We start from the raw sequence: 106,676 nt of genomic DNA, 5'->3' as shown, positions 1-106,676 counted from the left end.
CCATGGCAACAGGACGCCTGCTCAGGCGTCCTGCTGTCCATGGTGCTGAATAGATCTATGCTGAAGGCATAGATCTGTTCAGTGTAAGTAAAATACAGTGCAGTACCCTATATAGAGTACAGTACTGTATTATACAGACATCAGACCCACTGGATCTTCAAGAACCAAGTGGGTCTGGGTAACAAAAAAGTAAAAAAAGTGAGAAAAAAGTAAAAATCAAAAAACACATTTATCACTGATTAAAAATGAAAAAAATTAAATTCCCTACACATGTTTGGTATCGCCGCGTCCGTAACGACCTGATCTATAAAACGGTCATGTTACTTTACCCGAACGGTGAACGCCATAAAAATAAAAAATTAAAAACTATGATGAAATTGAAATTTTGCCCACCTTACTTCCCAAAAAAAGGTAATAAAAGTGATCAAAAAAGTTGCATGTATTGTAAGAATCAAACCGTCATCTCATCCCGCAAAAAATGAGACCCTACTTAAGATAATCGCCCAAAAACTGAAAAAACTATGGTTTTTAGACTATGAAAACACTAAAACATCATTTTTTTGTTTCAAAAATGAAATCATTGTGTAAAACTTACATAAATTAAAAAAACAGTACACATATTAGGTATTGCCGCGTCCGTATGGACCGGCTCTATAAAAATATCACTTGACCTAACCCCTCAGGTGACCACCGTAAAAAAATAAAAATAAAAACGGTGTAAAAAAAGCTATTTTTTGTCATCTTACGTCACAAAAAATCATATGCACCCCAAAATAGTGCCAATCAAACCGTCATCTCATCCCGCACAAAAGAGACCCTACTTAAGATAATCGCCCAAAAACTGAAACAACTATGGCTCTTAGACTATGGAGAAACGAAAACTTTTTTGTTTTAAAAATGAAATCATTGTGTAAAACTTACATAAATAAAAAAAATTGTATACATATTATGTATCGCTGCGTCCGTGACAACCTGCTCTATAAAATTACCACATGATCTAACCTGTCAGATGAATGTTGTAAATAACAAAAAAAAAAACGGTGCCAAAAAGGTATTTCTTGTTACCTTGCCGCACAAAATGTACCCTAAACTAGTACCAACAAAACTGCCACCCTATCCCGTAGTTTCTAAAATGGGGTCACTTTTTTAGAGTTTCTACTCTAGGGGTGCATCAGGGGGGCTTCAAATGGGACATGGTGTCAAAAACAAACAGTCCAGCAAAATCCAGCCTTCCAAAAACCATATGGCATTCCTTTCCTTCTGCGCCCTGCCGTGTGCCCGTACAGCAGTTTACGACCACATATGGGGTGTTTCTGTAAACTACAGAATTAAGGCCATAAATAATGAGTTTTGTTTGGCTGTTAACCCTTTCTTTGTAACTGGAAAAAAAATATTAAAATGGAAAATCTGCCAAAAAAGTGAAATTTGGAAATTGTATCTCTATTTTCCATTAAATCTTGTGCAGCACCTAAAGGGTTAAAAATGTATGTAAAATCAGTTTTGAATACCTTGAAAGGTGTAGTTTCTTAGATGGGGTCACTTTTATGGGGTGCATCAGGGGGGCTTCAAATGGGACATGGTGTCAAAAAAACAGTCCAGCAAAATCTGGCTTCCAAAAACCAAACGGCGCACCTTTCACTCTACGCCCCGCTGTGTGGCCGTACAGTAGTTTACGGCCACATATTGGGTGTTTCTGTAAACGGCAGAGTCAGGGCAATAAAGGTACAGTCTTGTTTGGCTGTTAACCCTTGCTTTGTTAGTGGAAAAAATGGGTTAAAATGGAAAATTAGACAAAAAAATGAAATTCTCAAATTTCATCCCCATTTGCCAATAACTCTTCTGCAACACCTAAAGGGTTAACGACGTATGTAAAATCAGTTTTGAATACCTTGAGGGGTGTACTTTCTTAGATGGGGTCACTTTTAGGGAGTTTCTGCTCTAGGGGTGCATCAGGGGGCTTCAAATGGGACATGGTGTAAATAAACCAGTCCATAAAAATCAGCCTTCCAAAAACCAAACGGTGCACCTTTCAGTCTACACCCCGCTGTGTGGCCGTACAGTAGTTTACGGCCACATATTGGGTGTTTCTGTAAATGGCAGAGTCAGGGCAATAAAGATACAGTCTTGTTTGGCTGTTAACCCTTGCTTTGTTAGTGGAAAAAATGGGTTAAAATGGAAAATTAGACAAAAGAAATCTCAAATTTCATACCCATTTGCCAATAACTCTTGTGCAACACCTAAAGGGTTAACGACGTATGTAAAATCAGTTTTAAATACCTTGAGGGGTGTACTTTCTTAGATGGCATCATTTTTGGGAGGTTTCTATTATCTAAGCCTCACAATATGACTTCAAACCTGAACTGGTCCATAAAAAGTGGGATTTTGAAGATTTCTGAAAATTTTCTAAATTTGCTTCTAAACTTCTAAGCCTTGTAACATCCCCAAAAAATAAAATATAATTCCCAAAATGCTACAAACATGAAGTAGACATATGGGGAATGTAAAGTCATCACAATTTTTGGGGGTATTACTATGTATTAGAGAAGTAGAGAAACTGAAACGTTGAAATTTGCTAATTTTTGAAATTTTTGGGTAAATTAGGTATTATTTTGTGCAAAAAAAAATAAAATTTTTGACTTTATTTTACCAGTGTCATGAAGTACAATATGTGACGAAAAAACAATCTCAGAACGGCCTGGATAAGTCAAAGCGTTTTAAAGTTATCAGCACTTAAAGTGACAGTGGTCAGATTTGCAAAAAATGGCCTGGTCCTTAAGGTGAAATAAGGCTGTGTCCCTAAGGGGTTAAAGGTTCAAGGGAGTGTTTATATAAAGGAGCCCTATAGGAATAAAAAAAAAAGGCTTTGACTTTGTTCCTTTTGGAGAGTGCCTCCAATCTAATCCATAATGAACACAGACATCAGTTTCTGGAGAATAAGTCTCAGGGATGAGGAGCTAGGCGATGACTAGAGATAAGCCAATTTTCCAAACAAATTTATTGAAAAAATTTGCTTAAATCCAAATTTATTTCCGGCGAATCGTGTAAAAAAAACGCTATTTCCTGGGTGCTGAGAGCCTTTATAGTGGTGTAGAACACTGTGCCTTGCAGTAACACGCATAGGTAGTCTGCTGTGGTAGTGACACAATACTGTGAGTTCGTATGACATGCAGATGACAGGCGTCGCTCTTAGAATCACTGCACACTTCACTTATTTGGGCAATTACGCAGCCAACACTGATCAAATAACTAAAGTGTGAACTCAAACTTACAGGTTGATGTTAGCGGCAGGTATAAATAACCGTGCAAAGGACCAAGATCCTACTGTAGCGTGAAAGAGAACACTCCTTTTACACCGTTGTCAGCTGATTCCACATAAATGTCTACAGAACCTGTTCTATTAAACGCTTATACAAGTAGAGCCCCCGACAAAGTGAAAAGGGTGTCAGCAGTAAATTTGTGTTTATGTCACTGATTCATTTGCCCTTCCTCTGATCCGTCAGAAAAATAACCCACAAAAAACGTATGCTGTCTGTGGAGCACCCACCTTCACTTGGTCAGTATTTGGTCAGTAATCCATCAGTATTGCTAATGCCCCCCCCAAAAAATAACAGGCGTGGATGTAAAACAGAGATGACACGTGAATGGAATATTTGCATGTCTTCTGTGTTTTGTTCCCACTCCTGCTTTTGGCTACCAAATCATAAGCCAATTCTGATGGGACCATACAGGCCTAACAGCTGCTACACAGACAGGATCCGTTGTTCGTCTGATTTTTCCTTCCTTCTGACAGATCAGAAGAAAAGTCCAATAAATGATGATGTCAGCCAGGCTTAAGGGCAAAACAGTTGACCAGTCATGAAGTGGGGAGGGTGGGAACAGCATGAGAAGGCCACAGAGTGGACCTATGACATAGTGGTGAGGTGGAAGCAGCATAAGGAGACCACAGAGTGGCACAATGACAGGGGCTGGATTTGGCAGCAGTATGAGGAGGCCACCGAGTGGCACAATGACCGAGTCTGGAGGTGGCAGATGCAGCGGCAGCATCAGAAGAAGGGTACCGAGTGGCACATTGACAGAGTCTGGAGGTGGCGGCAGCATCAGGAGGTTGTCATTGTTTTCCTGTACTTTTTGTATATTTGTTGTTTCATAATATATATTTTCTTCACACTTTCAGACATCACATGACCTCACATGAAGTCATTCGGTCCATACAGCAAAAGGAGTTTTTAAGTCACCCATCATTGTTACCAGAAAAAAAAACACTTTGAAAGAGTGGCACAATGACAGAGTCTGTAGATGGAAGTGTAACACCCCAGAGTTGTGTTACTACATGCCTCTACCCTGCTACTATCTTCTAAGAGCCTTTACCTTGTCATCTGATATGATTTTACATTATGTCATTCACAAATGTGCATAAACCATGTTAAATGTAAACTATTGTTGCAATTTTCCATGTTCACCAGCAGGTGGCAGCAATGGTTGGTAAGGAGTTAGTTTCAGTTTAGTTTATCTAAGCTGGAATGGTTAATTCCAGCTTAGCTCCCCCTCTGTGGAGATGTGGACTATTCCCGCAGCCTACACCCTGGGTGGAGAAGAAAGTTAGTGAGGAGTGTAGCCAACCCCCTGCTAGGGGTAGGGTGTGTGTGTTAGGAGCTCCTGATATAGGGAACAAAGCCAGGGACAAGTCTCGTGCTGAGACATTGATCACCATTAGTCCTACCACTTTACAAATTGCTAGTCAGACCACACATGGAGTACTGTGTACAGTTCTGGGATCCTGTGAACAAGGCAGACATAGCAGAGCTGGAGAGGGTCCAGAGGAGGGCAACTAAAGTAATAACTGGAATGGGGCAACTACAGTACCCTGAAAGATTATCAACATTAGGGTTATTCAGTTTAGAAAAAAGACGACTGAGAGGAGATCTAATTAATATATATAAATATATCAGGGGTCAGTACAGAGATCACTCCCATCATCTATTCATTCCCAGGACTGTGACTGTGATGAGGGGACATCCTCTGCGTCTGGAGGAAAGAAGGTTTGTACACAAACATAGAAGAGGATTCTTTACGGTAAGAGCAGTGAGACTATGGAACTCTCTGCCTGAGGAGGTGGTGATGGTGAGTACAATAAAGGAATTCAGGAGGGGCCTGGATGTATTTCTGGAGTGTAATAATATTACAGGCTATAGCTACTAGAGTGGGGTCGTTCCCAAAAGAAAGAAAGATGGTCCAGCTTCACTGAAAAATACTTGAGGCTTTATTCAATCCCGTGCAGATAAAAACCAACATACAGCAATGCAGAAAATCGACCGGTTTCGGATCACTATAGATGCGGATCCTTAGTCATGATGTGCATCAGTAGGAGGTGAGGTTGAGACTAAATAGTGAACCACCAAACACAGGTGATCACAATCAGGTACAGGACACACCTCCTTATGACATCCTTCACAGATAAAATGCATAGTAATTACAACATGCCAAAAAACATAGAAAAATAGGATAAAATTTACAAATTGCAATGATAAAAAAGAAGTTGAGTAAACATATTAGTAATGTAGAATAGTATCATGACGCCTGTTCAGTCCTGATGGTATCCGTGAGCCTAATTTGAAAATCCAAAAGCACTCACGATTGAGCAACTTTTTCTTGTGATCACCGCCTCTGTTTGGTCTGTTAACCCTTTCCACTCCTTGTACTGACATGCTGTCTGTATTACCATCATGAACCGCAGCAAAATGCAAGCTAGCGGCAGAAACATTTTTTATTTTAGCATGAGGTACATCAGAGATGTGACGGCAAATTTGAATTTTCAAACAGTTAGATGTGCACCCGACGTACTGTAAATTACACAGAGAACATGTTATGCAATATACCACATATGTGGTGTTGCAATTGATGTATTGCTGAATAGTATGAGTGGTGTGGTTACTTGTAGACACAATATGCGAGCCCATCCTCATTTATGAGCAACATGTACATCTTTTATGCCCACATTTAAAATTACCTATGTTTCTCAGCCAAGTAGGCTGGGAGCCAGGTTTATCCTGGTATAGAGAGGGGCTCAGAGAGGGGTCGTTGATCCAGGGATTTATTCTGATGCCTGATTGGAGTCGGGAAGGAATTTTTATTCCCCTAAAGTGAGGAAAATTGGCTTCTACCTCACAGGTTTTTTTTGCCTTCCTCTGGATCAACTTGCAGGATGACAGGCCGAACTGGATGGACAAATGTCTTTTTTCGGCCTTATGTACTATGTTACTAAGTTATGTACTATGTTACTATCCCCACCCTGAGCCCTGCAGCCTCAGCTGGATGAAGCAAGTAGCCAACCTCCAGTTCCAGAAAGAAAGCATTCCCTGTGAATATAACTTTGAGTAAAGTCCAGAGACCTAGGAGAAGCCATAGCCCTCCTCAGCTAGTCAGTCCCCCTAAAGCATAAGATAGAAAGAAAGTGCAGAAGCCAAATTCCTGCCACAGTATAGGGCTAACAAGCAGATGTCCTTTCCTGCAAGCTCCAGGTTCACAAAGCAGAAGATTCATTCCTGCCAACCATTGCTGAAAGCCTGCTGGGACCTAAGACCAAAAAGCTGTACCTTGCTTGGATGAAAGTTACCCAGTAAAGACAAGTTTGAACTTTACCAAAGGTCTGGATCTCAATTTCTGCTGCAAAATCCCTCTATTACTCCTCCTATCACTACACTCCATTTTATTGCAAGTGAGCCAGGAGCCCAGCTGTACCCATGTAGGAGACGCCGTTGACACAATTACCACTACCATACAGAGATATTACACCACTCTGGCATTCCTAACCTGGGACGTGAGTAATAACACCTTTGAAGGGCCCTGTGATTGTATCCTGCGCACGCAGCAGCATGAGGAAACCACAGAGTGGCAAGGTGACATAATGTGGGGATGGCAGCAGCATGAGGAGACCACAGAATGGCAAGATGACATAGTGTGGAGATGATTCCAAATAGACGCAGAGCGAAACAAACGCCCGGTATAATCGCTGTCCTAGAGCAATTACGTATATCAAACCAAAGCTAAACTCAGAACAGCATAGTTTAAACAAGTACAAAAACTTTTATTGGACTTACATTAGTTAACATACATATCCATATATATAAATAAGCAGCACAAAGCCACACAGGATAACATTTTACACGTGTTTCGTGTTTTGCTTCCTCAGGGGATATTGATGGTGTGTGTTGCCTGTTCCTATATAGTCTGCCAATTGATTAGAACAGAGATCACCTGAACTTCAGGTGAAAACCAAAAACCGGAAGTGAGGTGCGTTCCACGCTGGAACGCACCACCACTTCCGGTTCGGTCGGTGTCCGGACACCCAATGTCACCACAGATAACCGGTGGACCCAAAGTATAACTTGTCCCAGCATCTACCTAAGAAGATCTGTCTCTCCGGGTGCCCGGTATTCGAAATGTGAGAGGAGGCAGCAGGCAAAGATGCGGGGAAGGCCGCTCCACAAACAGGAACCGGATATCTAACATGCGGTCCATGGTGGAACGCATCGGCCGCATCACGCCGGCATAGCCACCTCCCACATCTCCGCCCAGAATGATGTCACCTCACATGGATACCTCCGGCTTGCAATGCGTTTCACCCTGGAACGCAAATAAGATCTCCCCTTCCTAGGTCGTTCGGGGGTCAGTTCAATAGCCGGTTCGTTTAATCCTGGGACTCTAATGGAGTACATGGGGGTATATCTATGTATATGGACATTCGGCTCAAAATAGCTATATGTACCTTAGGAGACATCCCTAGATATGACAACAGGGGAATATAGAGTACATTTCAAGATGTCATTAAACAATCAATATGCAAATATTGTACATTACCAATTCATAAATACATGTCACAGCAGGCAGGGGAAGTCCAATATTGACTGACAAAATAATAAGTGATTAAAAAAGTGGAAAAGAAACAAATAATAAGAACGTGATACATGCGAACGAAATAAAAGCGTGATAAAGTGATCAGTGAAATAAAGTGAAAAAAGTGAAGGTGAAAAAGAAAGGGTTTATTATTATGAACATACATATATAATTAGAATAATTCCAATTCATAATATGTATCACAAGTGTAAACACCCCTATTAAAATGAGATCAATTAGTGACTCCTCATTAGATACCGCAGAATCATTATCCACTCTGTTTGTTTTCTGTGATTATCGGAGCCCTTCCTGTGCTCCACATGTGTAGTACTCATATTAGTGCTTCTTATTAGACCATTCTTCAATAGACCAAGTTGTCCACGCCTCCACAGATGTTCCTATCCACCATACATACATATATCATAGCGGGCAGCCTCACGAAATAACGACCAAATAATATAATCCTATCAAAGCAGAAAAGAACAAAATTAAAAAACATAAAACCATATATTAAAAAGGTCAGAGGGATACACACCACTTAGACCTACAGAGGATTTCACGGAAGAGATTACTGATATACATTATTAACCTAGCCCAAAAATGGCGAAAAACTTAGGGCCTCATTTAGGCCAAATGGTATAACAGTATTCAACTCAAAAATCCATTTGACCTCCTTTTGGGCAAGGACTTTCTTCCAGTTACCCCCCCTCCCACCTATCAAAACCCTATCAATGCCTCTTACCTTTAAAAGGGAGGCGTCACAGTTGTGATGGGTCTTGAAGTGTCGGGGGACCGTTTTCAAGCTCTGAACGTCATCTTCCTCCTTTGCTCCCAGAATTCCAAGCACGTGTTCTCGTGTCCTTCGTCTCAGCTGTCTCGATGTCATTCCTACAAAGGACAGATTACAGGGACAGGTGGCAACATAGATGACCCCCAGTGTTATGCATGAGATCGTGTGTGTGATCTCATAGTTTTTACGTCCGGTGGAATCTGTGAAAGAATTTGTACACAGAATATTGGGACATGCCACACATTTTCCACACGGACGACATCCCCATTTGGGGCCCTTAGAGCCAAAGAGATTCCCTGTGATCTTACCCTCGTAATGACTGTGGACTAAAATGTCCTTTAAATTCTTTTCTCGTCTGAAGGTTAGGGAGGGATGATGTGGTACATAACTCCGTAAGGTATGGTCCAATCTTAGTATATTCCAGTGTTACCGTAAAACGGAAGCAAGTTCTACATGTCCAGAGTTATATGATGTAATAAACCTTATATAAGTTATATGAGTACTACACATGTGGAGCACAGGAAGGGCTCCGATAATCACAGAAAACAAACAGAGTGGATAATGATTCTGCGGTATCTAATGAGGAGTCACTAATTGATCTCATTTTAATAGGGGTGTTTACACTTGTGATACATATTATGAATTGGAATTATTCTAATTATATATGTATGTTCATAATAATAAACCCTTTCTTTTTCACCTTCACTTTTTTCACTTTATTTCACCGATCACTTTATCACGCTTTTATTTCGTTCGCATGTATCACGTTCTTATTATTATTTGTTTCTTTTCCACTTTTTTAATCACTTATTATTTTGTCAGTCAATATTGGACTTCCCCTGCCTGCTGTGACATGTATTTATGAATTTGTAATGTACAATATTTGCATATTGATTGTTTAATGACATCTTGAAATGTACTCTATATTCCCCTGTTGTCATATCTAGGGATGTCTCCTAAGGTACATATAGCTATTTTGAGCCGAATGTCCATATACATAGATATACCCCCATGTACTCCATTAGAGTCCCAGGATTAAACGAACCGGCTATTGAACTGACCCCCGAACGATCTAGGAAGGGAAGATCTTATTTGCGTTCCAGGGTGAAACGCATTGCAAGCCGGAGGTATCCATGTGAGGTGACATCATTCTGAGCGGAGATGTGGGAGGTGGCTATGCCGGCGTGATGCGGCCGATGCGTTCCACCGTGGACCGCATGTTAGACATCCGGTTCCTGTTTGTGGAGCGGCCTTCCCCGCATCTTTGCCTGCTGCCTCCTCTCACATTTCGAATACCGGGCACCTGGAGAGACAGATCTTCTTAGGTAGATGCTGGGACAAGTTATACTTTGGGTCCACCGGTTATCTGTGGTGACATTGGGTGTCTGGACACCGACCGAACCGGAAGTGGTGGTGCGTTCCAGCGTGGAACGCACCTCACTTCCGGTTTTTGGTTTTCACCTGAAGTTCAGGTGATCTCTGTTCTAATCAATTGGCAGACTATATAGGAACAGGCAACACACACCATCAATATCCCCTGAGGAAGCAAAACGCGAAACACGTGTAAAATGTTATCCTGTGTGGCTTTGTGCTGCTTATTTACATATATGGATATGTATGTTAACTAATGTAAGTCCAATAAAAGTTTTTGTACTTGTTTAAACTATGCTGTTCTGAGTTTAGCTTTGGTTTGATAGTGTGGAGATGGAAGCAGCATCAGGAGACTACAGAGTGGCAAGGCGAAATAGTTTGGAGGTGGCAGCAGCATCAAGAGGCCATAGAGTGGCACAATGACAGAGTCTGGAGTTGGTAGCAGTATCATGAGGCCACAGAGTGGGACAATGACCGAATCTAGAGGTGGCGGCATCAGGAGAAAGCCACCGAGTGGCAAAATGACAGATTCTAGAGGTGGTGGATGCAGTAGCAGCATCATGAGAAGGCCATCGAGTGGCACAATGACAGAGTCTATAGATGGCAGCAGTATGATGAGGCCACCGAGTGGCACAATGACAGAGTCTGGAGGTGGCAGCAGCATCAGGAGGTTGTCATTGTTTTCATGTACTTTTTATATATTTGTTGTTTCATAATATATATTTTCCTCACATTTTCAGACATCACACGACCTGGTGACATAGTGTGGAGATGGCAGCAGCAGCATACCACAGAGTGGCAAGGTGACATAGTGTGGAGATGGCGGCAGCATCAGGAGACCACAGAGTGGCAAGGTGACATAGTTTGGAGATGGCAGCAGTATCAGGAGACCACAGAGTGGCAAGGTGACATAGTTTGGAGGTGGCGGCAGTATCAGGAGGCCACAGAGTGGCAAGGTGACATAGTGTGGAGATGGCAGCAGCAGGATACCACAGAGTGGCAAGGAGACATAGTGTGGAGATGGCAGCAGCATGAGGAAACCACAGAGTGGCAAGGTGACAGTTTTAAGGTGGCGGCAGCATCAGGAGGCCACAGAGTGGCAAGGTGACATAGTGTGGATATGGCAGCAGCAGCATGAGAAGACCACAGAGTGGCAAAGTGACATAGTGTGGAGATGGCAGCAGCATGAGGAGGACACAGAGTGGCAAGATGACATAGTGTGGATATGGCAGCAGCATGAGGAGACCACAGAGTGGCAAGGTGACATAGTGTGGAGATGGCAGCAGCAGCATCAGGGGACCACAGAGTGGCAAGGTGACATAGTATGGATATGGCAGCAGCATGAGGAGGCCACAGAGTGGCAAGGTGACCTAATGTGGAGATGGCAGCAGCAGCATCAGAAGACCACAGAGTGTCAAGGTGACATAGTCTGGATATGGCAGCAGCATGAGGAGGCCACAGAGCGGCAAGGTGACATAGTCTGGATATGGCAGCAGCATGAGGAGGCCACAGAGTGGCAAGGTGACATAGCTTGGAGATGGCAGCAGCAGCTGCATCAGGAGACCACAAAGTGACCCGGTAACAGAGTGGGGCGGTGGGTGGCAATACCAGTACCCACTGATGAAGGTGGGTGCAAGAAGGAGCACTTGGCATCAGATGTGTGGCATCAGGCGGGTTGCAGCATCAGAGTAGTAGCTGAGGCAGGTAGTCAGAAGAAACCTGTCTCTTTTTTACCAATGTGTTGGTGTGGCACCATGGATGATCTAGTCTGATGCATCAGGAATTGGTGGTTGAAAATCCTGGCTGATCCATGCCTGATTCATCTTGACAAAGGTCAGTCTCTCCACCATTTCGGTGGACAGGCGAGTTCTCCTTGGGGTAACTATGGCTCCCGCCGCACTAAACACCCGCTCTGATGCCAGACTACTGGCCGGGCAGGACAGCTTTTCCAGGGCAAACTCTGCTAGTTGCGGCTGCAAATCCAGTTTGGATACCCAGTAGTCCAGCGGATCTTCAATGTGGGGTGGCAGGGTGCTGTCCAAGTATGCCACCAGCTGCTGGTTCAGGTCCTCCTCCAGGTCTACCTGCTGCTGGTGATTGTGAATACGAATATATAGCACTATATTCTAAATTGTGAAAATCGGTAATCGGAAAATTTGCGACCAGCACTACTCCTATAGGCAACTTTCCTATTGGTTGCTAAGTGCCGATATTCGCGAATACGAATATATAGTACTATATTCTAAATAATCGCAAATTCTCGAAGTGGGGATATTTACAATAAAAATTTGCAATTCTAATGTTCGCGCTCAACACTAACTGTTAGTTCGGCCGGTGACATATACCCATCTTTGGTGTGAGATACACCTGCACTGCATATCTCCCAGTGAAATTAATATAGTTAATCCGTTTGTTGGTTCGTTGGGTGACATATTCCAATTTTTTGTGTGAGGTACACCTGCACTGCATATGTGACAGGAAGATTAATATAGTTAATCCATCTGTTAGTTCGGTGGGTGACATATACCCATTTTTGGTGTAAGATACACGTGCACTTTATGCGTGTCAGAGAAATTAATATAGTTAATCCGTCTGTTAGTTCGGTGGGTGACATATTCCCATTTTTAGTGTGAGGTACACCTGCACTTTATACGTGACAGGGAAATTAATATAGTTAATCCGTCTGTTAGTTCGGTGGGTGACATATTCCCATTTTTAGTGTGAGGTACACCTGCACTGCATACGTGACAGGGAAATTAACCCTTTAAGGACACCTTTTTGCAAATCTGATCAGTGTCACTTTAAGTGCTGATAACTTTAAAACCCTTTGACTTATCCAGGCCATTCTGAGACAGTTTTTTTTTGTCACATATTGTACTTCATGACACTGGTAAAATGAAGTAAAAAATAATAATTTTTATTAATAAAAAAATACCAAATTTACCAAACATTTGTAAAAAAATAGCAAATTTCCAAGTTTCAATTTCTCTACTTCTGTAATACATAGTAATACCTCCAAAAATAGTTATTACTTTACATTCCCCATATGTCTACTTCATGTTTGGATCATTTTGGGAATGATATTTTATTTTTTGGGGATGTTACAAGGCTTAGAAGTTTAGAAGCAAATCTTCAAAAACCCAATTTTTAGGGACCAGTTCAGGTCTGAAGTCACTTTCCGAGGCTTACATAATAGAAACCACCCAAAAATGACCCCATTCTACAAACTACACCCCTCAAGGTATTCAAAACTGATTTTACAAACTTTTTTAACCCTTTAGGTGTTCCACAAGAATTAATGTAAAATAGAGATACAATTTCAAAATTTCAAATTTTTTTTTTTCCAGTTACAAAGCAAGGGTTAACAGCCAAACCAAACTCAATATTTATGGCCCTGATTCTGTAGTTTACAGAAACACCCCATATCTGGTCTTAAACCGCTGTACGGGCACCTGGCAAGGTGCAGAAGGAAAGGAATGCCATACGGTTTTTGGAAGGCCGGTTTTGCTGGACTGTTTTTTTTTTTACACCATGTCCCATTTGAAGCCCCCCTGATGCACCCCTAGAGTAGAAACTCCATAAAAGTGACCCCATCTAAGAAACTACACCCCTAAAGGTATTCAAAACGGATTTTTACAAACGTTGTTAACCCTTTAGGTGTTCCACAAGAATTAATGGAAAATAGAGATACAATTTCAAAATTTCACTTTTTTGGGGATGTTACAAGGCTTAAAAGTTTAGAAGCAAATCTTGAAATTTTTCAGAAATTTTCAAAAACCCAATTTTTAGGGACCAGTTCAGGTCTGAAGTCACTTTCCGAGGCTTACATAATGGAAACCACCCAAAAATTACCCATTCTAGAAACTACACCCCTCAAGGTATTCAAAACTGATTTTACAAACTTTGTTAACCCTTTAGGTGTTCCACAAGAATTAATGGAAAATAGAGATACAATTTCAAAATTTCTAATTTTTGGCAGATTTTCCATTTTAATATTTTTTTTCCGCTAACAAAGCAAGGATTAACAGCCAAACCAAACTCAATATTTATGGCCCTGATTCTGTAGTTTACAGAAACACCCTATATGTGGTTGTAAACCGCTGTACGGGCACACAGCAGGGCGCAGAAGGAAAGGAATGCCATACGGTTTTTGGAAGGCAGGTTTTGTTGGACTGTTTTTTTTTGACACCATGTCCCATTTGAAGCCCCCCTGATGTACCCCTAGAGTAGAAACTCCCAAAAAGTGACCCCATTTTAGAAACTACGGGATAGGGTGGCAGTATTGTTGGTAATAGTTTAGGGTACACCGCTGTTCTGTTTTCTCGCCCGTTGGCCCAGTCCTACCTTCCACTATCGTCTTCCTCGCAGGTCTGACTACCAGGATTGCTCTGTCCCTCCACACAGGTTGTGGCCTGCTTGTCAGCAAGCCCTCTCCTTCTCTGTCCTTAGGGCACACCTGCGTCTTATGAGCAGAGAAGGAGAGGCCTTAAAGAGGTTGTCTGACTTTTTAATAAGATGACCTATCCATCTGATTGGCAAGGGGACGATTCCTGGCACACCTACTGATCAGCTGTTTTAAGTCAAGTCAGCACTCATATGTTGTTTACCTGTTCGCCATCAACAAAACTGTGGCGAGCAGGTGTAATTACACTTCAGCCATTCTATTCACTTCTATGGGATGGCTCTTCCTGTTCAAGTGAATACTAAAGAGCCTTCCCATAGAAACGAATAGGCTGAGGGAAACTGAGAAGATAAGGCAGTGCTATAACGAGAATAGGTCATCAATATTAAACAAGAGGTGGCCAGCATGCCTGCATCCTAATCTTCACCAGTTATTGGCTGGCAACCTTAGTGTATTTAAAGCACTCTCCACTGTGGACAGGTATCTGAGCAATAGGTTCCATAGCTTGCTAAGTTTCTGTAAAAGCTAAGTTTCTGCTGTCTGTTTGTGTACCAATCCCTGCCTGGTTACTGGACTCCTCTGCCTGACCCGACCTTTGTACTGACCCTTCGCTGCCTCTGATCTTCTAATCCTGGACCAAACCTTTAAGTTATACAGTAGTGCTTGAACGTTTGTAAGTATTTTGGAATTTATACATTTTTCAAAATTTCTATATTCAACCTAAAACTGCATCAAATTTTCACTCAATTCCTAAAAGTGGATAAAAATAACCAATTTAAACAAATGAGTAAAAATCTAGACCTGGTCATTTATTTATTGGAATTCAATATCACATGTCTGTGAGTGGCAAAAGTATGTGAACCTTTACGATTAGCAGATAATTTGAAGGTGAGTCAGGTGTTTTTAATCAATGGGATGATCATCAGGTGTGAGTGGGTGACCTGTTTAATTTCTGTGGACCTCAAAAGAAGAGTTGTTGATGCTCAGGCTAGAAAAGGTTACAAAACCATCTCTAAAGAGTTTGAACCCCACCAATCAACAATCAGTCAGACTGTGTACAAATGGAGGAAATTCAAGACCATTATTACCCTCCCCAGTAGTTGTTGACCAACAAAGATCATGCCAAGAGCAAGGTGTGTAATAGTCTGTGAGGTCACAAAGGAACCCAGGGTAACTTCTAAGCAACTAAACATTTTTCTACCATTAGGTAAGTTAGTTCATGTTCATTATTCCACCATGAGGAGAATATCAATAGTGTGTGTGAATGGCAGGATTACAAGGAGAAAGTTGCTGCTCTTTCAAAAGAAAATTGCTACCCATCTGCAGTTTGCTAAAGGTTACCTGAACAAGCCAGTAGGTTACAACTGGTTAGAACAATATTTTGTGGATGGATGAGACTAAAATAGAACTTTTTGGTTTAAAATGAGAAGAGTTATGTTTGGAAAAAGAAAAACACTGCATTGTAGCATAAAAAAACTCATCCCATCTGTAAAACATGGTGGTGGTAGTGTCGTTGTTTTGGGCTGTTTTGCTGCATTTGGGCCAGGAGTGCTTCGCCTTCATTGATAGAACAATGAATTCCGAATTATACATATACGGTACTAGCAAATTCTAAAAGAAAATTTCAGGACATCTGTCCATAAGCTGTATCTCAAGAGAATGTGGGTCATAAAGGAAGACAACGACCCTAAGCACACCAGTCACTCTACCAAATAATAGTTAAAGAAGAATAAAGTTAAGGTTTTGGAACAGCCAAGTCAAAGTACTTACTTTAATTCAATAGAAATATTGTAGATGTACCTGAAGTGACCTGGAAAACCACCAACATAATTGAGTTGTATGGAGAAATGGGCTAGAATTCCTCCAAGCCAACATGCAGGACTAATCAACAATTACCGGACACGTTTAGTTGCAGTTATTGCTGCAAAAAGGGGTGGGAGGGGGTCACACCAGCTACTGAAAGCATAGTTTCACATAATTTTGACACTCACAAACATGTGTTATTGGTTCATTTTCTTCAAATAAGAAAGAAATGACCAAGTCTAGCATTTTTGACTAATTTGTTTGATTTATCTTTAATTTCAGTAGAAATATGCAAAATTCTGAAGGTTTCCCAAACTTTCAAGCCCCACTGTAGATCACAAGGCATCTTCATGTAGAGGTCCTACACTAGAGATCCACACCTAAAACATTCCATGTAGTCTAAACATTATAATGATTTCTAACCTGAGTGAGTTTTCTGATGTGTCACAAGAACCGATTTCTGGCGAAAACATTTCCTGCATACTGTACATAAATATGGCTTCTCACCTGTGTGAATTTTTAGATGTCTCAAAAGACCCGATTTGTGACGAAAACATTTCCAACATTCTGAACATGAATATGGCTTCTCCCCTGTGTGAATTCTTAGATGTACCACTAGATGTGATTTACGGTTAAAACATTTCGCACATTCTGGACATGAATACGGCTTCCCCCCTGTGTGAGTTTTCAGATGTCCCAGAAAACAACATTTGTGGCTAAAGCATTCCCCACATTCTGAACATGAAAATGGCATTTCAGGTTTGTGAATTCTCTCATGATTGGAAAGATTCTGTTTCTTTTTAAAATTCTTTCCATATTCAGAATATGCAAAAATTTTACCCTGTCTCTGTACAGTTCTATTTTTGCTAATCCGTGATTGATTCTCTTCTACGGTATGAGCAAGCGATAAAAGGAGATGTGAGTCGGAGCCTCTCATACAGTCTTCACCTGGAAAAAGAAAAGTCATATTAAACCATTATGATTAATAGCTGCTGTTTTGTCTGCTAAAGGTTGAATATTTTGGTTAGAGATGAGCGAAGTTCATATTTTGAAATTCATTCACGCTTCGTTTGGTGGTAAAAGCATAATTGCGTTATGGATTCCGTTACATCGGACCATAACACAATTCTATAATGGAATGCATAACAGAATGCCTTTAAAGGCATTCTGTTATTCATTCCGTCATAATAGAAGTCTTTGGGCTGCAAAACGGATCTGTTCCGTTTCCGTTATGCAGGGGAGTCCTCTCCTGCATAACGGAAATGGGACGGATCCGTTATGCAGGCCATATACTTCTGTTATAGAATTGCGTTCTGGTCCGTGGTAATAGAATCCATAACGCAATTATGCTTCTACCACCAAACGAAGCATGAACGGATTTCATAACATGAAAATTTCTCTAATTGTGGTGAAGCACAACTAAAGAGTTAATTTGTGATTTATTGCCAAAAGCACTTAAAGGGTCAAAGTATTCTTTTTCTTGTGTACTGCAAATGCCAAATGGTTGTGTATAGGCAGTAACAGTTAAACTTGGCAGTCTAAGAGTAGTGTACACTTCTCTCAGGCTGCAGCCCTGACTTCTCCCCCTCCCAGTCTCCCCTCTGATGCTAGTGCACGTGAACCAGGAAGTTTAGGAGGAATGAGCTGGGTTTAGGCTTTATACTTTGTCTACAATTGAGCGTGGCTATTTAATTTGAAGGAATCTCTTAGTTACCTATAGTATTAAAAAATGCAGTGCCAGTATGTACCAGTAGTAGAACACAATAATAGCAGCTGTAGTATTAATAATACTAGTAGTACTGAACACAGTCACACACCAGCCGTAGTGCCAACAGTACCAGTGCAATGCGCCCTTGAGGAGCTGAAGCAGAGGATGAGAGTGGTAGTGGCTCTGACTATAAGTGTTGAGCGAATCAAAGTATCCAAAGTGGACGTCGATCCAAAATTTAGAAAAAATTTGATTAATCACGAAGCCAAATTTCCTCACGCTTCGTGGGAACTAATCACTTTTGTCCTAAAATGGTGGCTTAAAAAATAAAATTAAATTATATTCACCTCATCCACTTGCTTACATAGAGGCCGTCCGCTCCTATCTTGATTGAAGAAAACCCACCAAAGGACCTGTGGTGTTCGTTATGATGTCATCACATTCGCTGCAGGTCCTTTGGCATGTTTTCTTCAATCAAGACAGGAGGGGACGGCCTTTCCGCAAGCAAGTGGATGAGGTGAGTAAAAAAAAAATTTAAACCCCCGATTAACTCCTGAAAGACTGAATGCGAGTCACAGACTCTGTGATCAGTCCGGCATCTGTGGGGTTAAATGATGGGGGCAACTCGATCGCTGTTCCCCGTCATTGTGCCGGCTCCATACAATGTAAAGCGATTTGTGACTAAGTAATTCGTAACAAATCAAATTTCTTGTTGAAGTTCCGTGAAGCGGCCAAATCAAACTTTTCAAAACTTTGCTCATCTCTACTGGCTATATAATCTGTCACAGTGACTTTTCCCCAAGCAGTTGCTTCCTAGGGCCGGTGCTAGTGTTTTTCAGGAGCTTCGGGGAATGGTATACTGGAGACCAAACTGGGCATGACGCTATAGGCATTTATATTCTATACAGCGTTGGCTTGGCTCACCAGAGTACCAAAGGATCCTCCAGTGGACCCATGGTCTGATACCATCGTGGGACCCAAAGGTTCAGAGGAAAAAAAAAATTGGGGGCTGCTTTTGGAGACAATAAATTGCCACTTTGAATTAAAACCTATTAGACATTATTGATGGTATGAGGGTTGGGCCTTTATTTCTTCTGGTGGGCCCAAGGAACCCCAGTCCAACACATCTACAGAATGCATGTACCAAGTGCAACCTCGGTTACAGTTGTCACCTAGCTTTTCCGGAATTTGCTTAGTTATTTAGTGATAAAACCATGATAAAAAACAACCTTTGCTGGGGTGCTGGGAAAGATAGATGACAACACTCCATTGCCCTGATACTATATAGGATAGTTTGCAGTGTATTTTCTATAACCAATATGTCCTCCATCACAGCCCGTGTTAAGAATTGTGTTGGACGGCACTCCTCTTTCTTTGGTACGGTGCTAAATGGTAATAGAAGTAATATGATAAAGATAGACCACGGCACTCGTTTTTAAAAGGTTGAATCAATTGTATTTTTTTTATATTTTCATCAGACCATCCAGGAGTAAATAATGTGCAAACTTGCCAACGTTTCAGTCCTAACACAGGACCTTGTTCACGGCCTTAGTTACTTGTGGCATGCTTCCTGTTGGACGGAGTTCAACAGGAAGCATGCCACAAGTAACTAAAGCCGTGAACAAGGTCCTGTGTTAGGACCGAACGTTGGCCAGTTTGCACATTATTTACTACTGGATGGTCTGATGAAAATATTAAAAATACAATTGATTCAAACTTCTAAAAATGAGTGTTGTGGTCTATCTTTATCATACTCCATCACAGCCCAGCACAAGTTGTTACCCAGCATTCTCAGACTGCAGAATGGCAGACCTGCCTTGTCGTGAATTGATACAGCCCTATCGGTCATATAGCAGGCTAACTAGAGCCTAGGAAAGCTGGGTAAGAATCTCTGTGAAACTGCAATGGACAAAGACAATGACACCTCCTCAATATTGTAGCATCGCTAGGCTGATCGGCCTTTCAGAGTCCGGGGAAATCTAAGTAACATGGCATAGGGGTCTGTAAGAGAGACTGCTAAATACAAAATCTACCTAAATGAAACCCCATTTTTCACTTCAAAGTTCACCTTTCAGGGTCCTGGGTAAGCTGGGTAACATACCATGTGGAGCTGTAATATGGACTACTACTTATAAAATCTAAACCAAAACAAGCATGTGAACCACCTTTTCTCAAAAACCACAATGAATATTGTTAAAAGCATAATAAAGTCACCAGTGTCAGCTCCTGGATTAACATACCAAAAAGAAGGTAGGGTCAGTAAGAAAAAAACATCTCTGCTTTATCTATGCCAAGCCCTACGGTGACTGATGGCGGGACCTCCACTCCCGAAACTGCACAATTCACATGCAGGCACAATCTCTGCATGGACATATTTTAAATGTCCATGCAGAGATATATCACCAACCGACCGCCCAGACGTATATAGTCAATGGGCAGTCGTAAAGAATTGTACAGTCAATGTGTCTCCAACCTTAAATGCGCTGAGAACAGGATATCATATAATATCCTTTGAGCATTAAAGGAAATGTGGATATTAACTGCTCCAACTGGATGAGGTATTCAGAAAGTTTCACGTAAACTCAGTCGGAAATTAGGGCAGAACAAAAACACAAAATGTATGAAAGGCTCTCACCATTCAATGACTCTGATGTAGGGTTTTCTGGTCCACGCGTCGTTCCACCATAACTTTCCTGCAAGAAAACCACATTCAGGACATGAGAAAAATGAATAAGGGAACCTTACTTTATCTGATAACCTGCAAATGATCAAAAAACCCTAGAAGACAAAAAAACAATGTGGCCTAAAAGGAGAATGATTGCCTCGGGTGGTGATCGGACAGTGTATACATTCAACTAAATATCCATCAGCAGACATGTTTGCTATTTTGCTGCATGAAATGATCTGAGCAGATCCTGAAGTGGACAGCAGTGTTCATCACCATTATTCTGCAACATCACAGCTTTTAAGCAGCTGATTGGCATTGTGTTGTGTGGTAATGTGGACAGTGCGGGAAGGTGTGTGTATCCCACCCGGATACCTCAGCTGGGTGAGATAACTAAAATCCGGAAAGCTGCAGTGGTCTCAGCAAAGTATAGTTTGCTGAGACAGTTTTGTATATATTTTCTTCTGGGCTGGATTTTACTTGGATTGGCAGTTAGGTTTGGTAGTGGGATCTAGCAGTCCACACCTTTCCGGCATACGTATTCCCTTTCACCTGAGGTGATCGCAGGTGAGGTCAAGGAGGCATAAAACCAACCCTCTGTGTATAAGTCAGGGGGAAGGAAAGGCTGAGGAGGCCTGAGAGTGAGAGAGAAATGCAGCATCCCACATATGTGTGTAAAAGGGACACTTTAAACATCTGCCTATTTATCTAATGTATTTGCAATGTATGGTATTTCCTATTCATAAGGCTGGCAATGTCATTACATCTATCCGCCACATAATATACAGTACAGACCAAAAGTTTGGACACACCTTCTCATTCAAAGAGTTTTCTTTATTTTCATGACTATGAAAATTGTAGATTAACACTGAAGGCATCAAAACTATAAATTAACACATGTGGAATTATATACATAACAAACAAGTGTGAAACAACAGAAAATATGTCATATTCTAGGTTCTTCAAAGAAGCCACCTTTTGCTTTGATTACTGCTTTGCACACTCTTGGCATTCTCTTGATGAGCTTCAAGAGGTAGTCACCTGAAATGGTCTTCACTTCACAGGTGTGCCCTGTCAGGTTTAATAAGTGGAATTTCTTGCCTTATAAATGGGGTTGGGACCATCAGTTGCGTTGTGGAGAAGTCAGGTGGATACACAGCTGATGGTCCTACTGAATAGACTGTTAGAATTTGTATTATGGCAAGAAAAAAGCAGCTAAGTAAAGAAAAATGAGTGACCATCATTACTTTAAGAAATGAAGGTCAGTCAGTCCGAAAAATTGGGAAAACTTTGAAAGTGTCCCCAAGTGCCGTCACAAAAACCATCAAGCGCTACAAAGAAACTGGCTCACATGCGGACCGCCCCAGGAAAGGAAGACCAAGATTCACCTCTGCTGCAGAGGATAAGTTCATCCGATTCACCAGCCTCAGAAATCACAGGTTAACAGCAGCTCAGATTAGAGACCAGGTCAATGCCACACAGAGTTCTAGCAGCAGACACATCTCTAGAACAACTGTTAAGCGGAGACTGTGTGAATCAGGCCTTCATGGTAGAATATCTGCTAGGAAACCACTGCTAAGGACAGGCAACAAGCAGAAGAGACTTGTTTGGGCTAAAGAACACAAGGAATGGACATTAGACCAGTGGAAATTTGTGCTTTGGTCTGATGAGTCCAAATTTTAGATCTTTGGTTCCAACCACCGTGTCTTTGTGCGATGCAGAAAAGGTGAACGGATGGACTCTACATGCCTGGTTCCCACCGTGAAGCATGGAGGAGGAGGTGTGATGGTGCTTTGCTGGTGACACTGTTGGGGATTTATTCAAAATTGAAGGCATACTGAACCAGCATGGCTACCACAGCATCTTGCAGCGGCATGCTATTCCATCCGGTTTGCATTTAGTTGGACCATCATTTATTTTTCAACAGGACAATGACCCCAAACACACCTCCAGGCTGTGTAAGGGCTATTTGACCATGAAGGAGAGTGATGGGGTGCTGCGCCAGATGACCTGGCCTCCACAGTCACCGGGCCTGAACCCAATCGAGATGGTTTGGGGTGAGCTGAACCGCAGAGTGAAGGCAAAAGGGCCAACAAGTGCTAAGCATCTCTGGGAACTCAGTATCGGTAAGGAGAAGAAATATGCAGCGGCACTCACCAATATGCGATCAAACAGCTTTATTCAGCCACAATCAGGCAGGGGGCGGACAAGTCAAACACGCAATAACAGCGGCGGCCGTTTCGCGCTATCTGCGCTTCATCAGGCTGTGCTTCAATGCGTGCTTGTGTCCGCACTTCCTTTAACCTCCGGCGCAGGCCGACGTCATACAAATAGACGAATCAGGCCGCATCTAGGCAAAAGGGGTTGCGTTCAACAACTACAAACATAGAAGGTGCAACATATTTGTAACAAATCAGCAAGAAATCAGAGACAAACATACAAGTATATAAGACACATGTGAATAAATAAAATCAAGGAAACTTAATTACAGGAATGGGCTGAGGTCATTTCTATCGTTCAATCCAAGTTCTCCTAATGCTTGTGTGCTCAGGATCCACCGGGCTTCCATCTGCAGGAGGAGGCGGTGTCTATCCCCCCCTGCAGAGGAGTAGGTACTATTTCTAATCCAGAAAATGAAATGCAACTAGCGTCACCATTATGGACTTCTTTAACATGTTGGATGAATCTGGGGCACCCCTTTCCTGTTCTTACTGAATTCAGGTGTTCCCTAAACCTTTCAAACAGGCACCTGATGGTTTTGCCAATATAAAATCGTCCGCAGGGGCACAATAGTAGATACACTACATATGTGCTCCTGCAATTAATAAAGGTGTTCACTCTATGTTGGATACCTGCAAATCCAATGCATTTCTTCAAGGAGTTGTAATTGCAAAACGAGCAGTTGCCACACTTAAAATTCCCTTTAGGTAAATTGCTATTAAGCCAATTCTCATTCCTACTGGGCTTAAACCTGCTTCTGACTAGTCTGTCTTTTACGGTATGTGCCCTTCTAAAGGAAATCAGTGGTTTCTGTTCAGTGAGTTCATGCAGGCTTGCATCTCTCCTCAATACATCCCAATTTTTAAAAATAACGGAGCGATTGCGCTCTGCCATAGGGCTGTATTTAAATGAAAATGCAAACCTCATGGAATCTGTGTTCCCTTGTTTATTTCTGTGATTTACCCTCCTAAGTAAACTATCCTGGGAGAAATGCTTTTCAACCTTCCTCATGTCCTCCTCCAATGGTCCTACTGGGTACCCCCTCTCTATTAGGCGTTTTTTTAGATCCTCTGCCTGTCTACAATTACTGCTATTTTTACTATTAATGCGCCTTAATCTGACAAATTGTCCATATGGTACGGCTCTCTTCACGCTGGGCGGATGGAAGCTGTCGTGGCGGAGCAAGGAGTTGGTCGCCGTGGGCTTGCAAAAGCCCTCCATGGCCAACTCGTCGCCTTCCACCAGGACAGCCACATCCAAAAACTCCAATCTGCAGCCTCCAAAATTGAGGGTGAACGTCATACCCATATCATTGCTATTGAGGAAACCCACAAACTCCCTACACTCGCTTTCAGTACCTTCCCACACTATGAACACGTCATCCACGAACCGTAGATACGTTTTCAATTTGGATACATACGGGTTCATGATAGAGTAAATGTACCTATCCTCAAATCTAGCGAGGTACATATTAGCGAATGTACAGGAGACGGGGGTCCCCATGGCCGTACCCACTTTTTGCTTGTACCAATCCGCCCCAAACTGAAACACGTTATTGGTTAATATAAACTCCAGTGCCTCACCAATGAAACTGCAATATATCTGGCTTTTGCCCATATTGGCCACGATGTCGAGGATCGCCTCTACACCCGCATCATGTGGGATGCGGGTGTAGAGGCTCTCCACATCGAGGGATACCAATTGGTACCCATCCTGCCAATGTAATTCTTTAATGGCTGTCAAGAAGTCATTGGTGTCTTTGAGGTATGCAGGGGCACTGGTGAGTACGGGTCTCAAGAGCCAGTCCACATACTTGGACAAGGGCTCCGTCACCTACCGACGATAGGACGCCCCGGGGGCTGGCTCAGTGATTTATGGACCTTCGGAAGAAAGTACCAGGATGGTTTAGCTGGGGAGGATGGGACAAGTTTGTCCACCATGTTACTGGGGAGGAAACCAACCTCCACATATTTAGAAATAAAGGACAAGTAACTGTTGGATATTGGCCACGGGGTCCCCTCGTATCCTTTCATAAACGCTGGTATCTCCCAGCTGTCTGAGGGCCTCCTTCAAATAATATTCCCTGGACATGAGGACTATGTTTCCCCCCTTGTCCGCCGGTTTAACAACGATGTCATCCTTAGAACTGGGAACTCCTTCAAGACTGTTGGAAGATCATTTCACGTGACTACCTCTTGAAGCTCATCAAGAGAATGCCAAGAGTGTGCAAAGCAGTAATCAAAGCAAAAGGTGGCTTCTTTGAAGAACCTAGAATATGAGATATTTTCAGGGTTTTTTTTACACTTTTTTGTTATGTATATAATTCCACATGTGTTAATTCATAGTTTTGATGCCTTCAGTGTGAATCTACAATTTTCATAGTCATAAATATAAAGAAAACTCTTTGAATGAGAAGGTGTGTCCAAACTTTTGGTCTGTACTGTATATAGTTTGGGTGTGTTAATAAAGTTGGTTGAAGTGAAGTAGTTAGTGAGAGGAGGTAAGCAAGTGTATGGAGGAGAGAAATCGGCATCGTCCACCATGTAGTCTGCTATTTCTACCCCTTGGTCATGGCCAGGCTAAGGGAGTACAGTGAACATTTATCTACAGCAGCTGAGCACAAGACCGTAAGTCTATGTCTAAATATGAAGCAAGCCTAGTGAGGGTTAGAGCTGAATCCAGCCTATAAACTTCACAAGCACAAGTGCCTTAGAGCAACTTTAGGAGTGCCGGGACACGAATGGATTAGTGCGCAGAATTGTCCTTATTCACTAGAAGCCTTCCGGGATATAGTGGAATCCTAAAAACCTGAATCCTTCAGGAGAGCATACTGCAAATAATGTAGCAGAAGACTGATGCCTACCACGAGGGTGAACGCCCTTATTGGATAGCTCAAGATAAGTAGAAAACAGTGCTATAGTTTGGACTTAGAATAATTACAGAAGTCTTGCCTGTAAAGTGTCAGCCTTAAAGAGAACTCCTCAACTGACAATTGCCGAAACCTGATAAAAGGAATACTACTGAACCTATTTCTGAGTCATCACTCACGGTCCTGGTGTCACGAACACAGGGGCCCAGCCACCAAAGCACCTTAAACACCTATACCATCAAGGGCACCTCAACTTCCATCTGGCTGGTGTTCCCTGCAATAGAGAGTGCACCAGATGATTTAGTGCTGTCTTCCCATCCACTGCACTGCCAGCCCAGGGAGGCTCTGCTAACCGTGAGTACAAACAACTACTACCCCCATCGGCCCACCGTAGCCTCACATGTTTTCCCGGCGGTCTGTCTCGCTGCAGAAAGGCTGAGGAAGCCTGAAATTGGGGGACCTAGTGATGCCTGCAGAGAGAGGGTCGCACGGCCAGAGTCAGGTGGACTTCTGGGCCAAAATCCCCCAAAGGTACTGATGTGGTTGTAGTCACAGCCTGGAGGCTGCTGGACTGTTTGAGCTGAGAAAGCCGCATCGTATCACATATGTGAATTGTGTTCTGTAGAGGTGAGTCAGGGAATGAATTATGTATTAGGTAGTGCCTAGACTGGCAGGAGTTATTTTGGTTACTGTATTGTGCTAAAGTGCTAGAAAATAAAGCATTGTTTGTACTTCAATCTGATTGTCTGCGAGAACCTGTGATTGAGACCCCCTGAGAGAGAGCAATCCCTTACAATTGTTACTAGCCGAAACTACACAGCTCTGTCCAATGTGTGGTTGACAGAACTGGCTACTGCATCACTGCTCCCGTTCAAGTGAATGGAAGAAGTGCTGTAGTAATGAGCTCCACCTCATTGAGTACAGATGATCATCAGAGCTGTGAAATGTTGGACCCCCGTTAATCTGATATTAATGGTCTAAGTTGAGGATTGCACATTAATAAAAAAATAAAAACTGGAGAACCTCATAATTGCCAAGTGCATTTGCAAAAAGTTTAACAAAATCCTTAATTAAACCAAAAACCATTTGCAGCCACTACCAACCACATAAAAAAAAAAACATAATTAAATATAGCATAGACTTCACTGCTGGAGAAGTTTACTGGAAAGTGTCATTACCACAATCTATAGAGGATTTGTAGAAATCTCACCTCATGATCCAGTGGGACATTTTGCTTTTCCTTTGGACAATCCTGGAAATAAAGAGGACTGGGACAACTCTCTGGTGGATTTCTCCTATTGGACTCATCTACAGGAAATAAACCCAGTGACTGAATACATTGTCTATATGTGATGATCAGATGATGGGTTAATCTAGGTGATCCTTAAAACCTGGTCTCCTCTATAATGAAGGAAGGTCTCCTCTTACCCGGTGATGTGAGGGGATGGTGATCCTTCACCATGATGTCCTTGTACAGATCCTTGTGTCCTTCTAAATACTCCCACTCCTCCATGGATAAATAGACAGTGACATCCTGACACCTTATAGGAACCTGACAACACAATCATACAGTCATCCTCCAAACACCTCCTTGGCATTATTGTATAATGTCCCATCATTCCCAGCAGTACTCACTTCTCCGGTCAGCATCTCAGTGATCCTGTTGGTAAGTTCTACAATCTTCTGCTCATGTATCAGTGAATGAGGTGGAGGCTCAGTGATGGCTCCTGGACTCCTGTTCCATTCTCCCAACACATGGGGTGTCACACACTCACCAAACGACTTCTTCACTACTGTGTGATCCTGTGTATGGGGAGACACCAATTACTACATGTATCCAAAGAATCCTTCACCTTTCCAGTCATTTCCCTGTATTATTAATAGAGATAAGAGTGATGTCATGTGAGACTCTCACCTCTCCAGTTATCAAGTAGATGATCTCCAGGGTGAGGTCTAATATCCCCACAGCCATGTGGTCTCTGTCCGTGTCCATTCTTGGTGGTTCATTGATGGAAACCACCATCATCTTTCAAAGGAAACTTTTTCTGTAGAAGTCCTTTATCTAAGGAACAAGGAAGAATTAAGTTCAAGCTCACATTTCTAGAACATCTTACATGAAAAATAGGGCATAATTGGCAACTTTTGAAGCCACTGATGTGGAAGGGAGAAGTAGCAGCACACAGAACAAGTGAAAATCTTTCATCTTGCAGCCACATCCCTTTTACAATATGCCCCCTTTTCTGATGTAACCTGTCAGTCGTGCCCCCTTTTCCTGTAGGCCTCATTCCTTCCATATTTGTTTAGGTGCTTGAAACTGCATCAGATGATGCAAGTTCTGATGCCACACACAGGGCAACTCTTTCCCAGCTCCTAGAAGATTTGCTAACTCTTTCAGGAGATCTCCTCTTCTTCAAGAAACCTACCAGACATTTTTGGGAGAATTGGAAATAAAGAACTACTGGTAACATGCAACAGAGGTGATGCAGCTATTGATATATATGAACAAGAAATAATCCAGTGCTCAGAGATAAAATGACGTTAAAACGCCATGAGATTCGGTTATAAAATAAGGGGTCACATGTTCTTATTATCCATACTAAAGAAGAAGATTACCCCACCAATAGGTAATTAGTAATGATGATCGAGCATGCTCGGCCAAACACCTGCTCGGCTCGAGCATCTCGATGCTTGGCACATGGTGGTATTCGGCCGAATAACGCATGTGCTCGAGCGCAATGTTTGAGTCTCCGCCCCGCACATTTTTTAGCTGCTACGCAGCCAAGAAATGTGCAGGTAAGAACTGCCCTCACTGTAATGCCGTAGTCATGTTGGCTGATGGCACTACAGTGATTGGCTGGCCGGAACGCGTCATCGAGTGCTATATAGCATCCGATGACGCATGTTCGGCTCATTCTTAGTCAGGGAGAGCTGCGCTGAGGAAGAGACAGACAGTGTAGGGAGTGATTTAAGATTATTACCACCAAAACTTTTTAGAGACCCAAAAGTCTTTTTAAGGACTATTTTGTGTGGCAGCAATATCTATTTTTAGTGCATCCTGCGCTAAATAGACAGTGACATTAGCTGCGCCACATCTCCTGTGTAAAGTGTGCGCATCCCAAAAATATCTGTGACATACAGTGTACTTTTTCAATAGACGGTGTCTGCTGCGGACAGTGACATTACCAGCGCCACATCTGCAGTGTGACGTGTGCGCTTTTAAAATGTATCTGTGACATACAGTATACTTTTTTGCTTAAACGCTGCGTACAGTGACATTACAGGTGGTATCTCTCCTGTATAACGTTTCTTCATCCCAAATACCTGTAACATTCCCTGTAATTTTTCATTAGCCGCTGGTGACAGCATTGACATTATCTGCAGGATATCTGCTGTGTGACGTTTCCACATCCCAAATACCTTTTTAAATTTGTTTGTGCATACACTTCCAAATCCTACGCTACTGTACGTGTGACAGACTTTCAATCATATATAGCATTTAATATGAAGAAGGCGAGTGGCCGTGATGCTGATGGTGCACGCAGAGACTGTGGCCCTGGGCGCTGTGAAACTGTGCCTGCTGCCAGAGCACAAGAAAAACAATCATCCACGATACCACATGTACCAGTTTGCAGGGCCGTGCAGGACACCACTCTTGAAGTCAGACCAGTGCGACCAGGTGGTCGGTTTGATTGCAGCAGATAATGCTTCCAGTCGGTTAAGCACCACCCTGTCTTCCACCAAGTTCAGTCTCAATAACCAAGAGTCTGCTCAACCCAATCCTCACCCTGTTCCTCCTTCTTTCACCATGGAGAATCTGGGCAAACAAGTGATCCCACACTCGGATATTGTCACGGAAGGTGTACAGAAAACTAGAAGACACAAATGAAGATCCGACTGACTTGATCCAAAACTAAGGAACAGGAGGGTAAGCCCTGTAAGAGCCCTAGCTCTCTCCCTTACTGCTCAGCCTATGGAAAAATCTCAATGGTAGAAAATTGCATATCCTCGTTCCTCGACTGTATGACACCTGAACACCCTATAATAGTGAGGGGACACGACCACCGGCTCCCTACACTTAATACGGAGGGAGTCAGCGTCACCTAGGATCAAGCCCACAGGCAAACAGAAATAAAGAAAACAGACTTATCTTGTGGATGCAGTAGTAACAGCTTCTAGCATCAGCACACTCCAGGAAGTTGTATAAACTGCAAAGTGATGCAGTATGGGAAGGGATTTAAAGGGATGCAATCAGTGCAACTACATGACAGCTGAGAGAGGCTAACGAGATGAGAAAACGAAAGCAAAACAAAAAGAAACCTCAAGCAGGAGGTTCTGAAGAACATCTGTCAGAGCTTCTCAGATGTCTGGTGGTGACAGATATTCTGGGGAGCCATTCCTTGATTTGGCCCTCTCGCCAAGCACGCTTAAAAAGGGACAGATCTTGTGCCCTGATTCCCAAACTCTTGAGCATCTAAAGTCACAAGAAGATGACGGTGGGGAACGGCAATTACTGTTTAATGAGGTGGATGATGATGAGGCACAGTTGCCAATAACTAAACGGCAATTACTGTCTCAAGATTTTGAGGAAGAGGATGAGACACAGTTGTCAATCACTGAGGTATTGGTTAGGTCAACAAGTCAGGAGGATGAGCAGAGTGAGGAAGTAGAAAATGAGGTGGTGGACGATGAAGTCACTGACCCAACCTGGGAAGGTGGAAAGCCAAGCGAGGACAGAAGTACAGAGGGGGTGGGATCTGCTGCACAGCAACAGGCTGGAACAGGCAGTGGGGTGGCAAAAGAGAGAAGGCGGGCCACACCAAACAGGCCCACAACTGTTCCCCGGAGCACCCTTTTGCGGAAATCTCCCTTGCCAAGGGGTAGGTGTTCCGCAGTCTGGCGCTTTTTTGAGGAAAGTGCAGACGACAAAAGAATTGTAATTTGCAACCTGTGCCATACAAAAATGAGCAGGTGCGTGAACACTGGCAACCTCACCATCACCAGCATGATCCGCCACATGGCATCAAAGCACCGTAATAGGTGGGCCGAATGCCTGGGTCCACAATATGTGTCTGCGGGTCACACCATGCCTCCATTTTTCTGTATTACGTGCTGGCCAATCCCATGTCGAAGGCGCAGGCCCGGATGCCTCCTGCCCTGCACCTGGACCTTCGCAAGCACCATCAGTGACCACATCCACTTCCGTGTCCCAGCGCAGCATACAAATGTCCTTACTCCAGGCATTTGAACGCATGCCCAAATACCCAGCCACCCACCCATAGCACTAAATGCGCAGCTTTCCAAATGACTGGCCTTGGAAATGTTGCCATTTAGGCTTGCGGACACTGAGGCCTTCCACAGACTGATGTCGGCGGCCGTCTCGTCACTATTTTTCAAGGTGTGCCGTGCCCGCCTTACACCAACATGTGTCCCGTAACATCACATGTGCCCTGACCAACGCAGTTACTGGGAAGGTCCACTTAACCACGGACACATGGACAAGTGCATTCGGCCAGGGACGCTACATTTCCCTGACGGCACACTGGGTGAATGTTGTGGAGGCCGGGAGTGAGTCGTACCCTGGGATGGCACAGGTGCCACCGACGCCAAGGATTGCGGGCCCTACTTCCATCAGGGTTTCCGCCAGCACCCACGTTAGTTTGTCTGAGCAGGTATTTAGTGCTGCTGGTGGCATTATAACAGATAAGTGTATCCGCCTGTCAACTGAAAATGCTGACAGGTTGACTCTGATAAAAATGAACAAGGCCTGGATTGACCATGACTTCTCGACTCCACTAGTGTGAGTGCGAATATTCTAATCGCAAATTTTAATTGCGAATATCGACACTTTGAGAATTTGCGAATATTTAGAATATAGTGCTATATATTTGTATTCGTGAATAGTGTTGAATATTCAGCCAAAAATCTGCGAAATTTTGCAAACTCTTATATTGCCTATGCCGCTCATCACTAAACTCCACCAGAGGAAAGCTGATGAACATAAAGGCACTTTAAATGTGTTGTTTATAATGTACTGAATACACTGTATTCTCATGCACCCCTTCCACCACAAACAAGGGTATATGGTTCAATCTTCCTTTTCTCCTCCTCCTCCGCTTCCATCAGATCAACATGCTTATTCGTCACATATAATACCCTTGCATATATGCCCTTTGCATATAATGTTTACAGGATCAGCTCACCAGCAGGCCCTCACCTACAAGTCCAGACTCACTATCCAAGAGTCTGGTCAACACAATCCTTACCGCTGGGGGTCGCATAACAAGTTATCACGGAGGAGTCTCGTTTATTATCGGAATTAACCAGACAAATCGCTCCACCAAATAAGAATGTCCATGCACCACCACCCACAGAATCAAGAAAGAGCTAATAATCTGTCAATCCTTTCCGTGTCCGGGCCGGGGGAGGTTTCCTGTGTTGAGTCAAATTAAGCCGCAGGCTCCACTCCTGGTGGTGCTCTTCCGTCAATTCCTTTAAGTTTCAGCTTTGCAACCATACTCCCCCGGAACCCAAAGACTTTGGCTTCCCGAAAGCTCCTCGGCGGGTCATGGGAATAACTCCGCCGGATGTCATCGGTAGAGCACCTGAGCATCCTGATGTGTTTGGCCCGAGGCCCCGAGCACTCGAGCACTATGGTGCTCAATCAACACTAGTCCTTAGTGCTCCACCATACCTCTCAACCATCCTGCATCTTGTAGGACAGTCCTGGATGTTGGAGTCCCAGAAGAGTTGTGTATCAGCTAACTGCTCCACCATTCCCAAGCCTCTGTGCTCCACCAGCAGACAGGCACAATACAGTCACATTATTACACTTTTTGGTGCTGAGCAGGAGAGAAAACAAGTCAGGGAATGATTTGCTCCATTCATAGGTGGAGTAAAGCTAGGTAACTACAACTTTTTCATTTTATGAAAACTACAGGAGCAGCACCATAGAGAGGGAAACACTAAGGGCTAATTTTTATTTTGAGGGGGTCACTTAGAAGGCATTCTACTGTGAAGAGGACATTAATGGGGCATAACTACTATGTGAGGGCACTAAAGGGGTATAATTACTGTACTAGGGCACAAAGGGGACCGGGCTACTTTGGTAGTATATGGATATGCATGGGTTAGTGTAAGAATTTTTTTTTTTTGCTACGGGGCATGTAAAGACTAAAGTTGAGAGGTATGAGTCCACCACCAGTCTTCTAAATGTACTATAGTTCCAGGGTCTATGTACTGAATATGCAATATTAAATGCAATAATAATAATAATAATAATAATAAAAGTCCTTGTAACATATTTCAGGAGGGAAGAGCCCCTGTTTTAATCAGACATAAAAAGGAACATACAAACAATGTAAATATGTCACATTCCATGCCAGCTGGGGACAGTCATGCAGTGGTCAGGTTTGTGGTCTCCCCTTATCGAGTCTAGGTCCCCCCAGACAACTCTGAGATGTCACTACGTGTTGCTGCTCTCCGGAAGGGATGGTAAGGCATGGTGAACCTCAATGGGAAATAAATCCAGAGAGTTAGGGTTTGCAGTAAATCAGTGTGCCTCTTTACTGGAGGAAGTCAAGTGCAAAACGATACAGGCGAGGCATAGGGCTAGCTTCTCCAGTCTCCTCCTGGGCAGAATACGGTTTTGTGCTGAGGAAAGGTCTGAGCCAGCTGTCTCTCTCTCTCTCTCTCTCTCACTTTCTTAGAAGGCTGGTACCCTGGTCAAACAACTGGTGGCCCAGGGTCTGTGGATCAGCATCTTCTTCTGGTCACTGTTTTAGTCTGAAACAGTCTCTCCTACTAAACATCGGTCCCTATATACAGACACTATGTGCTCTGACTGCTCCACTTTTATACAATTTGTCACTGATCTAGAAATTTGTAGTGACAGGGGTGAAGCTGGAGAAGCACAGCCTAACAGAAACAATGTTGCAGTTGCAGGTTGCCATTAACTTAAATTGGGCCTTAATGCAAGTCAATGAAGAGGACCAAGCAGTTTTCAGCTGTGTAAACAACTGTTTAACACAGCTTTGTGCCTCCAAAAATCAGCTCTTCATAGTGCCTTATGACAGTAGTGAAAAATTACTAATCCCTCAGTGCACAGGCTGGAAATTCCCAAACTCAGGCTGTGCATTAAAAGGGTTCACCGCTTTTCCTATATTGATGGCCTATCCTCAGGATATCAGATCGACAGGGCCTGACTACCAGCACCCAAGTCTATAAGCTGTATGAAGAGAGTGCAGTGCTTGGACAAGTGCTGTGTTCGCCACACTGTTTACCTACTGACCATTGACATTGCAGCAGCGAGTGGTGTAATTACAGCTCCTTCGTCCCATTCATTTTAATCAGTGGGAGTGTTGGAAGTCAGACCCCCACCGATCTGATAGAGATGACCTATCCTGAAGATGGCTCTTCAATATCGGAAAAGAGGAGAACCCATTTAATGTAAGAAAATTTTTCCACTGCATGTATAAAAAGAAGGGAGGTATGGCTCCACCACCAGTCCTCCGAATGTACTAGAGCTACAAGGTCTATTTACTGAATATATAGGTTTATAATTAGGGATGAGCGAAACCGAACTGTATAGTTCGGGTTCGTACCGAATTTTGGGGTGTCCGTGACACGGACCCGAACCCGAATATTTTCGTAAAAAAGTCCGGGTTTCGGGTTCGATGTTCGTCGCTTTCTTGGCGCTTTTTGAAAGGTTGCAAAGCAGCCAATCAACAAGCGTCATACTACTTGCCCCAAGAGGCCGTCACAGCCATGCTTACTATTGGCATGGCTGTGATTGGCCAGTGCAGCATGTGACCCAGCCTCTATTTAAGCTGGAGTCACGTAGCGCCGCCCGTCACTCTGCTCTGATCAGTGTAGGGGGAGGTTGCAGCTGCGACTGTTAGGGCGAGATTAGGCAGTGATTAACTTTGAAAAAACACTTAATTCAGTGATCGATCTACAGCTGTGGATCATTGAACTGCTGCTATTCAATTGCTCACTGTTTTTAGGCTGCCCAGAGCGTTTTTCAGTCACTTTTTTCTGGGGTGATCGGTGGCCATTTTGTGTCTTGTGGTGCGCCAGCACAAGCTGCCACCAAGTCCATTTAACCATCAATAGTGTGGTTATTTTTTTGCTATATCCTACATCAGGGCCAAGCTGCCACCAAGTCCATTTAACCATCAATAATGTGGTTATTTTTTTGCTATATCCTACATCAGGGGCAAGCTGCCACAAAGTCCATTTAACCATCAATAGTGTGGTTATTTTGTTTGCTATATCCTACATCAGGGGCTTGGCTGTGCTTGCTATTTTATTGAGGGGTGAAATACAATTGTCAAAATAGCAGTACCCTAAATCTGGTGTTTCAGCTGTGGCTCGCCAATTGTAATACTGTCTGCTGTCTGGCAAAGGATATATTTTTGTTCTGGGTTGAAATACAATTCTCAACTTAGCAATTCCCTAAATCAGTTGCTTCTGCTGTATCAGGCCAACTTTAAATCTATCCATAAAAGCGTATATTAGATTAAAGGTGCAGATAGGGTCATTCTGAATAACTTCACACACACGCTACTGTGCATTTCCAAGTCTAATTCTGTCTGTAAACGTATACCTGTCACCCAGCGCCTAAATAATAGGCCTCAAATTTATATTCAGCTAAATCTGTGGTTATTTCTGTAGCTGGTCAAGTTATTTAGTGTCCGCCAAAGCACAGTTTTTGTTCTGGGTTGAAATACAATTCCCAACTTAGCAATTCCCTAAATCAGTGGTTTCTGCTGTATCAGGCCTACTTTAAATCTATCCATAAAACGGTATATTAGATTGAAGGTGCGGATAGGGTCATTCTCAATAACTTCACACACACGCTACTGTGCATTTCCAAGTCTAATTCTGTCCGTAAACGTATACCTGTCACCCAGCGCCTAAATAATAGGCCTCAAATTTATAGTCAGCTAAATCTGTCATTACTGCTGTGCCTGTATTAGTGTAATACGGTACCTAAATAGATAGCCAGATAGTGTTAGGTGTCTGTAAAAAAAGGCCTGAATTTGAATTCAATACATTGGGCCAAATTATTTTTTTCTTATTGTGGTGAACGGTAACAATGAGGAAAACATCTAGTAAGGGACGCAAACGCGGACATGGTTGTGGTGGTGTTAGTGGACCCTCTGGTGCTGTGAGAGGACGTGGCCGTTCTGCCACAGCCACACGTCCTACTGTACCAACTACCTCAGGTCCCAGTAGCCGGCAGAATTTACAGCGATATTTGGTGGGGCCCAATGCCGTTCTAAGGATGGTAAGGCCTGAGCAGGTACAGGCATTAGTCAATTGGGTGGCCGACAGTGGATCCAACACGTTCACATTATCTCCCACCCAGTCTTCTGCAGAAAGCGCACAGATGGCGCCTGAAAACCAAGCCCATCCGTCTGTCACATCACCCCCATGCATACCAGGGAAACTGTCTGAGCCTCAAGTTATGCAGCAGTCTCTTATGCTGTTTGAAGACTCTGCTGGCAGGGTTTCCCAAGGGCATCCACCTAGCCCTTCCCCAGTGGTGGAAGACATAGAATGCACTGACGCACAACCACTTATGTTTCCTGATGATGAGGACATGGGAATACCACCTCAGCATGTCTCTGATGATGACGAAACACAGGTGCCAACTGCTGCGTCTTTCTGCAGTGTGCAGACTGAACAGGAGGTCAGGGATCAAGACGATGCAGGGGACGATGAGGTCCTAGACCCCACATGGAATGAAGGTCGTGCCACTGACTTTCACAGTTCGGAGGAAGAGACAGTGGTGAGACCGAGCCAACAGCGTAGCAAAAGAGGGAGCAGTGGGCAAAAGCAGAACACCCGCCACCAAGAGACTCTGTCTGCTACTGACCGCCGCCATCTGGGACCGAGCACCCCAAAGGCAGTTTCAAGGAGTTCCCTGGCATGGCACTTCTTCAAACAATGTGCTGACGACAATACCCGAGTGGTTTGCACACTGTGCCATCAGAGCCTGTAGCGAGGCATTAACGTTCTGAACCTTAGCACAACCTGCATGACCAGGCACCTGCATGCAAAGCATGAACTGCAGTGGAGTAAACACCTTAAAAACAAGGAAGTCACTCAGGCTCCCCCTGCTACCTCTTCTGCTGCTGCCGCCTCGGCCTCTTCTGCTGCTGCCGCCTCGGCCTCTTCCTCCGCCTCTGGAGGAACGTTGGCACCTGCCGCCCAGCAAACAGGGGATGTACCACCAACACCACCACCTCCGTCACCAAGCATCTCAACCATGTCACACGGCAGCGTTCAGCTCTCCATCTCACAAACATTTGAGAGAAAGCGTAAAATTCCCACCTAGCCACCCTTGATCCCTGGCCCTGAATGTCAGCATTTCTAAACTACTGGCCTATGAAATGCTGTCATTCAGGCTGGTGGACACAGACAGCTTCAAACAGCTCATGTCGCTCGCTGTCCCACAGTATGTTGTTCACAGCCGCCACTACCTGCACAACCAAGTATCCGATAAAATCAAGTGTGCACTGCGCAACACCATCTGTGGCAAGGTCCACCTAACCACAGATACGTGGACCAAAAAGCACGGCCAGGGACGCTATATCTCCCTAACTGCACACTGGGTAGATGTAGTGCGGCTGGGCCCCAGGCGGAGAGCTGTTTGGCGCACGTCCTTCCGCCGCCAAGGATCGCAGGGCAACATTCTTTGCCTCCTGGTGCCTCCTCCTCCTCCTGCTCATCCAGTCAGCCACACACCTTCACCACCAACTTCAGCACAGCCCGGGGTAAACGTCAGCAGGCCATTTTGAAACTCATATGTTTGGGGGACAGGCCCCACACCGCACAGGAGTTGTGGCGGGGTATAGAACAACAGACCGACGAGTGGTTGCTGCCGGTGAGCTTCAAGCCCGGCCTGGTGGTATGCGATAATGGGCGAAATCTCGTTGCAGCTCTGGGACTAGCCAGTTTGACGCACATCCCTTGCCTCGCGCATGTGCTGAATTTGGTGGTGCAGAAGTTCATTCACAACTACCCCGACATGTCAGAGCTGCTGCATAAAGTGCGGGCCGTCTGTTCGCGCTTCCGGCGTTCACATCCTGCCGCTGCTCGCCTGTCTGCGCTACAGCGTAACTTCGGCCTTCCCGCTCACCGCCTCATATGCGACGTACCCACCAGGTGGAACTCCACCTTGCACATGCTGGACAGACTGTGCGAGCAGCAGCAGGCCATAGTGGAGTTTCAGCTGCAGCACGCACGGGTCAGTCGCACTGCGGAACAGCACCACTTCACCACCAATGATTGGGCCTCCATGCGAGACCTGTGTGCCCTGTTGCGCTGTTTCGAGTACTCAACCAACATGGCCAGTGGCGATGACGCCGTTATCAACGTTACAATACCACTTCTATGTCTCCTTGAGAAAACACTTAGGGCGATGATGGAAGAGTAGGTGGCCCAGGAGGAGGAGGAGGAGGAGGAGGAAGAGGGGTCATTTTTAGCACTTTCAGGCCAGTCTCTTCGAAGTGACTCAGAGGGAGGTTTTTTGCAACAGCAGAGGCCAGGTACAAATGTGGCCAGCCAGGGCCCACTACTGGAGGACGAGGAGGACGAGGAGGTGGAGGAGGATGAGGATGAAGCATGGTCACAGCGGGGTGGCACCAAACGCAGCTCGGGCCCATCACTGGTGCGTGGCTGGGGGGAAACGCAGGACGATGACGATACGCCTCCCACAGAGGACAGCTTGTCCTTACCTCTGGGCAGCCTGGCACACATGAGCGACTACATGCTGCAGTGCCTGCGCAACGACAGCAGAGTTGCCCACATTTTAACGTGTGCGGACTACTGGGTTGCCACCCTGCTGGATCCACGCTACAAAGACAATGTGCCCACCTTACTTCCTGCACTGGAGCGTGATAGGAAGATGCGCGAGTACAAGCGCATATTGGTAGACGCGCTACTGAGAGCATTCCCAAATGTCACAGGGGAACAAGTGGAAGCCCAAGGCCAAGGCAGAGGAGGAGCAATAGGTCACCAACGCAGCTGTGTCACGGCCAGCTCCTCTGAGGGCAGGGTTAGCATGGCAGAGATGTGGAAAAGTTTTGTCAACACGCCACCGCTAACTGCACCACCACCTGATACGGAACGTGTTAGCAGGAGGCAACATTTCACTAACATGGTGGAACAGTACGTGTGCACACCCCTCCACGTACTGACTGATGGTTCAGCCCCATTCAACTTCTGGGTCTCTAAATTGTCCACGTGGCCAGAGCTAGCCTTTTATGCCTTGGAGGTGTTGGCCTGCCCGGCGGCCAGCGTTTTGTCTGAACGTGTATTCAGCACGGCAGGGGGCGTCATTACAGACAAACGCAGCCGCCTGTCTACAGCCAATGTGGACAAGCTGACGTTCATAAACATGAACCAGGCATGGATCCCACAGGACCTGTCCATCCCTTGTGCAGATTAGACATTAACTACCTCCCCTTAACCATATATTATTGTACTCCAGGGCACTTCCTCATTCAATCCTCTTTTTATTTTCATTTTACCATTCTATTGCGGGGCAACCCAAAGTTGAATGAATCTCTCCTCTGCCTGGGTGCCGGGGCCTAAATATATGACAATGGACTGTTCCAATGTTGGGTGACGTGAAGCATGATTCTCTGCTATGACATGAAGACTGATTCTCTGCTGACATGAAGCCTGAATCTCTGTTATGGGACCTCTCTCCTCTGTCTGCGTGCCGGGGCCTAAATATATGACAATGGACTGTTCCAGTGTTGGGTGACGTGAAGCCTGATTCACTGCTATGACATGAAGCCTGAATCTCTGCTATGGGACCTCTCTCCAATTGATATTGGTTAATTTTTATTTATTTTATTTTTATTAATTTCCCTATCCACATTTGTTTGCAGGGGATTTAACTACATTTTGCTGCCTTTTGCAGCCCTCTAGCCCTTTCCTGGGCTGTTTTACAGCCTCTTTAGTGCCGAAAAGTTCGGGTCCCTATTGACTTCAATGGGGTTCGGGTTCTGGACGAAGTTCGGGTCGGGTTCAGATCCCGAACCCGAGCATTTTCGGGAAGTTCGGCCGAACTTCTCGAACCCGAACATCCAGGTGTTCGCTCAACTCTATTTATAATAAAAGTCCTTGTAACACTTTTGGAGGTAAGAGCTCCTTACTTCATCAGACAAATAAAGGGAACATACAAACAGCATAAACTTATTACCACATTTCATGCCAGCTAACAGGAAGTGCTAGAAACAGAGGCATCCTTCTGACCTTGATTATCGGGTCAATGTAAATTCTACCAACAAACTGAGTTGATTAAACACTGCTTAGAACATCCTGGAGTAATTACCCAATGAGGTAAAAGTCTTGTTCCAAAATGGGCTGTTACACAAGTTGCTGGTCACGGGACCTGCACAGGGTTCCACAAACAGGAAATTCTGTGTGCTCCAAATGCAGGAAATCTGTGTTCCAGATACAGGAAGCATGTGTTCCACATACAGGAAGTCATTCTTATTGGAGTATTCTTATTGGAGTATTCCAATTATATTTAGAAATATTGGTTGGCCACTTTCTGGCTTGTTACCAATGTGTAGGTAAGAAGATTATATGGCACTTACTAACATAGCCTTTGGTGAAATTATGTGCCATTTTCCATATTTCCTAAGGTATGCCCCTTGATATGTTGGTAAGTAAGAGAATGTCTTCCAGTTAGACCACTACGCAGGTATACAGCAGATTCCAGATTTAAGAAGCATTACTTAATCCAAAGGGCATGACTACTCATAGTGATCATCATGAATATTAAATGAGGTCTTTCACTCGCCCCCTCTTATCCAAATCAGATTGTAGGCTCCTCTAAGATCCAGCTTAGTAAAGATTTTGGCTCCACTGAGCCTGTTACAGACTTTAGGAATCAGTGGCAGAGGACACTGTACTGATGTCAAGCAACAAGAATGACAGGCAGAACCACAACGCAAAATCTGGCCCAGGTGTTTTTTTTTTAGGACAGGGCAATACAGATGAAACCAGGGCAGCTCAAGAAGAGGGCTGGTAGACTCAGGCAGAATGAAAACTTCTCTGTGTGGAGTGCACCCACTTTAAGTTCCATGGGCACGTTGAGGTGCTGGATGGATTCAGGAAGTCCCGTCCCACTGACACGACCACCATGACTTCTCTAGCCGCAGGGTAGGTATGCAGTATTAGTTCACCCATGCTTGATGCAGGAAGTTGTCTGCAGAGTCGGAATCTGGTAAGGACTCTACAGTAAACCAGATCCTACGACAAGACAGCAACATGGGTAGCGTTAATCTTTCAAAGAGCTTATCTTCACCCATTGTCATCTCTCCTACCACCTAGGCTCTGAAGTTTCACACCTTGAAATGACAGGTATGAATTCAATGTCCCCTGGCTCCGCAGTACATGCACAGGTCACTAATGCATCTCTGCAGAGGCTCCTCATTTGACAGCCTGAAATGGTCCACTTGCGTAGGTTCCTAAACAGAAACCAAATGGAGGTCTATATGGGTGGCAAGGGAAATGAAATTATCCAACATGGATGAAGTATCACGACAATGAAGTAATCTTTAATAAGTCTGGAGAGACATTCCCAGGAAGTCTCATTGTTCACTAAAGCCATTTCAGAAGCCACAGTGAAGAAATGTATGGCATGTTGGCCAAACATGAGGTTGCCCTGGCACAGACTAAGGATAAGCCAATAGATGGTAAACTTGCTTAAGGTGGGCAATTATTTTGTTAGATTTAAGAGTTTACTCATATAAACCTATAGTGTTGTTGAACAAACAACAAGAGAATGCCCAGTATATTCAAAAAATATGTACTTTTATTTAATTAGAATAAACACATCATGATTGCTAAAATATTAAAGATAGCAAGAAAAGGGTATGAAGAGTCGGCAGAAAAAACGGATGCCGCAATCCACTGGCCGGTGTCGCTGCTACCCGCCAGAAGATGGAAAACATGTCAAAGTATACCAGTAGTACAACCGGGGTGATTCACAACACAATAGCCCATAAAATATGACTATTCCAATTGTAGTTTGTGTGATCATCACTCTGGTGCATAACCACCAGATGAGTCTCAGCTCAGCCCAAAATGTAATGAAAGACAAATAATCAAACATCCGCTAGAATTTAGCAATAAAGGGGAAAAAAATTGAAATATTTATAGATCCCTCACATAGGTGAGACAACACACATCAAGCCTTATTATAAAGGATATGAGGGAGCTCATCTGTAGGTAGCAGATAGAGAGTTAAAGCATACCATGAGACATGATAGAAAGTAAAGGTACCTTTGTGGAGACAAACAATTCAGATTATCATATTCTTTAGTATTTTTAGTGCCCGATTTATCGACTCAATTCAGAGCTATCTAACTTGCAAGATGGTCACTTTTAGCTAGCCACCCCAGGGATGGGCCCTATATAAATATTGAAGGAAGTTCTGAGTTGGAAGTTGCAATACCTCTTATGGGTTAAAGTTCCCCTACTGAACTCTCCGTGTAATAATATTAACATGATTGCTTAGCCGGAATTGTCAAGGTCTGGAAAGCAAAGTGGGAGTTCAATGGCTGGCAATCCAAATGATTGCAGATTACTGAATCACGGTGAATTCAAATAACAGTGAGGCAGGGGCATAGTCAGGTAATAGTCTAAATTTGGTACACAAAGGCGAAATAATTCACTGATCTGTACAAACCGGATTCCCAAAAAGTTGGGACACTAAACAAATTGTGAATAAAAACTGAATGCAATGATGTGGAGATGGCAAATGTCAATATTTTATTTGTAATAGAACGTAGATGACAGATCAGACGTTTAATCCGAGTAAATGTATAATTTTAAAGGAAAAATACGTTGATTCAAATTTTCACGTTGTCAACAAATCCCCAAAAAGTTGGGACAAGTAGCAATAAGAGGCTGGAAAAAGTAAATTTGAGCATAACGCAGAGCTGGAAGACCAATTAACATTAATTAGGTCAATTGGCAACATGATTGGGTATAAAAAGAGCTTCTCAGAGTGGCAGTGTCTCTCAGAAGCCAAGATGGGTAGAGGATCACCAATTCCCACAATGTTGCGCAGAAAGATAGTGGAGCAATATCAGAAAGGTGTTACCCAGCGAAAAATTGCAAAGACTTTGCATCTATCATTATCAACTGTGCATAACCTCATCCGAAGATTCAGAGAATCTGGAACAATCTCTGTGCGTAAGGGTCAAGGCCGTAAAACCATACTGGATGCCCGTGATCGCCGGGCCCTTAAACGACACTGCACCACAAACAGGAATGCTACTGTAAAGGAAATCACAGAATGGGCTCAGGAATACTTCCAGAAACCATTGTCAGTGAACACAATCCACCGTGCCATCCGCCGTTGCCAGCTGAAAATCTACAGTGCAAAGAAGAAGCCATTTCTAAGCAAGATCCACAAGCTCAGGCGTTTTCACTGGGCCAAGGATCATTTAAAATGGAGTGTGGCAAAATGGAAGACTGTTCTGTGGTCAGACGAGTCACGATTCGAAGTTCTTTTTGGAAATCTGGGACGCCATGTCATCCGGACCAAAGAGGACAAGGACAACCCAAGTTGTTATCAACGCTCAGTTCAGAAGCCTGCATCTCTGATGGTATGGGGTTGCATGAGTGCGTGTGACATGGGCAGCTTGCATGTCTGGAAAGGCACCATCAATGCAGAAAAATATATTCAGGTTCTAGAACAACATATGCTCCCACCCAGACGTCATCTCTTTCAAGGAAGACCCTGCATTTTTCAACAAGATAATGCCAGACCACATTCTGCATCAATCCCAACATCATGGCTGCGTAGGAGAAGGATCCGGGTACTGAAATGGCCAGTCTGCAGTCCAGATCTTTCACCTATAGAGAACATTTGGTGCATCATAAAGAGGAAGGTGCAACAAAGAAGGCCTAAGACGATTGAACAGTTAGAGGCCTGTATTAGACAAGAATGGGAGAGCATTCCTATTTCTAAACTTGAGAAACTGGTCTCCTCGGTCCCCAGACGTCTGTTGAGTGTTGTAAGAAGAAGGGGAGATGCCACACAGTGGTGAAAATGGCCATGTCCCAACTTTTTGGGGATTTGTTGACACCATGAAATTCTGGTTCAACATATTTTTCCCTTAAAATGGTACATTTTCTCAGTTTAAACTTTTGTTCCATTCTGAATAAAATATTAGAAGTTGGCACCTCCACATCATTGCATTCAGTTTTTATTCACGATTTGTATAGTGTCTCAACTTTTTTGAAATCCGGTTTGTACTTCGACTACAAGAATATTCCTATAAGACTATCCCATATAGAATAAAATTCCAGATCTTTTATTTTTTTTTATTTTTTTACTGGGTCCATGGGGGGCATCAAACCTGTTGGTCATTTTTTATTATCACTAATGTTTTTAATGTTTCTTGTTATTTTTTAAGAAATGATTATACACAGAATGCTGCTGCCTTCCTCTTGCAAACTGCTTTGTGCAACGTGCTGCCACCCAAGGGCCGATCTGGTCCCAGGTTTTTAGGAATGTTGACTGGTGATGCCGCTCTATTAGTTTTGTGTGTGTTACGGTGCTCCTACCTGCATACCGTCGCTCCCCAGGATTAGGCTCCGGAGCATTAAAAGGGGAGAGTTGTAGGAGGTGGAGAATAAGTGGAGTCCAGACTTGGTGAAAGTTCAACAGCTTTAGGCCTCATACACACGTCCGTGCTGTTTTTTGCGGTCTGCAAACCGTGGACCCGCAAAAAATGGAAGGCGCCTGTGTGCCTTCCGCAATTTGCAGAACGGAACAGGCGGCCCATTGTAGACATGCCTATTCTTGTCTGCAAAACGGACAAGAATAGTACATGCTATATTATTTTTTTTGCGAGGCCTCGGAACGGCGCAACGGACGCGGACAGCATCTTTTGCGGCCCCATTGAACTGAAAAGGTCCGCATCCGAGCCCCAAAAACTGCGGCTCGGATGCGGACCATAACTACGGTCGTGTGCATGAGGCCTCACTTGAATAAACTTGCATCCAGACAATACTTGTTCTTTCTCTTGGTTCCAGTAGGTTTTGGGGTAAACTGGCAGCTAATTTTGAATACATTGCTATATCTTTCTCTGCTATGCTAAACTCAGGCTTCAGTCTGAATACTGGATTTGCTAACTGTTATGGTGCCTTTGGAGTGGGGTGCCTTTGGCTGTTGACCCCCTAGTAATACTCTGTCTGTAAATCTGCAAGAAGTCATGGTGATCTCTGAGCTGCTTCCCTGGGGAGACTCCTGCTGCAGGAGGGGGACCCTTCCCCTCACTAATCCATGTATCATGTCTTCTCGAAACTAAATTAACTGTAGCTTCCTGCAACTATTCCCTTGGTAGGAAGCAGGACTAGGACTGGTCTACTTCTGCTCAAAAGGGGGAGGATGGAATGGTAAGTTCCATTCTATCTAAAGAGCTCTCTCTGCCATATACAATGCCACGTGCTGGTAAACCATGCACATTACATGAACATGATAGTTTCATAGCAAAACAATTAATTCACAGTGTAAAATGACCTGGAATAAATACACAGATTACATTAGTGTTAGTCATCAGAGACAGTAGCAGAGTGTAGAAATTGTAGAAGCAGTGCCACGCCTGGGTTGACAAACTGGCTGTATTGAAGTGAATATGGCAGAACTGCAATACCACACATGACCTGTGTACAGACGTGACATTGTTTTTGGAGAAAGGCAGCTGTGATCTTCTAATCCTGGACAACATCTTTAACTAATACATCACACAGTCATCCTAACGTTGAGGCACTTCACTGAAGCTCCACGACTGCCACATTTCATACTATCTGAACATTACATTAAGATGGCTTCTAACCTGAGGGAGTTCTCCGATGTAACTCAAGACCCGATTTCTGACTAAAACATTTCCAACATATTGAGCATTTCCTGCATTTTGAGCATAAACAATGTTTCTCTCCTGTGTGAGTTTTCTGGTGCTCCACAACTGGTGATCTCTGGCAAAAACATTTCCCACACACTGCACATGAAACTGGCTTCTCTCCTGTGTGAATTCCTTGATGTATCACTAGATGTCATTGGTGGTTAAAACATTTCCCACATTCTGAACATGAATATGTTTTCTCTCCTTTTTGCGAGTTCTCAAATGAAGAACAAGACTGAATAGGAGTACAGCTCTTTGTGAATTCTGAGATGTACTAGAAAACTAGATCTGTGGCTAAAACATTTCTCACATTTTGGTTATGATGATGGCTTCCACCTTGTGTGAATTCTTTGATGTTTCACAAGATCTGATTTCTGGTTAAAACATTTCCTACATTCTGAACACTGAAATGGCTTCTCTCCTGTGTGATTTCTCTGATGTCTCACAAGACTTGATTTCTGGTTAAAACATTTGCCACACTCTGAACATGAATATGGCTTCTCTCCTGTGTGTCGTCTTTGATGTCTCACAAGACTTGATGCTTGGCTAAAACATTTCCCACATTCGGAACAGGTGAAAGGTTTCTCTCCTGTGTGACATCGCCGATGTGCCACAAGATTTGCTTTCTGTTGAAAACATTTCCCACATTCTGAGCATGTAAATGGAATTCTAAAGTAATTCTCGCATTTAGAACATGCAAACATTTCACCCTGTCTAGGTACAGTTCTTTTTTTGATCTGTGATGGATTCTCTTCTACAGTATAAGCAGGTGATAGCAAGAGATGTGAGTCGGGGATTCTCATCCAGTCTTCACCTAAAAAAAGAAAAGCCATATTAAACCAATATGTTTAATAGTTGCTGTGTGGTCCTATTAATGGAACCTGGTTATATTTTGTATTGGACTCTATTATGTGTATAGCAGTATAATGGCTTGGATACAGGATACCAGTGTGGTACCTCCTACAGTTGCTGCGCTGTTAGTGGGGATACTTTTTGCAAGTAGAAGTCCCAAACAGGTAAGTGCAAAGTCTCATAGAACTAAACATGTAAAAGTATAGTCTGGGATAATCTAGGGGTACCCTCTGTATGGCCACAAAGGGACTGTGAGCATAGGCCTATTCAAGTAGTAGTGAAGGAAGAGTGACTGACTATGTAAGAGCCATGACCGTCTTTATCAAACATTTCCTAGTGTTCTGTGTCTGCAGTTCAAATGCAGACCGATGCATCTAAAACTATTCATTTTAGTTGCATTGTAGCAATAAAAATTTTTAAGGGTGTGCACACTTATGCAACCATATTATTTTATTTTTATATTTTTTCTTCCCTTTACCTAAAAGATTTCAGTTTGTTTTTCAATTGAGTTGTACGGTTTATAGGTCACATTAAAGGTGGAAAAAGTTCTGAAATGTTTTATCTTTGTCTCATTTTTTTACATCACAGAAACCTGACATTTTAACAGGGGTGTGTAGACTTTATATCCACTGTATGCCATCCAGACACACAGATTTGTCTATTTTACTGCACACTTCTTGCTTGGTTAAAGGGGTTTTCCAGGTTCTAGATATCCATACTTTATCATCAAAATTGGTCATCATTATCACATCGGTGGGTGTCCAAAGCCTGGGAACCACAACAATCAGCTGTTCTTAGCAGCGGCCCTTAAAAAAAACCCACAGTGGATGGCAACGGAAGCAGAAAGCTCAGGTGTGTAGCAGTCATGCTGTTTTATTGCAGCTTAGCTCACTGTGAAGGTAACTAGGTAGGGCGAGAACCATGGATAAAACTTACTGCTTTCGACACCATATATTGTGCTTTATATATTTTTTTTTTGAGATGAGTGAATTTCTTGAAATTTGTTTTGGTTCCAATTCTAATTAATCGGTCAAGAAATTTGATTAAGGTCTGAATTGATTCTACCCGCATCAAAAGTGCTCCAATTGGCCTGAAAATTGGCATATGACATTCTGAGGTCTCCTAGGACAATTTTTTTATCCTGTCTTTCGTTGTTTTTTTTTATTCTTGAAATCTTTTTCTCACTCTTTACTCCCTTTCAGCTCATTAACGCAATGACAGAAACAATAAATAATGTCAGAGCGACATTGACATATATAGCTATGGGGAAATGCATGGTTGAAAACACACTGCACCGTGACATTCTTCACATTAGAAACTGTCCAAAATTGTCTGTTATCAGGGACCTGTTTAAAACACACTAAGCTGTTGAATTTGTTATGCTTTTAAAAATGAAAACCATTCCAAAAGTTGTCCCCTTTTGACAACAAGAAAACATTCTCTTTTGTTTTGATAGCGAGGGTTTAAAAGCTAACCACTAATCATCAGTTTGCCTGATGCTACCTGTATGGCTGTCAGCACGTAAGCAAGCATACCGTTACAAATATGCATATGGACAATGGTGTGGAACTACTGTGCCAAGTAACTGGGTTGATGTTGGGCTAAACCCTAAGGGCATTATTCTGGTGCCTCCCCATATTCACCCTTTAACCCCTCTACAGGGATGTAGACTTCACTATGGGTTCGCGACTAGACTAATACCTCCTGAGATGGTCACGGTGTACTTCTCAGCTGACCTACTGGAATCAGGAAATACCAGTGCAAAGCATCAGGGACATAGGCATAGCACAATTCAGAAACAGGCAAATCCAAGACAAACACGGATTACAGGCAAGAGAGAAAACGCAGAGACTTTACAGATAAACAGATTGGGAACCCAAGCAGACGGACTACAAGACATACAGACTACCAGAACTTGGAGACACGGACCAGGAATGGACTCCAGGAACTCGGACATACAAACTTCAAAAACTTGGACATTGTTCAGACACACTGGTTACAGGAATTTGGACCGGACGCTGGCTCACACAGACAGATGGGTCAGCTCCATACAGACTCTAGCAGAGCACAAACAATAGCTTAGGACAGTAGGTCAGAATTCAGACAGGGGCAAACCAAATTGAACCCAAAATACTAACTAGGATTACGACTATGACTGGGGCACATACACTGACTCCAAACAGACGAAAGTAAGAAAGACGTAAAAGAGAGACATGATTACAAAACCAGGACAGGTCATGGCACTCAAAGGTCACCCAGTAAGCTGACACAGAACTCATGAACATATACAGCTGAAACTCGAAAAATTAGAATATCGTGCAAAAGTCCATTTATTTCAGTAATGCAAATTAAAAGGAATTGCATAAATGGAACCTAAAATTAAAATTTTGGGAAAAGGTTCAATATTTTAGGCTCAAAGTGTCACACTATAGTCAGCTAATTAATCCATTTCCCCTGAGCAAAGGGGACCTCAAAATTGAGACTTTGGGGATTCATAAGCTGTAAGCCATAATCATTCAAATGATAACAAAGAAAGGCTTGAAATATCTCGCTTTGCATGTAATGAGTCTCATGTGTTAATTTCACCTTTTAAGTTGCATTACTGAAATAAATGAACTTTGCACGATATTCTAATTTTTCGAGTTTCACCTGTATAGCAGACTTAGGGTACTATCACACTTGCGGCAGAGGATTCTGGCAGGCAGTTCCATCGCCAGAACTGCCCGCCGGATCCAGCAATCTGGACGCAATCGGATGGCATTTGTCAGACGGTTACGGATGTGGATCCGTCTGACAAATGCATTGAAATACCGTATCCGTCTCTCCGGTATCATTGGGAAAAACTGATCCGGTATTTTTTTTTTTCCACAGATTTAAAAGTCTGCACATGCGCGGACCGGAAGAAAGGATCCGTCAATTTTAATGGAAATGAATGCCGGATCCAGCATTCTGGCAAGTGTTCAGGATTTTTGGCCGGAGAGAAAAATACAGCATGCTGCTGTATTTTCTCCAGCCAAAAAACGCAAGAAGGACTGAACTGATACATCCTGATGCATCCTGAACAGAATGCTCTCCATTCAGAATGCATTAGGATAAAGCTGATCAGTTTTTTTCCGGTATTGAGCCACTGTGATGGAACTCAATACCGGAAAAGAAAAACGCTAGTGTGAAATTACCCTTAACCAATTAGTTGAACAGATAAAGACACACAAACAGCAAGGAATGATTAACACTCGCAATAAAGAATTTAAAGAAAATGTGTCACCAAAAATGTTGTCTTCTAGTTAAAACCAAATAGGAACACATAAGAGCACAAATTGAAACGCAGAAGTAAAAGGCACTGGCACAGACGGTACAAGTGAAAAGCCATTGTAACAAATACAGCCTGCCATACTTGTCAGTGTGCCCGAGAACCTTTATCTTTGTGGCTTTGCCCCCCACTGCGATGATTGATCATCACGGCCAGTGTCATTGTCATCAGCAACAGCCTTGTGGTCCTCCTCCTCCTCCAGTGCTAGCACCTCAACATCATCCTCCTCTTCCACTTCCTCCTCCATGGAACTTGGTCCATGTGAGTACTGAACAGCTACAGGGACACCAGCAAGATGTAGAAACTGGCCTGCACCGCATCGCTGAGGGGGGCGCCCTGGCACAGTATAAGCTTAGCAAAAATATTTGGGGGAACATTATGTTTACACTATTAGTATCAGGGAAACTATTTTATTTTTTAGGGCACAGTGTGCCAATAATTATTAATGTTAAGATGTCCGTTTGTCAATTTCTGCAGAGACGAAAGATGGCTGAAAGAAATCACGTCATCTGGTCTGAACTCAGAAGAAGAGGAAACAGAATGTCTACATCAAAGGAAACGTGACTGGATGTAGGAGGGATGTGCTACTATTTTGTAGTGCTGTATATTATGTTAGGAGGGAAGAGGTTAGGTTTACATTTTTACCTCAGGCACCAGATAGATGCGCCCCTGTCTGCAGTCAACCCTACTGACAAATCTGGTGCCCTCTTCAAAGGGCTTAAGTAGACGACAAGCCTCCCTGATGAGCTGCCAATGCCTAACCTCCAAATAACACCCTGCTGTGGTGGTCTGGTGTATGACGTAAACGTTAACATTTTTTTGCATATGCCCCAGCATATGGTGGAATTCCAGTAAGTTGGAACGTTGCAGATCAAGAGGTACAATGACAGACCGTTCTGTCACTGAAAGTCCAGGAGAGCGTTTTTAGACACATAAGAATGGCTGAAATGCCTTCTGCAAGCCACCATACTATTTCATAAAGCATTGCACCACAATGTGCCCCATGCAGGGAGCATGTGCAATTTCCCTTGAATTTATTGCAGCCACATCTTCCTGCCATAGTTGCTGACCACTATGCCCAGTTGGAGTTGGCGGAAAGATGGTCAGGGGGATATATGCTACTTGATGCACTTTAGCAACAAATCCACTATGTGTCAACTCTTTACCAGGCTCGTGCAGATTTTGAGAACAGAATGGGGACTGTTGAAGAGAAATCTTTCTTCTCCCATACCTGAATCCTCCATTTATGGCCTACAGGAGAAATTGTAATCTGCGTAATCAGATTTTATTTTATGCCTTCCAAAATATCGAAATTTTGCTGCCACTGCAATAGGTTAATAAAAGGTGACATCTTTAAAGGGATTCTGTCACCTCCCCTAAGCCAAAAAACGATTTTAAAGCAGCCATGCAGCACATCTTACCTGGATTAGGCTGTGCTCTTTGATCTTGAAATCCGTCCAGCAGTTACTGCAAAAAACGACTTTGATTGATATGTAAATGTGTCCTGAAGGTGCCCAGAGGGGCGTTTTTTTCTTCCTAGTGAGCCCAGTACCGCCCCTCTTTCAGTGCCCAGCCCGCCTTCCTTGTACTGTCTAACCGCCGCCCCCAGCCTGCCACAGCCTCTCCTCCCTCTCCTCCCCCTCCCTCACGCCGAACGAAGTCTCGCACAGGCGCAGTACCCACTGAGGGCTGCGCCTGTGCGATCAGCAGGAGACTGAGGGCAGCAGCTTCATCTTCGTCACTGGGCATGCGCCGAGCCCAGTGACGTCCGATGCTCGCTCTTCCCTGCTGACTGAGGGAAGAGCGAGCATCGGACGTCACTGGGCTCGGCGCATGCCCAGTGACGAGGATGAAGCTCCTGCCCTCAGTCTCCTGCTGATCGCACAGGCGCAGCCCTCAGTGGGTACTGCGCCTGTGCGAGAGTTCGTTCGGCGTGAGGGAGGGGGAGGAGAGGGAGGGGAGGCTGTGGCAGGCTGGGGGCGGCAGTTAGAAAATACAAGGAAGGCGGGCTGGGCACTGAAAGAGGGGCGGTACTGGGCTCACTAGGAAGAAAAAAACGCCCCTCTGGGCACCTTCAGGACACATTTACATATCAATCAAAGTCGTTTTTTGCAGTAACTGCTGGACGGATTTCAAGATCAAAGAGCACAGCCTAATCCAGGTAAGCTGTGCTTCATGGCTGCTTTAAAATCGTTTTTTGGCTTAGGGGAGGTGACAGAATCCCTTTAAAAATCCAAGGACGGGCCATGTTTAACTCAATATGCTATTTATATGATCACATGCCCTCGTGGGATAGCCTATATAGGAGAGACTGTAAATAAGGTAAAAACTTGTATAAAGGTGGTATCAGAAAAGAGAATATGGAATTACTGGTTTTACAGGAGAATAAAACATGTCAGTCAATTAAAGGGCATCTATCAGCAGATTTCTACCTATGAAACTGGCTGACCTGTTACATGTGCACTTGGCAGCTGAAGGCATCTATGTTGGTCCCATGTTTATAAGTGCACTCATTGCTGAGAAAAATAAAGTTTTAATAAATGCAAATGAGCCTCTAGGAGCAATGGGGCTATTGCCGTTACACTTAGAGGCTCAGCTCTAAACATTGCTTGTTACTGTATACCCTTTTTGGTGCAATAAAGAAGAATTTAGGATTTTGGATACTGAGGCTGTAGTTTCTTCTGGGCCTGCCGCCCATGTGTCTGACAAGGAGGCCCGTCTCCACCCCTCGAAGAGTTACCACTATCCTGTTGTTTCTGACAGCGAGTAGAAAACGCCACAGAGGTAACAGCAGCGGCCGATACAGTTTGTGGAACACAATTAAACACAATTAGGTTATTTTTAAGTGCTGCGCCAACCAGATGCACACCAGCAAATGCATACTCACCATCTTAACAACTAGATTAGGTTGTATCTGGATTGTGCCCTTTCTTTGGCACATACCCTGTTCCCTGACCCCATGGACTTCTGGCTCAGCAGATTGGACTAGTGGTGCTATTGGTGTACTGTTTTGTGCAAACTCCAGTGTACTGTCAGAGAAGGTATTCTGCGCGGCAGGTGGCTTCGCCACACGCGAAGTGACTAAAATTGTTGTCAGCAAGTGTACAGTATATAGCATTACATAAATGAAAAAGCATCAGACATAGATCGGTGAAGACTTTCACACACCTCTGTCTGAGTCCGATGAATAGATCTGCCATTGCTGACAGTGGCTATCCATCACTGGCCCAATGATACCACTGGTGCTGACTGCATGTCAATTATATTCCATACTGTATTGCTGCAGCTGCTATTTTCCCTAGTACCACTACTACTATCCCTACGCAGCAGCACATCTACTGCCTTGTCTGTTAGGTTCCATACTGTACTGCAGCTGTCACAGCTAATACTGCTACTATTACTACCTCTACACAGCCAGATATCTCCTGTCTATTTCTTTATATTTCTTTACTGTACTGTTACTGCCTCTACTAATGCCACTACTACTACCCCTACACAGCCACACATCTCCTGTCCGTCAGGATCCATGCTATACCGTTGCTGCCACAGCTAAAACTCCTGCTACTACCCATATACAGCCGCAGAATTCCTACCATACTGTACTGCTGATGCTCCAAAAACATGGATACATTTTGGACTGCTTGTTCAGAACAAGCAAATACGTTTTCCAATACTACCATCTGTGTACAAAGATGGGCAGGCATCTGACCCCATTAATGCATTATTGTTCAGAACAAGCCACTGATTTTTCTTATACTGCTGTGCATATATAAAACATAGTCAGTCCCCATAATGGGATAATTTTTAGAACGCTTATTCAGACCAAGACATTGCTTCACACACTACCGTGTGTGTATAAACACTGGCAGGCATCTGTCTCCAATAATAAATAACATTTGGAATCTTTTTTTACATTTTTTTATTTTACAAAGCATAACAAATCCAGGAGTAGTGTGCAGTAGTGATGGATGAACATCGGCCGGGACTGTTTGCTAATGTGCATTCGCAGCGGGACCCATTGACTTTAATGGCAGGCGAACCTGAAAAACCTTCAGGTCATATTTGCAGCCACCATATACTTACTAGAAGTGCACAAATAGTCCCACAACATGGACAGTGACATACCAGAGGGGGATCATTGGCAAAAATTCTCACTAAAAATATGTATTTTAAATCAGGGGCCATTTTTATGCGTCTTATAGGGAAACTCTCAAAAATATGCCCTGCTGGAGCCTAGAAAAAAATTATTTTAGGCCACGGGAGTATGGGCCCCAAAAACTTGGCATTTACCTGACAGAAAATAACTTGTGACGATGTGGCTGTAGGTTCATTAGGCGGTCACTGGATAAAAATGTTACTGTAGGCCAGTACAGGCCCAAAAAATTAGGCATTCACCTGACAGAAAATAACTTGTGATTATGTGGCTGGAAGTACATTAGGCGGTCACTGGATAAATTTTTTACTGTAGGCCACTGGAGAAGAGGCCCCAAATTTTAGGCATTCACCTGACAGAAAAGGCCTTTTATGCCGCTGTATATACATAAGACAAGGACCATTCTTGTTCTGGGTGGTGGCGGATATGTGTGGGCTGGCATGAGGAAATTCAATTACACATGGTCGTCACAGGTGTTGAATTTATCAGAGATCCATGCCTCATTCATTTTTAGAAATGTAAGGTAGTCCACACTTTCGTGAGCTAGGCGAGTGCGCTTGTTGGTCACAATCCACCCTGCTGCGCTGAATGTCCTTTCAGACAGGACACTCGACAAGGGGCATGCCAAGAGTTCCATGGAAAATTGTGCCAGCTTTGGCCACAAGGCAAGCCTGCACACCCAGTAGTCCAGGGGTTCCTTGCTTCTCAGAGCGTCCACATTGGCCATTAATCTGATGTAGTCGGACACCTGTTGGTCTAGGCGTTCCCTGAGGCTGGATCTGGAGGGCGGCTGCCGATGGGTTGGATGCAAGAATGATCTCATATCCGAAGTGACCAACACATCTTCAAACCGCCCTCTTCTTGCATGCGCGGTAGGATTAGTACCTGCACCTGTTTCGCTGTGTGTGGAAATTCCTCTGCCAGTGCCCGCAACAGCAGAATGCAGCATCTCTCGCGGCAAGGCCTGTAAAATTCTGTATTCTGCCAGCCCTCTGTGATGCTGGTAACATGTCCGCCATTTTGTGTTTGTACTGGGGATCTAAGTACGTTGCCACCCAGTACTAATCCTTGTACTTTATGCTTTTTATACGGGGGTCCCTCTTCAAACACTGGAGCATGGAGGCCATCATTTGCACTAAATTGGAAGCGGTGGAGCACCCTGGCTCCTGTCCTCAGTCTCCTCCACCCAGCCATGGAAAACACTAGGAATCCCCTAAAGCCTGCTCTTCTTGCTCCTCCTCCTCCCTCCAGCCGCCATCCTCCTCCGACTCCTCTTTAGACTCCTGCTGACTTTTTTCAGATGGAGTAGCCCCCCATGGGAATTCATTCAGCATTGCGACTTCCCCATCTACCAGCTCCTGCTCCTCGATGGCTTGATCAATGACACGACGCAATTCACGCTCCAAAAAGAAGGCGTAAGGTACTGATGGCGCCCTGGCTGCGACTGACCAGTTTGCTGATCTCAACAAATGGCCGCAGAAGTCTGTATGCGTCGCGCATGAGCAGTCACTGGTGTGGTGAAAAGAAACCAAGCTCTCCAGAGCCCGTCCTGCTGCAGAGTGCGTACAGGTAGTCATTAACGCCACGTTGCTGCTGGAGCAGCCAATCAAGAATATACAAGGTGGAGTTCCAGCGAGTCGGGCTGTCACAAATCAGACATCTGACGGGCAGGTGGTGTCACCTCTGAACGTCAGCAAGGCGATCCATGGCTGTGTAAGATCTTCTAAAATGGCCAGGGATTTTCCTGGCCTGCCGCAAGACGTCCTGGACCCGAGGTATTTGGCAACGAATCGATGCACGACTAAGTTCACAACATGTGCCATGCACGGCACGTTTGTCATTTTTGCCCTGTTTCAGCGTGCTCAGCAAATTGGCACCCTTGTTGCACCCCACTTTACCAACTGTCAAATTGAGCGGGGTTAGCCACTGATCGGCCTGTGACTGCAGAGCTTTGGGTCATTGTCCTGTTGCAACACCCATCTTCTGTTGAGCTTCAGCTGGTGGACAGATGGCTTTAAGTTCTCCTGCAAAATGTCTAGATAAACTTGGGAATTCATTTTTCCTTCGATGATAGCAATCCGTCTAGGCCCTGATGCAGCAAAGCAGCCCCAAACCATGATGCCCCCACCACCATGCTTCACAGTTGGGATGAGGTTTTGATGTTGGTGTGCGGTGCCTCTTTTTCTCCACACATAGTGTTGTGTGTTTCTTTCAAACAACTTAACTTTGGTTTCATCTGTCCACAGAATATTTTGCCAGTACTGCTGTGGAACATCCAGGTGCTCTTGTGCAAAATGTAAACGTGCAGCAATGTTTTTTTGGACAGCAGTGGCTTCCTCTGTTGTATCCTCCCATGAAATCCATTCTTGTTTAGTGTTTTACGTATCGTAGATTCGCTAACAGGAATGTTAGCATATGCCAGAGACTTTTGTAAGTCTTTAGCTGACACTCTAGGATTCTTCTTCACCTCATTGAGCAGTCTGCACTGTGCTCTTGCAGTCATCTTTACAGGACGGCCACTCCTAGGGAGAGTAGCAGCAGTGCTAAACCTACTACATTAATGGACAATTTGTCTTACCGTGGACTGATGAACAGCAAGGCTTTTGGAGATACTTTTATAACCCTTTCCAGCTTTATGCAAGTCAACAATTCTTAATCGTAGGTCTTCTGAGAGCTCTTTTGTGTGAGGCATCATTCACATCAGGCAATGCTTCTTGTGAAAAGCAAACCCAGAACTGGTGTGTGTTTTTTATAGGGCAGGGCAGCTGTAACCAACACCTCCAATCTCATTGATTGGACTCCAGTTGGCTGACACCTCACTCCAATGAGCTCTTGGAGAGGTCATTAGTCTAGGGGTTCACATACTTTTTCCACCTGCACTGTGAATGTTTACATGGTGTGTTCAATAAAAACATGGTAACATTTAATTCTTTGTGTGTTATTAGTTTAAGCAGACTGTGATTGTCTATTGTTGCGACTTAGATGAAGATCAGATCACATTTTATGACCAATTTGTGCAGAAATCCATATCATTCCAAAGGGTTCACATATTTTTTCTTGCAACTGTATGTAACTGCGGTATCGCAGCAGAACCGCACACAACTGCTGCACAATACAAATGCACTATGATATACTTTCTATGTTAGAAGGTATATTATAGGTATATCACACCCCTCAGTATATCACACCTATCGATAGCACACCTATATCAGTGCTTGAAAGGACTTTTGTGGCCCTATAAGCTAGCGTTTGGTGTCCCTAACAGCCTGTCCCTGCTCCACACAGCAACCTCTCCCTACACTGGCAAAACACATAATGTAAAATGGCTGCCAGATCGGGTTCTGTTATAGGGTGGGGGTGTGCCCATGTGCTGAAACGTCTCAATTGGCTGTCCTGTCCCACCTGATGGATGTGTCATGGGTCCAAGTTTGGCGCAATGCAAAAGAATATGTCGCCGGTGGACAACGCCATATGTTTGCATGTTCGGCGAATTGCGAATGCTATCTCTAGTGTGCAGTGTATTTTTAAACAGGCTGTTTGTTACTATCGGCAACCATGCATTTACTCCTAACTAAATATGTAATTTTGACAGTACTATTGATGTCTTTGTGTTAAAGACCCCTTGAAAGGTGTTGGTTAAAGTCCTAGGAGACCTGAGAATGTCATACACAACTTTTAATAGGCAATGAGAGCTCTTTCGATTCAGGTCAAATTTATTTGTGCCTGAATCAAATCTTTTGACCAATTCATGGGGCCCATGAACTATAGATCTGGTTTCATGTAACCTTCACTCTGAAGCTGCATTTTCACTGCAATCTGTTTTTTGATCATTATTACATCTGCACAGTATTTCTTTGGACATTTTGTATCACATTGTCCCAGTGCTTAGGGATAAGATGGAATGCAAAGTATTAATAATGGTGACCATGAGGAAGAAAGCTTCCCATAAAGAAATGTACAGTCAATATATCTCCAACAGGAATGACCAATAAGAGAAAAAATATAGAATAATATTCCTCTTAGACTTAGGGTACTTTCACACTTGCGTCATTGGATTCTGGCAGGCAGTTACGATCCGGCAATCTGTATGCAAACGGATGCTATTTGTAAACAGATCCGGATGCGGATCTGTCTCACAAGTGCATTGCAATACCGGATCCGTCTCTCCAGTTGTCATCCGGAAAAGCGGATCTGGTATTTATCTTTTTAAAATTTTACTGCAAAACCAGATCCGTTTTTCTGGATCACTTGGGGTTGGATACATGCATTCAATAGAAATAAATGCAGAATCCGGCATTCCGGCAAATGTTCCGTCCAAAAACCGTACAGTGACTTAACTGAAGACATCCTGATACATACTTAACGGATTGCTCTCCATTCAGAATGCATTAGGATAAAACTGATCCGTTTTTTTCAGGTATTGAGCCCCTAGGACGGAACTCAATACCGGAAAAGTTTAAAGCAAGTGTAAAAAGTACCCTTAGAGTAAATGTGAATATTAAATCCTCCAACTCTCTGCACGAGGAATTCAGAAAAAGATCAGCAGATAACTACTCAGTTGGCAATTTATAAGGGAAGGATAAAACACAAGCTTTATGAAAGGCTCTCACCATTCATTGACCCCGATGTGAGGTTTTCAGGTCCACCCTTCGTTCCACCACAACTTTCCTGCAAGAAACCCACATTAAGGACATGTGGAAAATGAAGAAGGACCATAGTTCATCTTATATCCAGAAAAAGGTTTAAAAACCCTACAAGACATGAATGAATATGGAATAAAAGGAGAATGATTGTCTTGAGCGCAGATCAGACAGGATCCACATTCAACCAAGTATTTTACACATCAACAGAAATGTTTAATATTGCTGAATGAAACAATTTAAGCAGATCCTGAAGTGGACAGCGGTGCTCATTACCATTATTCAGCAACATCACAGCTTTTTAAGCAGTTGATGGACATTGTGTTATTATTGGGTTAATTATTTATACTAAATCACATAATTACATAAATAATTACAAACAAATCACAGTAGTATTATAGGGTTACGAAAAGTATCAATATACTAAATCACAGAGAGAAATAACTTTTCATCTAAAACATAACTTTTACTATCGTTGGTTAAAATTAACCAACGATAGTAAAAGTTATGTTTTAGATGAAAAGTCATTTCTCTCTGTGATTTATTATATTGATACTTTTCGTAACCCTATTGTCACGGACGGTGTACAGGAAACAAGACAAAGCAACATGCATATATGACTGAGTAGATCCAAAGCTAAGGAACCTAAAGGGAGACCCCTGCACAAGACCTGAGACTTTCCCTGGCTGCTCAGCCTATGCAACGATCCCAGAGGTGGAAGGTTGCATAGCCACGTACCTCGACTATATAACCCCTGAACACCCTACAATAGTGAGGGGACACGACCACCGGCTCCCTACACCAGACACGGAGGGAGTCAGGGTCACCTGGGATCCAGCAAACAGAAAATAACAGATAAATTTTCAGCACTTAACTTTTGTAGCAGAGTGGAAAACAAGATCAGCATGCACACACACTCCAGGAAGAAGTATAAGCCGCCCAGCAATGCACCATGGGGAGGGATTTAAAGGGAAGCAATCAGTCTAACTCCATGACAGCTGAGAGAGGCTAACGAGTTGAGGAACTGAACAGTACAACAAAGAGAACTCAAGGAGGAGGTTCTGAAAGGCCTCTGTCAGAGCTTCTCAGCTGTCTGGTTGTGACAGTACCCCTCCCTCTACGAGTGGACTCCAGACACTCAGAGCCCACCTTCTCAGGATGGGACCTATGGAAAGCCCTGATGAGACAAGAGGCCTTAATGTCCGTCACTGGGACCCACATCCTCTCCTCAGGACCATAACCCTCCCAATGAACAAGGTACTGAAGAGAACCGCGAACAAGACGAGAATCCACAATCCTAAAGACCTGAAATTCAAGATTCCCATCAACTATAATCGGAGGAGGAGGCAAAGGCGAGGGTACAATGGGCTGAACATAAGGTTTCAATAAGGACTTATGAAAAACATTATGGATCTTCCAAGTCTGAGGAAGATCAAGACGGTAGGCAACAGGATTGATGACAGACAGGATTTTGTAAGGCCCAATAAACCTAGGACCCAACTTCCAGGAGGGAACCTTCAATTTGATATTCTTGGTAGACAACCACACCAGATCACCAACATTCAGGTCCGGACCAAGCACACGTCTCTTATCTGCCACACGCTTATATCTCTCACTCATGCTCTTTAGATTATCCTGAATCTTTTGCCAAATAGATGACAAAGACGAGGAGAACCTGTCCTCATCAGGTAAACCAGAAGACCCCTCTCCCGAGAAAGTCCCAAACTGCGGATGAAACCCATATGCACCAAAAAATGGTGACTTATCAGAGGACTCCTGACAACGGTTATTTAAAGCAAACTCAGCAAGGGACAAAAAAGAACACCAATCCTCTTGATTCTCCGCCACAAAACAGCGCAGATATGTCTCCAGATTCTGATTGACGCGCTCTGTCTGGCCATTCGACTGCGGGTGGAAAGCAGAAGAGAATGACAACCGAACCCCCAAGCGAGAACAGATAGCCTTCCAGAATCTGGAAACAAACTGCGTGCCCCTATCAGAGACTATGTCTGAAGGAATACCGTGCAATTTGACAATGTGATCAATAAATGCCTGCGCCAGCGTCTTAGCATTGGGCAAACCAGGAAAAGGGATGAAATGCACCATTTTGCTAAAACGGTCCACCACCACCAGAATCACAGTCTTCCCCGAGGAACGAGGCAGGTCCGTGATAAAGTCCATGGACAGATGTGTCCAAGGACGGGAAGGAATGGATAAGGGAAGGAGAGGACCTGATGGCCGTGAATGAGGGACTTTAGCACGAGCGCAAGTCTCGCAGGCTGCCACAAAACCCTCAACCGACTTACGAAGCGCAGGCCACCAGAATCTCCGAGCGATGAGATCCAGTGTGGCTCTTGCCCCCGGGTGCCCAGCAAGGACCGTATCGTGGTGTTCCTTAAAAATCTTGTGTCTTAAAGTGAGAGGCACAAACAACCTCCCAGGAGGACAAAGATCAGGAGCCTCTGACTGGGCTGCCTGCACCTCTGCCTCCAATTCAGAAAAAAGAGCAGAGACCACCACACCTTCAGCCAAAATGGGACCCGGGTCTTCAAAATTCCCGCCTCCCGGAAAACAACGTGACAGGGCATCTGCCTTCACATTCTTAACTCCAGGGCGGAACGTGACCACAAAATTAAACCTAGAAAAGAACAAAGACCATCTGGCCTGTCTCGGGTTCAGACGCTTGGCTGACTCCAAGTAGGCCAGATTTTTATGGTCAGTAAATACGGTAATAGGGTGTCTGGCTCCCTCTAGCCAATGGCGCCATTCCTCAAAAGCCAACTTGATGGCCAACAATTCCCTATCTCCCACATCGTAATTTCTCTCTGCGGAGGAGAGTTTTTTCGAGAAAAAGGCACACGGTCGCCATTTGGCAGGAGAGGAACCCTGAGACAAGACCGCCCCCACACCCACCTCAGAAGCATCAACCTCAACTATGAAGGGTAAAGAAATATCAGGTTGCACCAAGATGGGAGCGGAAGCAAAACTCTCCTTGATATTAGAAAAAGCCTTACGCGCCTCTACTGACCAAGAAGAAAAATCTACCCCCTTTCTGGTCATATCAGTGAGTGGTTTAACAATAGAGGAATAATTCAAAATAAACTTCCTGTAATAATTAGCACAGCCCAAAAAACGCATCAGCGCCTTCTGATTCTCAGGAAGCTCCCACTCAAGCACAGCGCGGACCTTCTCGGGGTCCATGCGAAAACCAGAAGCGGAGAGAAGAAACCCCAGAAATTGAATTTCTGGAACCGCAAACACACATTTTTCCAGTTTCGCATATAATTTATTCTCCCGCAGGATGAGCAAGACCTGACGTAAATGTTCCTTATTAGTTTTGAAATCAGGAGAAAAAATCTAAATGTCATCCAAATACACTAATACAAATTTTCCCATCAAATGATAAAAAATGCTGTTCACGAAATGCTGAAAAACGGCTGGGGCATTCATCAAACCAAAAGGCATAACCAAATTCTCAAAATGGCCCTCAGGAGTATTGAAGGCCGTCTTCCATTCGTCTCCTTCTCTGACCCTGACCAGGTTGTATGCCCCTCTTAGATCTAATTTGGAAAAGACTTTAGCCCCAACAACCTGGTTAAACAGGTCCGGGATCAGAGGAAGCGGATAAGGGTCACGAATAGTGATACTGTTCAGCTCCCTGAAATCCAGACAAGGTGTCACAACCAGACAGCTGAGAAGCTCTGACAGAGGCCTTTCAGAACCTCCCCCTTGAGTTTCTGTGTTGTGGTATTCAGCTCCTCCTCTCGTTAGTCTCTCTCAGCTGTCATGTGTTGGACTAATTGCTTCCCTTTAAATTCTTCCCCAGAAGGCTTTTCTGGGCGGCTTATATTTCTTCCTGGAGTATGTGTGCATGCCCATCTGGTTCTCCTCTCCTCTACAAAGTTAAGTGTTATACTGTTATCTGTTATTTTCTGTTTGCTGGATCCCAGGTGACCCTGACTCCCTCCGTGTCTGGTGTAGGGAGCCGGTGGTCGTGTCCCCTCACTATTGTAGGGTACTCAGGGGCTATATAGTCAAGGTACGTGGATATGCATACCTCCACCATTCGGATCTATGCATAGGCTGAGCAGCCAGGGAAAGTGCCAGGTCTTCTACAGGGGTCTCCCTTTTGTTCCTTAGCTGTTGGATCCAGCGAGTCATTTATGCATGTTGTTTTGCCTTGTTACCTGTACACATTCCGTGACATTATTAGCCGCCAAAACCGTCTTAAGCATGGATCCGGTTTCACTTTTGGCTGAACGCTTCCAGGGTCTTTCATTGGAGGTAGCTGACCTCCGTAAGACTTTTTCTCAGCTTCAAGTGACCGGTTCAGCTTGCGTTCATGGAGCTTGTTCTGAGCCTAAGATCTCGCTCCCGGATACGTTCTCCGGGGGTAGTGAGAATTTTGTGCGTTTTAGAGAGGCTTGCAAACTCCATTTTCGCCTTCTTCCCCTTTCCTCTGGAGATGAGGAACGGAGGGTGGGGATCATTATATCGCTGCTCAGAGGTAACGCTCAGTCCTGGGCCTTTTCGCTGCCGGAGGGGGCACGGCCTCTCCGTTCAGTGGATGAATTCTTTTTAGCCCTGGGTCAGATATATGATGATCCGGATCGTATTGCTCTGGCGGAGTCTAGACTACGTCTCTTATGCCAGGGTAAACAATCCGCAGAAATATACTGCTCAGAATTTCGGAGATGGGCAGCTGATACTGGTTGGAATGATGCTGCACTCCGAAGTCAATTTTGCCATGGTCTTTCAGAGGGATTGAAAGATGCATTTGCCTTTCATGAAAGGCCTATTTCTTTGGACTCTGCTATGTCTCAGGCCGTTCGTATTGACAGGCGTCTTAGAGAGAGAGGAGAGATCTCTCCTTCCTGTCATACTCGGTCCCAGGACTGTGCAGCGGTCCCATTCTGTGCGCAGGGGTCTCAGTCGCTGTCAGCCCCTTCTGAGCAGGAGCCCATGCAGCTGGGGTTGATTGCTTCTGACAATAGAAGATTCAGATCGCATGGGACAGTTTGTTTTTGTTGTGGAGGTATTAATCATTTGGCAAATATTTGTCCCTCTAGGAGATTCAGGCAGTTCTCTGGGTATAATAAAGAAACAAAGAGGAAAAAATCTTTGAAAAATGTTCCGTCTGTTACTATTGGCAGGGTTGAGGCGGAAATTGAAGGTTTTCCGTTTGCTTGTAGTTCCTGTTTTGTCCTGCCGGCTAGGGTGGCGCTAGAGAGCAAGAACATTTTTTGTGAGAATTTTGTGGATAGTGGAGCAGCGGTCAATCTCATTGATAATCAATTTGCGATAACTCATGGTTTCCAGGTGTGCGCTTTGAGAAAGGATATTCCGGTTTTTGCTATCGATTCCGCTCCACTTTCTCAGAAATCATTAAAGGGCATAGTTCACAATATCCGTTTAATTGTGAGTGATGCTCATGTTGAGGATGTGTCATGTTTCGTCCTTAGCGGTTTGCCCACCCCTTTGGTGTTGGGGCTGCCCTGGCTCACTAAGCATAACCCCACCATTGATTGGCAAGCGAAGCAAATAAATGGTTGGAGTGACTTTTGCAGAGAGAATTGCCTCATGACATCTGTTTCTGAGGTTGCTACTAAGACTATACCATCTTTTCTCTCTGAATTTTCGGATGTCTTCTCTGAGAGTGGAGTTCAGGATTTACCCCCGCACAGGGAGTACGATTGCCCTATTAATCTCATCCCAGACGCCAAGCTGCCTAAATCTCGTTTATACAATCTTTCCCAACCTGAGAGGATCGCTATGCGTGCTTATATCTCTGAGAGTCTGAGAAAGGGACACATACGACCCTCGAAGTCACCTGTTGCCGCTGGTTTTTTCTTTGTTAAGAAAAAAGATGGTTCTTTAAGACCTTGTCTGGATTTCAGGGAGCTGAACAGTATCACTATTCGTGACCCTTATCCGCTTCCTCTGATCCCGGACTTATTTAACCAGGTTGTTGGGGCTAAAGTCTTTTCCAAATTAGATTTAAGAGGGGCATACAACCTGGTCAGGGTCAGAGAAGGGGACGAATGGAAGACGGCCTTCAATACCCCTGAGGGCCATTTTGAAAACTTGGTTATGCCTTTTGGTTTGATGAATGCCCCAGTCGTTTTTCAGCATTTCGTGAACAGCATTTTTTATCATTTGATGGGAAAATTTGTATTGGTGTATTTGGATGATATTTTGATTTTTTCTCCCGATTTCAAAACTCATAAGGAACATTTACGTCAGGTTTTGCTCATTCTGCGGGAGAATAAATTATATGCGAAACTGGATAAATGTGTGTTTGCGGTTCCAGAAATTCAATTTCTGGGGTTTCTTCTCTCCGCTTCTGGTTTTCGCATGGACCCCGAGAAGGTCCGCGCTGTGCTTGAGTGGGAGCTTCCTGAGAATCAAAAGGCGCTGATGCGTTTTTTGGGCTTTGCCAATTATTACAGGAAGTTCATTTTGAATTATTCTTCTATTGTTAAACCACTCACTGATATGACCAGAAAGGGGGTAGATTTTTCTTCTTGGTCAGTAGAGGCGCGTAAGGCTTTTTCTGATATCAAGGAGAGTTTTGCTTCCGCTCCCATCGTGGTGCAACCTGATGTTTCGTTACCCTTCATAGTTGAGGTTGATGCTTCTGAGGTGGGTGTGGGGGCGGTCTTGTCTCAGGGTTCCTCTCCTGCCAATTGGCGACCGTGTGCCTTTTTCTCAAGAAAACTCTCCTCCGCAGAGAGAAATTACGATGTGGGAGATAGGGAATTGTTGGCCATCAAGTTGGCTTTTGAGGAATGGCGCCATTGGCTAGAGGGAGCCAGACACCCTATTACCGTATTTACTGACCATAAAAATCTGGCCTACTTGGAGTCAGCCAAGCGTCTGAACCCGAGACAGGCCAGATGGTCGTTGTTCTTTTCTAGGTTTAATTTTGTTGTCACGTTCCGCCCTGGAGTTAAGAATGTGAAGGCAGATGCCCTGTCACGTTGTTTTCCGGGAGGCGGGAATTTTGAAGACCCGGGTCCCATTTTGGCTGAAGGTGTGGTGGTCTCTGCTCTTTTTCCTGAATTGGAGGCAGAGGTGCAGGCAGCCCAGTCAGAGGCTCCTGATCTTTGTCCTCCTGGGAGGTTGTTTGTGCCTCTCGCTTTAAGACACAAGATTTTTAAAGAACACCACGATACGGTCCTTGCTGGGCACCCGGGGGTAAGAGCCACACTGGATCTCATCGCTCGGAGATTCTGGTGGCCTGCGCTTCGTAAGTCGGTTGAGGGTTTTGTGGCAGCCTGCGAGACTTGCGCTCGTGCCAAAGTCCCTCATTCACGGCCATCAGGTCCTCTCCTTCCCTTACCCATTCCTTCCCGTCCTTGGACACATCTGTCCATGGAATTCATAACGGACCTGCCTCGTTCCTCGGGGAAGACTGTGATTCTGGTGGTGGTGGACCGTTTTAGCAAAATGGTGCATTTCATCCCTTTTCCTGGTTTGCCCAATGCTAAGACGCTGGCGCAGGCATTTGTTGATCACATTGTCAAATTGCACGGTATTCCTTCAGACATAGTCTCTGATAGGGGCACGCAGTTTGTTTCCAGATTCTGGAAGGCTTTCTGTTCTCGCTTGGGGGTTCGGTTGTCATTCTCTTCTGCTTTCCACCCGCAGTCGAATGGCCAGACAGAGCGCGTCAATCAGAATCTGGAGACATATCTGCGTTGTTTTGTGGCGGAGAATCAAGAGGATTGGTGTTCTTTTTTGTCCCTTGCTGAGTTTGCTTTAAATAACCGTCGTCAGGAGTCCTCTGATAATTCACAATTTTTTGGTGCATATGGGATTCATCCACAGTTTGGGACTTTCTCGGGAGAGGGGTCTTCTGGTTTACCTGATGAGGACAGATTCTCCTCGTCTTTGTCATCTATTTGGAAAAAGATTCAAGATAATCTAAAGAGCATGAGTGAGAGATATAAGCGTGTGGCAGATAAGAGACGTGTGCTTGGTCCGGACCTGAATGTTGGTGATCTGGTGTGGTTGTCTACCAAGAATATCAAATTGAAGGTTCCCTCCTGGAAGTTGGGTCCTAGGTTTATTGGGCCTTACAAAATCCTGTCTGTCATCAATCCTGTTGCATACCGTCTTGATCTTCCTCAGACTTGGAAGATCCATAATGTTTTTCATAAGTCCTTATTGAAACCTTATGTTCAACCCATTGTACCCTCGCCTTTGCCTCCTCCTCCGATTATGGTTGATGGGAATCTTGAATTTCAGGTCTCTGGGATTGTGGATTCTCGTCTTGTCCGCGGTTCTCTTCAGTACCTTGTTCACTGGGAGGGGTATGGTCCTGAGGAGAGGATGTGGGTCCCAGTGACGGACATTAAAGCCTCTCGTCTCATCAGGGCTTTCCATAGGTCCCATCCTGAGAAGGTGGGTTCTGAGTGTCCGGAGTCCACTCGTAGAGGGAGGGGTACTGTCACAACCAGACAGCTGAGAAGCTCTGACAGAGGCCTTTCAGAACCTCCCCCTTGAGTTTCTGTGTTGTGGTATTCAGCTCCTCCTCTCGTTAGTCTCTCTCAGCTGTCATGTGTTGGACTAATTGCTTCCCTTTAAATTCTTCCCCAGAAGGCTTTTCTGGGCGGCTTATATTTCTTCCTGGAGTATGTGTGCATGCCCATCTGGTTCTCCTCTCCTCTACAAAGTTAAGTGTTATACTGTTATCTGTTATTTTCTGTTTGCTGGATCCCAGGTGACCCTGACTCCCTCCGTGTCTGGTGTAGGGAGCCGGTGGTCGTGTCCCCTCACTATTGTAGGGTGCTCAGGGGCTATATAGTCAAGGTACGTGGATATGCATACCTCCACCATTCGGATCTATGCATAGGCTGAGCAGCCAGGGAAAGTGCCAGGTCTTCTACAGGGGTCTCCCTTTTGTTCCTTAGCTGTTGGATCCAGCGAGTCATTTATGCATGTTGTTTTGCCTTGTTACCTGTACACATTCCGTGACACAAGGTCTTAAAGAACCATCTTTTTTCTTAACAAAGAAAAAACCAGCGGCAACAGGTGACTTCGAGGGTCGTATGTGTCCTTTTCTCAGACTCTCAGAGATATAAGCACGCATAGCGATCCTCTCAGGTTGGGAAAGATTGTATAAACGAGATTTAGGCAGTTTGACGCCTGGGATGAGATTAATAGGGCAATCATACTCCCTGTGCGGGGGCAAATCCTGAACTCCACTCTCAGAGAAGACATCCGAAAATTTAGAGAGAAAAGATGGTACAGTCTTAGTAGCAACCTCAGAAACAGATGTCGTGAGACAATTCTCTCTGCAAAAGTCACTCCAACCATTTATTTGCCTCGCTTGCCAATCAATGGTGGGGTTATGTTTAGTGAGCCAGGGTAGCCCCAACACTAGAGGGGTAGGTAATCCACTAAGGACGAAACATGACACATCCTCAACATGAGCATCACTCACAATTAAACGGATATTGTGAACTATGCCCTTTAATGATTTCTGAGAAAGTGGAGCGGAATCGATAGCAAAAACCGGAATATCCTTTCCCAAAGTGCGCACCTGGAAACCATGAGTTATCGCAAATTGATTATCAATGAGATTGACCGTAGCTCCACTATCCACAAAAATCTCACAAAAAATGTTCTTGCTCTCTAGCGCCACCCTAGCCGGCAGGACAAAACGGGAACTACAAGCAAACGGAAAACCTTCAATTTCCGCCTCAACCCTGCCAATAGTAACAGACGGAACATTTTTAAGAGATTTTTTCCTGTTTGTTTCTTTATTACTCCCAGAAAACTGCCTGAATCTCCTAGAGGGACAAATATTTGCCAAATGATTTATACCTCCACAACAAAAACAAACCCTCCCATGCGAGCTGAATCTTCTATTGTCAGAAGCAATCAACCCCAGCTGCATGGGCTCCTGCTCAGAAGGGGCTGACAGCGACTGAGACCCCTGCGCACAGAATGGGACCGCTGCACTGTCCTGGGACTGAGTATGACAGGAAGGGGACATCTCTCCTCTCTCTCTAAGACGCCTGTCAATACGAACGGCCTGAGACATAGCAGAGTCCAAAGAAATAGGCCTCTCACGAAAGGCAAATGCATCTTTCAATCCCTCTGAAAGACCATGGCAAAATTGACTTCGGAGTGCAGCATCATTCCAACCAGTATCAACTGCCCATCTCCGAAATTCTGAGCAGTATATTTCTGCGGATTGTTTACCCTGGCATAATAGACGTAGTCTAGACTCAGCCAGAGCAATACGATCCGGATCATCATATATCTGACCCAGGGCTAAAAAGAATTCATCCACTGAACGGAGAGGCCGTGCCCCCTCCGGCAGCGAAAAGGCCCAGGACTGAGCGTTACCTCTGAGCAGCGATATAATGATCCCCACCCTCCGTTCCTCCTCACCAGAGGAATGGGGAAGAAGGCGAAAATGGAGTTTGCAAGCCTCTCTAAAACGCACAAAATTCTCACTACCCCCGGAGAACGTATCCGGGAGCGAGATCTTAGGCTCAGAACAAACTCCATGAACGCCAGCTGAATCGGTCACTTGAAGCTGAGAAAAAGTCTTACTGAGATCAGCTACCTCCAATGAAAGACCCTGAAGGCGTTCAGCCAAAAGTGAAACCGGATCCATGCTTGAGACGGTTTTGGCGGCTTATAATGTCACGGGCGGTGTACAGGAAACAAGACAAAGCAACATGCATATATGACTGAGTGGATCCAAAGCTAAGGAACCTAAAGGGAGACCCCTGCACAAGACCTGAGACTTTCCCTGGCTGCTCAGCCTATGCAACGATCCCAGAGGTGGAAGGTTGCATAGCCACGTACCTCGACTATATAACCCCTGAACACCCTACAATAGTGAGGGGACACGACCACCGGCTCCCTACACCAGACACGGAGGGAGTCAGGGTCACCTGGGATCCAGCAAACAGAAAATAACAGATAAATGTTCAGCACTTAACTTTTGTAGCAGAGTGGAAAACAAGATCAGCATGCACACACACTCCAGAAAGAAGTATAAGCCGCCCAGCAATGCACCATGGGGAGGGATTTAAAGGGAAGCAATAAGTCTAACTCCATGACAGCTGAGAGAGGCTAACGAGATGAGGAACTGAACAGTACAACAAAGAAAACTCAAGGAGGAGGTTCTGAAAGGCCTCTGTCAGAGCTTCTCAGCTGTCTGGTTGTGACACCTATAATACTACTGTGATTTGTTTGTAATTAGTTATACTGCAGGAATTTACATACATGTAAAAAGGGCTGTCTCATTACACACTCTATCACCAGAATAGTGGATAAGTGTCTGATCGGTAGAGGTCAGTGTGTTGGGGCCTGCACCGATCATGAGAACAAGTTGTCCCATTCACCTGTTTGAATAGAGCGGCAGGTCATGCTGTCCTGGAATAAATCTTGTCTAGTGTTTCATGGACAGAGCTGGTGACTGCAGCACTGCGCCCGATCAAGTGAACGGAAGAAGCTCTGTAAGAACGAACTCCGTCTTATTTGGAATAGCCTATCAAGCAGGGCTTTGGGGTGATGGACCCCCACCAATCTGATATTGATGTCCTATCCCGAGGGTTGGTCATCAATATAAAAATCACAAAAAAACTCATAATTGACAAGTGCATTTATAATAAACAAAACTATTTGCAGCCACTATCTACCACAGTCAACTATACTGCATTGCTGGACAAGTCTACTGGAAAGTGTTGCTACCACAATCTATAGGGGATTTTCAGAAATCTCACCTGACGATCCAGTGGGGAATTCTGCTTTTCCTCTGGACAATCCCAAGAAAATATAGGATGGGGAAATCTCTCTGGTTGATTTCTCCTACTGGAGTCATCTATAGAAAATAACCCCAGCAACTGAATACATTGTCTATATGTGATGATGAGATGATGGGTGAATCTAGGTGATCCTCAAACCTGGTCTCCTCTATAATGAAGGAAGGTCTCCTCTTACCCGGTGATGTGAGGGGCTTGTGATCCTTCATCATGACGTCCTTGTACAGATCCTTGTGTCCTTCTAAATACTCCCACTCCTCCATGGAGAAATAGACAGTGACATCCTGACACCTTATAGGAACCTGACACACACAATCATACAGTCATCCTCCAGACATCACCTTGGTGTTATTGTATAATGTCCCAGCATTCCGAGCAGCACTCACCTCTCCGGTCAGCAGCTCAGTGATCCTGTTGGTAAGTTCTTGGATCTTCTGCTCATGTATCAGGGAATGAGGTGGAGGCTCGGTGATGGCTCCTGGGGTCCTGCTCCATTCTCCTGACACATGGGGTGTCACACACTCACCAGACGACTTCTTCACTACTGTGTAATCCTGTGTATGGGGAGACACCAATCACTACATGTATTCTAAGAGTCCTTCACCTTTCCAGTCATTTACCTGTATTATTAATAGAGATAAAAGTGATGTCATGTGAGACTCTCACCTCTCCAGTTATCAGGTAGATGATCTCCAGGGTGAGGTCTAATATCCTCGCAGCCATGCGGTTTCTGTCCGTGTCCATCCTTGGTGGGTTTTTCATGGAAAGCACCACCGTCTTCCAAAAGAAAACTTTACCTGTGTAAGTTCTGTATCTAAGGAACAAGGAGCATTTAGTTCAAGCTCATATTTTGGGAACTTTTTACATGAAGAATAGCACCTAACTGGCAACTTTTGAAGCCACTGATGCAACTCGCAGAGCAGCAATTTCCAGTGCAGCTCAAAGGGAGGTCCTCGGAGGCTTTCACAGCACTCAGGAAATTTGCTAACTCTTTCAGAAGGTCTCCCCTTTTTCATGGATTCTTCTAGACATTTTTAGGACAGTTGGCACTACTGCCCTTGTTTAATTCACAGTACATAATTGGCACCTTTAACTATTGGTCCCCATAGGTATAGGAGAGTCTCTTGTTTATACACATATCATTTTATTGCTGATTGTTTATTGATCTTGTAAATTCATTTATCCTCACTGGTTGTTACTCATTACATGTTACTTTTAATGGCTTGAGGTACTAAGATCTGGGACAGTGCACTTGACAACATTTACCAGTCCATGTCCTTTTAAAGTGAACTGCTATTATCCCTATTATTGGGAATAATAAAGGACTACTGATAATATGTACTGGAAGTGATGGAACTATTGAGGTGAGGTCGCCATGCAGTACTGTTATAAAATCAATATGAGGGGTGACCTACTCTTCTTTACAGGGTAGTAGACAGCATAGATTTACCACCTTCCTGGATCACTTATCACCCACAGAGTCATATATTCTTATTATCCATACTGAAGATGATTATCCCACGGATAGGTCCCAATCATACCAGATCTGGCAGGGCGGACGGTTGCGGCATGTCTCGAGGTCAACTGTATTTAAAATCTTGAGGGGCGCAGGTCCAGTTGAATACCATAGTGAAGCAGGGAGAGCCATCAGCTGTCTCCTCCACCATTTTCCGGCCTGTGCACTCTGCAGCAGACAGGTGGGCAGCAGTCACATCTTTGCACCTGCTGCGCTGAGCAGGAGAGAGCACAAGCCGGGGAATAATGTTCTTCATTCATCAGGGAAACGGTGAGTATTGTTTTTGTTTCCTTAAAATTATAGGGGCTTTCCTCTTTGTAGACGAAAACTAATGGGTAGCACCATTGTGAGGGAAGCACTAAAGGGTCATTCTTACTCTGAGGGGGGTACTTAGAGGGGCACTGAGATGGCCTTCTACTGTAAAGAGTATAATAAACGCCTCCCGATCCGCCTAAAGCAGGGATGCATCCTGCGGGCGGTCGGGTTGTTCCTCGTTGACGCGCCGGCGCGTCATCCCGCGAGAGCCGGGATTTTGCATGCGCGCGCGTTCACAGCAACACGCGGCTCACAATTTAATCTACAGCCTGCCAGCGATGATCATTCGCTAGCAGGCTGTAGATGCGATTTTTTTTTAACCCTTGAAAGGTATATCAGACGCTGTTCTTACCAGCGTCTGATATACCTGCTACCTGGTCCTCTGGTGGTCCCTTTTGCTTGGATCGACCACCAGACACAGGCAGCTCTGTAAGTAGCACCAAACACCACTACACTACACACACACCCCCTGTCACTTATTAACCCCTGATCACCCCATATAGACTCCCTGATCACCCCCCTGTCATTGATCACCCCCCTGTAAGGCTCCATTCAGACGTCCGTATGTGTTTTGCTGATCTGCGGATCCGGAAAGCACGGACACCGGCAATGTGCTTTCCGCATTTTGCGCATCCGCACATTGCCAGAACTATATAGAAAATGCCATTTCTTGTCTGCAATTGCGGACAAGAATAGGACATGTTCTATAGGCTCTACAAAAAACGCAGTGTTCGCCCGATCAGGCCTGATCTTCTGCGCACACTTGCGTTCAGTCCGCCCCACCGCAGTGACAGAATTTTTTTTTCCTGATCACTGCAAAAACACCGTAAAATCACTGCAATACCACCAAATGAAAAGGAGGTAAAATTCATTTGGGTGGTAAGTTGCATGACCGAGCAATAAACGGTGAAAGTAGTGTAGTGCAGAATTGTAAAAAATGGTCTGGTCATTAAGGGGGTTTAAGCTAGGGGGGCTGAAGTGGTTAAGGTATTAAGGGAGCATTCTACTGTCACTACAAGGTCATAAAGGGGACTGGGCTGCATTAGTGGCATGGCTTAGTGTAATAAAACTGAAGCGGAGCATGTTATAAGCATATTATAATAAAAGTCCTTATAACATGTAATAGATCCTTATTTCATCAGACATAAAAGAGAACATACAAACAGTATAAGCTTATTATCATGTTCCCTGCCGGCTGACAAGTAGTACTATAAAAAGAGTCATCACACTGACCCTGCACATCAGGCCATGCCAACTGAGTTGATTAAACAGTATCTAGAACATCGCACAGTATTTACCTAAGACAAGAGTCTTCCAAAATGGGCTCTGACACAGGAACTGCACAGGGTTCCACAGACAGGTAGATTTATAAGTAATCCATATAAAAGAATATTGTGTTCCAAATACAGGAAGCTTGTGTTCTACAGACAGGAAGTACCATGTGTTCCAAATACAGGAAGTTTGTGTTCCACAGACAGGAAGTACCATGTGTTCCAAATACAGGAAGTTTGTGTTCCATAAACAGGAAGCACTATGTGTTCCAAATACAGGAAGTTTGTGTTCCACAGACATGAAGTACCATGTGTTCCAAATACAGGAAGTTTGTGTTCCACAGACAGGAAGTACCATGTGTTCCAAATACAGGAAGTTTGTGTTCCACAGACAGGAAGCTCCATGTGTTTCAACTACAGGAAGTTTGTGTTCCACAGACAGGAAGCACAATGTGTTCCAACTACAGGAAGTTTGTGTTCCACAGACAGGAAATGTCATATGCCTCAAAACACTCCTTATGGGAGTATTTAATGTTTTCAGATAAAATTTAACCAACATCAAAGTTAACATGAAAAGGTTCCCATACACCCTCAACAGCTGTAGAGTAAATGTTTATCTATTGCCTGAACGAAAGGAACCTTGTTCAAGATTAACTTTCTCGATCCTCAACCACATTAGTCAGGGGAGAGGCAGGAGGTCCTTTTACACATCACCAGGTTCGGCCAATGAAAATTCTTAAGTTTTTAAGGGTTTTCATTTTGTTTATCTAGTACCCCTAGGGTTGCCACCCAGCCGGAAATTTACTGCCCCTGCTGGTGCCAGTAATTTTTTTTCTACCGGCGATAATAATTGTCAGTATTTTCCTATAAGGATTGTTACTAATGAGTACTTCCAATGTGGGGCGCTTATTAGTACAGCCTTTAACTCCCGCCCCCTCCCCCACTTGTGCTAAGAAAGGGAAAAAAAACTCCCCTCATCCACTTGCTTGCACCGCGGGGAACACTTGCTGCTGACTATGCAGCACGCCAGACCTGCAGGGTATAGCGACAGTGAGGTCACGGTATGGGCAATCGAGGGTTACTCACTTTTTGGAGGACCCTGGGCAGGCATGCAGCAGTGAATGAGAGGCAGACACTAGTTCCTCTGGGGCACACTCTGGGTGTAGAGACCTGGCCTGATGTTGGGTGAGGTGCCCTGGTTGTTGCAGGTGTTTAGAGTGCCTGAGGTAAGGTCCCTTTAAGGATCGTGACGCCAGTGCCTGTAACGGTGGCACACCGATTCGTAGGAGGATTAAATGAGTACGCAGTTGTTGAACCAAACGTTGCTTTACTCGGTGAAAATAGTCCAACTTTGTACAGTCTATTACAGAAGATGTTAATGCAGTCCTTTACAGTTCCAAATCCACAGCAGGTTTATGACACAGCAGGTTTCTATCTTGCAAGATACTTGGAGGGTAAACAGTTAATGCTTTGCAGTGCAATGCTGCTCTATCCCCACAGCTATGCTAGCTGGCTGGATCCCAAGGCCCGGATGCCTAATTGCTGGCTTAAATCCTTGGTTTAAATTCCTTCCTCCAGTATTGGCACTTGCTTAAGGTTACAGTACCTTTGTTTCCTAGCTGTCTCACTGCTGGACGGACAAGGTGGCTGCAGGTTTCTCCCAGGAGGTGCTGTCCTACTACTGGGGTATCTCAACTGAGCTATGCTTAGTCTCAGGAGCTTCAGGCTGATGAGGTAACTCCTCTAGTCCCCTGGAATACACTACCTCTCCCCTGTCTGGGCCTTCCTATATATATCTAGGGCTCTCTAGCTCCCTCTAACGTCTGGGAGGCTAAACTGCACCCTGACAGGCCTGACACCCAGATAACACAGGGAAAATACACCAATGCAATACAACACATTAACCCCTTTTTGTGCAGTGCCCACCTTTACCTAGTGGGACACTACAACTAGATGTGAAGGACAGGACCTGCAAGACATCATCACGCTGGAGCGCAGGTCCTGTCCTGAGCTTCCAGTGAGCAGCGAGTGTTCACAGCAGCGCCATCAAATGGAGGAGTGAGTTTTGTTTTTTTAATAGAGAAGAGAAGGGGGCATTTGTAATTCTGGGGGGCACTAATGGGGGCATTACTAATACTGGCTGGCTTTAATGAAGCATTATTAATTCTGGGGGGGCGCTAATGGGGCATTGTTAATTTTGGGGAGCACTAATATTACTGAGGGGTGTTTATGGGGGCATTATTAATTCTGGAGGGAAATAATGGGAGCTTTATTATTACTGGGGGCTCTAATGGGGCACTATTAATTCTGGGGGCACTAATGGAGGCAGTAATTTTAATGGGAGCACTAATGGGGGCATTATTAATACTGGGAGCCACATAATATCAACTTAACACCCATGTGTTAAGCCACGCCTCCCACAACCATACCCATTTGGGGTGTGGCTTAACCTGGTCTGTATTTTTGTTAGGAAAGGTGGCAACCCTAAGTGGGCCTTATCTCTTTCAACATGTTATACAGTTTAATCAGTTTGTGAAAAAAAATATTATTAATAAGTATTTTGCAATGAAAAATTGGGAAATTTTAACCCCTTCAGTACCGAGCCACTTTTCACCTTTAAATCCCAAGCCGATTTTTGCAAATCTGACATGTATCACTTTATGTGGTAACTTTGGAACACATTTACTTATTCAAGCCATTCTAAGATTGTTTTCTCGTGACATTGTACTTCACGACAGTGGTAAATTTGAGCCGATATACAGTCAGGTCCATAAATATTGGGACATGGACACAATTCTAACATTTTTGGCTCTATACACCACCACAATGGATTTGAAATGAAACGAACAAGATGTGCTTTACCTGCAGACTGTCAGCTGTAATTTGAGGGTATTTACATCCAAATCAGGTGAACGGTGCAGGAATTACAACAGTTTGCATATGTGCCTCCCACTTGTTAAGAGACCAAAAGTAATGGGACAGAATAATAATCATAAATCAAACTTTCACTTTTTAATACTTGGTTGCAAATCCTTTGCAGTCAATTACAGCCTGAAGTCTGGAACGCATAGACATCACCAGACGCTGGGTTTCATCCCTGGTGATGCTCTGCCAGGCCTCTACTGCAACTGTCTTCAGTTCCTGCTTGTTCTTGGGGCATTTTCCCTTCCGTTTTGTCTTCAGCAAGTGAAATGCAGCTCAATCGGATTCAGGTCAGGTGATTGACTTGGCCATTGCATAACATTCCACTTCTTTCCCTTAAAAAACTCTTTGGTTGCTTTTGCAGTATGCTTTGGGTCATTGTCCATCTGCACTGTGAAGCGCCGTCCAATGAGTTCTGAAGCATTTGGCTGAATATGAGCAGATAATATTGCCCGAAACACTTCAGAATTCATCCTGCTGCTTTTGTCAGCAGTCACATCATCAATAAATACAAGAGAACCAGTTCCATTGGCAGCCATACATGCCCACGCCATGACACTACAACCACTATGCTTCACCGATGAGGTGGTATGCTTTGGATCATGAAAAGTTCCTTTCCTTCTCCATACTCTTCTCTTCCCATAACTCTGGTACAAGTTGATCTTGGTCTCATCTGTCCATAGGATGTTGTTCCAGAACTGTGAAGACTTTTTTAGATGTCGTTTGGCAAACTCTAATCTGGCCTTCCTGTTTTTGAGGCTCACAAATGGTTTACATCTTGCGGTGAACCCTCTGTATTCACTATGGTGAAGTCTTCTCTTGATTGTTGACTTTGACACACATACACCTACCTCCTGGAGAGTGTTCTTGATCTGGCCAACTGTTGTGAAGGGTGTTTTCTTCACCAGGGAAAGAATTCTTCGGTCATCCACCCCAGTTGTTTTCCGTGGTCTTCCGGGTCTTTTGGTGTTGCTGAGCTCATCGGTGCGTTCCTTCTTTGTAAGAATGTTCCAAACAGTTGTTTTGGCCGTGCCTAATGTTTTTGCTATCTCTCTGATGGGTTTGTTGTGTTTTTTCAGCCTAATGATGGCTTGCTTCACTGATAGTGACAGCTCTTTGGATCTCATCTTGAGAGTTGACAGCAACAGATTCCAGATGCAAATAGCTGACTTAAAATTAACTCTGGACCTTTTATCTGCTCATTGTAATTGGGATAATGAGGGAATAACACACACCTGGCCATGGAACAGATGAGAAGCTAATTGTCCCATTACTTTTGGTTCCTTAACAAGTGGAGGCACATATGCAAACTGTTGAAATTCCTGCACCGTTCACCTGATTTGGATGTAAATACCCTCAAATTAAAGCTCACAGTCTGCAGGTAAAGCATCTTGTTCGTTTCATTTCAAATCCATTGTGGTGGTGTATAGAGCCAACAATGTTAGAATTGTGTCAATGTCCCAATATTTATAAACCTGACTGTATTTCACCTTTATTTATAAAATAATCCTAAATAAGATTTTTTTCTACTTTTAAAACAGATAGTAATTCCATATAAAATAGTTATCAGACATCATTCTCCATATGTCGGCTTTATGTTGGCATCATTTTGTAAATGTAATTGTATTTTTTTGGGATATTAGAAGACTTAGAAGTTTAGAAGCCATTTTTCAATGGAAAACAAAATTTCCAAAACAATTTTTTAAGCACCAATTCAGTTATAAAATGCTTTTGAGGGCTTATGTAATAGAAACCACCCATAAAATGACCCTATTTTATAAACTATACCGCTCAAGTTATTCAAAACTGATGTTACAAACTTTGTTAACCCTTGAGGTGTTCCACAAGAATTAAAGGAAAATGGAGGTAAAATTTCAAAATGTAACTTTTTGGGTCGATTTTGTATATTAATAATTTTTTTCTTGCAACACAGCAAGGGTGAACAGAAAAAAAAAGTTCAATATACATTACTCTGATTCTGCAGTTTACATAAATACCCCATATGTGGTGGTAAACTGTTGGCAGGGCACATGGCAATGGTCAGAAGGGAAAGGAGCGCCATATGGATTTTGGCAGCAGATTTTGTTAGAATGGTTTTTAGGCACCATTTTGTATTTGAAGAGACCCTAACGTACCCCTACAGTGGAAACCCTCAAAAAGTGATCCCATTTTAGAAACTACACCCCTTAAAGAATATATTAAGGGGTGTAATGAGCTCTTTAACCACCTAAGCGTTTTACAGAATTTGGAAAACCTTGGGTGTGAAAATGAAAAGTTTCATTTCTTCCAATAAAATGTTGTTTTAGCCCCAAATTTTTTATTTTTCACAAGGGGTAACAAGAGAAGAAGCACCCCATAATTTGTTACCCATTTTCTCCTGAATACGACAACACCCCATATGTTGTGGTAAACTGCTGTGGGGGCACATGGCAGAATTTAGAACAGAAGGAGTGCCATATGACTTTTGCAGCGCAGATTTTGATGGATTGGTTTATAGGTACCATTGGTTTTTATTTTTTGAGTGATTGTCCTGGGGGCTCATTTTTTGCGGGATGAGGTGATGTTTTCATTAATACCATTTTGGAGTACATAAGACTTTTTGATCGCTTGGTATTACACTTTTTGTGAGGCAAGGTGAAAAAAAATGGCTGTTTTGGCATTTTTTTTTATTTTTATTTTTTTACAGCATTTACCCGAGGGGCCATCTCAAGTGATATTTTATAGAGCACGTTGTTACAGATGTGACGATACCTATTATGTCTATCTTTGTTAAGTTTTACACAGTGAAAGCCTTTTTAAACAGAGTAAAATTTTGTTTTTGTGTTACCATTCTCTGAGAGCCATAGTTTTTTATTGGCCGATTGTCTTAGGTAGGATAACATTTTTGGGGATGAGATGACGGTTTGATTGGTTCCATTTTGGGCTCAATAAACCTTTTTGATCGCTTGTTATTACACTTTTTATGAGGCAAGTTGACCAGAAAATGGCTTTTTTGGCCCAGTTTTTTTTTTTTTTTCCTACAGCGTTCACCTGACGGGGTGGATCATGTGATATTTTTATAGAGCCAGTCGATACGGATGCGGCGATACTTAGTATGTCAACTTTTTTCTTGTTCCTTTTTTCTTAAAATTTTTTGTTTACTTTATTTCAGGAAAAGGACGTTTTTTTGTTTTTTTTACTTGAAACTTCGATTTTTTTTTGCAAAACTTTATTTTTATTACTTCTCTTTTCCTTTATTTTTTGTCCCACTCTGGGACTTTTGGGGGTCTGATCCCCTTTACAATGCATTACAATACTTCTGTGATACATGGGTAATACATGGGGCTGGATCTCACAGGCTTACATAAAAGGCAGCCACGATGCCTAAGGAAGGCATCGGGCTTCCGTCTAAGCCATTGAGTCCCCGTCACTGCAGTGCGGGGACCCGGTGGACACCCGGCAAGATACCGCACATGCCGCGGAAGTGCAAAGGTTAATGCATCGGCATCTGAGTTTTTATCAATGCCGGCGCATACAGCAGGGGTCCGGCTATCAGTGACTGCCGAACCCCTGCAGCTGATCGGGCGCTGGTATCCTACGGGTTAATATGGTCCTTGTTGTCACTAATGATTATAAAAATGATATGCTATACGTTGAATTGGAAGATGTCAGTCTAATCACAGAAGATCCGATTCTTTTTCACAGAAGAGAATCTGTCAGCAGGATCAAGCCTGGTGGAGTTGATCCTGCTGGATGCTATACCTAAAACGCACAACCAACCATTGTTCATTAACCTTATCTAAACAGAAGATCCTCTGTGCTGCCTCAAGTGCCTCAATGTTCCAGTCCCTGCAGTGTTTGCATCCTGCGCTGTATGGACATGGTCACATGCTCCTGCAGTGTTTACATCCTGCGCTGTATGGACATGGTCACATGCTCCTGCAGTGTTTACATCCTGCGCTGTATGGACATGGTCACATGCTCCTGCAGTGTTTACATCCTGCGCTGTATGGACATGGTCACAGGCTCTGCTGCAGCAAATAACTGGCTTCAGTGGTGATATGTTATTTGTTGCCACATCACCGCTGAAGCCAGTCATTGGCTGCAGTGGAGTATGTGACTATGTCCATGTTGTGCTGGATGTAAACACTGCAGCGAAAGAAACATAGAGACAGCCTGAAGGACTAAAGGGGAGAGAAGTAGGTAAGTATAAATCTTCTGTTTATTTCCATCGTATTTATTATGCTCACTTATATAGCGCTGACATACTCCGGAGAGCTTTACAGACATTAGCATCATGCGATGGGGCTCACAATCTAAGGTCCCTATCTTTGGTCTTTGGAGTGTGGGTGGAAACCCACGCAAGCACTTGGTCGGATTTGAACCCAGGACCCCAGCACTGCAAGGTAACAGTGCTAACCACTGAGCCACTGTGCTGCCCAAGAGAGACAGGCGGCTGGCACTTGTGAAAAACGTATTATTCCTGGAGGAATCCTTTTACCCTTAGACTCCCGGCGCCGAAGGTCTTTAAATATGGCAACAGCCGCTGTTTCAAACAGCAGAGGCCCACAGCCAATGTCTGCAACTGGCAATAATGTCGATCGCAGACATTTAACCCTTTAGATGCCACGGTCAATGTAAATGGCGAAACAATGTGCGGCGATAGGGTAAACCAGTCCTTTTTTCTAATGTGCTGAGTCTCTCTGAAGAGACCCAGTGTATTAGAGCTGCAGTTCATATGGAGACCTGCAGGTGGCAGACCAACATAGGATAACCGGAAGTGTAGATAATAGATGCGCGGCACTCACCAGGGTCAATTCGATGCTTTTATTTTGCAATGCAGCAAAGTAGATCTGTGTGCACTGGCTGGGGAGCGGACGGGTCCAGGTGTGTCAAGCGGTGACGGCCGTTTCGCGCAAGTCGCGCTTCCTCGGACCGCTGCTCATGTGCCGGCGTACTGACGTACTATTTAAAGGTTAATCCGGGTCATCGCCATGACAACCATGGACGCTCCCCAGGTGCGCACAATGAAACAAAACAGAATGGGATCAATGCAGTGTTATACAAAGTAGCTGCAAGTTATTGCAGCAAGATACTAACTGGCATACCTTAAATATCAAGGGGAGGGGACAAATTCCAATGGCACGGAGAGGGAGAGCAAAGAGTGCCACAATTGTGGAAACACACATTTAAGTAGTGGTTTGAAAACCCGTTCCACAAGGGGGGCAGAGATGGGAGGGGTTGGAGACAATAGCCAGGAAAAGCTGATAGTAAAGTTGTGATGCATATGCAGGTTATATATATGAACGCTAAAACATGCTGCTACCTAAACTATGTGGAAAAAGGAGTGCAAAATTGTTTTCAAAGGAAGACCGCCATGTCGTTTTTGTCATTTAAACCATGTGGACCCATGGCTCCCGTTTTAATGATCCATCGAGCCTCCCGCTGCAACAAAAGGCGGTGGCGGTCCCCACCCCTAGGGATGGGGCCCACCGCCTCTATCCCAGCGAAGGAGAGGCTCGATGGATCACCTTTGTGGGCAGAGCGTACGTGGTCAACAAGGCGTGGAGAGCCATGTCCTGTCCTAATGGAGCCGAGATGTTCCCGTATGCGCTCAAATAGGGACCTGATGGTCTTACCGATGTAAAACCTGCCACAGGTACATGAAATGACGTAAACGACATGGGTAGTGCGACATGTAATGAAGTCATTCACTCGATGTGTGACGCCTCCTAAAGACAGCGATTTCGCCTGTGAGTTGTAGCGGCAGAAGGAACACATCCCACACTTGAAATTGCCTTGGGGTCTCCTACTTTGAAGCCAATTTGGCTGGTGAGGCCGTCCCAATGTGCTGTGAACTAACCTATCTCTCAAGGTGTGACATTTTCTAAAGGCAACCAATGGTCGTTGGGAGACTGTATCTCCCATACTGGGGTCACCCTTCAATAGGTCCCAGTTATTGAGTACCGCTCGTTTGACAATATCTGCCACCGGACTGTACTTGAAGATGAAAGTGAACCTATCTTCATTGTCCTTGTGGACCTGGTCACTAAGTAAGCTATGTCTAGGGCGGAGAGCCGCTCTAAACATAGCATCAGTGACGTCTCTTTTTGAATATCCTCTCTCGAGCAACCTGTCTCTGAGTTGGTGGGCCTGCCTGTAGTAATCCTTCTCTGTACTGTTAATCCTGCGGAGGCATATAAATTGCCCGTACGGGACAGCATCTTTAACTGCAGGGGGGTGGAAACTGGTCTGGTGGAGCAGCGAATTGGTGGCTGTCGGCTTGCGGAAGCCTGTTGTCTGTATGATACCATCAACTACGGAGACCTTGACGTCCAGGAATTCTAGACTGTCACCTCCGAAGTTGAGGGTAAATTTCATATTCATCTGGTTGATATCATTGATGTATTTCACAAACTGAGCACACTGAATTTCGCTGCCCGACCAGACCAGAAACACGTCGTCCACGTACCGCAGGTAAAGGTGGATGTATCTAAGGAAGGGGTTCTGTATGGAGAAGACGTAGGTCTCTTCGAATACCGCCAGATACAGGTTGGCGAAGGTACACGACACCGGAGTGCCCATCGCCGTACCTAGTATCTGGCGGTACCACTGACTTCCAAATTGGAAGACATTATTAGATAATATCAGGTCAAGGGACTCATAGATAAACTGTGAAAAAATGCTGCCTTTATCGGAGCTGCTGAGGACCCTCGCTATGGCTCTAAGTCCTGCGTCATGTGGAATTCTGGTATATAGGCTCTCCACGTCTAAGGACACAAGGTGGAATTCCTCCTGCCACTCAAGCGAGTTGAGGGCACGGAGGAAGTCCCCGGTGTCCTTTAGATACGTGGGAGTGCCTTTTAAAAGGGGCCTCAATAACCAGTCTACGTATCCCGAAAGTGGTTCAGTCGCTGATCCCATACCGGAGACGATCGGTCGTCCCGGGGGATGGGACAGCGATTTATGTACCTTCGGCACGAAATACCAGACTGGATTCTTGGGAAACTTGGGGACTAACTTATCCAAAATGGTTGCAGGGAGAAATTGTATCTCTATATATTTGGAGAGAAGGGAACATATCCTAGTAAGTATCCCTGGAACAGGGTTGTCGCCTAGTTTCTCATAGACATTGGTGTCTCCCAAATGTCTAGAGGCTTCCTCCAGATAGAAGGCTCTGGTCATCAGGACCACATTTCCCCCCTTGTCGGCGGGCTTAATCACTACATCTTGGAGGCCTGAAAGCCAGCGTAAAGCTGCTTTTTCCTCTTTAGTAATATTAGGGGGTGCCACCGGATATATCAGTGCACGTACATCCCTAATTACTCTTTTATGGAAGAGGTCAATCGCTGAGCCCGCCGGCATAGGGGGAAGAAAGGTGGACCTGATGCCACCTGAAAAGGGCACTAAGGGCTCCAAAGGCTGTGCACTTTCACTATCGAGACCCGCTAGAAACTGAATGCAAGAGATCTCTTCAGTGTCAAAGCGGTGCTGGAGGTGGAAGTCGGTACATGTCATATGCGCTGGGATCTCGCCTGGTAATGGCTGGGGGTGAATTGAGCTGCGTTCCGAGAACATTTTCCTCAGGAATAATTTGCGTATGGCCTTATATAAGTCCACCTCAAAGTCGACTAAATTAAATTGTTCCACTAAGCTGTATCCCAATCCTCTTTGGAGGAGTGAGATACAGCTCGGGGGTAACACGTGGGTGGTCAGATTAATGATGAGATTGGGACGATCTTGTGTAGATGGGGATGTTGAGCGTTCTTCTACTGCTTCCACGTCACTTGTCGCCGTCTTCTTGTGGACTTGCGGACTTGAGGGTTTCTTCCTCTTGTGCCCTCCTCGACCCCTTCTGGTTCTCTTCCCAAAGGGGGAGGGGCGGTTCCGTTTTCGGATAAGCTGGAATCAGAGTCGGTCGTCCAAAAGTCACTGCGGGTGCGGCGTGGAGTACGGCGAGCACGGCCACGTTTTCTGTTCCAATCGAATACTCTGTCGCTTTCGTAATCATTCTTATCACGGAGAAACTTGTCTTTCTTCCTTTCTTTAATATCACTTTGTGTCACAGTGAGTTTTTTGTTCAACCTTTTTTCAAAGTTCGTATATTGCAGATCTGTCATACGTATTTTAAGTTCTGCATGTGCCTTTTCCAAGTCTTGGCTGATCTCTTTATATTCTTTCTCGTTACGTGATAATACCATATTAAGTATTTGTCTAGAGAACTCGACATGCATTTGTTTCCATGCCTCTACAAACTCCCCGTCATCCTCATATTGATGTATCTCTTTATATATTCGTAAACCGCGGGGTACGCGGTTGCTCTCTTTATAAGAAGTCAAAGACTTTATGGTCCAAAACAGACGAACCTCTCTGTCTGCTAATTGGAAGATCTTCGCCTCCAGTGATCGGGTGCTCATAGAGACAACATGATCCCGTTCATTACACACCGTGAAGAAGACCTCCGCCCCCTCTCTGCCTACGTGCAAATTGTGAGCCGCATCTTCGGTCGGGCTAACCGGTGAGGCTGGGGTGATAGACTCTTCATCTGGAGCGTGCTCTGCTGCGGTAGACATATCGAGCTGGTGGGGAGGAGAAAAGCAGGGGAAACCAGCGGCACTACTCCTATAAGGGACACCCTCGTACCTCTGTTGATCGGGAACTCCTGCGACCTGCGGCTATAGGGACCCGGACAGCGTGGTGCTCAGCGTGATGCAAGTATGTGAAACCGGAAGTGTAGATAATAGATGCGCGGCACTCACCAGGGTCAATTCGATGCTTTTATTTTGCAATGCAGCAAAGTAGATCTGTGTGCACTGGCTGGGGAGCGGACGGGTCCAGGTGTGTCAAGCGGTGACGGCCGTTTCGCGCAAGTCGCGCTTCCTCGGACCGCTGCTCATGTGCCGGCGTACTGACGTACTATTTAAAGGTTAATCCGGGTCATCGCCATGACAACCATGGACGCTCCCCAGGTGCGCACAATGAAACAAAACAGAATGGGATCAATGCAGTGTTATACAAAGTAGCTGCAAGTTATTGCAGCAAGATACTAACTGGCATACCTTAAATATCAAGGGGAGGGGACAAATTCCAATGGCACGGAGAGGGAGAGCAAAGAGTGCCACAATTGTGGAAACACACATTTAAGTAGTGGTTTGAAAACCCGTTCCACAAGGGGGGCAGAGATGGGAGGGGTTGGAGACAATAGCCAGGAAAAGCTGATAGTAAAGTTGTGATGCATATGCAGGTTATATATATGAACGCTAAAACATGCTGCTACCTAAACTATGTGGAAAAAGGAGTGCAAAATTGTTTTCAAAGGAAGACCGCCATGTCGTTTTTGTCATTTAAACCATGTGGACAACATAGGATAACTGCAAATTGAGCATCTGCTGTAGTTCTATGGAAATACAGTATAAATAAAAAAACTAATAAATCAGTAAACAGTAGCTGCCTTCCCCTTGCTAAGTGCTTTGTGTGTGCTTTCTCTCTGCAGCCTGTGGGATCTGCTCTCCTCAGATCCTCTGCTCCCTCTCCAATCTCTGCTCTGCTGCTGATGGCTTTCAAGGATATAGACACATTTGCAAAAATATATATTTTTTTACACTAATTAATTTATTTTGTGTTGAAAATTATTTCTCCAATTGGTTCTATTTATCTATCTTTTTTTCATTTTTGCTCTATATCCTGCTGTGCTTCCTATGCACAGCAGGCTGCTCTCAGTCTTTACAGAGAATCCGTCATCTGATGGATTTTCTGTAACTCCTTCTGTGTGCACATGGGAGCGCACACTGTCTCCCTCTCCCTCCCCCCCTCCTCTCCCTGCCAGGAGCGCTGTATCAGAAGCTGCTAGGTCTGGCACACAAAAAGCCCCGCCCATCTCCTGAGAAGCCCCGCCCCTCAGGAACATCTCTCTCACCAGGAGCAGCTTCAGAGTCTGGACTAAACACTACATTGTGGTTACAGGACCTGTGGTGATGTCACACTCATGTGATCAGCAATGTGTGTGGGAGGAGTTAAGGGAACACAGGCTCCCTGTAGGACTGTGCTTGTGAAGAATGCAGAGTAGTGATGGCCTTGCGGTTTACCCAGCGGTCGATTCGCTTCGAACTTTGCACGTTCGCGATCCGCTGAACATCCGAACTTATGGCAATGTCCAAGCGCCATATTGTTTTGCATTGCGCCGATCTTTGACCGATGACACATCCGTCAGGTGGGACAGGACAGCCAATTGAGATGTTTCAGCACATGGACATACCCCCTACCCTATAACAGAACCCGATCTGGCAGCTATTTTACATTATGTGTTTTCCAGTGTAGTGAGAGTTTGCATTTTTGAGCAGGGACAGACTGTTAGGAACTTAGGGACACCAAATGCTAGCTAATAGGGCCATAAAAGTCCTTTTAAGGACTGGTAACGTTGTGCTATCGATAGGTGTGATACACAGAGGGGTGTGATATACTTATAATATACTTTCTAACATAGAAAGTATATTATAGTGCATTTGTATGCTTCCAGAAAATACTGATTGAGGGCTGCGATCTATCAGCTTCCACAAAATAGTGATAGAGGTTTTCCATATACCTGCGTCCAGTGGCGTACCGCCAATATAGGCCGACCACGCTGTTGCTATGGGGCCCGCGGCACTGGGGGGCCTGGGGCGCAGAAAAGGCCCTGCCCACTCCATTTTGCCCCGCCCACTCCGTTTACTGTGCAAATAAGTTATTATGTGGTGTAGCGGGGCACTTGTGTTCTTTCAGTAGTCAGCGACCGCACACCCCGCTCCCAGCCCAGTTTCTGTCTGACCTGCGGATCCATCCGGTCAAGGGCTTACTGCAAGTAACACTGGCCAATCAGCGCAAGTCAGCAGAAAGAGGCAGCTGCTGATTGGCCAGTGTATTGCTAGCACAGGCGTGCTGCACCCAGACTCCGACCCGTTGAGTAACGTCGCCACTCACCTCGCATGACATCTGCGTGCTGCCACCGACAGGCACAGCACAGGCCAGTGGAGGACCGCTGCTGATGGGAAAGACAGAGTGACATGGTCACCAACGTCTATATCGCTGGTTGGTGTGGTTCAGTAGTTCATGTAGAACTTCAATTAAGCATGCAGCGAGAGGAGGGAGGGGGACACGCTTTCCTCCTACACTGTCCTCTGAGCCTTCACCCCCCCCCCCCCCCCCGAGTCCTCTATGAGCCCCAACCCCTAATGCTTCCCCAAAATGCCCGGGGGGAGGGAGTAGGAGGAAAGAACACATTGTCCTGAGAATTTTAGAGGGCATTAGGGGTTGCGGGGCTCATAGAGGACTCGGTGGGGAGGCTCATAGAGGACAGTGTGCTTTCCTCCTACGCCTACTCCTTTTTTCCTTCTTCCCCGGGCATTTTGGGGAGCATTAGGGGTTGGATAACCCCTCTAACTCCTTGCTGCTGATGCTGAGTGTGCACATATCCACCAAGCATATTCCCCCCAACCCCCCCATCCAAAACATCAGTCACTTTTAAGGGGGGGGGGAAATATGATTGGTGGCTATGTGAACACTCAGCATCAGCAGCAAGGAGTTAAAGGGGTTTGGGAAGTTGCGTACTGCAACCGTTTGGGGTAAAAGAAGTTATGAAAAAATGGGGGGGTGGCATGGGAGGAGCCAGGATATGAGGTAGGATAGGCCAGGGGTGGGTAGTGGGTGGAGTTAGGGGCCCAGTTCATATTCTTGCTATGGGGCCCAGTGATTTCTATGTACGCCCCTACCTGTGTCCACAAAATTACTGCTTAAGGGTGATATACCAGCTTCAACTAACAACTGATTGAGGCCTGCCATATATCAGCTTCCAGTAAATAGTGATAGAGGTTTTCCATAAACATGCGTCGACAAAATTACTGCTTGAGGATAATATACCAGCTTCAACTAATAACTGATTGAGGGCTTCCATAAAATAATGATAGAGGTTTTCCATATACCTGCGTCCACAAAATACAGATTGCGGGTTTTGATATACCTGCTTCAACTAACAACTAATTTAGGCCTGCCATATATCAGCTTCAAAAAAACAGTGATAGAGGTTTTCCATATACCTGCGTCCGCAAAATCACTGCTTGAGGGTGAAATACCAGCTTCAACTAAAAACTGATTGAGGCCTGCCGTATATCAGCTTTCACAAATTCTGCTCTTCTCTATGGACTTTGGCACAGGGTCATTTTGAAAATTACAAGCAGAGGAAGAGACAGGCCGTTCCGCAGGGGTGGTATTGATTGGGCAGGTGCATTAGAACGGAGCCTAAGTGGGAAGTTGGAGAAGGTGCTTACGATTATGTCAAAGGACTTGCGTTTCTGCACCCTCCTCATTCTCTGTGTCTGCACCCTCCTCACTCTCTGCTGTGTGCACCCTCAAAGACACCACCGCCATAGCCCCTCCACTCGAGGGGCTATGGTTGGAGAAATTATTTTCCCATCCATTCCAAGACCTTACCAAGGCGCAGCCATTCTTGGCATCGGATGAGGAAGAGCAGGTAACAACGGCCGCCACCCAGCGGTCTGACGACAGTACTCAGATCAGCCCAAGGAGGGTGGTCCCTACTGTTGCTGCCTACTCCAAGATCTCTAATGTCAGTGGAGGTGAAGGTGACAATGATGACGTGTTGATGGATGTCACATGAGTGCCCACAAGAGAGGAAGAGGAGGGGAGTTCAGAGGGAGAGACAGAGCAGCAGAGAGGGAGGGGAAGGATGAGAAGCAGACAGAGTTTCCAGGGCACAGGAGGCAAAAAGAAGACTGCAAATGTATCTGGAGCAAGCCATCCACCATGCACAGTTACATCTGGCGCTCCCAGGACGCCGGCACATGGCTCCACAGTGTTTTTTTTTTTTTAAATGTCAGCTGCTGACAATAGTGTTGCCATCTGCAGCCTGTGCTGTCAACGCATAAGTCGCGATAAGCCCAACACTGACCTAGGGACAACTGCCTTAAGAAGGCACCTGGCCTCCCATCACGAGCCCATTGGGAGCAACGCCGTCAGTACCCACAAAGCCACACTTCCAGGCGCTCCACGTCCTGCCTCTTCTCCTTCTCCTCTCTCCTCCCAGCTAAAAAAACTTGGATGTTTTTTTTTCATATACAGTGCTGAACCTGTTCATGCGTTATGTCTGGTATGGCAACAGCACTATTAAAATGAATACAGCAGAACTGCAAAATGACCATGCATGGCATTGTTTTAGAAGAAAGCAGCTCTGATCTTCTAATGCTGGACAACAACTTTAACTTATACATTACAAGGTATCCTGATGTAGAGGTCCCACACTGTCCCACATTTCATACAATCTGATCTGAATATTATAACGGCTTTTCACCTGCATGAGTTCTCTGATGTGACTCGAGATATGATTTCCGGCTACAACGTTTCCCACATATTGCACATGAAAAAGGCTTCTCCCCTGTGTGAATTTTTAGATGTCTCACAAGAGCTGATTTGTGCCTAAAACATTTCCCACATTCTGAACATGAATACGGCTTCTCTCCTGTGTGAGTTCTCAGATGAAGAACAAGACTTGTGTTCTTACTAAATCTGCTTCCACACTGTGAACATGAGTATGGTTTCTCCCCTGTGTGAATTCTCAGATGTCCCAGAAAACTAGATCTGTGGCTGAAACACTTTCCACATTCTGAACATGAATATGGCTTCTCTCCTGTGTGACTTCTCTTATGTCTCATAAGACTCGATTTTTGACTAAAACATGTCCCACATTCTGAACAGGTAAACGGCTTCTCTCCTGTGTGAATTCGCTGATGTGTCACAAGATTTGTTTTATGTTGAATACATTTCCCACATTCGGAGCATGAAAATGGACTTTTACAAAGCTTCCCACATTCAGAACATGCTCTATGTACAGTTCTATTTTTGATAATCAGTGATGGATTCTCTTCTACCGTATAAGCAGGAGATAACAGGAGATTTGAGTCGGAGCCTCTCATACAGTCTTCACCTGTAAAAAGAAAAGTCATATTAAAGTATAATCTTTAATGGCTGCTGTGTGGTCCTGTTGATGGAACCTGGTTATAATTAGTATTGTATTCTACTGTATTTATAGCCGTATATTGGCTTGGCTACAGGACACCAGTGTGGTACTTCCTGCAGTTTCAGCTCAGTTGGTGGGGATATTTCTAGAATAGGAAGAGTCCCAGGCTGGTAATGGTGGGTTCCCACAAAGTTAAATAATGTAGCAGGCTTTGTATAGTCTGGGATAATCTTGGGACAGCTCTCTGTATAGCTCCACAGGGATTGTGAGCATAGGCCTAGTCAAGGAGTGGCAAAGGAAGTGCAGCAGACTATGAAGGTGTCATGATAGTCTTTATTAAAGCAGTTGTCCGGGTTAAATATCGCCATTTTCATCCAGGCCCTTTGAGATGAGCATTGGAGCATTAAATGCTCTTCCTTGCCCTTCGCTGGATCGTGCAAGGCAAGGGCTGCTTGTTTATGTTTATAACACTACTAGGTGGAGGCTTCCATCTAGCAGTGTTGCTTGTGACATAACCAGCTCTGATGGGTGGGCTTTAGTGCTGCCCTAGTCGTTTTACAGGCTAGGCACCGCTTAAGCCAGCCCATGGTTTCATGATCAATCAATGTATAATGTCAATCTGTTAGTGTACCTGAAATGAAGACTAGAGGGGTCCAGAAACCGTACATAATGCCACCCCACACCATAATCCCAGAAGTACGAGCAGTGTCACAATGATTCCTTTATGATGGCCTCTTCATGGTGTTGCCCACATGGTCTCTAGACCAATCTCTGGCTATCACTGCATCAAAAACAAAAGTGGGACTCATCGCTGAAGAGGTTAGACCTAAATTACAGCCTCTGTTGCTGTATTGTAGTGCACCATAATAGCCTTTTAGAGCAGTGACATGAGGTTAGTGGAATACCTGTAGCTAGACAGCTGTCTTGTAGCCCAATGTCGGGCAAATGCCTTCTGATAGTTTGTGTAAACATTGTTTGCCGCCCTAGGCTTGGGATGTGACAATTTCACTTGCAGTACCGAATAGATACCTATGTGCCATTCTCCTAATCAGGCGACATATCCGTGCAGAGGTTCACATCTCGGAACCTCTTGCTGTCATTCCAGTTCATCATTGTTCTCCCAACCACCGGGACAAGCAACATTGAACAGTGTAGACATCTCGGCCTAAGCGTGTATTGATCTGCCAGTGATAAACCATGGTTTCTCAGTTCAAGGATTCTGTCCCTCTCAGTTTCTGACAAGTCACGATAACTGGCACATCGCTGAATGAGAGGCATTGCACAATGATCCTTGACTTGAGGTTTCATGTGGCTAAAGAACTTTGCATTCAGTCTGGATTTTTTGCCCCTCCCACATGCCACAGATTGGAGATAGGTGCTGAAAATTTGATCATTTGCAGATCTTAGTGACAGCTGCTACTTAGTTGATGTTCATAAACTTATGGCTTGTCCTTTTCTTGCTGTTGTAATTTTAGTGTTGTCGAGTGGATGATAGAGATGAGGAATTCAGAAAAAGATGAGCAAATATCTATGTGACGTAATCTCCTCTGTAAATCCAGTCAGATATTTAAAAGGGAAGAATAAAATACAAGCTGTATGAAAGGCTCTTACCATTCACTGATTCTGATATGGGGTTTTCAGGTCCACTCATTGTTTCACCATATCTTTCCTGCAAGAATATTACATTAAGGACCTATGGAAAAATAAAATCGACCCTAGTTTATCTTATATCCAGAAAAATATCAAAACCACTGGAAGACATGAAGCAATGTGGCCTAAAAGTAAAATGATTGCCTCGAGTGGCGATCAGATAGGATCAGCATTACATCAAGTATTTTACACATCAACAGAAATGTTTGCTATTTTGCTGCATGAAATGATCTGAGCCAATCCTAAAGGGGACAGCGATGCTCATTACTAGTGTTGAGCGAATCAAAGCATCCAAAGTGGAATTCGATCTAAAGTTTAGGAAAAATTCGATTTACCACAAATCAGAATTTCCTTGCATCAGTTTTAGTTCTAAAATGCAGCCCCTGTGATGTCACAGCACTCATAAAACTCTCAACCCACATAGCCTCCACCATTGTCCTGTGAGCTGAGCACAGGGAGAGACATGGCAAGCACTGATTGCTAGGGACAGTTTTACTAAAAACTGTTAATAGAAGAATATTGGATAGGGAGAGTGCAGGGACAGTGTAGGGAGAACTTTTAGATCCTGTAGGGAGAGCATAGGGAGACTACAGGGACAGTGCAGGTTGAGTGCAATTGCCGTGTGCATCTTGTTAAACAGTTGCCACATTCCCAGTTGATTTGTTACTTTAAACATAGATTTACTGTGCTTAAGTGTTAAAGGGCAGTCTAATAGATCGCTGTGTTTATCTTGTTGAACTGCTGCCACATTCTTAGTTAATCTGTTACATTACTGATACAGTTACTGTACTCTATAGCCAACAGACAGGTGCCAGGGCCTTCCAAAGGAATGGGCATTAGCAAAAATGTAGCTGCAGCCGGTACAAGTAGCAACAGAATAAGGGGGTGGCAACAGAAGCCGCAGCAACAGGCCAGAGCTGCCATTGTCATTTAGAAGTCATGTTTTGACCAACAATCAAGCTGTACTGGAATGGTTGACTCACTCTTCAACATCATCTCAAGTGACAACAGATACACACAGCTAGGAATCGGTGGGTTCCTCTAACACCATGCTTAGTTGGCATGGCTCAGTAACTGAAAGTCAGAAGGACAGTCAGCAAATACAGGCCAGCACAGACTTGGAGGAAAGGTCCCCTGCGGACTCCTCTAGGTGTGCAACTAACTAGGAGTACAGTCAGGTGGGAACACATGTTGCGAGAGGTCAGGGAAATGTGCAAGAGACAGGTGAGGGTGACACAAGTGACGACCAAACATATGTAGCTGATCGCACATGGGAGCCAGGTGAAGGGGAAGCATTGTCTTCAGGGTGCGAGGGTGGCAGCTTTTAAGACAGCAAGGTGGAAGCCTGCCCGTGAGACAGCAAGGTGGAAGCGTGCCCGTGAGACAGCAAGGTGAAGGCGTGCCCGTAAGACAGCAAGGTGGAAGCGTGCCCGTGAGACAGCAAGGTGGAAGCGTGCCCGTGAGACAGCAAGGTGGAAGCGTGCCCGTGAGACAGCAAGGTGGAAGCGTGCACGTGAGAAAGCAAGGTGAAAGCGTGCCCGTGAGACAGCAAGGTGGAAGCATGCACGTGAGACCGCAAGGTGGAAGCGTGCCCGTGAGACAGCAAGGTGGAAACAGTGGGAGGTCTGCAGCCAAACATGCGAGGGGTACACCGTCTGCTACTCAGAATCAGAATCAGAATTAGCTTTATTCGCCAAACACGACACAGTCGATCGTGCTCGGAATTGGGTTAGGATCAGGTACAGGCATAGTAACTAGGGGGTGGAAGGGGGGGGTTAAGCAATGGGCACATTAGGGACGAGGGAGGGATTATGGGCGGGAGATGGGGCGTGATGAGTTCAGCAGTCTGACGGCCGTTAGGAAGAAAGTGTTCAGCCTCCTCGATGTCCTTGCAGGGATGGCCTGATACCTGTGGCCGGACTTTAGACTTCTGAAGAGATAATGGCCCGGATGGGAGTGGTCATTGAATATTTTCAGAGCCCTGGAGCGCAGTCTGTTGGAGAAGATAGAGTCAAGGGGTGGTAGTGGCAGTCGAGTAGTTCTCTCCGCCGAGCTGATGACCCTTTGTAGTTTGCGCTTGTCACTGGCTGATGAGCCGGCATACCACACCAGAAGGGACAAGCACAATACCGACTCGATGGTACAGGAGTAGAAGGACTTCAGTAGGTCCTGAGCCATGCCAAACTTCCTCAGTTGTCGAAGGAAATAGAGCCGCTGGTGAGCCTTCTTTATGATGGACGAGATGTTGGGACGCCAGGATAGGTCTTCAGAGATTGTCGTGCCTAGGAGGCGGGCACTGGGTACCCTTGCGACTTCAGATCCGTCTATATGGGTCGGGGGGGGGACTACCCTTCCCTTCCTGAAGTCGACAACCAGCTCGACCGTCTTTGTGGCGTTTAGGACCAGGTTGTGCGCGCCGCACCAGTTGCTGATCCTGTCAATTTCCTTACGGTAGGCCTGCTCATCGCTGTCGCTAATCAGGCCCACAAGTGTGGTGTCATCAGCGGACTTGATGACTTTAACTGAGGCCTCCTCCGATCTGCACTCGTTCGTGTACAGAGAGAACAGGAACGGTGATAGTACACATCCCTGAGGGGCGCCAGTGTTGGTGACCCTTGGTTTGGAGGTCAGATTGCCTAATCTGACGACCTGGGACATGTTAGTGAGAAAGTCCATGATCCAATGTCGTAGTGTTGGATGGACATCAAGTGCCGTAAGGTTCCTCTGCAGGATGCTGGGGGAGATGGTATTAAAAGCTGAGCTGAAGTCTAGAAGGAGGATTCTCGCGTATGTGTTGGGTTTGTCAAGGTGTTCAGTGACGTATTCTAGGCACATGTTAATCGCATCATCAGTGGATCTGTTTGCCCTGTAGGCGAATTGCAGAGGGTCCAGCCGGTCCAGAGTGGCGGTCTTCAGGATGGAGAGGACCACCTTCTCTAGGGTCTTCATGATCACCGAAGTCAGAGCCACGGGCCGGAAGTTGTTTAGATCAGAAACGCCCTGTTTCTTCGGCACAGGGATGATAGTTGAGATCTTAAAGCAGGCGGGGACATGTCCCTCCTTAAGGGATCTGTCAAAGATTTGGGTGAGGGCCGGGGCCAGTTGGACTGAGCAATATTTCAGGCATGCAGGAGTGACACCATCGGGACCAGGGGCTTTACTCGCATTTAGCTTGGACAACAGGGTGCGAACCGAAGTCACATTCACTGTAGGTGGATCAGTGAAGTCAGCGAGCAGGCCAGATAATGTGGTAGCCGGGACTGGGGTGCCCACTCTGGGGGGCATTGTACGAGTTACATCACCCTCGGTCGAGGTCTCGAATCTGCAGTAGAACCTGCCCAGCTCCTCTGCCAGAGCCTGACGAGGGGTGAGGAGACTACCTGTGAGGAACACACTAGCAGTGCACGGGTTCATAAAAGCAGCAGTGGTGGAGGGAAAATGCCATACTCAGCAGTGTGGGAATTTCTCACCAAGTCGCTGGGGGATGTTGTATGCAGGATGTGTGGGCAGAAGGCTAGGCGCGGCCAGGGTGCTAGTGTTGGCATGACAGCCTTGTGTCAACACATGGAGCGTCACCATTAAGTGGCCTGGAAAAACCACGCCGCTTGCTTAGTGTTACAGCCTGATGCAGCAAATGCTGCATCTCCCACCAACCTGCAACCCCCTCTCCAACCCGTCTCCTCAGGGCTCGTCAACGTCAGCAGGCGAAAGCTGTTGTTCCTTCCCATCATGTTCAATGTTGTCTATCGCTCCTGATGCTCCTCCTCCTCATCACTTTTTTTTTTAATAGCAATCGATCACCAAGGCAATTGCAAAAAGACAACAGTATGTGTGCACTTATCCAGTGGCACAGAGGCTGAACGTGCACATGGCCAAGTTGCTGGTACTACAGTTCCTCCCTTTCCATGTAGTTAACTCTGCACATTTCAGCGAACTGATGGCTTGTGCTGAGCCAAGGTGGAGAGTCCCAAGCGAACATTACATTACCAAAAAAGCTGTACAAAAAAAAAAAATAGCATCCTGTATTTTGAGCACCCGTAAGGCCCCTTTCAAACAGTCAGCATTTGATCAGTATTTGCAAATCAAAAGGAGTGGGTCCTAAACACATTGATGAAATGCAAATATTTCCATTACATTTTATCTCTGTTTTGGACTCACTCCTGTTTTTGACTTACTGAACAAATACTGACCGTGGGAAAGAGGCCATCAAAGTGGTGCATGCAGGACTTTTTTTCCATGTTACAAAAACTGATTTCAGACATAAATGGCCAAAATGGATGCAAATTAAGCATAAGAGCTCTTTCACACGGTCAGTATTTGGTCAGTATTTTGCATCAGTATTTGATCAGAATTTGTAAGCCAAATGCATGAGTGGGTTCAAAACACAGAAGCGATGCAAATATTTCTGTAAACTTTTATCTCTGTTTTGGACCCACTCCGGGTTTTGACTTACAATTACTGATCAAAATAATGACCGTCTGAAAGAGGCTTCATGGGTGCTTAAAATAAAGGCTTGTTTTTTTGGTTTTCTGTCCCTTTGACGAATCAAAATGGAAAAATAAACAGTGATGTGAACACAGCCTTACTACCACTGCTGCTGCCCTCCTCCCCACTTTGTCATGGGGCCACTACTGTCAATACCCTGCGGTTGCCACCATCCGCACTCTGTCATGGGGCCACTACTTGAATCTTGGGGCACTGCACGGTTAAGTCCATGGCGATAATTTGGACCCGATGTTAACATTGACCTGTAATACTGGCAGTAATTCCACAGCTAACAGAAGGGATTAAAAAGCATGTGTAGCACTGCCACAACATGCATTAAAATAACTTATTTTTCTCCAGTACTTTATTGGCGCTGCCTCCATTTCTTTATTTTGGACACAGCTCCTGCAGGGGCACACACGGGTTTTTGGCTTTACTGAAGGGTGCTGTATGCCTTTCTTTTTGCTTAACAGAAGGGATTAGCTATGACTCTTGGTGCCCTGAACAGTAATGTAGACGGCGATACTGACAGCACAGTACCCACAGAATGGACTCACTATGAATGTGGGTGCACTAGAACATAATGCACACGGCAATACCCTCTCCCTGCAATTTAACTTCCAATCCTTTACACTGAGATTGGGCCACCAAGTGGGATGAATATGATTAGGCAGCGTTGCCTGGGTATAACTTATTTATCGTGATCGTGTTGAATTGAATTTCTTGTCGAAGTTTGGCCGAATCAAATGTTTCTCTATTCAGTACAATTAAGATATCAGGATAGGTCATCAATATCAGATCGACAGGGGTCTGACTACCAGCATTGTTCTTAGTAAGCTACGAGGAGGCTGCAGCTTCGTAAAACAGTTGATTGGCAGGTGTTCTGGGTGTCGGACCGCCGCCGATCTGATATTGATGACCTTTTGTAAGGGTAGGTCATCAATATTCAACACTCAGAAAAACACTTTAAGCAGCTGACAACAAGTTGTCCCATTCACCAGTATGAATGGATCGACAGGTGATGTTATTCTGGAGTAGCTCTGGCACCGGAACATGCATGTTTGTCCACTATCACGGATGGAGCTTATTACTGCAGCTGTGCAGTAACGAACACCATCTAATTTGAAACAGCCAATAAGCATGGCTCCGAGGTGTTGCATCCCTGTCGATTGTGATATTGATGGCCTATCCAGAGGATAGATTAATAATATAAAACTCCCAGAGAACCTCATAATTACCAAGTGCATGTGTGATAAGAGGGAAGGTTAACAAAATCCTTCATGAAACCAAAAATAATTTGCGGCCACAACCTACCACAGTCAGCAAAACCACATAACCATATAGAGCATATACTCCACTGCTAGAGAAGTTTACTCGAAAATGTCGTTACCACAATATCTTGAGGATTTGTAGAAATTTCACCTGATGATGATCCCTTGGGACATTTTGCTTTCCCTCTGAACAATCCTGGGAATAAAGAGGACTTGGACATCTCTCTGGTATATTTCTTCTATTGGACTCATCTACAGAAAAAAATAAAAAAATAAAACACTGACTGAATACATTGTCTATATGTGATGATGAGATGATGGGTGAATCTAGGTGATCCTCAAACCTGGTATCCTCTATAATGAAGGAAGGTCTCTTACTCGGTGATGTGAGGGGATGGTGATCCTCCATCATGACGTCCTTGTACATATCCTTGTGCCCTTCTAAATACTCCCACTCCTCCATGGAGAAATAGACAGTGACATCCTGACACCTTATAGGAACCTGACACACACAATCATACAGTCATCCTCCAGACACCTCCTTGGAGTAATTGTATAATGTCCCAGCATTCCCAGCAGCGCTCACCTCTCCGGTCAGCAGCTCTGTGATCCTGTTGGTAAGTTCTACGATCTTCTGCTCATGTATCAGTGAATGAGGTGGAGGCTCGGTGATGGCTCCCGGGGTCCTGCTCTATTTTCCTGACACATGGGGTGTCACACACTCACCAGACGACTTCTTCACTACTGTGTAATCCTGTGTATGGGGAAACACCGATCACTAAATGTAATCGAAGAGTTCTTCACCTTTCCAGTCATTTCCCTGTATTATTAATAGAGATAAGAGTGATGTCATGTGAGACTCTCACCTCTCCAGTTATAAGGTAGATGATCTCTAGGGTGAGGTCTAATATTCTCGCAGCCATCAGGTTTCTCTCCTTGTCCATCCTTGGTGGGTCAGCGATGCAAAGCACCATTGTCTTCCAAAGAAAACTTAATTTGTGGAAGTCCTGTATCTAAGGAACAAGGAGGATTTAATTTAAGCTCACATTTTTTAGAACATCTTACATGTTAGAGCATAATTGGCATTGTTTGAAGCCACTGGGAGGGCAGAGGTAGCAGCACACAGAGCACGCTGCTGGAAAGTTTTAATCTTCCAGCCACACCCCTTTTACAGCATGTCCCCTTACTCATGCCCCATTTTCCTGTAGGTCCTAACCCCTCAGTATAGGTTTGTGTGCTAGGACTTCATCTTATAAGTTCTGGTACTACGCACATCTATGACAGCTTTCCAGAAGTTGCCAGGAGGCATTTCCAGGAGTTAGGAGATTTGCTAACTTTTTTAGGGAAGCTACCAGATGTTTTTGGGAGAGTTGACCAGTATGGAATAGCATCTCATTAATGGGGATATAGGCCTACAGACAGCATACAATGGTGGAGATTTAGCTATTGAGGTCAGGGGTAGACAGGTCTTAGATCCCACAGGTAAATTTGACCAGGGGGCTTCCTACGCCCTCCTCACAGTCGTCTGTTGTATACATAATGATCTGGTGCTACCAGCATTAATTAATGCTATTGCCATCAGGTTCTTATGCATCTGTCTGGCAGCTGCTGGTGCTCTCCAAAATTCAATGTGCTGCACTGTGGTATTTGGTTCTGCTGGGGCAGTATATTGTGCTGCACTGTGGTATTTGGTTCTGCTGGGGCAGTATATTGTGCTGCACTGTGGTATTTGGTTCTGCTGGGGCAGTATATTGTGCTGCACTGTGGTATTTGGTTCTGCTGGGGCAGTATATTGTGCTGCACTGTGGTATTTGGTTCGATGGGGCAGTATATTGTGCTGCACTGTGGTATTTGGTTTGATGGGGCAGTATATTGTGCTGCACTGTGGTATTTGATCTGCTGGGGCAGTATATTGTGCTGTACTGTGGTATCTGGTTCTGCTGGTGCAGTATATTGTGCTGCACTGTGGTATCTGGTTCTGCTGGGGCAGTATATTGTGCTGCACTGTGGTATTTGGTTCGATGGCGCAGTATATTGTGCTGCACTATGGTATTTGGTTCGATGGCGCAGTATATTGTGCTGCACTGTGGTATCTGGTTCTGCTGGTGCAGTATATTGTGCTGCACTGTGGTATCTGGTTCTGCTGGGGCAGTATATTGTGCTGCACTGTGGTATCTGGTTCTGCTGGTGCAGTATATTGTGCTGCACTGTGGTATCTGGTTCTGCTGGGGCAGTATATTGTGCTGCACTGTGGTATTTGGTTCGATGGCGCAGTATATTGTGCTGCACTATGGTATTTGGTTCGATGGCGCAGTATATTGTGCTGCACTGTGGTATTTGGTTCTGCTGGGGCAGCACATCAAGCTGTCCTGCAGTATTGCTGCCCCCACCTACTTCTGTTGGCCCTGCCTACTTCCTGCCCCCCCCCCCCTTCTATCAATTAGGACCTGCCTATAAAATAGGGGTCACTTTTTTTTATTATTTTTTTTTGCGGGGGCCACTTTAACTTCCAAGTCTGTCCCTGATTGAGAAATAATCCAGCGCTCAGAGATGGAATGAAGCTAACAAGCCAGGAGGTACGGGTATAAAATCATTATAAGGGGTGACTTACTCTACTTTAGAGGGTAGCAGACAGCACATGGACTTACCTCCTTCCTGGATCACTTATCACCCTCAGGGTCCAATGTCCTTATTATCCATATTGAAGATAATTCTCCCACTGAGTTCTCCACCACCAGTCCTCCAAATGTTCTAGAGCTCTAAGGTCTAATTACTGAATATACAGGTTTATAATAAAAGTCCTTGTAACACATTTCAGGGGGAAAGACTTCAGACATAAAAGACAACATACAAACAGAATAAAAGTGTTGTCATATTACATGCCGGCTGACAGTGTCAGAAACGGGAAGACTTCACTGTGACTGCACATAAGGTTAATGTTTACCTATCAAATGCATTGATTAAACATTGCCTAGAACATCCGGGGGTAATTACCTAATGAGACAAGTGTCTTCCTTTAAAAAGTGCTCCTACACAAGCAGCTGGCTACAGGAACTGCCATGTGTTTCTCAGTCAGGAAGTACCATGTGTTCCACCTAAAGGAAGTTTGTGTTCCACAGACAGGAAGTACTGTGTTCCACAGACAGGAAGTACTGTGTTCCACAGACAGGAAGTTCTGTGTATTCCACAGACAGGAAGTTAATTTGTTCAAAATAAAGGAAGTCTGTTTTTCACAGACAGGAAGTGCCATGTGCCTCAAAAAAGTGAAGAATAATTTCATTATTCAGATAATAACTCCATAACAGGAGTATTCAATATTTCCAAACCACATTCGATTTAACAAACACTTAACATCAAAAGATGCCCATACACCTTGAACGGTCAGAACAAAAGGATCATTGTTGAAATTGAACTTACTCGATCCTTCTTTCCAACAAAATTATTGGACAGGGAACAGACAGGGGGCCCCTTTACACATTTAATGTGTCTTTAGGGATGCACTTTCCTTCAGTTTTTTTTAGTACCCCTTATCTCTTTAAATTTGTGTTATAGATTTTAATCAGTTTGTGAGAAAACAGATTATTAGGGGATATTTTACTATGGGAATATTGGGGAAGGCTTTCAAAAAGGTCCTTTCTGTGATCAATGATAATTAAAGTGATATGCTATGACTTGAATTGGAAGATGTGGTCAGTCTAATCACAGAAGATCCAATACTCGTGTGTCGTTTAGATGGACTGACACCTGGTGTATTAGGTGCTCATCTTCCGTCTTCTGCCACTTCTAGGTTCCTGCAGTTCTGGGCCATACTAGCCTGTACCTCTTTGCTATGATGGCAGCCTGAAGTGGCTTAGCCTGACAGCCGGGGCAGTGGCGTAAGTAAAAATGACTGGGCCCACAGCAAAGCTTTAAAAAGAACCTCACCCAACGACATCTCCTCCAATGTAACCCCCACTCCTGTGGCTAGTCAAGAACGCTGTCTCATACCAGGCTCGACAGCTGCTCCGTCTGCTTCATACACCTATATACTGCATGTCATGTCACTGTATATAATATATTTGTATAATACTGTTGAGGGATCCCTGAAAATAAAATATTTTAGTCCTCCTCCTGGGTGGGCCACTTCTGAGTTCAGGCCCTGCAGGAGCCACTTTGCCTGCTTCCATTATAGCTACGCCACTGAGCAGTGGTGTGGTTAGGCTACTGGGTTTGCCGCCTGCAGGTGCTGTGGTGTGGCGGCGTAGGTTGCCATGTGGCTCTGAGCCAAATTAGAGTAGAGACCCACTCAATGGAGACCACCTTTGGTAGGGAAGGGATTTTGATCAAAACATATATGATGCATCATGCTGAGAAGCAATAGATGCACTGCATGGATTATGGATATGCGAGCCATGTCTTTTCCTTTACAATATAGTATTTTTACTGTTTAGGCACTTTGAAGGCCTGGCACATTCATTTCGGTCTTAGCAAAAGTTGTCTCTGCCATCTTTGAGAAGCACTGGCATGGACTTATTTAATTTGCAAGTGGAACAATCCTGTTGTGTCTAATCTGCAGCACTTTCTTGAGTCTTTCATGAAGGTGTCTGAAGAACCTGTTTGGACAGGACTTCTTGTACAGCATTTTCTTTGCTTCATTTCCATCAAGGTACCTCTGCTGTGGAACACTACATCATTCAGTTTTGCACTTTGGCTGCTAACTTCAATTGGAATAGTGTGACGCCGGTAGCTACTTCTGGGAAGGACTGTCTGATACTGGTAAAAGAAACGTGTCACCAGAAAATCACCTGTTTTTTTATTTATTTTTTTAAAATTTTCTATGTCGCTATCTATATTTAAAAAAAGGTATACAATCCTGCAATTTGCACACTGGCCACTAGGCCTAATAATAGGTCATGCTTTCCTGCTCTGTACATGTAACTTTTCAGTAGCCAATATCCTCATAACCACCATAGGCAGAATTACAATGATGATCAAAGTAACACCTCTGTATAGACAGGGATGGCGTTGGGGGGGCCAACTCATTATCAGTATACTTGGGGATACCCTGTGTATTTAAGTCTTATTCCGCCTCTATTTTTGGTTGTGATTCAAACTCACAACCAAGAACCTAAACCACTGAGCTACAGAGCTCAATGTTAAATTGCTGTAGTAAAACCGCATAGCAGTTTCATATCTATTAGGTATTCCTATACAGCAGAAGTATCATTTTAGATTTCTTTCTAGTAATTGTAAAAAGAAAATGTATGGCACAAAATATTTAATTACTAAAATATACAGTACAGACCAAACGTTTGGACACACCTTCTCATTCTCATCAAGAGTTTTCTTTATTTTCATGACTATGGAAATTGTAGATTCACACTGAGGGCATCAAAACTATGAATTAACACATGTGGAATTATATACATAACAAAAAAGTGTGAAACAACTGAAAATATGTCATAGGTAGCAACCCTTTGCTTTGATTACTGCTTTGCACACTCTTGGCATTCTCTTGATGAGCTTCAAGAGGTAGTCACCTGAAAGGGTCTTCAAACAGTCTTGAAGGAGTTCCCAGAGATGCTTAGCACTTGTTGGCCCTTTTGCCTTGACTCTGCGGTCCAGCTCACCCTAAACCATCTCTATTGGGTTCAGGTCCGGTGACTGTGGAGGCCAGGTCATCTGGCGCAGAACCCCATCACTCTCCTTCATGGTCAAATAGCCCTTATACAGCCTGGAGGTGTGTTTGAGGTCATTGTCCTGTTGAAAAATAAATGATGGTCCAACTAAACGCAAACTGGATGGAATAGCATGCCGCTGCAAGATGCTGTGGTAGCCATGCTGGTTCAGTATGCCTTCAATTTTGACTAAATCCCCAACAGTGTCACCAGCAAAGCACCCCCACACCATCACACCTCCTCCTCCATGCTTCACGGTGGGAACAAGGCATGTAGAGTCCATCAGTTTTGTGCGTCGCACAAAGACACGGTGGTTGGAACCAAAGATCTCAAATTTGGACTCATCAGACCAAAGCACAGATTTCCACTGGTCTAATGTCCATTCCTTGTGTTCTTTAGCCCAAACAAGTGTCTTCTGCTTGTTGCCTGTCCTTAGCAGTGGTTTCCTAGCAGATATTCTACCATGAAGGCCTGATTTACACATTCTCCTCTTAACAGTTATTCTAGAGATGTGTCTGCTGCTAGAACTCTGTGTGGGATTGACCTGGTCTCTAATCTGAGCTGCTGTTAACCTGCGATTTCTGAGGCTGGTGACTCGGATGAACTTCTCCTCCGCAGCAGAGGTGACTCTTGGTCTTCCTTTCCTGGGGTAGTCCGCATGTGAGCCAGTTTCTTTGTAGCGCTTGATGGTTTTTGTGACTGCACTTGGGGACACTTTCAAAGTTTTCCCAATTTTTCGGACTGACTGACCTTCATTTCTTAAAGTAATGATGGCCACTCGTTGTTCTTCTCCACAACGCAACTGATGGTCCCAACCCCATTTATAAGGCAAGAAATCCCACTTATTAAACCTGACAGGGCACACCTGTGAAGTGAAAACCATTTCAGGTGACTACCTCTTGAAGCTCATCAAGAGAATGCCAAGAGTGTGCAAAGCAGTAATCAAAGCAAAAGGTGGCTACTTTGAAGAACCTAGAATATGACATATTTTCAGTTGTTTCACACTTTTTTGTTATGTATATAATTCCACATGTGTTAGTTCATAGTTTTGATGCCTTCAGTGTGAATCTACAATTTTCATAGTCATAAGAATAAAGAAAACTCTTTGAATGAGAAGGTGTGTCCAAACTTTTGGTCTGTACTGTATATAGAATTTTACTTCTGATATATATGAATGCATAATACATGGGAAAATACTACTGAGGTTTTTAGCCATATTAATTTAGCCATGTATTTAGCCATGTATTTACAGCAGTATAACATGAAGCTCTATAGCTCAGTGGTTAAGGTTCTTGCCTTTAATGTAGATGGTTGTGAGTTAGAGTAACTTAAAACTTAATAAAGCTAGATAAAACTTAAATGCACTAGGTGTCCCCAACAGTGAAAAGTTTGTGTTAATTGAAAAAAAAAATGGAGCAAAACGTAAAATATTAAATCAAATAACACCCATGTTAATCAATACCAACCTTTTTAACCTGTGTAAACTTGGTTAGTATTTTTTGATGGGAAAGGTGAAAACCCTAACAGCACCCCCGCTCTGGATCTCTATAGGTCCGCTCACTGCAGCAAGCCCAGCCTCAGTCAGGGCTATAGTGCTACATTAGGATTCACTTTGGAAAAAAATATATTTTTTCTTTTCCTCACTATATTCTGACCCCCATAACTTTTTTTTATAGTTATATCTACAGAGATGTGTGGGGGCTCATTTTTTGCAGGACGATCTGTCGTTTTTTACTATAAAATTTAGAGGTGTGTATGATTTGATCACTTGTGAATGTAGCCTAATGGGGCCTGGTGTAAGAGGAGGGAACTAAAAGTCCCAGCATATCCAATATATTATGGGATATTAGAAGAACTGCATGTGCAGTACCTCAGATGGGGCACTACCATTCTTACACCTAGCTGCTGTCTGGTTGTCTGGTTGTCTAGCATAGGGTTGTTGCGGGTATCGAAATTTCGATACCCAATCGATACTTTTGTCCCGGTATCGATACGATACCGGGATTTCCGTTTTTTCGATACTGGGCTGCGCTTCTGCGCAGTCTAGTATCTCTGAACATGAGCGCGCTGCTATCGGCGCGCTCATGTTCTCTCAGCAGCACGGGGAGAAGGAAGCTGTCCTCCCTCCCCCCTGTGCTGCTGCCGCTGCCACTAATGAGAAGAGAGGGGAGGAGGAGGGGCGGCAATGAGAAGAGAGGGGCGGAGGAGGGGCGGCACCACGGAGGAGGGGCGGCAATGAGAAGAGAGGGGCGGCAATGAGAAGAGAGGGGCGGCAATGAGAAGAGAGGGGCGGAGGAGGGGCGGCACCATGGAGGAAAGGCGGCAATGAGAAGAGAGGGGCGGAGGAGGGGCGGGCGCACTGCGCCACCAGTGATAGGTTTATTTCCACACAGAGCGGCGTCCAGCGATGTCTCAGCACTCACCATTAGTCCTGGGCGCCGCTCCGTTCGCCTGCAGTGCTCCATTACTGTCTCCTCTCCTGCTCCACATGCTGCTGATTACTATCGGAGCGATGGGAGGAGACATCAGCTTCACTAGTGGGCGTTCCTTTTCCCTGCGCTGCGATTGGACAGCGCTACAGCCAGGGAGAAGGAACGCCCACTAGTGAAGCTGATGTCTCCTCCCATCGCTCCGATAGTAATCAGCAGCATGTGGAGCAGGAGAGGAGACAGTAATGGAGCACTGCAGGCGAACGGAGCGGCGCCCAGGACTAATGGTGAGTGCTGAGACATCGCTGGGCGCCGCTCTGTGTAGCCTAATAGTGAAAGTCTGGAGTCCCATATAGTAGTCAGTCTTTAACACATACAGGAGGCGGGTGCTGGCAGCAGAATCGCATTGCCGGCACCCTGCCCCTGACAGGGAGCTGCGATCAGCGGCAGTTAACTGCCGCTGATATGCCAGTACCCGCCTCCTGTATAAAGGGGTAATTATCATTGGTGGTGCAGTGTGCCCCCCAACCCATTAAAATCATTGGTGGCACAGTGCGCCGGCCCATCTCAACCCCCCAGTATTAAAATCAGGGACCTCTCCCCTCCCCTCATTGGTGGTGCAGTGGCAGCTTCTGATCGGAGCCCCAGCAGTGTAATGCTGGGGCTCCGATCGGTTACCATGGCAGCCAGGACGCTACAGAAGCCCTGGTTGCCATGGTAACATCCCTGATGCTGTGTGCACAAAGCACAGAGCAGCAGGGACAG

General features: G+C 44.7%; 3 protein-coding genes across 7 annotated transcripts; all 3 read right to left on the bottom strand.

Moving 5' to 3' along the window:
- Nucleotides 1–15,194: 15,194 nt before the first annotated feature.
- Nucleotides 15,195–27,832, bottom strand: LOC122930695 (oocyte zinc finger protein XlCOF8.4-like). The gene is made up of 6 exons (XM_044284254.1): nt 27,637–27,832; nt 27,357–27,524; nt 27,150–27,273; nt 26,932–27,029; nt 20,603–20,660; nt 15,195–17,207 (listed from the first exon to the last, which is right to left on the bottom strand). The coding sequence occupies exons 1-6, from the start codon at nt 27,745–27,747 to the stop codon at nt 16,678–16,680; spliced, it is 1,089 nt and encodes a 362-aa protein (XP_044140189.1). The 5' UTR covers nt 27,748–27,832; the 3' UTR covers nt 15,195–16,677.
- Nucleotides 27,833–43,980: 16,148 nt separating this feature from the next.
- LOC122930696 (oocyte zinc finger protein XlCOF8.4-like) lies at nt 43,981–73,661 on the bottom strand. The gene is made up of 7 exons (XM_044284255.1): nt 73,541–73,661; nt 71,078–71,225; nt 70,798–70,965; nt 70,590–70,713; nt 70,373–70,470; nt 58,593–58,650; nt 43,981–46,481 (listed from the first exon to the last, which is right to left on the bottom strand). Exons 2-7 carry the CDS (start codon nt 71,171–71,173, stop codon nt 45,985–45,987), a joined length of 1,041 nt encoding a protein of 346 aa, XP_044140190.1. The 5' UTR covers nt 71,174–71,225; nt 73,541–73,661; the 3' UTR covers nt 43,981–45,984.
- A 15,470-nt stretch (nt 73,662–89,131) lies between these two features.
- LOC122930698 (gastrula zinc finger protein XlCGF7.1-like) lies at nt 89,132–100,897 on the bottom strand. Of its 5 annotated transcripts, XM_044284259.1 has the most exons (8): nt 100,820–100,897; nt 100,474–100,598; nt 98,692–98,838; nt 98,412–98,579; nt 98,204–98,327; nt 97,977–98,077; nt 92,031–92,112; nt 89,132–90,386 (listed from the first exon to the last, which is right to left on the bottom strand). In XM_044284259.1, exons 5-8 carry the CDS (start codon nt 98,286–98,288, stop codon nt 89,737–89,739), a joined length of 918 nt encoding a protein of 305 aa, XP_044140194.1. In that variant the 5' UTR covers nt 98,289–98,327; nt 98,412–98,579; nt 98,692–98,838; nt 100,474–100,598; nt 100,820–100,897; the 3' UTR covers nt 89,132–89,736. The 5 variants fall into 5 exon arrangements, 3 of the variants coding, with proteins under 3 accessions (XP_044140194.1, XP_044140193.1, XP_044140195.1); XR_006388156.1 differs by having other exon boundaries at nt 98,170–98,327; nt 100,474–100,887; XR_006388157.1 differs by having other exon boundaries at nt 92,031–92,088; nt 98,170–98,327; nt 100,474–100,887.
- Nucleotides 100,898–106,676: the final 5,779 nt, after the last annotated feature.

This window comes from Bufo gargarizans, chromosome 3, assembly GCF_014858855.1.
Source record: "Bufo gargarizans isolate SCDJY-AF-19 chromosome 3, ASM1485885v1, whole genome shotgun sequence".
Classification (NCBI taxonomy): domain Eukaryota; kingdom Metazoa; phylum Chordata; class Amphibia; order Anura; family Bufonidae; genus Bufo; species Bufo gargarizans.
This window is presented reverse-complemented; position numbering and strand designations above follow the sequence as displayed.

Coding starts and splice junctions, on each gene's coding strand:
- LOC122930698 (XM_044284259.1), bottom strand. CDS start 98,288: ATGGAGGAGTGGGAGTATTTAGAAGGGCACAAGGATATGTACAAGGAC. Junction 92,113..97,976: donor TCCCAAGGGATCATCATCAG/GTGAAATTTCTA, acceptor ATTTTTCCATAG/GTCCTTAATGTAATATTCTT. Junction 90,387..92,030: donor CATATCAGAATCAGTGAATG/GTAAGAGCCTTT, acceptor TTCTTTTTACAG/GTGAAGACTGTATGAGAGGC.
- LOC122930695 (XM_044284254.1), bottom strand. CDS start 27,747: ATGATGGTGGTTTCCATCAATGAACCACCAAGAATGGACACGGACAGA. Junction 27,525..27,636: donor TCTACTTGATAACTGGAGAG/GTGAGAGTCTCA, acceptor CCCCATACACAG/GATCACACAGTAGTGAAGAA. Junction 27,030..27,149: donor CCATCCCCTCACATCACCGG/GTAAGAGGAGAC, acceptor TATTTCCTGTAG/ATGAGTCCAATAGGAGAAAT.
- LOC122930696 (XM_044284255.1), bottom strand. CDS start 71,173: ATGAAAAACCCACCAAGGATGGACACGGACAGAAACCGCATGGCTGCG. Junction 70,966..71,077: donor TCTACCTGATAACTGGAGAG/GTGAGAGTCTCA, acceptor CCCCATACACAG/GATTACACAGTAGTGAAGAA. Junction 70,714..70,797: donor CTGAGCTGCTGACCGGAGAG/GTGAGTGCTGCT, acceptor TGTGTGTGTCAG/GTTCCTATAAGGTGTCAGGA.